Here is a 144,179-nt window from a genome sequence, read left to right as displayed (position 1 = left end):
ACAGACCGATCAGGGTCCTCCTTGACCGATCAGGATGGAGCCTAATCGGTCCAGGTCTAGCCGTTGCGACACAACGGCTAGATTCTGTGTCTTCTTTATCTTCTTCGCAGGTGCAGGATATAAGACCTCTACAGTAGACGAAGTTCTTGTTGTTCCTCTTTCTCACGAGACTGTGATTTGAGCTTTGCTGAGCTCCCTATTCCTGAAGCTTCGTGTGAGCTTCCCTCGACTGGGTGATCAGCTGCTGTTGACATCGTGAAGTTGCTGCTTCATCGAACTCCAGTCGATGAGAAGGCAAGCAAAGTGTTTTTACATTTATCTTGTTCTTGCTTTCTTTCTCTATTGGTTGTACTCTATTCTTGCTGTTGTAAGAGAGATTGTGGAGAGGTTTCTCCACCCAGAAGGAGTTCATATTAGCCGGTTATCCGGGGTTTCATCCACCGACGGATTGATAGGCTTCGTCCACCTTACGGACACGCCGAGGAGTAGGAGTATCATCTCCGAACCTCGTTACATCATCGTGTTTGAGGTTTGATCTTCTCCACTTTCGTTTCTACATTGTATTTTCGCTGCGCTAACCTAAATTGTAGGAAAAAACGAGAATTTGAGTTCGGCTATTCACACCCCCCCTCTCTAGCTGCCATCCGAAGATTCTAACAAGTGGTATCAGAGCGAGGTCGCTCTTCATCGGATTAACACCCGGGGGAGCACGAGCTAGAGAATGGATCAACTTGGAGAAGACATCACGATTCCACCCTTCTATGATCGCGACGACTTCGCGTATTGGAAGGTAAGAATGAAGTATTTTCTTATGACTAACCTAGTGAATTGGAATTGTGTACGAGTAGGTTTTACTCCTCCGGTGGATAAAAAGGGAGAACCTCTCTTGAAGAAGAAGTGGACGAAGGAACAAATCCACCAATCCACAATCAACGACGAGGTAACGAAAATCCTTGAATTTTCATTACCTAATGATATCATGTGTAAGATAGGTGGATACAACGATGCCAAGGAGTTGTGGAACAACTTGGCTAAGTTCCATGAGGAGAGCTCCAATTCAAGTCATGAAGAGGAGTCAAGTGAGCCAAGTAGCTCACATCATGGAGGTATAGAATTAGAAGTTGAGGGCTACTCAACATCTAAGGAAGAAGAGGAGGAGAGTTCTTCATCAAGATTTGTGCAAGAAGAAGCTTCTACCTCCGGAAGGGATGAAGAAGAGAGCTTATGTTCATCCTCAACCCTAGGTAACTCAAGCAACTTAATTTCAAGTAAATTACATATAATGTACTTTGAGTGTAGAGAATATGGGCATTACAAGAGTAAATGTCCAAAGAGGATTAGGAAGATTCCACCGGCACCAAAAGTCAAGGAAGCCGGAGTCCCGATACGCAAGGGCAAGGAGCACGTGGTGTGCTTCGAATGCAAGCAAAGGGGGCATTATAGGAGTCAATGTCCAAGGGGGAGGCAACCTCACAAGGACAAGAGACCAAGCTCATCTATGGGGGGAGCTAAGGCAAACCCTAAGGTATCTTTTAAGGCACATTATTGCAATAATAATAAGAAACATGCTAGTAGCTTTATTGCAATTGCCAATAATGATAAGTATGATAACTATAGAAACCGATACATGTGCTTAGGTGCCAAACATGTTAGTCTAGGTAAGGATGATACTAGAAATGCCAACCCTAGAATTAACTCATCTAAGGTTAAGGAAAACCTAGATAGGAATCCCAAAACAACAAGACATATGCCTAGGAATACCTCAAAGAAAAATGACAAATTAAAACTTGAGGTATTAGAGAAGGAAAATCAAGTCTTGAGGTCAAGACTTGACACCTTAGAAAAGACTCTTAAGAATTTGGAGAAGTCAACTCTAGGGTCTAAGGGTCAAAAATCAAAGCCCAAGGACATGAGAGGTTTGGGTCACAAACCTAAGTCTCAAGTGGTCAAGCCCACCTATCATAATGTTCCATTCAATTATGGAACAAGATCTAGGGCTAGGAAGACCATCACCAAGGTCACAAGGGGAGTCACCCCTAGAGTTGATCTTGATGAGTCCCAAATGACCAAGGCTTTAAAGCCTAGGAGGGTCATTAGGATGGTTGCTAGGGAAGTCATCCCTAGTGAATATTTAGTGAACTCAATGAGCTCAAATAGGTATTGGGTTCCTAGGAGCGTGATTCCTTCACGCTAGATGGTGTAGGGTGTGTCAACCTTAATTGAATAGGTAGTTAACCTACTCATGGCAAAAGGTGGCATTTCAAGAATTTTCAATGTGTAATCAAGCCTTGAAAATGAAATTTAAAATTTTACTCATTCCTAAGGTGATTAGTGTTGGAGCAATCCCAATGGTCCGCGGGACCATGTGTTTTGGTGTTTGGGCAAAGGGTTTAAGTTAAGTTCACCCTTGTATTTGATATGTGTATTTGAGTTGTGCAGGTTTGCAGGATACACATGTGACCCAGGTTGATGGCTTCGGGTCCGGTGAAGGATGGAGCATCCGAGGGACCGTGGACAAGGCAGCGAGGACAAGGGCCGATGAAAGCGACTTCGAGGCATACACGAAGGATGGCATTGGGGACGAGCCGCGGGCTTGAATGCATCCGATGGACGAGAGCCAAAGGAAGTAGGCTTGAAGGCAAGAGGTCAAAGCTGCAAATGAAGCGTCAAATGAGTCATAAGGGTGAGGGTACGAGTGCATGAGAGATTGTACTCGGAGTAAAATCCTAGTTTTAGGGTTTACTGAAGCGCTACTGTAGCAGTACTATAGCACTACTGTAGCAGTACTGTAGCAATCGACTGCATGTTTTAGCAGTCGACTGGTGCAGCCGACTGTGTGGAATCGAGCCGTTGGGATGTAACAGTCGAATTTCCATAGAGGGCAGTCGACTGCATGTTTTAGCAGTCGACTGGTAGGCGGGGTTTTCAACCCGCGGCCTATATAACCAAGGCTTGGAAGCTTGGTTATCCCTGACGAAATTAGACTTGGTTAAGGTCTAATTAGTAGTCTAAAAGTGCTCAAGAGTTTCCCTTGTGTCCAAGAGGTCTTGGTGAGTTTGTGGTGAGGTTTCTCCACCCACAAGGAGGTTTGAGCTAGCCGGAGATCTTCCGGGGAGTAATCCACCGACGGATAGGGATCGTCCACCTTACGGACACGCCGTGTAGTAGGAGCTTTATCTCCGAACCACGTAAATGATCGTGTAGCTTAGTTTGCATTCTTTCCTTTAGTATTTAGCTTTCTACTTGCTTTGTTTGCATTTCCGCTTGCGCACTAACGTTGTAGAAAGAAGCGATTATTTGGGGGCGCCGTCTATCCAACCCCCCTTCAAACCGGCCACCGATCCCCCAACAATTAGGATGTGCCAACCACACTTGAGGAATTCTCTAGGGTCAATCTAATTGGCACATAGTGATCTACAAATCTTTAGTATATGATTTTCGGTCTATTACACTTAGGAATATAGAATTTGTGGCAAAATGATCAAAATTATCAAAAATGGCAACTAAGGCTAGAATTAGGTATTTTCTATACCTTTATATGTTATTTGCCATATATTGTTTGTCATATGCCATGTCATGACATCATATTTATTTTATTATCATTTGAAATGTCATGATAATGCTTAGGTTAGTTATATGTCATGCCTTATTTAAGTTTCATACTTTATGACATGACATCATGACATTGGCACATGTTTTCACTTATGATATTATTTTATGTCATGTCATCATCTCTTTCATTTATGATCAATTAAATTGATTTAAGGATAAAAACCCAATTTGATATGGAAATCAAATTGTCGTCTAGAAAATGCATGAGAACTTATCTTAAGAAGACCTAAACCCATATCTCACATCAAAATTGACTTGGATGTATTTGATACACCTTAGATGTGTGTGAGATATTAGGATTATGAGTTAGGATCAAGGTGCATAGCTCTTGTACCTAGATGAGCCTAATTCTAAATTGAGAATCATAGGGAAAGCTTGTGTACAAGTCATGTACATTTTAGCCCTAAGATTGTGGTCCTAAATTGAATGGTTTAAATTCATTTCAAAATTGATTTGAAAACCCTTGATGAAGCTTTTCTAGTGATAGCGTTCATCATTGAGCAGGTTGATACAAAGATGGATTAAACTTGAGCTATTTCAATGTTTTTCGAACTTTGTATCAAGATTTGAAAATGGAAGTTATTTTCATAGAAAACTATTTTTCCATGATAATATATGTTATGAGGAATGTATCCTCAAAATTTTACAATTTTTGGAATTTTCTGTAATTTTTTTAGGGGTTTCTGAATTTCGGGAAAGGAAAAAATTCAGAACTCTTATCAGAGCTTTGTGGACCGATCAGAAGGGATGCTGATCGGTCAAGGGAGGTCTGGATCGGTCACTGGACCGATCCAGGAAAGTCTTATCGGTCTGGTGACCGATCCAGAGGAGTTCTGAGCGTGCCAAAATGCTGATTTTTGACTGATTGTCTGAAATTTCAGCTGTGGAAGTTGTGTTTTAGATTTCTGAAGGATTGAAACTTTCCAAGACATTGTTGGTGCAATGGTCAAGGGGGAGTTGACCTTTAGGGGGAGTTTTACCTATTGGTCAAGCAGGAGTTGACTTTTAGGGAGAGTTTTTACTCGTCAAGATGAGTGATATGGGATTATCACTAAGTTGATTATTGTCTTTAGTATCAAGGGGGAAATTAAGGGTTTCAATGAAAGGTATGGGACTTTCATTAGGAAGAAACTCTTAACCTTGATTCACTCTTTTTGATGTGTGTCAAAAAGGGGGAGAAATGTCTAGAGAATGTTCAGGGAAGAACATTGGAGTTTGGGGAGAATGTTCAAGGAAGAACATTGATTGGAGAACTATTGAAAATCTAAGTTAGGTTATCGGGTTAACCTAACTTGATTATGGTTTTTGTCAAACATCAAAAAGAGGGAGATTGTTGGTGCAACCTTAGGTCAAAGTTGACCTGGTTGACCCGACTCGAGTTGACCTGACTCAAGTTGTATTTTGATGTTTGACGAGAATAGAAAAGTTGTATCTTGATGTTTGACAAGAATACAAACTTGGGAGATTGTGGGTGCAACCTTCGGTCAAGGTTGACCTGGTTGACCCGACTTGAGTTGATTTGACACGGAAAAGTCCAAGCAGGGAGCTTGGCACAGGAAAAGTCCAAGTATGGAGACTTGGCACGGAAAAGTCCAAGCAGGGAGCTTGGCACGGGAGAAGTCCAAGTATGGAAGCTTGGCATGCGAAGTCGGAGAGGGCTCGGCAGCTCGTTCTCCGGACTAGGTCAGAGAGGGCTCGGGAGCTCGTTCTCTGGACCGGACGTGGAAGTCAGAGAGGGCTCGGTAGCTCGTTCTCTGGACTGGATGAAGTCAGAGAGGGCTCGGTAGCTCGTTCTCTGGACTGGATGGAGTCAGAGAGGGCTCGTGAGCTCGTTCTCTAGACCGGACGAAGTCGGAGAGGGCTCGGTAGCTCGTTCTCCGGACTAGGTCAGAGAGGGCTCGGGAGCTCGTTCTCTGGACCGGACGAAGTCGGAGAGGGCTCGGTAGCTCGTTCTCCGGACTAGGTCAGAGAGGGCTCGGGAGCTCGTTCTCTGGACCGGACGAAGTCGGAGAGGGCTCGGTAGCTCGTTCTCCGGACTAGGTCAGAGAGGGCTTGGGGGCTCGTTCTCTGGACCAGACAGAGTTAGAGAGGGCTCGGTAGCTTGTTCTCCGGACTAGGTCAGAGAGGGCTCGGTAGCTCGTTCTCCAGACTAGGTCAGAGAGGGCTCGGTAGCCCGTTCTCAAGACCAGGAAGGCCTTAGGATTTAGAGATGGGAAGCTCTAAATCCACATGGGCATTGGATCTGTCAGCAGACCGATCCAGTGATACTATGAGTTTTCTGATCGGTCTGGTTGTTAGGACCAAAAGTAGCTAGAGGGGGGGTGAATAGCTCGTCGCGTTCGCTCGGTGGTCGGCGTTGCTTGTTCCTTCAAAGATATGCAGCGGAAATACAAAGAAGCAATCACACAACGCTAACACGGTTGGTTTACTTGGTATCCATCTCACAAGAGGTGACTAATCCAAGGATCCACACCAACACACACACCCTCCACTATGAATAACACTCCTTTATGGTAACTACCAAAGGCGGAGAAGCCCTACAAGACTCAACACAAGAAGAGAGGGAAAGGATACAAGAAATACAAGCTTACAATGAGTACAAACCCTAACCCTAGCTTCTCTTCTTTGCTTTGATCCGCCTCTTGACTTGGAAACCTTCCAAGATCCTTCAAGAACTGGCAATCTGAGCTTTGTGAGTGCTGTGGAGAAGCTGGTGAGAGATCTGGAGTGAATCGGTGAAGTTCTGCCGAAGGAAATGAACGCCTGCGGCTTAAATCGACGCTAACGGTCGAATCCCGATCGATTGAAATGCTCCCAATCGATCGGGGAGGCTTTGGATCGATCCACGGATCGATCCAGAGTGCCTCTGTGCTCTGGAAAAACTTCTGGATCGATCCACGGATCGATCCAGCGCTTATCGCGCGAAGCAGCAGCATCCCAATCGATCCACTGATCGATTGGGACCTCTGGATCGATCCACCGATCGATCCAGAGGGGTTCTGTTCGCGGGGACTCACCGGATAGATCGGTGGATCGATCCAGATCTTCTGGATCGATCCACTGATCGATCCAGATCTGCTGGATCGATGCACGGATCAATCTAAACCTGCTGGTTCAATCCACAGATCAATCCAAACCTGCTGGATCAATCGGCTGATCAATCCAGATCTTGGTTTTTGCCCAAAACCAAGCCCAAAGCCCCCTAAACCAACATCTAGTCAACCATGACTTGTTGGTACATAAGACCTAGCATCCGGTCACCCTTGACCAGATAGAACTCTCTCACCAAGTGTCTGGTCAATCCCTTTGACCCACTTGGACTTTTCTCTTCTTGCCAAGTATCCGGTCACTCCCTAAGACCTACTTGGACTTTTCTTCCTCGTGCCAAGTATCCGGTCAATCCCTTTGACCTACTTGGACTCTCACCAGATGTCTGGTCAACCTTGACCCATCTGAATTTCTCTTGCCTGGCTTCACTCACCAGGACTTTCCCAATTGCCTAGCTTCACTCACTAGGTCTTTCACCTGGCTTCACTCACCAGGATTTTTCTCCTGCCTAGCTTCACTCACTAGGACTTCCCAATTGCCTAGCTTCACTCACTAGGTCTTTCACCTAGCTTCACTCACCAGGATTTTCCTCCTGCCTAACATCCCAGTTACGACTTCCCAGTCAAGTATCCGGTCATCCTTGACCTACTTGACTCTTCTTCAATCAACCTTGCATTGTCAAACATCGAAATCCAAACCAAGACTCAAGCTTGGTCAACCAGGTCAACCTTGACCTGAGGAATGTTACACCAACAATCTCCCCCTTTTTGATGTGTGACAATCCCAACACTATCACTTACAATACCACATGTAGGTTAGGCTAATCCCATAGCCTAAACCTTCTTCATGCCACTAGGTAATGAATGCATAAGTTAAGCCCTTCATTCTCCCCCTAAGAGGGCAAACTCCCTCTAGGTGATAAAAGCCTAACTTACTCCCTTTCATTCTCCCCCTATTGGCACACATCAAACCATGCCCCATTTTTGGGCACACATCAACAGATTCACTTGTTGAAAACTCTCCCCCTGAAGAGTTTCTCATCGTCGTTCACAACTTCACTCGTTGTGATCAGCATGATAATTAAGGTCCCATACCCTTCATTAACCTTAACCCTACATTCTCCCCCAATGTAGGCAAATGCCCATCCTTGAGCATTATCCACTTAAAACCACTTGAACAATGAGGATATCCAATCCCCATTAAAGTTCAAACGCTCAACCTTAAGCATGTTCTTAACGGAAGGTTAACCACCTTCCAAGGTTCATGAAAAATAATTTTTATGTCTTTAAAGAGTCCCTCCCCATAAAGACATGGTGGTAACTTCTGTCATTGCACCAACAATGACTTGGAATCCCCAAAACTTTAGGAAACCCAATTTTAGAAGTTTTGAGGTTCAAATATTCAAAATTTGAAACAAACCTCAACCTAAACTTCAACTTAGCCGTCCTTAACCAATCCATCCTTGTTTTCCACACGAAAACACCCTTTTTATGTATACAAATGTATTTTCAGGGGTTTGGAATAGTTACCTAGACTAAAATAGGTTCAAAATGCTGAAAATAAGCTTTCCCAGCCAAAATCAGCATCTTCAATTGATTGGAGTTGGGTTCCAATCGATTGAACCCTGCTGAATCGATCCACTGATCGATTCAATCTTCTTGGATCGATCGGCTGATTGATCCAGCGAGCTTCTGCTCGCGAGAAATGCCTTCTCAATCGATCGGCTGATCGATCGATCCACCGATCGATTGGAGCCTGATTGCTGAAATTCAATTTCAGCCAATTTCAGAAACCCCTAGAAAATTCTACAAAGTTCCAAAAATCGTAAAAATTTGTGTAGACATTATTTAGTGTATAATTTATCATGGAAAAATAGTTTTCTATGAAAATACATCATATTTTCAAAGATTGACACAAACTTGAGAACTTGCAAAAACTTTAGTGTTTTCTTCAAGTTTGTGTCTAACTATTTAATGGTGATTACTATCAAAAGATAGCCTTCACCAAGGTTTTCCAAAATCATTTTAAAAACATTTTCAAAACCAATATCCCACCATGTTCCTTGGGCTTAATGCACATGACTTGTACATTAGCTTTCCCAATGATGGGAAAACACATAACTATGTGTTTTGATGAACTTAAAACTCAAGGAAATGCACTAACTCAGCATGTTGAGTTTTGTTCGTCTTCCTAACATCTCACTTGTATCTATTGTGCATAAAACACATACAAGTCATCTTATAGGTCTTTGTGAGATGTTAATTTTGGTTTTGCTCTAACCTAGGGTTCATGCATATTTATCTAGGCATCTTGTGGATATTGACCATCCACCTAGGATGTCATTTGGTATGCCACTTGATGATAACTGCCATTTGTCCTTAATTTTAAGGAAATAACATAATGCATGATAATGTTATGGCATACATCAAAAAGAAATAATTTTCAGAAGAAAATTTCCTATAACTACATGATGTATGCATGTCATGACATGGTATTTTTGAGTTTTTCATAATAAGTCATGAATGCACAAATAAAACATGATGTCATGGCATATAATGGGCAACCAAACATGGCAAGATTTTGCATAATTAAAATATACCTAGATTATCTATCTAAGTATCCTTAACCCTTAGCTAATCCTAAAGCATAACCCTAGATTGCCCAATTTCCTTAAGAAAATGCCAAAACCCAACTTGACATTTCTTTAATCTCTTGAATTAATTAAGCCAATTAAAAATTTAAAACATTCCTCAAATATTGGCATATTTCATTTTCCCATAAGAGTAATCACTTTAAATTAAGGCTTAGATTTGCCTTAAATTCCTAAGACAATACCAAAGTTCCAATTTGGTATTTCTTAACACTTGATTTCTTGTGTCATTTAAAGTCATCTCAAATTTCTTCCTTTATAGCACATTTTACTCTTTCCAAGATTAACAATAAATCCATTTCATTTTCAAAGGTTAACAAAAACCTTGAAAATGCTCCTTGAGTGTCAATTTCTTCAAAGTTGGGTTAACTACCCTTCTAATCGGAGTTGACACTCTCTAACCCATTTATGGGGTAGAGAAAATGCTCCTAGGAACCCAACACCTATTGGTGCTCCTTGGATGCTCTAGGTACTCACTAGGGATAACTTCCCTAGATACCTTCCTAGTGACCTTGTTGGGCTTCTTAGAAGCCTTGGTCACATTTTCTAGGTCAACTCTAGGGATCGCCTCCCTTGTGACTTTGTTAGTGACTTTCTTAGATTTCTTAGAAGTCTTAGTCACTTTGGTTGCAAAGATATTTCTAGGGATATCTTCCCTTGTATCTTTGACTTGACCTCTAGACTTAGGGTTTGTTCCATAGCTATATGGAACCCTATGATAACTAGGCACATCCTTTTTTGCTTTGGGTTTGTATCCCAAACCTCTATGGCCATTTGATGGCTTTTGTACCCCTAAACCTAGGTTATGCTCATTTTTCCCTTTTAGGATATTTTCCATCCTTTTTAGGGTCTTTTCCATTTTATCAAGTCTTGATCTCAAGACTTGATTTTCTATCATTAAATCCTTAGATTTTGATTTTTCATTACACCCATGAGCATTTTTGTTTTTGGGCTTGTATCTATTATCCTTAGTGTTCTTTCCCAAGTGTCCATCTACCTTCCTAACCTTAGGTTGGGTAGTTTTGGCATGTAGGGCCACATGCTTTTCCTTAAAGCCCTCATGCTTCCTATTCTTATGGTAAATCACATTAAAATGATAAAAATTAGAACTATCATGCTTTTTACCATAATGTAAAGGATTAGGCTCAATAAATATTACCTTCTTCTTTACCTTGGAGGCTCCCCCTTGACTAATGCCTCCTTGAGCCTTGACCATCTTCTTCCCCTTGAGGCATTGACTTCGATAATGCCCTTTTTGTTGACACAAGAAGCACACAATGTGCTCTTTGCTCTTCTTTATCCCGGGGGTGGTCTCCTTGGGCTTCACCTTGCCCTTTTGTGCCACTTGGCCCTTCTTCTTGGCCAATTTAGGGCACTTGCTCTTGTAGTGCCCATGTTCCCTACACTCAAAGCATATAATATGATTTTTATTAATAATTGAAATATTTATACCTTTGCTTGTAGGGGTGGCATCTTTTCCTTTGGATCCAGAGGTAGAAGCTTCCTCTTGATCAGACCTTGATTCTCCTCCATTTGATTTTTATTGACTTGTGGAGGTAGAATCTTCTTCCTCCTCTTCGTCCCTTGACCCGGATGTAGAAGCTTCTCCTTCTTCTTGATCCGGCGTCACCAAGGATTGATCCCCCTCAATCCTAGAAGTGGAGGCTTCATCATCTTGAATATGAAACAAGGAGTATGCTCTCTCCTTGTTCCCTTCGTTGCATTCCCTTGAGGATGAAGCTTCTTGGATTTCCTCTTCTTCGGAGGTTGAGCATCTCTCAACCTCGGAGTCCTCCTCTTGGTCTTGCTCCAAAGAGTCACCCTCTCTGGATACTTCTTGCTCTTGTACAGTGGAGGGGATCTCTTCATGAAGCTTGGCCAATTTGCTCCATAATTCCTTTGCATCTTCAAATTCTCCAATTTTGCAAAGGATGGTGCTTGGCAATAAATTGACCAAAAGCTTGGTCACTTTGTCATTTGCCTTGCACCTTTGAATTTGCTCTGAGCTCCATTTGCTTTTCTTGAGAAGCTTGCCCTTGGAGTTTGTTGGAGCTTCAAATCCTTCCATTAGAGCAAACCATTGCTATATCTCCATCATAAGAAAATTTTCGATTCTTGATTTCCAAGAATCGAAGTTCGTGGAAGAGTACGGTGGAGCCACCCTTGTGTCAAATCCAAGTCCATCTTGGAATTGCATCTTGAAGTTGAGCTTCTTGAAATCTTTGACTTTTGATGAATTTGCTTCAACTTCTTCACCCTCTAGCTTTTCTTGTTATGCTTGACCCTTCCGGCGATGATTCCGGTGAAGAGCGGCCTCGCTCTGATACCACTTGTTAGGACCAAAAGTAGCTAGAGGGGGGTGAATAGCTCGTCGCGTTCGCTCGGTAGTCGGCGTTGCTTGTTCCTTCAAAGATGTGCAGCGGAAATACAAAGAAGCAATCACACAACGCTAACACGGTTGGTTTACTTGGTATCCACCTCACAAGAGGTGACTAATCCAAGGATCCACACCAACACACACACCCTCCACTATGAATAACACTCCTTTATGGTAACTACCAAAGGCAGAGAAGCCCTACAAGACTCAACACAAGAAGAGAGGGAAAGGATACAAGAAATACAAGCTTACAATGAGTACAAACCCTAACCCTAGCTTCTCTTCTTTGCTTTGATCCGCCTCTTGACTTTGAAACCTTCCAAGATCCTTCAAGAACTGGCGATCTGAACTTTGTGAGTGCTGTGGAGAAGCTGGCGAGAGATCTGGAGTGAATCAGTGAAGTTCTGCCGAAGGAAATGAACGCCTGCGGCTTAAATCGACGCTAACGGTCGAATCCCGATCAATCGAAATGCTCCCAATCGATCGGGGAGGCTTTGGATCGATCCACGGATCGATCCAGAGTGCCTCTGTGCTATGGAAAAACTTCTGGATCGATCCACGGATCGATCCAGCGCTTATCGCGCGAAGCAGCAGCGTCCCAATCGATCCACTGATCGATTGGGACCTCTGGATCGATCCACCAATCGATCCAGAGGGGTTCTGTTCGCGGGGACTCACCGGATCGAACGGTGGATCGATCCAGATCTTCTGGATCGATCCACTGATCGATCCAGATCTGCTGGATCGATCCACGGATCAATCCAAACCTGCTGGATCAATCCACGGATCAATCCAAACCTGCTGGATCAATCGGCTGATCAATCCAGATCTTGGTTTTTGCCCAAAACCAAGCCCAAAGCCCCCTAAACCAACATCTAGTCAACCATGACTTGTTGGTACATAAGACCTAGCATCCGGTCACCCTTGACCAGCTAGGACTCTCTCACCAAGTGTCTGGTCAATCCCTTTGACCCACTTGGACTTTTCTATTCTTGCCAAGTATCCGGTCACTCCCTAAGACCTACTTGGACTTTTCTTCCTCGTGCCAAGTATCCGGTCAATCCCTTTGACCTACTTGGACTCTCACCAGATGTCTGGTCAACCTTGACCCATCTGGATTTCTCTTGCCTGGCTTCACTCACCAGGACTTTCCCAATTGCCTAGCTTCACTCACTAGGTCTTTCACCTGGCTTCACTCACCAGGATTTTTCTCCTGCCTAGCTTCACTCACTAGGACTTCCCAATTGCCTAGCTTCACTCACTAGGCCTTTCACCTATCTTCACTCACCAAGATTTTCCTCCTGCCTAACATCCCAGTTAGGACTTCCCAGTCAAGTATCCGGTCATCCTTGACCTACTTGACTCTTCTTCAATCAACCTTGCATTGTCAAACATTGAAATCCAAACCAAGACTCAAGCTTGGTCAACCAGGTCAACCTTAACCTGAGGAATGTTGCACCAACACTGGTGACCGATCAGTAACCAAACAGTGGCTCACTGTAAGTTATCTTATCGGTCACCAGACCGATCAGGAAAAGATCAGAGGCAGAGAAGGTTGGGGGATCGGTCTGTGGACCGATCCACCTATAGTCTGATCGGTCCACAGACCGATCAGGCTTCGAAGCCAACTCTCACAGAGATTTGGTTGATTGGTCTGGGGACCGATCAGCCTAAGGCCTGATCGGTCCACAGACCGATCAGGGTCCTCCTGGACCTATCAGGATGGAGCCTGATCGATCCAGGCCTAGCCGTTGCGACACAACGGCTAGATTCTGTGTCTTCTTTGTCTTCTTCGCAGGTGCAGGATATAAGACCTCTACAGTAGACGAAGTTATTGCTGCTCCTCTTTCTCACGAGACTGTGATCTGAGCTTTGCTGAGCTCCCTATTCCTGAAGCTTCGTGTGAGCTTCCCTCGACTGGGTGATCAGCTGCTGTTGACATCGTGAAGTTGCTGCTTCATCGAACTCCAGTCGACGAGAAGGCAAGCAAAGTGTTTTTACATTTATCTTGTTCTTGTTTTCTTTCTCTATTGGTTGTACTCTATTCTTACTGTTGCAAGAGAGATTGTGGCGAGGTTTCTCCACCCAGAAGGAGTTCATATTAGCCGGTTATCCGGGGTTTCATCCACCGACGGTTTGATAGGCTTCGTCCACCTTACGGACACGCCGAGGAGTAGGAGTATCATCTCCGAACCTCGTTACATCATCGTGTTTGAGGTTTGATCTTCTCCACTTTCGTTTCTACATTGTATTTCCGCTGCGCTAACCTAAATTGTAGGAAGAAACGAGAATTTGAGTTCGACTATTCACACCCCCCCTCTCTAGCTGCCATCCGAAGATTCTAACAAGTGGTATCAGAGCGAGGTCGCTCTTCGTCGGATTAACACCCGGGGGAGCACGAGCTAGAGAATGGATCAACTTGGAGAAGACATCACGATTCCACCCTTCTACGATCGCGATGACTTCGCGTATTGGAAGGTAAGAATGAAGTGTTTTCTTATGACTAACCTAGTGAATTGGAATTGTGTACGAGTAGGTTTTACTCCTCCGGTGGATAAAAAGGGAGAACCTCTCGAGAAGAAGAAATGGACGAAGGAACAAATCCACCAATCCACAATCAACGACGAGGTAACGAAAATCCTTGAATTTTCATGACCTAATGATATCGTGTGTAAGATAGGTGGATACAACGATGCCAAGGAGTTGTGGAACAACTTGGCTAAGTTCCATGAGGAGAGCTCCAATTCAAGTCATGAAGAGGAGTCAAGTGAGCCAAGTAGCTCACATCATGGAGGTATAGAATTAGAAGTTGAGGGCTACTCAACATCTAAGGAAAAAGAGGAGGAGAGTTCTTCATCAAGATTGGTGCAAGAAGAAGCTTCTACCTCCGGAAGGGATGAAGAAGAGAGCTTATGTTCATCCTCAACCCTAGGTAACTCAAGCAACTTAATTTCAAGTAAATTACATATAATGTACTTTGAGTGTAGAGAATATGGGCATTACAAGAGTAAATGTCCAAAGAGGATTAGGAAGATTCCACCGGCACCAAAAGTCAAGGAAGCCGGAGTCCCGATACGCAAGGGCAAGGAGCACGTAGTGTGCTTCCAATGCAAGCAAAGGGGGCATTATAGGAGTCAATGTCCAAGGGGGAGGCAACCTCACAAGGACAAGAGACCAAGCTCATCTATGGGGGGAGCTAAGGCAAACCCTAAGGTATCTTTTAAGGCACATTATTGCAATTCTAATAAGAAACATACTAGTAGCTTTATTGCAATTGCCAATAATGATAAGCATGATAACTATAGAAACCGATACATGTGCTTAGGTGCCAAACATGTTAGTCTAGGTAAGGATGATACTAGAAATGCCAACCCTAGAATCAACTCATCTAAGGTTAAGGAAAACCTAGATAGGAATCCCAAAACAACAAGACATATGCCTAGGAATACCTCAAAGAAAAATGACAAATTAAAACTTGAGGTATTAGAGAAGGAAAATCAAGTCTTGAGGTCAAGACTTGACACCTTAGAAAAGACTCTTAAGAATTTGGAGAAGTCAACTCTAGGGTCTAAGGGTCAAAAATCAAAGCCCAAGGACATGAGAGGTTTGGGTCACAAACCTAAGTCTCAAGTGGTCAAGCCCACCTATCATAATGTTCCATTCAATTATGGAACAAGATCTAGGGCTAGGAAGACCATCACCAAGGTCACAAGGGGAGTCACCCCTAGAGTTGATCTTGATGAGTCCCAAATGACCAAGGCTTTAAAGCCTAGGAGGGTCATTAAGAGGGTTGCTAGGGAAGTCATCCCTAGTGAATATTTAGTGAACTCAATGAGCTCAAATAGGTATTGGGTTCCTAGGAGCGTGATTCCTTCACGCTATATGGTGTAGGGTGTGCCAACCTTAATTGAATAGGTAGTTAACCTACTCATGGCAAAAGGTGGCATTTTAGGAATTTTCAAGGTGTAATCAAGCCTTGAAAATGAAATTTAAAATTTTACTCATTCCTAAGGTGATTAGTGTTGGAGCAATCCCAATGGTCCGCGGGACCATGTGTTTTGGTGTTTGGGCAAAGGGTTTAAGTTAAGTTCACCCTTGTATTTGATATGTGTATTTGAGTTGTGCAGGTTTGCAGGATACACATGTGACCCAGGTTGATGGCTTCGGGTCCGGTGAAGGATGGAGCATCCAAGGGACCGTGGACAAGGCAGCGAGGACAAGGGCCGATGAAAGCGACTTCGAGGCATACGCGAAGGATGGCATTGGGGACGAGCCGTGGGCTTGAATGCATCCGATGGACGAGAGCCAAAGGAAGTAGGCTTGAAGGCAAGAGGTCAAAGCTGCAAATGAAGCGTCAAATGAGTCATAAGGGTGAGGGTACGAGTGCATGAGAGATTGTACTCGGAGTAAAATCCTAGTTTTAGGGTCTACTGTAGCAGTACTGTAGCGCTACTGTAGAAGTACTATAGCGCTACTGTAGCAGTACTGTAGCAGTCGACTGCATGTTTTAGCAGTCGACTGGTGCAGTCTACTGGTGCAGTCGACTGGCAGCGAACAGAATGTGTGGAATCGAGCCGTTGGGATGTAACAGTTGAATTTCCACAGTGGGCAGTCGACTGCATGTTTTAGCAGTCGACTGGTAGGCGGGGTTTTCAACCCGCGGCCTATATAACCAAGGCTTGGAAGCTTGGTTATCCCTGACGAAATTAGACTTAGTTAAGGTCTAATTAGTAGTCTAAAAGTGCTCAAGAGTTTCCCTTGTGTCCAAGAGGTCTTGGTGAGTTTGTGGTGAGGTTTCTCCACCCACAAGGAGGTTTGAGCTAGCCGGAGATCTTCCGGGGAGTAATCCACCGACGGATAGGGATCTTCACCTTACGGACACGCCGTGGAGTAGGAGCTTTATCTCCGAACCACGTAAATGATCGTGTAGCTTAGTTTGCATTCTTTCCTTTAGTATTTAGCTTTCTACTTGCTTTGTTTGCATTTTCGCTTGCGCACTAACGTTGTAGAAAGAAGCGATTATTTGGGGGCGCCGTCTATCCAACCCCCCTTCAAACCGGCCACCGATCCCCCAACAATTTGGATGTGCCAACCACACTTGAGGAATTCTCTAGGGTAAATCTAATTGGCACATAGTGATCTACAAATCTTTAGTATATGATTTTAGGTCTATTACACTTAGGAATATAGAATTTGTGGCAAAATGATCAAAATTATCAAAAATGGCAACTAAGGCTAGAATTAGGTATTTTCTATACCTTTATATGTTATTTGTCATATATTGTTTGCCATATGCCATGTCATGACATCATATTTATTTTATTATCATTTGAAATGTCATGATAATGCTTAGGTTAGTTATATGTCATGCCTTATTTAAGTTTCATACTTTATGACATGACATCATGACATTGGCACATGTTTTCACTTATGTATTATTTTATGTCATGTCATCATCTCTTGCATTTATGATCAATTAAATTGATTTAAGGATAAAAACCCAATTTGATATGGAAATCAAATTGTTGTCTAGAAAATGCATGAGAACTTATCTTAAGATGACCTAAACCCATATCTCACATCAAAATTGACTTGGATGTATTTGTTACACCTTAGATGTGTGTGAGATATTAGGATTATGAGTTAGGATCAAGGTGCATAGCTCTTGTACCTAGATGAGCCTAATTCTAAATTGAGGATCATAGGGAAAGCTTGTGTACAAGTCATGTACATTTAGCCCTAAGATTGTGGTCCTAAATTGAATGGTTTAAATTCATTTCAAAATTGATTTGAAAACCCTTGATGAAGCTTTTCTAGTGATAGCGTTCATCATTGAGCAAGTTGATACAAAGATAGATTAACCTTGAGCTATTTCAAAGTTTTTCGAACTTTGTATCAAGATTTGAAAATGGAAGTTATTTTCATAGAAAACTATTTTTCCATGATAATATATGTTATGAGGAATGTATCCTCAAAATTTTACAATTTTTGGAATTTTCTGTAATTTTTTTAGGGGTTTCTGAATTTCGGGAAAGGAAAAAATTCAGAACTCTTATCAGAGCTTTGTGGACCGATCAGAAGGGATGCTGATCGGTCAAGGGAGGTCTGGATCGGTCACTGGACTGATCCAGGGAAGTCTGATCGGTCTGGTGACCGATCCAGAGGAGTTCTGAGCGTGCCAAAATGCTGATTTTTGACTGATTGTCTGAAATTTCAGCTGTGGAAGTTATGTTTTAGATTTCTGAAGGATTGAAACTTTCCAAGACATTGTTGGTGCAATGGTCAAGGGGGAGTTGACCTTTAGGGGGAGTTTTACCTATTGGTCAAGCAGGAGTTGACTTTTTGGGAGAGTTTTTACTCGTCAAGATGAGTGATATGGGATTATCACTAAGTTGATTATTGTCTTTAGTATCAAGGGGGAAATTAAGGGTTTCAATGAAAGGTATGGGACTTTCATTAGGAAGAAACTCTTAACCTTGATTCACTCTTTTTGATGTGTGTCAAAAAGGGGGAGAAATGTCTAGAGAATGTTCAGGGAAGAACATTGGAGTTTGGGGAGAATGTTCAAGGAAGAACATTGATTGGAGAACTATTGAAAAACCTAAGTTAGGTTATCGGGTTAACCTAACTTGATTATGGTTTTTGTCAAACATCAAAAAGAGGGAGATTGTTGGTGCAACCTTAGGTCAAGGTTGACCTGGTTGACCCGACTCGAGTTGACCTGACTCAAGTTGTATTTTGATGTTTGACGAGAATAGAAAAGTTGTATCTTGATGTTTGACAAGAATACAAACTTGGGAGATTGTGGGTGCAACCTTCGGTCAAGGTTGACCTGGTTGACCCGACTTGAGTTGATTTGACACGGAAAAGTACAAGCAGGGAGCTTGGCACGGGAAAAGTCCAAGTATGGAGACTTGGCACGGAAAAGTCCAAGCAGGGAGCTTGGCACGGGAGAAGTCCAAGTATGGAAGCTTGGCATGTGAAGTCGGAGAGGGCTCGGCAGCTCGTTCTCCGGACTAGGTCAGAGAGGGCTCGGGAGCTCGTTCTCTGGACCGGACGTGGAAGTCAGAGAGGGCTCGGTAGCTCGTTCTCTGGACTGGATGAAGTCAGAGAGGGCTCGGTAGCTCGTTCTCTGGACTGGATGGAGTCAGAGAGGGCTCGTGAGCTCGTTCTCTAGACCGGACGAAGTCGGAGAGGGCTCGGTAGCTCGTTCTCCGGACTAGGTCAGAGAGGGCTCGGGAGCTCGTTCTCTGGACCGGACGAAGTCGGAGAGGGCTCGGTAGCTCGTTCTCCGGATTAGGTCAGAGAGGGCTCGGGAGCTAATTCTCTGGACCGGACGAAGTCGGAGAGGGCTCGGTAGCTCGTTCTCCGGACTAGATCAGAGAGGGCTTGGGAGCTCGTTCTCTGGACCAGACAGAGTTGGAGAGGGCTCGGTAGCTCGTTCTCCGGACTAGGTCAGAGAGGGCTCGGTAGCTCGTTCTCTGGACTAGATGAGGAAGTCGGAGAGGGCTCGGTAGCTCGTTCTCCAGACTAGGTCAGAGAGGGCTCGGTAGCCCATTCTCAAGACCAGGAAGGCCTTAGGATTTAGGGATGGGAAGCTCTAAATCCACATGGGCATTGGATCGGTCAGCAGATCGATCCAGTGATACTATGGGTTTTCTGATCGGTCTGGTGACCGATCAGTAACCAAACAGTGGCTTACTGTAAGTTATCTTATCGGTCACCAGACCGATCAGGAAACGATCAGAGGCAGAGAAGGTAGGGGGATCGGTCTGTGGACCGATCCACCTATAGTCTGATCGGTCCACAGACCGATCAGGCTTCGAAGCCAACTCTCACAGAGATTTGGTTGATTGGTCTGGGGACCGATCAGCCTAAGGCCTGATCGGTCCACAGACCGATCAGGGTCCTCCTGGACCGATCAGGATGGAGCCTGATCGGTCCAGGCCTAGCCGTTGCGACACAACGGCTAGATTCTGTGTCTTCTTTGTCTTCTTCGCAGGTGCAGGATATAAGACCTCTACAGTAGATGAAGTTCTTGCTGCTCCTCTTTCTCACGAGACTGCGATCTGAGCTTTGCTGAGCTCCCTATTCCTGAAGCTTCGTGTGAGCTTCCCTCGACTGGGTGATCAGCTGCTGTTGACATCGTGAAGTTGCTGCTTCATCGAACTCCAGTCGACGAGAAGGCAAGCAAAGTGTTTTTACATTTATCTTGTTCTTGTTTTCTATTGGTTGTACTCTATTATTGCTATTGCAAGAGATATTGTGGCGAGGTTTCTCCACCCAGAAGGAGTTCATATTTGCCAGTTATCCGGGGTTTCATCCACCGACGGATTGATAGGCTTCGTCCACCTTACGGACACGCCGAGGAGTAGGAGTATCATCTCTGAACCTCGTTACATCATCGTGTTTGAGGTTTGATCTTCTCCATTTTCATTTCTACATTGTATTTCCGCTGCGCTAACCTAAATTGTTGGAAGAAACGAGAATTTGAGGTCGGCTATTCACACCCCCCTCTCTAGCCGCCATCCGAAGATTCTAACAGTTGGTACAGCAAAGAAAGTGATTTGACCTCAAGGGACTGGACCGCAAGCAGGTGTGAAGAAGTTGAAGGGCAAGTGCTTCACATGCAAGCAGTCTGGACATTGGAAGGTGGACTGTCCTCGCAGAAAGGAGAACAATAAAGTATATCTTATTTATTAGTTGTTGAAACATGTTTAGCGATGTTATCTACCGGTACCTGGTGTATAGATATGGAAGCCACTGATCATGTCTACAATTCATTGCAGGGGTTCCAGGAAACTCGACAACTACATGAAGGGGAGATCACCGTCTATATGGGCAATGCTACAAGAGTGTCGGCTATTGCAGTGGGAGATGTTTATTTATCTTTTGATAGGAATAAAACATTGATTTTGAGAAATTATCTTTACGTACCATGTTTTAGAAAGAACTTGATTTCAGTTTCTAAATTATTTGAGGATGAATATTTTGTTTCTTTTGATGATAAAGTAGTTGTCAAGAAAAATAGAGTGGTTATCTGTTCAGGTACATTGGTTGAGAATTTGTACACTCTTAATCCAATAACTCCCACGATGCAACAAATGAAAATTAATAACACATCTTCTAATTCTAATATGAGAAAGCAGCCTTCGAAAATAAACCAAACATATCTTTGGCATCTAAGGCTAGGTGATATTAACTTGAGTAGGATTCAAAGGTTAATAGCCGATGGACCTTTGGGTTTATTGGTGCTAGAAAATTTTTCAACCTACGAATCTTGCTTGGAAGGAAAAATGACCAAAAGACCTTTTAAGGTAGAGGGGTATAGAGCCAAAGAAGTGTTGGAATTGGTTCATTCTTATTTGTGTGGACCTATGACTATCCAGGCAAGAGGTGGTTTCGAATATTTTATCTCTTTTATAGATGACTATTCGAGATATGGGTATATTTACTTGATGTACCGCAAGTCTGAGTGCTTTGATAAGTTCAAAGAGTACAAGGCTAATGTGGAGAAACGTCATGGTAAAAGTATCAAGACACTACGGTCAGATCATGGTGGAAAGTACCTCATAGGAGAGTTTAGGAATTACTTATCAGATGTCGGGATTCAATCCCAATTATCTACACCTGGTACACCCCAACAGAATGGTGTGGCAGAACGAAGGAATATGACACTTATGAAAATGGTTAGATCAATGATGAGTTATTCAGAATTACCAAATTCGTTTTGGGGATATTCTTTGGAAATGGCGACATACATTATGAACTTGATACTTTCTAAGTTAATGCCCTCTACTCCCATAGAATTGTGGAATGAGCGTAAGTCTAGCTTGAAACACATTCAGATTTGGGGTAGTCCAGCACATGTGCTGAAGGGAGATGCTGATAAGTTGGAATCATGTACAGAAGTTCGCCTGTTTGTGGGTTATCCTAAAGGAACGAAAGGTGGTTTATTTTATAGTCCTAAAGATCAGAAAGTCATTGTTAGCACCAATGCCCGATTTTTAGAAGAGGACTATGTGATGAACCACAAGCCCATGAGTAAAATTGTTTTTGAGGAAATAAGAGAGGACACGTCTAATTTAGTACCAACGGTATAAGATGATATACCACAAGAAACTACAACACGTGTCACAAATGATGCACAATTACAGGTAGTGCCTCGTCGTAGTGGGAGGGTTATTAGGCAACCTAATAGATTCATATTTTTGGGAGAGTCTTCAGACTTGATCCCTGGTGAACATGAACCTGATCCTTGGACATATGATGAAGCACTCCAAGATAAAGATGCAACATCTTGGCAAAGTGCAATGAAACTCTGAAATAGAATCTATGTATTCTAATCAAGTCTGAGAGCATGTAGAACCACCAAATGGTGTAAAAGCCACTGGATGTAAATGGGTCTATAAAAGGAAAAGAGGGACAGACGGGAAGGTGGAAACCTTTAAAGCAAGGTTTGTTGCGAAGGGGTATACTCAGAAAGAGGGAATCGATTATGAGGAAACTTTTTCGCCGATAGCATGCTTAAGTCTATCCGAATTCTTTTATCTATTGCTGCTTATATGGATTATGAGGTTTGGCAAATGAATGTCAAGACAGCTTTCCTTAATGGAAGTCTTGAAGAAAACATCTATATGAAACAACTAGAGTGGTTCATTGCAAAGGGCAAAGAGCATCTAGTTTGTAAGCTCAATCGGTCCATTTTTGTACTGAAGCAAGCTTCGAGATCTTGGAACATCTGGTTTGATGAAGTAATCCAGTTTTATGGATTCATTTAGTATCCGAATGAGTCTTGTGTATATAAGAAAAGTGACGAAAATGTGGTGGTATTTCTAGTACTATACGTAGATGACATTTTGCTCATTGATAACAATGTCAAAATGTTGTCAGACATAAGGGTATAGTTGTCCAAGTAGTTTGATATGAAGGACTTGGGAGAATGTGGACATATTCTTGGGTTCAAAGTAATAAGGGATCGCAAGAAAAGGATGTTGTGCTTATCCCAAGCTTCGTACATCGATACTATCCTAGCTCGTTTTAGCATGCAAAACTCCAAGAAAGGTTTTCTACCTTTTCATCATAGAGTACCTTAATCTAAAGAGATGTCTCCTAAGACACCAAAGGAGATACAGGAGATGAAGGCAGTTCCTTATGCTTCGGCTGATATCTATTTTGCCGTGGGCATGGTTAGAAGATATCAAAGTAACACAGGACCGGGACATTAGACTGCCGTAAAGCATATATTAAAGTACCTAAGAAGGACTAGAGATTATATGCTAGTTTACCAAGCAGATGATTTGCTCCCTGTAAGTTACACGGATTCGAACTTCCAATCCGATAGGGACAGTAGTAAGTCAACCTCAGGGTATGTGTTTTCTTTAGGAGGTGGAGCTATAACATGGAGGAGTGTTGAGTAGAAATGCGTTTCAGACTCCACCATGGAAGCTGAGTATGTGGCAGCCTCTGACGCAACCAAAGAAGTTGTATTGCTCAAAAACTTCTTGATGGACTTAGATGTGATTCCTAGTTTGCCCAAAATTATCACTATTTATTGTGATAATAGTGGTGCAGTAGCAAACTCGAAGGAACCATGAGCCCACAAGGCAAGTAAACACATTGAGCGCAAGTACCACCTGATACGAGATATCATAAAGCGAGGAGAAGTTGTTGTCGCCAAGATTACATCAGTAGATAACCTGGCAGATCCTTTCACTAAGGCCCTTCCGGCGAGAACTTTTGATGGGCATGTTGAATGGATGGGAATCAGATGTATGGTAGCATATATGACATCATTGTCTTTTAGTATAAGTGGGAGATTATTGGGATGTATACTATAATCCTAGCTTTTGTATGAACATCTGTTTTTGAGATATTTTGAAATGAGAATCACTTTGGTCAAACGTTTACATTTTATATTTATATATATGTCGATGCAGTTGTCCATTTAATTTATATTGTAGATAACATGGTGTGTGGTGCCACACAGAAGATCATGTTATCGATTGCTTATAAATTATAAATAGTAGCTCACAACCAAGATGAATTGGGACAAACCATTGGAACGGTTGTAGTATAATTTGGTATTAGTTTGTCTTGACTATAAGATTATACTAGTACACTATGGTGTATCGAGCAGGACCATTTGAGGTTGTTCGATTAATACTGACTGCATAAAAGAACAGAACCTCTATTATTATGGATGTGCGTACTCTTAATCCTGATATAATAACAAACACATATACTTAGTATTTATTTCTTTAACTTATCAATGAGTGAGATTTATTCGTTAAATCAATAGGCCCGATAAGTTGGGAGATAGTACCATTTATATGGTGTGTTGTTGATATAAAAATAAATTGTGTCCTATTTATTTAGGTTGATGATGTCCCCTTGAGGAGCTCCTAAGGATTATCATGTAAACCTTGTAGGTAGACTTAGTCCGACATGATAATAAAATTGAGTGGTACTACTCTTGGAGAAAGATGTTAATTAAGTGAGTTGTCAGTAACTCATTTAATTAACAGACATACGATATCTTAAACACAGTGAGATTAATGCACTCATGATAAGTAGGAGCCCATATTGTAATATGGGATTGGTGCAGTAGTTCAATAATGACCCTTAGTGGTATGGGTTATCATTGATGAACTTGAGTTTGGTGTTCGGGTCGAACACAGGAAGCTCAAGTCCATCAGGAGGCCAAAACCAATTCCTCCTCTCGGTCCCTGTTGTAGCCTCTATAAAGCTTTGCATTCATCCGTTTTTGTTTTGCTTCCTATCCAAGAAAGGGGCCGACCACATCCTTGCTTGGTACCCAAGCAAAGGGTCGGCCAAGTCTTGCTTGTTGCCCAAGCATAGGGTCGGCCAAGCCTTGCTTGGTGCCCAAGCAAGGGGTCGACCACAATAAAAGAAAAAAAGGAAAAAAAAAAAAAAAAGGGAGATTTTTTTTCAATAAAATTCTTTAAAAAATCTGTAATTTTTCTCCTTTTTTATCTAGCGCGCAAGGATTATAAAAGGAGAGGAGGTTGTGCCACAAAAATAAGTAATAAATTTTTCTCCACAACCAAAACCCTCTCCTTTTCTTTCCTCTAGGGTCGACGCCAAAACCCCTCCCTTTCTTTCCTCTAGGGTCGGCGCCCCATCCCTTTCTTCCTCCATTTCTTCCCTCTAGGGCCGGTGCCCCATCTCCCCTTGGTGGCCGGGGCTTGGAGGAGAAGAAAAAGAAGAGAAGAAGCACCTAGGTGGCCGGCAGTTTGGAGGAAAAGAAGAAGGAGGCACCCCTTTTGCTTTGCATTCTTTGATGGTAGGCGGCTTGGAAAGGAAGAAGTGGTTCGGGTGTTTTGTCTTGGTAGATCATCGCCCACACGACATTCAAGAAGAGAAGAGGAATACGGCAGAAGATCAAGAGGTCTTTAGCTATAAAGAAAGGTACAAATAGTTCATTAATTCCGTTGCGTAATTGGTTTTGTTTTCTTCGTGTCGATTTTGGATATCGATTTGAATAACAACACAAGAGGCCAACGATCTTGTGCTTCGATCAACGTGCACTTTGATCAATCAAGATCTTGCTTGATTGATCAAACACATGTCTGATCGAACATGTGGGTTGCTAGGAAAGGTTCTGTGCTCGTATAAATTTTTGTATAGGGGATTTACACAGAACGGAATTCCCAGCGCCAATAAGGGGATGGTGGTGAATGAAGCTCTAGGGGTTCCCACTAAGGTGAGAACTCTTTCTGAAGGTGAGGGACGAAGTCCCAAACCCAAAATGTGTCCAAGAATGAGGGTCTTGACCCTTTTATATCTCCTCCAAACTGCCCAGAAAAATCAGGATTACTGGGGTCTTGTAAACCAGATTTTTCAACTATTAAACCCAGTTTTGTCGTGATTCACCCTGAACCAAAGTTATAGATCTTAAAATTATCTACAATCTAGTATTTGGATCGAACCCTACCTCCAACCTAACCGAAAGTTTGGTCTGTAATCTGGGTGGAGGTCCAGATGAACCCGCGGTTGGGAGGCATGGCCGTGCCATTTAGCATGGGTATACAATTCTATCTCTCTGTTCGATCTGAAGTAAAGTTGTAGATCTTGAAGTTAGCTATGTTTCAGTATAACGAATAGCCCAAAACTCTAATCAAACGCAAAGTTATGGCTATTTTATGACCAGTCTGTAATCTGCCCAAAATTCAATACAGCTCTATTTTGGCGTAGCACGGCCTTGTGGCATCCACACGGCCAACTTCTTCTTGGGCTCGGCTCTGGTCACACGACCGTATGGATTCAGACAGCCTTACCTGACTTCCTCTCGGGTTGAGTCACACGGTCGTGTGGCTCACATGGCCATGGCCTTCTTCTCACTGTTGGTCTCACACGGTCGTGTGTGTCACACGGCCGTGGCATTCTTTGCCTATGGAATGTTGCATTGGGAGATTCACACGATCATATGGGTCACACGACCGTGGCTTCATTTGCCTCAGGTGGGGATACGGCTGTGTGGATCACACGGCTAGAGCTTGTTTGCTTCCGGAGTTGTTCCCATGTACGTTTTTTACTCCATTTTCGCTCCAATATGCATCCTGTCAATCAAAATATGCATAAAATAGATCTTTGAACAAAATATAATGGAAGTATGGCATTATAATGAAATAGGGTACAATAAACATAGATTATGCTAATGAAATTCAAGTAGATGTGCATCAAAACATGCATAAAAGTGTATATAATCTACGCACATCATAACCCCAAACTTAAACCTTTACTAGTCCTCAAGCAAAAACTGCATCTAAACTCGTGTAGTTAAATAGTGCATCATAATCTCTATCAAGTCAATCTAATCCTATCAAATGATTTCATTGGTGAGCAAGATATAAAAAGTATTTGAATATGGCCTAAGTAGTAATTCTCCGTGCTCAGTGCAATAGTGGCCTAAATTTGTCAAGGATCAATCCCTAAGCCTAGTCAAGTCGTCATAAAACTGTGTTCCTTATGCTTCTGGCGATAGGCACTTACCTGCCACACGCTTGGTTCATCCTCCACAATCAACCCATGGTCTCAAAGATGTGCTCGATATCAAGATAAACATAGCAGTTATTTCCCCAGTAACCTAATTTGGTCTCAAAAGAGTAACTTGCTAGTTTCAACTCACGACAACTATTTTTTATATCCCTTATTCATTCATTTTTTTCATCGTCATTTTTTTTCTAAGTGATTGTAAGACGCAATACTTGAACACAAATGCAAATAAATACAAATATTGGAAAATTTTGATTTTTCCAAATGAGTTGACATGATTCGAGCCTCATCCAATAACGAAAATACAGTTTGAGAAGTCATCATAGAAGTACTAGTACTAATCAAGTTCTGTGAATCATGATTATTTTCATACTTATCTACCATCAAAACTAGGTAAGATGTAAGAGATCCTAAAACAAGGCCAATACTTAAACTCTTACAGTAAAAATATTGCTCACTTCATGCTATCATAGATAGAAAAAGATAGATTACTAAACATACTAACACCATAAGTGATCCTATTTAAATTCGATGAGATGAAGCGTTGGTGCTCTGGTGGATGAAGATGGCGAAGAAGATGAGTCCCGAGAAGATAAAGAAGCTCTGGTGCAGTGGATCTCTAGCGACACTCCAAGGGGTAACTAGGAAGACTGATGAAGAGGATCCCGATGATGCAGATATGAAGAATGGCACTTCCAATAAAGTAGATTTGAAGAAGATGAATTCTGGCGGAGTATATACGGCGAAGAAGAACCCCGACGAAGCAGATCTGTAAGAGAGAACCTCACCTGCGCACCATGAGATCCGCCGACAAAGCGTTTGATACGAACCCCACCAACAAATGTGATGGAACCCGAAACAAAGGTGGATAGAACCCCAAGAACTAAATGACAAGAGTGTGAGCCTTGACCCGTAACCAAGAATTGGCACGAACCAAGCCTACGAAGGAAAGAAACACCACACCTAGGGGTGATAAGTTTCGATGGGTTGAACGCCACGAGAGTAGACTCAATAAGTTCAGCAAGTTCTTTCAAGAACTAAGAGAGCACACAATCTCACCAAAAACTAAGTTGCTTCATATTAAGATGTCCCTCCCTTATATAATGGGAGTGAACAAGGAAAAATACAAGATAAGTACATGCACAATTACAGTCCCAATGTTGCATGGTTCATGCAAGCTATCTAGAAACCCAAAACAAAATAAATGCATGCACAATTAGAGTCCCAAGTTGCATGCTTCATTAAACAATCTCTTAAGTCTTCATGCATGAACGAATTCCCATGCTTTGCATGCTTATTAGCGTTCTTCCGTTAAGCGCGACCAGTCATGGATGGTTATGCCCGATTATGTGGATTAGGCCACGACTAGCAGTTGAGATTATCTTGGTTTCTACTTTCTCATAGTCCTCCCAATGTTTTTCGATTAGTCCATTTAATGCTTCCTTGAAACGCTTTGCCCGTAGTCTTGTAATTGGGCCTTCCAGAAGTGATAATTGATCTCTCCTATCTTCATCCCTTGGGCATACATCATTCTCCCCTTTTTTGAAAAGGATTTGTGCTCAAATCATCACCTACATCAAACGGGGATAAGTCAGCAACATTAAAAGTAGAATGTACGCCATACTCACCCCGTAGTTCAAGTTTGTAGGCATTATCATTGATGCGCTCTAATACTTGAAATGGATCATCCCCTCGAGATAGAAGTTTAGAACGACGTTCGTCCGAAAATCGCTCCTTTCGGAGGTGCAACCAAACTCATTCTCCTGGTTCAAACACAATTTTCTTGCGCCCCTTGTTAGCTTGTTGCATGTATTGTTACGTTCTTTTCTCAATATTCAGTCGTGCTTGTTCATGAATCTTCTTTACGAATTCGGCCTTCTGCTTACCATCTAAGTTTATATGCTCACTTACAGCTAAAGGAATCAAATCTAATGGTGGCAAGGGATTGAAACCATAAACTGTTAGTTAGAGCCCTAGAGCCAATCATTTGATGATTATTGTATGGACTCATTGTATCATATTCTTATATATATAAAGGTATTTGTTTATGGTTATTATGCTTACTTGTATTGGTGCCAAATAACTAAGTATAATAGCGTCCTTGAGTAGAAGGTTCTTACCTATATCAATCGGTTAGTTGAATCGATAGTGAGATGATATATGGAACACTACTCTTAATCATTCCTAGTCAAGTATTAACATTCAGGGACAATGTTAATGCGACGAGACTAGCATGTAGGTCAACTCGATGACTTGATCTCACAAATCATGGATATGGAGATATCAAGTTGACACATGGGTATGCATTGGAGAATGTATACTGAATGACCCGCCATGAGAAAGTATCATAGATCGTTATATGAGTGTCATATATTTTTTCATGTGGCTATTAGTATGACTATTAGTCCTTAGACCTGAAGTCACCATGATTCCCTACATAAGGAGTTACATACTTTGGCTTCGTCAAACATCACCCGTAACCGGGTGGACTTTAAAGGCGATTACTGGGTATGTAACAAATTATGCGGAGGGATGTGAGTGATGTAGATGGGATCTATCCCTCCTATATGACGGGAGAGACATCGATATTCTTGATAGAGTGAGACCACTAAGTGCATGGCCATGCCCAAATGAGTCAATATAAGATGTTGAGCTCATCACACACAAAGGGTAATTAGATGGAGATTAGGTTCATTTGATGAACCTAAAGGATTAGGTTCATGTGATGAACCAAATTGGATTAAGAGTAATCCAAATTAGGCTAATTGAGTTGGACTCAATTTGGTTCATGTGTTAGATGAGTCTAATTTGGACTTAGACTCATTGAGTCAATTTAATTAAATGAATAGAGATTCATTAAATTAAAATTGGCTTGAACCAATGGTTAGATTAGATCAACCAAGGGAGAGAAGTGGTCAAGTTTGACTTGACTTGAGAGGAAGATGAAGGGTTAAGTTTGACTTGACCATTTGTCACCTCATTGGTGAGTTGGCATTAAGTGGGCCAATGGTGATGCTCCACATCATCATGGTTGCTTAAGTGGGATGCCACCTCATGGGAGTTACCAAGAGTTGTGACTCTTGGTATCCCATGGAGATAAAACTCCCTCTTAATGTGGCCAGCCACACTAATTCATATGGTGAGTTTCATTTGGTTTTGGTAACTCTCATCTTCTTCCTCATTCCTTGCTTCTTCTCTCCCTCTCCTCCTCCTTGGCCGAGACCTTCAAAGGTGTTAGCACACCTTTTGTTTGGTTTCTCCATCTCTTGCTTGTGTGGATACACATAGAGGAGTATCTACTTTGATACTCTCGAGATCCGGCGAACCTTGGACGAGCGGGATTAGCGAACGGCATTGCATCAAGGGCAAAGCTCTTCTCCTTTATAGATCTAGTTTAGATCTAGACTAGAAACTCGTACTCAAAGTTTTACTTAAATTTTATTTCTTCGCACGGATCCGGTGGCAGGGTTTCGGGGTTTCCGCAACGCAAAAAGTGGTTTTTGCGGCCCGAAAAACCCAACAGTGGTATCAGAGCCACGTGCGAAGTGAGTACGAGTTTTAATTTATATTTTTATGAAAATTACAGATCTGTGAATTTCTGTAAGTTTGTGTTTTTATAGATTTTATGGGTATTTTTCTCGTAGAAACGAAGCACAAAAGTCTAGACACTTGTAGGCTTCAACTACCGAGAAAATTTTTCTGAAACGGCAAGGTTTCGCCCCAAATCATTTTGGGACAGCGGGCTAAGGTGCTGTAGGATCGCTTAGGAACACTCGCGATGGTTATATCGCCGGTAGAGATGTTGCTGCTAACCCCGCAAGGGGCTTCGTTCCGCGATTGCGCCCGAAAATCGCTAAACAGGACCGCCGGGAATTTTTACTCATAAAATCATAAAAATATTAGAAAAAATTTACAGAAATTTATAGAAATTACATAATTTAGAATTATGTATCATTTTGTGATGGTCATGGCCTAAAAGACCCCAATTTGATTAGATATTGTGTTGTAATTCATAATACGGCCTACGTGCCATCATGTGATTGTGCATGTTGTTTATTGATACGCGACCTGCGCGTCGTGCCTTTCTATTTATTTATTCCTGTTGTAAATAGTTTAGACTCGAATGTAACTCGAGTTTCACTCTTTGTAATGTACAAAATGAAGCGGTGGAAGGTCCACTCGAGACGGAGTTATGAGGAGGGTGCGAGCAACACAAGGTGGTCACCGGAAGGAGCTTGAGAAGCTGTTGACCTTAGGTTAACCATCCGATCTTCTCATTGGCTTGAGAAGATCGTAGTAGGGCCATGACTAATCACAAAATTAATTAATTGCTTGTGTGTGTATATGTGAAGCATGCTAGATTAGTAATTAATTAGTGCCTTAACGATTAGATTAGATCTAAGTCGCGCACATGATGCACCTCCACGATTAGATTAGATCTAAATCGAGTATATGATACGCATCGTCGACTAGATTAGATCTCAATTGCGTCAACCCAAAAATGCCTACCATGCCGTGATACCTATCACTACCTCGATCACATGTTGTTGTTGAATCTGCCAAAACAGAGCAACACATATTATCTTGGTAGGGTACGGAGGGACAATCTTGGTCCCGCCTATCAACGTATGGGTGAGTAAAAACTCAATTAGATTGAGTACAACTAGTTAAATCAAGTTTAACTGTAGGCATTTATCCAATAGTTGGAAGATGGGACAAAATCACGTTTATATTAACTCTTGGGCGTATTAGCCAAAGCTAACTTGAGTTTTAATATAAATATGGATCTTGATCCTATATACAAGAGTTGCATAGATATGTAATCGGTAATTAGTTACCAACCGATCATACTAAGTCTTGGGCGATTTAGCCAAAGCTAACTCAAGGCATAGTATGATGTGGATCTTGTCCCACATGAATTCTATAATTCAGTGGGAGCATTATTTAATTAAAGGCCTAATTAGATTATTAATAGAATATGATATTTATTTTTCTGTATTTTTCTGTTGTAGATAACCATGACGTCAAATACGAACTCTTTCTCCTTGCGTTCCGTCCTTGAGAAGGACAAGCTCAACGGAGCTAATTTCTTGGACTGGTACAGGAACCTGAGAATTGTTCTCACACAAGAACGTAAACTGTACGTTCTGGAGCAGCCCATTCTGGAGGCACCTCCTGCCACTGCCACGCGAGCTGACCGAGATGCTTACAAGAAGCATCAAGATGACGCATTAGATGTGTCGTGTCTTATGCTCGTAACCATGAACTCTGAGCTTCAGAAGCAACATGAGTCGATGGGTGCTTATGATTTGGTTGAACATCTGCGTCAACTATATCAAGGACAAGCGAGGCACGAGAGATTCGAGATCTCTAAGGCACTGTTTCAGTGCAAGATGCAAGATGGGATTCCCGTAGGCCCATATGTACTCAAGATGATTGGGTACATAGAAAACCTACAAAGGTTGGGATTTCCCCTTGGCCAAGAGCTGGCCACTGACTTGATCTTGCAGTCCTTGTCAGAGAGCTACAATCAGTTTGTAATGAACTACAACATGAACGAAATTGACAAGCCACTGCCCGAGCTGCTTAGCATGTTAAGAACTGCTGAGCTCAACCTTAAGAAGGTTAATCCCAACTCTATTCTGATGGTTAAGAAACATAAGGGCAAGGGCAAGCCCAAAGGTAAAGGAAAGTCCCAAGCCAAAGGCAAAGGCAAGGCACTGAAACCCATAGGAGGGGTTGCCAAGGATGCTACCTGCTTCCACTGCGGTCAGACCGGGCACTGGAAGAGGAACTGCAAAGTGTACTTAGATCTTAAGAAGAAGAGAAGTGAGACTTCCACTTCAGGTATATATGTTATAGAAGTCAATCTATCTATTTCTTCATCATGGGTATTAGATACCGGAAGTGCTTCTCACATTTGTACTAATGTGCAGGCGCTGAGAAATAGCAGGGCATTGACGAAGGGCGAGGTGGACCTACGAGTAGGCAATGGAGCACGGGTTGCTACTGTTGCTGTAGGAACTTATCATCTATCTCTTCCTTCTGGGCTTGTATTAGAATTAGATGAATGTTGTTATGTGTCTGCTTTAACTAAGGACATAATTTCAGTTTCTTCTTTGGACAAGAAAGGTTTTTCATTTATTATAATAAAGAATAAATGTTGTTCAGTTTATTTAAATGATATATTCTATTGTAGTGCACCTCTGATGAACGAACTATGTATTCTAGACCTTGAGAACCCTATCTATAACATAAGTACCAAGAGGTTCAAGTCAAATGACATGAATCAAACCTATCTCTGGCACTGTCGCTTAGGTCATATAAATGACAAACGCTTATCCCAGCTCCATAAAGATGGTTTGCTGGACTCATTTGATTTTGAATCATATGAGACATGCGAGTCATGCCTTCTAGGCAAGATGACCAAGACTCCCTTTAGTGGACACAGTGAGAGAGCGACTGACTTGTTAGGTCTTATACATAGTGATGTATGTGGCCCTTTCAATGTCACTGCTAGAGGTGGTTATAGGTACTTCATTACATTTATTGATGACTTCAGTAGATATGGTTATGTGTATATGATGACACATAAGTCAGAATTCTTTGAAAAGTTCAAAGAATTCAAGAATGAAGTACAAAATCAGCTTGGCAAGAGTATTAAGATACTTCAATCAGATCGAGGTGGTGAATACCTTAGCCATGAGTTTCGTGACTATCTAGCTGAGTGTGGGATTCTATCCCAGCTCACTCCTCCTGGAACACCACAGTGGAATGGTGTATCCGAAAGGAAGAATCGTACCTTATTAGATATGGTACGGTCTATGATGAGTCACACAGATCTTCCTATGTATCTTTGGGGCTATGCTCTAGACACAGCAGCCTTTATTCTCAACGGAGTTCCATCAAAGGTTGTAATAAAGACACCATATAGGATATGAACTGGGAGAGATGCCCAGGTGTCTTTTATGAAAATTTGGGGTTGTGAGGCTTACGTTCGACGTCAAGTCTCGAACAAATTGGGACCCAAATTCGATAAGTGATATTTTATTGGATATCCCATGTAAATGAAGGGATATTACTTCTACATTCTCAGTCAACACAAGGTAGTTGTGACTAAGACTAGGGTATTTCTAGAAAAGGATTTTGTTTCTAGAAAGACTAGTGGGAGTACGTTCGATCTTGAAGAAGTTCAAGATGTGGACCATAGCACTAAAGCCTCGATGGAAGTTGAACTGGAACCATAAAGTGTTGTGGATGATGTTGTTCCACAAGGAGTTGAGGAACCACAACCAGTTCAAGTAGACTAATCTAAATTAGACTCATTGAACACATGAATCAACTTGAGTATAACTCAATTAGCCCAATTAGTATTACTCTTAATCCAATTTGATTCATCACATGAATCTAATCCTCTTGTTTCATCATATGAACCTAATCTCCATCTAATTGTCCTTAGTGTGTGACCTTATAGGTTCTTGTAACGTTGGCAATGCCCCTAAACCCATTTAGGAGCATAAGTAATGAGCGGTATCTAGCAAGACATCATTACTACCCAAGTTACAAGAATGTTGAGATCCAACATCACCTTGTGACTACTAATTGTGACTCCTCACAATATATGACAAGTGTCCATCTATCCTAGACATCTAGATTGAACTCCAAACTAAATCTTGAACTCCAAGTAGACTCACTAAATCAAATGAGCTCAATATCTCATATTGACTCATTTGGGCATGGCCATGCACTTCGTGGTCTCACTCTATCAAGAATATCGATGTCGCTCCCGTCCTATAGGAGGGATAGATCCCATCTACATCACTCACATCCCTCTGCATAATTCATTACATACCCAGTAATCGCCTTTATAGTCCACCCAGTTACGGGTGACGTTTGACGAAACCAAAGTACATAACTCCTTATGTAGGGATCCATGGTGACTTCAGGTCTAAGGACTAGTAGTCATACTAATAGCCACATAAAAAAGTATATGACACTCATATAACGATCCATGATATTTTCTCATGGTGGGTCATTCAGTATACATTCTCCAATGCATACCCATGTGTCAACTTGATATCTCTATATCCATGACTTGTGAGATCAAGTCATCGAGTTGACTTACATGCTAGTCTTATTGCATTAACATTATCCCAGAATGTTAATACTCGACTAGGAATGATTAAGAGTAGATTTCCCTATATCATCTCACTATTGGTTCAACTAACCGATTGATATAGGTGAGAACTGTTGATACAGTCTGACCTGGCTGTTGTTTTGATGTTGACACTGATTTAAGTTTGTATCAGATGTTAATTGAACTCGGATTGATTACTGATCAAGGTTGATCATGTGGAAGGGAAAAGTCCAAGTTGGAAACTTGGCACGCGAAGTCGGAGAGGGCTCGGTAGCTCGTTCTCCGGACTAGGTCAGAGAGGGCTCGGTAGCTCGTTCTCTGGACCAGATGAAGTCGGAGAGGGCTCGGCAGCTCGTTCTCCGGACTAGGTCAGAGAGGGCTCGGCAGCTCGTTCTCTGGACCGGATTAGGTCAGAGAGGGCTCGGTAGCTCGTTCTCCGGACCAGGTCAGAGAGGGCTCGGTAGCTCGTTCTCTGGACCAGACGAAGTCGGAGAGGGCTCGGCAGCTCGTTCTCCGGACTAGGTCAGAGAGGGCTCGGGAGCTCGTTCTCTGGACCGGATTAGGTCAGAGAGGGCTCGGTAGCTCGTTCTCGGACCAATCTAGTATCACATAGGCGTTGGATCGGTCAACAGACCGATCCAGTGATACTTTGGATGACTGATCGGTCCGCAGACCGATCTAGTGAGACTAAATTCACTGATCGGTCTGGTGACCGATCAGGAAGCACTCAGTAGCACACTGAGTGCAACTGATCGGTCTGTAGACCGATCAGGAAGCACTCAGTAGCACACTGAGTGCAATCTGATCGGTCTGTGGACCGATCAGGAAGCACTCAGTAGCACACTGAGTGCAATCTGATCGGTCTGTGGACCGATCAGGTGATAATATCGCGGAAGGGAAAAGGGAGTTGGATCGGTCTATGGACCGATCCACATCAAATCTGATCGGTCGTCACGACCGATCAGACCAGCCCCAGACCGATCAGGTCTGTGATCGGTCTGCTGACCGATCCACAGTTAAGTTCATTGTGCATGCGCTTTCTCTGATGTTTTCTGATTCACACTTATTTTTGCCCATCCGTGTTTAACCTTCTGCTGTGAGTCTTTCGAAGATGCAGGTTGCAGATACCATACCAGTGCTTAGTTTCAAATTAAACCTCATCAAAGGAATGAGACAAAGGATCTTTCCACTGCTTTCTCTGCGTCAAATGCATTTGAAGCAGCAACGGCTACAGGTTGCGATTGGTTGTGTTTCTGGCAGGGATCAGGCGGCGATTGGCTTAACTCCTGGTGATTGGTTCGAGCTCAGAGGCACCAGTGAAGACCGTGGTTCTATTGGTGTGAGCTCAGAGAATCAGAAGAGGAAGAGAAGCGATTGGCGACGCCGTAGCTTGCAGCAGGGATTCGGTGCAGGTTGGCAGCGATCCGGTGCAGGCTGATCGAATGCAGAGACATAAGAAGCAGTGTATGCTGGAAAGAAAAACAAGAAAGCAAGAAAGTGAAAAACGTTCGGTTGATCGTTGTGGTGTTCTTGAGCTCTCGGGTGAAAAACTACGATCTGGGAGTTCTCTGTTTCCACTGATCCTCGCGTGGTTGTAAGCTTTATTTCATTCTTCTTTGCCACCGAGCTCTGTAAGTCTTGTGCTTTAACATATATATTTCTTGAGACTTTGTGGAGAGGTTACTCCACTGAGAAGGAGAGCTTCATTAGCCAGAGTCATCCGGGGTGTGATCTACCGAAGATCAAGGGCTCGTCCACCTTACAGACATGCCGAGGAGTAGGGGCAAGTTATCCCCGAACCTCGTAAATCAGTGTGTTAGTGTGATTGTTTCCTTCTTGTTTTAGTTTTCTAATTCCGCTGTGCTAACAAGTTTTTTGTAGAAAGTTGTGTTTAAGTTTTTAAGAGGCTATTCACCCCCCCCCTCTAGCCATCTAAGATCCCAACAAGTGGTATCAGAGCCTGGTGCTCTTCATCTGGACTAACATTCCAAGGAGCAACAAGATGGCCATGAAGGAAGGATTTAGCACCAACAGACCACCCTTCTTCGATGGAGTAGATTTCCAGTATTGGAAGAGCCGCATGGAGTATTACCTCAAGACTGATATCTCCATGTGGTTCTCGGTCAAGGAAGGATTCACACCACCGAAGGACGAAGAAGGTAAGGAACTCGATTCATCAAGGTGGTCTACTGAACAAACTCGTAAAGGGCAAGCCGATGCCAAGGCGGTAGTCACCTTACAATGTGGGATTGCCAAGGACCAACTCGTCAAGGTAGGTCCATTCTCAAGTGCAAAAGATTTATGGAACAAGCTTATCGAGCTCCAAGAAGGAACTCGAGATTCTCGGATAGCCAAGAGGGACCTATTCTTGAATCAACTCCAAAACCTCACCATGAGGGAAAATGAGACAGTAAGTGAGCTACATGGAAGATTCAAAGAGATCATCAATGGTCTCCATTCCGTGGATGAACGCGTGGAGAATCGCGATCTTGTAAGGTACGCTCTAAAAGCCTTTCCGAGGAGTGCCTTGTGGTCATCTATGGTAGATGCCTACAAGGTCTCTAAGGATCTTTCAATTGTAAAGTTAGATGAATTTTTTTGTGAAATGGAACTTCATGAACTTGCTAACAAAGGTCAAAAGGAGAGAGGTATAGCTTTGGTTGCAGGAGAAAAGAGCAAGGATGGGAGAAGAAAGAAAGAAAAGAAGAAGGAGAAAGAGATTCCTTCATCTTCATCCTCCTCCGAGTCCGATGATGAAGGTGGATCATCATCAAGCGAGATGGCAAATTTTGTGAGGAGGATCATGAGAAGAAGCAGGAGATACAAAGGTAAAACTGTAGATCAAAATATTGATAAGTCTAACATTACTTGATATGAGTGTAGCAAGAAAGGCCACTACCGGAGTGAGTGTCCAAAACTCAAGAAGGAGGAACGGGCCAAAAAGAAGGAGGAAAGAGCTCAGAAGAAGAAAGCACTCAAGGCCACTTGGGATGAATCTTCCTCAAGCTCATCGGAGGAGGAAGAGAAGAAGGAGAAGAGTACTCGGCAATTGGCACTCATGGCAAGGGAGGAGTCCGAGTCCGAGAGTGATGACTCAAGCACTTCAGCCGCGGCTTCATCATCTTCGGATGATGAAGAGGTAACCTCTTCTCACCTAGAAAAATGTTATAAGACTATTACACATTTGTCTATCTTGCTTAAAAAATCAAAAATAGAAAATAAATCATTAAAAGAAGAAGTAGAAAACTTGAGAGCTCTTAGGGAAGATGAGGTTGATGACCTACATCTAGAGCTCCTTGAGGATGAGAACAAGGCCTTGAAGGGTGAGGTTGAGAAACTCAAGAAAATGCTTGAGAAATTCTCAACTAGCTCCAAGACATTAGACATGATTCTAAATGCCCAAAGGGCGGTCTACAACAAGGCTGGATTAGGATACCAACCTAAGGAGTCTAGCTTTATTTCTTTAGTGTCAAGAACCCAATTTCATAGATCGCATGTTTCTAGGGTTCATGAGACTAGGAAGAAGGTAACAAAGGCATGGGTGCCTAAGTCTTTCATTGTAGATGCATTAGGTCCCAAGATTTGGGTACCTAAAACATCTATCTTTCGTGTCTTGTAGACATTGGTAAAGGGGGAGCGTCTATCAACTTGGTTTGTTGATAGTGGATGCTCCAAGCACATGACCGGGGACAAGTCACTATTTTCTACCATTCAAAACAAAAATAGAGGTAATGTGTCATTTGGTAACAATGGTAGTCTTAAGGTTATAGGAGTTGGAGACATTCATATATCCGAATGCCTCCAAATCAAGAATGTCCTTCTAGTCAAGGGGATGACTTTTAATCTCCTAAGTGTCAGTCAATTGTGTGATACGGGTTACACAATTGAGTTTCATTCAAGTCAATGTCTAGTCAAAAACATTGACACATTTGACACGGTACTAGTAGGCACAAGGGTAGATAACATTTATCAAGTTTCTTTTAAAAGTGCTATTAATGCTATTGCTAAGTGTTTCATGTCAAAAGAAGAAGAATCGTGGCTTTGGCATAGGAGGTTGGCTCATGTGAACATGAAGAATATTCGGAAGCTGGCCAACAAAGGATTAGTACGAGGCTTACCAAGCATCAAGTACCAAAAGACCAAATTGTGTGATGCATGTCAGAAGGGTAAGCAAACTAAAGCGCCTCATAAAGGTAAAAGCGCTGTAAGTACAACTACTGCCTTAGACTTATTACATATGGATTTGTTTGATTGCAGTAGTGTTATTTCATTAAATGGAAGTAGATACTGTTTAGTGATTATTGATGACTTTACTAGGTATACATGGACCTTCTTTTTGAAAACTAAGGATCAAACCATAGATATTTTTATTTCCTTTTGTAGAAGAACTGAAAATGAAAAATCAACAACAATTAAAACCATTAGAAGTGATCATGGTGGGGAATTTCAAAATCATAGGTTTTTAGAATTCTGTCAAGAAAAGGGATATAGGCATGAGTTCTCTACTCCAAGGACCCCACAGCAAAATGGGGTTGTGGAGAGAAAGAACCGAGTCTTACAAGAGGCTGCACGAAGCATGCTCAATGAGTACTCACTACCGAGCTACTTGTGGGCTCAAGCTGTGAATACAGCTTGCTATGTGCAAAACAGAATCCTGATACATAGGTTTTTAGGAAAGACTCCCCATGAACTTTGGTTTGGTAGACCCCCTACAATTAAACATCTTAGGGTGTTTGGTTGTAAGGTGTTTATTTTGAACACCAAGGACCATCTTGGAAAATTTTCGGCTAAGGCTGATGAAGGGATACTGGTCGGGTATTCGTTCACCAGCAAAGCCTATCGAGTCTACAACAATAGGACTAAATTGATTGAAGAGTCCTCTGATGTAGCTTTTGAAGAAATCCCTAACTTAAATGATCAATCAAGGGATGTAGGAGAAATTCAACTTGAACTTAGAAATCTAAATTTGAATGATCAAAATGAAGAACGAGTCGAAGTTGACTCTGATGTTGATGAGCAAAGGCAACAAAGTACTCAATCTGATCCTTTGCCTGATATTGAGTCCTTACCTGTGCCTAGTGAGACCATTCATGAGGCACCATCAACACCAAGACAATCTAGGATAGCCACTAGTCATCCCCAAGACCAAATTGTGGGAGACATCCAACAAGCGGTTAGGACTAGGTCATTCTTTAGAAATGAGTCTAATGAAGTCGCATTGATTTCATAAATTGAACCAAAAATAGTTGATGAGGCATTGCACGATCCTGATTGGATCTTAGCTATGCAAGATGAGTTAGGTCAATTTGAAAGGAGCCAAGTGTGGGACTTAGTTCCTAGACCTAAGAAGACCACCATTATTGGAACTAAATGGGTCTTCAAAAATAAGTTAAACCAAAAGGGAGAAGTCGTAAGAAACAAGGCGAGACTTGTAGCCAAGGGCTATAGTCAAGTCGAAGGCCTCGATTATGATGAGACTTATGCTCCCGTGGCACGATTAGAGTCCATTCGTTTGATGCTAGCTTTTGCTGCACATAGAGGTTTCAAGCTCTATCAAATGGATGTTAAATCGGCCTTCTTAAACGGATTCATCAAAGAAGAGGTCTATGTTGAACAACCACCGGGGTTTGTGAATACCGAAGCTCCAAACCACGTGTACAAGCTCAAGAAAGCACTTTATGGGCTTAAACAAGCACCACGAGCTTGGTACGAAAGGTTGTCAACTTACCTACTATAAAAGGGTTTTGTGAGAGGCCAAATAGACCCAACACTATTTCTACGTAGAGATGGTGAAAATATTTTTGTAGCCCAAGTATATGTCGATGACATAATTTGTGGCTCAAACAACAAGGGCTATTTGAATGAATTTATCACTCACATGGAAAGTGAGTTTGAGATGAGTCTAGTAGGAGAATTGACATTCTTCCTTGGACTTAAAATCAAACAAACTCGAGATGGCATTTATGTCCATCAGACGAAATACACTCAAGAGATGCTTAGAAAATTCAATATGAGTGACTCTAAGGAAGTGTCCACTCTAATGGCGAAAAACACTCGCCTTGACAATGATGAGAGTGGGAAACCAATTGATCTAACGCAATATAGAAGCATGATTGGTAGTCTTCTATATCTCACAGCTAGTAGGCCTGACATACTTTTTGCTGTGGGCATGTGCGCTAGATATCAAGTTTGTGCCAAGGAATCTCATTTAATTGCAGTTAAGAGAATTCTGAGATACCTTAAGGGCACAATTAGAGTAGGTCTTTGGTACCCTCGTACTGAGTCTTTTGACTTGATAGGTTATACCGACTCCGATTATGCTGGGTGCAAATTGGATCGGAAAAGCACTAGTGGGGGTTGCTAATTCTTAGGATCATCATTGGTTAGTTGGTCAAGTCGGAAGCAACATTGTGTTGCTCTCTCCACAACCGAGGCTGAATACATTGCCATGGGAGAGAGTGTATCACAATTGTTGTGGATGATTCACACTCTAGAAGATTATGGACTTTCGTATAAGGGAGTGCAAGTGTTGTGTGACAACATTAGCACAATAAACCTAACGAAAAATCCAGTCCATCATTCAAGGACCAAACACATTGAAGTGTGTCATCACTTCATTAGAGATCACGTAGCTAGGGGAGACATTGCACTCACATATGTTGAGTCAAAGTCAAACCTAGCCGATATTTTCGCCAAACCCCTTCCAGAAAATGAATTTAGTCATTTAAGGAGGGAATTGGGAATGTGTTTGTCTCAATAAGTCATTTTGACCACATCATGATCAATAAGGACCATTAAAATGACAAGAGAAATTGGGAAATTAATTTGGGCAACTTGGGAACATCTCACACAAACTATAAGGTTTAACAAAATATTTTTGTTTGCTAGAAATGGGGTGAGATGCTAGGATCAACCAAATTATTCAAAATATATCATGCATCTCTTGAATAATTAGGTTGAAGAGACATAAATTGAGTATGGGGAAGGTCATTACATAATTCATGTGTATTTGGCTCCTAGATCTTACTCATATATTCCAACCAAGGAATCTTGGTTGGACCTGTGTCTAGAAATCATCTAACCTTGTTGATGTGTTGATTGATACCCTTGATTGATACCTTCCTGATTTTGATTGAAAATAGGACAAGTTGGTGAAGAAATTTTGACATATTTTGACAAACTTGTAACTAATCATACCAAGGATATATTTTGAACCGATAGCCTGAGTCAGATTGATTACCTTGGTTCACTATAGATCATAGTTTCAGCAAACAAACAGAACAAACCTCTCTGGTTTTGAAACTTTGAGAATCAACACATTTGTTTTGAAGTGTCTAAAACTTTCGAGCCCTAAATAATTCCAAATCATTAGAGCTCATCATTAGGAAATATTCATTGGTATCACTGAATATAATCTGTGGGCTCTTCAGATCCTAGGTTCTGAACTTGGAAGTTGTTGAAACAAGTTTTAGAGCTTTCGATACGAATTTTAGAGACTGAAATCACTAAATATCAGACACTGATCGGTCCAGGGACCGATCAGGATGATATCTGATCGGTCTCTACGACCGATCAGGAGAGTTCCAACTCTCTGTTCGATATCTGATCGGTCTGCAGACCGATCAGAGGTTCTGGCACGTATCAGTAGTTACTAATCGACCTCTGATCGGTCCGGGGACCGATCAGGAGGTTCCCTGATCGGTCTCCACGACCGATCAGGGGCTCTGGCCTCTGATCCACCACTGATCGGTCCGGGGACCGATCAGGAGGATCCCTGATCGGTCTCCACGACCGATCAGGACACTCCCTGACCGATCAAGACGTTCCCTGATCGGTCAGGATTTCTCCTGTTCGGACAGCCGTCCGATCATTTCATCAACTGTATACCCATCAGACCATTAAAACTTCTCGATCTCTTCTTTTCCTCTTTCACGCGGAACCCTAGCCGATTCCTTCCCTCACCTCACTCCTTCTCTTCTCGTTGCACGCGGACCACTAGCCGAACCCTAGCCGAAGCTCTAGCCCTCGGAAGCCCTAGCCTAAAGTTCAATGGCACCAAGGTAACTTCTAACTTCTCTAGAACTTGGCATTTTATTTTCATTTCTCACTGAATCTTCTGTTGTCACGGTTCTTAATTGTTGGTGGCTCCGGTGCTCACTCATTGCCCCATTTTACCACATTGCTAACCCTTAGAAAGAAAGTAGTGGGTGAAGGGACCTCTAAATCTAAGTCACCTGAGAAATCGAAGCCTAGGGCTACTTCCCGACCTCAACCATCTGTCTCGGCTAGATTTCCAAACCAACATTATGAGGATGCCTTCAACCAAAGAACATTCAAATTACTCCCTTGTAGGTCCGTGGATCGAAAATTCATGGATGAATTTTGCCCACAAGTGTCAGAAGTCATAGCCTACTACAAACTCGATTCACTAGTCTACTTGGAACGGGATATCAACTATGACTTGGTCTCTGAGTTCTATAATAACCTTCATCAGACTAATGATCTAGGTTATAAAACAAGAGTTGCTAAGCGGACTCTTGATTTCAGTGTCTCATCCTTCTTTGAGTATCTCGATTGTCGGAGGTGTACCGGTAATGTCTTTTCGATATTTCCTGACTTACCAGATCCTTTACTTTCACCTTTTGATATCTCACCTGACGATATTTATGAGTACTTCTTCAGACAGCCTAGACAAGGGCTAGATGAGCTAGATGTTGACTTCCCTACTTTTGCAGCCTTGAGATTATCTCCTCAAGACTACATTCTTTTTAAGATTGTCACGAACTGCCTTCTACCTATCACATCTAAACCATTATCTGAGATCCGATCATATCATTGTCTTATGCTCTATGGTTTGCGTCGGCGTCTCGATTTTGATATCATGTCGAGCATCTACTCCTCGATCATATCATATTCTCAGCCTAGCAGCTCCACTATTTATATGCCTTATGGGCATATAATTACTGATTGGCTCGAGACCCTTCAGGTTGATGTCTCTAAGGGTAGAGTAATCAAAATGGTCAGGCAGGATTGCCGACTTGGGAAACGGGCATTTTCCAAGTCTGGCATCATAGGACAAAATGGGGATGTTCAGTGGAAGGATGGGAGAGCTTTAGGTGAGTTACCACAGGGACCTCCACGATAGGTCGCAGCTACTCCTGTTGCTGCTCCTCCTGCTGCTGACGATGGAGAGGCCGATCCTGATTTGCGCTGGCAGATCGCCGAGCTGGAGAGTCGCTTTGATCGACACGATGAGCTGCTGTCTGCTGAGCTTCATGGACTGCGTGTTCGGATCGACCAACGCTACGATGACTTACGTAGTCAGCAGTTGGTGATGCAGCAGCTGCTTCTGGGTTGGATGGCCAACTACCCACCTCCGCAGCGTTTCTCGGGCCATCCACCTTCGAGCTCCAGCATGCCGCCGCAGGATTACGTGCCTCCCACAGATGATGATGATGTTCCTCATGTTGAGGACATTGATTGATACATTCTGTTTGACTGGCTGTGTTTTCGATGCGATTCTGTTGGATATTTTTGTATGACATGGATATTTGCTTATTTCATCTATTTATGCTGCTCATTTTCCTGTTTTTCTTTATGTGTCATTTCCTATTGACTATTGATATGCTGTTCATATGCTTTGTCTTGACTGCCTCTTATTTCTTTATTACTGTCTCATAATACACTTAGAGGGAATTCTAGGTGCATTAAGAAAATGACAGTATGGGTTAAGGGGGGTCTTTTGAGTTTTGTCACCTCATTTGCACCTTTTCGGTGTTTGACAAAGGGGGAGAGGATATCTAAGTTTAGAGATGTATGAAGATTTGATTTTAGGGGAGAAGATAACGGGGAGGATCTTGATTCCTGTTATTGACTTCCTTACATCGTGGTGTATTCATCTTAGGGGGAGGATCTTGATTCTCCTAAAATTATGAAAATAAGAACATTTCTGATCTAAACTTAAATCGTGTTGTCAAACAACAAAAAGGAGGAGATTGTTGATACGGTCTGACCTGGCTGTTGTTTTGATGTTGACACTGATTTAAGTTTGTATCAGATGTTAATTGAACTCGGATTGATTACTGATCAAGGTTGATCATGTGGAAGGGAAAAGTCCAAGTTGGAAACTTGGCACGCGAAGTCGGAGAGGGCTTGGTAGCTCGTTCTCCGGACTAGGTCGGAGAGGGCTCGGTAGCTCGTTCTCTGGACCAGATGAAGTCGGAGAGGGCTCGGCAGCTCGTTCTCCGGACTAGGTCAGAGAGGGCTCGGGAGCTCGTTCTCTGGACCGGATTAGGTCAGAGAGGGCTCGGTAGCTCGTTCTCCGGACCAGGTCCGAGAGGGCTCGGTAGCTCGTTCTCTGGACCAGACGAAGTCGGAGAGGGCTCGGCAGCTCGTTCTCTGGACTAGGTCAGAGAGGGCTCGGGAGCTCGTTCTCTGGACCGGATTAGGTCAGAGAGGGCTCGGTAGCTCGTTCTCGGACCAATCTAGTATCACATAGGCGTTGGATCGGTCAACAGACCGATCCAGTGATACTTTGGATGACTGATCGGTCTGCAGACCGATCTAGTGAGACTAAATTCACTGATCGGTCTGGTGACCGATCAGGAAGCACTCAGTAGCACACTGAGTGCAATTGATCGGTCTATAGACCGATCAGGAAGCACTCAGTAGCACACTGAGTGTAATTGATCGGTCTATAGACCGATCAGGAAGCACCGCAGCACATCGAGGTAACGATCGGCCTCGGACCGATCAGGAAGCACTCAGTAGCACACTGAGTGCAATCTGATCGGTCTGTGGACCGATCAGGTGATAATATCGCGAAAGGTAAAAGGGAGTTGGATCGGTCTATAGACCGATCCACATCAAATTTGATCGGTCGTCACGACCGATCAGACCAACCCCAGACCGATCAGGCTGTTGTCTGATCGGTCCAGGGGTCTGTGATCGGTCTGCTGACCGATCCACAGTTAAGTTCATTGTGCATGCGCTTTCTCTGATGTTTTCTGATTCGCACTTATTTTTGCCCATCCATGTTTAACCTTCTGCTGTGAGTCTTTCGAAGATGCAGGTTGCAGATACCATACCAGTGCTTAGTTTCAAATTAAACCTCATCAAAGGAATGAGACAAAGGATCTTTCCACTGAAGCAGCAACGGCTACAGGTTGCGATTGGCTGTGTTTCTGGCAGGGATCATGCGGCGATTGGCTTAACTCCTGGTGATTGGTTCGAGCTCAGAGGCACCAGTGAAGACCGTGGTTCTATTGGTGTGAGCTCAGAGAATCAGAAGAGGAAGAGAAGCAATTGGCGACGCCGTAGCTTGCAGCAGGGATTCGGTGCAGGTTGGCAGCGATCCGGTGCAGGCTGATCGAATGCAGAGACATAAGAAGCAGTGTATACTGGAAAGAAAAACAAGAAAGCAAGAAAGTGAAAAACGTTCGGTTGATCGTTGTGGTGTTCTTGAGCTCTCAGGTGAAAAACTGTGATCTGGGAGTTCTCTGTTTCCACTGATCCTCGCGTGGTTGTAAGTTTTATTTCATTCTTCTTTGCCACCGAACTCTGTAAGTCTTGTGCTTTAACATATATATTTCTTGAGACTTTGTGGAGAGGTTACTCCACCGAGAAGGAGAGCTTCATTAGCCGGCGTCATCCGGGGTGTGATCTACCGAAGATCAAGGGCTCGTCCACCTTACGGACACGCCGAGGAGTAGGGGCAAGTTATCCCCGAACCTCGAAAATCAGTGTTTTAGTGTGATTGTTTCCTTCTTGTTTTAGTTTTCTAATTCCGCTGTGCTAACAAGTTTTTTGTAGAAAGTTGTGTTTAAGTTTTTAAGAGGCTATTCACCCCCCCCTCTAGCCATCTAAGATCCCAACAAGAACCTTCTACTCAAGAACGCTATTATACTTAGTTTTTTGGCACCAATACAAGTAAGTATAATAACTAAAAATAAATGCCTTTATTTATATAAGAATATGATACAACAAATCCATAATACAATCATCAAATGATTGGCTCTAGGGCTCTAACTAACACTGGGCGCACATGTGCGTGCTAATATTTTACCTATTTTGGTTCGTCTGGTACTTCATGCTCGGCCGAGATTTTCCTATCGAGCATATCTACATGAGTCGTACCCTTAATCGGTTTTAGCCCGGCCGATTCTACATTCTCAACCGAGATTTTCTTACCAAGCGTATCTATCTCACCCAAGCTTCCCTACTTCTTCTTTCTTCTCCTTATGTCTCTTTTCACCTTATTGTACGAGATCCACTCCTTATAACTCGTATCACTAGACTCCCCCCTCCTTCAAATCTAGTTGAAGGAGGTGTATCCGACTGACTAGACCTAAGTCTAATTTTGTCTTTTTGCTGAATATTAATTTTTCCTGAACCTTTCATATCTATGACAGTGATCTTGTGACCTCTACTACAATGATCCCATGACACTCGCTACAATGATCCCGTGACCTCTGCTACAATGACCCCGTGATACCTCTGGCAAGTTAAATAAATGTGTGATCCTATCTTCTACAACATCAAGCTTTGCTCCTTCTTGTTCTATTTCCTCTCTATAGATTTTATTGGAAGTTATAACTTCAAATCTTCCCCCCGGGATCAACTGTTATATAAGAAGGAGAAGTTCTTGGCTGAGGCCACTCAAGCTCTAGATTTGCATCAATCACACCAAAGAGAGCTAGAGGTACGTTTATTAGCAGCTCAATCTCAAGTGCAGTCAGAAAGGACTCTGCGGGACAAAGCTTATCGAGATTTGAAGCGAAAGACTAAGGAGTTAGATGATCTAAAAGCCCAGCACACTTCAGAGATAACTATTTTAACCAGAAGACTTCATGTAGATGGTTTATTAATATCTCAACAACAATAAGTCTTTGACCAGCAGAAGGCTAAGGTGGATCTTCTACAAGCTGAGTTGGCTCATATCAAGCTAGAGAAGACCTCTCAGTCACATGTTTAAGAGGGTAACCATTACAAGCGCCAGTGGATAAGATGAGCCTCCCCCTCTTGTTCGGGCTATCACTCTATTACCTTCCCACACTTAAGATGGGAAGAGCAATCGGGTGTCTCCAAATAAAAATTCAGTTCCGTTGGATGAGAGATTTTCCTATCGATAATAATACCGAGTAAAATTTGTTTTCATCCCACAGAACGTGATAATGAGTCGGCTTGCTCATCCTCTTTGTTTCAAAATTTGTTTAGATTGTTATTCTTCTACCATATGCCCCTACTAGGAGTGGGTAAAATGTTTCACTAACTCCGGGCAACGAAATTGATAGGGGTTTACTGTATTTATTAATGAAGTTTAAGAGTTATGATTGTGCCACTACTAATGTTAATGTAAAGTGTCGTGTATTGTTTATGAGAATTCAAAAGTTATGCTTGTGAAATGAACGGTGACATTTTGGCTCTTAATCAATATGAGCTCGGTCTACCTTACAATCTCGATCGATCTTATACTAAAAGACTCAATGCTTTTTCGCCCAGCCTGGTTTTGCCTGTCAAACGTATTTTTGTCCCTTAAATCTAATCAAAGGAGGCATGACTGACCAAGCCATAGTTTTGATTACTTTATACCATTTCCCTATTCTTTTCTTTACTACACCTAGGAAATCGAACATCTTTTTTCCCCATTCCTTCGTTGGTAATTTTGTTCTTCAACGGGAAGAGGATGTTGAAGTTGTACGATTGATGTTGTGCCATCTTAGGCATGATTTGATTTGTCTTATCTATCATAAATGCCTATTTATGGGCAATAAACATGTGTCCTTCCCTTTTACTTAGTGTCGTAATGACCTACACGCTTTGTAAATGATGTTTTCTTATATGTTATACCCTAATAGATCAACGGTTATCCTGATAAGCTCTGTTTTCATCTAACGGTGATTGTTATTAGTCTCCTTTTAGAGGAAAAAAACCCTACACCCCTTCATATCCTCGCCCCCTTCATCTTCTTCCTCACGTTGTCTAGCAATTCTTTAGTGTTTTGTGCTCCTTTCTACTTCTTGATCCTCCTTTGTGATCTTCTTTTTTCTAGATCCTCAGTAAGTAGTTTTTCCTTTGTTTTTGCGTTTCAGTAATGGCGGATGAATATGTTGCCCCTTGGTTGATACGAACCCCACCAACAAATGTGATGGAACCCGAGACAAAGGTAGATAGAACCCCAAGAACTAAATGGCAAGAGTGTGAGTCTTGACCCGTAACCTAGAACTGGCACGAACCAAGACTGCGAAGGAAAGAAACGCCACACCCGGGGTGATAAGTTTCGATGGGTTGAACGCTAATCGATAAGTTCAGAAAGTCCTTTCAAAAACTAAGAGAGCACACAATCTCACCAAAAACTAAGTTGTTTTATACTAAGATGTCTCTCCCTTATATAATGGGAGTGAACAAGGAAAAGTACAAGATAAGTACATTCACAATTAGAGTCCCAATGTTTCATGTCTCATGCAAGCAATCTAGGAACCCAAAACAAAATAAATGCATTCACAATTAGAGTCTCAAGTCGCATGCTTCATTAAACAATCAAAAATACTTAAGTTTTCATGCATGAATGAGTTCCCATGCTTATTAGCGTTCTTCCGTTAAGCATAGCCAGTCATGGATGGTTATGCCCGATTATGTGGATTAGGTCACGACTAGCAGTTGGGATTATCTTGGTCTCTCCTTGCTCATAGTCATCCCAATATTTTTTGATTAGCCCATTTAGTGCTTCCTTGAAACGCTTTGCCCGCAGTCTTGTAATTGGGCCTTCCGAAAGTGATAACTGATCTCTCCTATCTTCAGCCCTTGGGCATACATCATTCTCCCTTTCTTAAAAAGGATTTGTCCTCAAATCATCACCTACATCAAACAGGGATAAGTAAGCAACATTAAAAGTAGAATGTACGCCATACTCACCTGGCAGTTCAAGTTTATAGGCATTATCATTAATCCACTCTAATACTTGAAATGGGTCATCCCCTTGAGGTAGAAGTTTAGAACGACGTTTATTTGGAAATCGCTCCTTTCGGAGGTGCAACCAAACCCGTTCTCCTGGTTCAAACACATTCTTCTTGCGCCCCTTGTTAGCTTGTTGTATGTATTGCTGAGTTCTTTTCTCAATATTCAGTCGTGCTTATTCATGAATCTTCATTATGAATTCGGCCTTCTGCTTACCATCTAAGTTTATGTGCTCACTTACAGCTAAAGGAATAAAATCTAATGGTGGTAGGGGATTGAAACCATAAACAATTTCAAATGGAGAAAATTTAGTCGAAGAATGTATGCTCCTATTGTAAGCAAATTCAACATGATGTAGACAATCTTCCCATATTCTCAAATTCTTGTTAATGACCGCACGAAGTAAAAAGGATAAGGTTCGATTGACCACTTCAGTTTGTCCATCAGTTTGAGGGTGACAAGTAGTAGAGAACAACAATTTAGTTCATAATTTCCCCCACAAAGTCTTCCAAAAATAACTCAAAAAGTTTGCATCCCTATCAAAGACAATGGTCCTAGGCATGCCATGCAACCTAATAACCTCTTTAAAGAACAATTCAGTTATATGTGATGCATCATCGATTTTATGACATGGAATGAAATGCGCCATTTTGGAGAATCTATCTACCACAAAAAAAATTGAATCTCTCCCCCTCTTGGTCCGAGATAATCCCAAAACAAAGTTCTTTGAAATATCAGACCAAGGTTCACTAGGTATAGGCAAACGGGTATACAAGCTATGGGGTTTCAATTTAGATTTATCTTGTTTGCAAGTGATGCACATCTCACAGATTCTTTCCACGTCACGTATCATATGAGGCCAAAAGAAATGATCCTGTAAAACCCCTAAAGTCTTAGTAACGCCAAAATGAGCCATCAAACCACCACCATGGGCTTCCCTAGTGAATAATTCATGTAACGAACACATAGGCACACACAATCTATTTTTATGAAATAAAAACCCATCATGCCTATAGAACTTACCAAATGCAACCTTATCACATGCTCTGAACACATCAAAAAAATCAGTATCGTTAGTATATAAATCCTTGATATATTCAAATCCAAGTAACTTCGTATCTAAAGTGGACAGTAAAGCATACCTTCGAGATAGTGCATCAGCAACTACGTTCTCCTTTCCTTGCTTGTATTTGATCACATAAGGAAATGCCTCAATAAATTCTACCCATTTAGCATGGTGCCGGTTCAACTTATGTTGGCTCTTTAAATTCTTTAGAGATTGATGATCTGTGTGAATCATGAATTCTTTTGGCCAAGGTAATGTTGTCATGTCTCCAATGCTCTCACCAATGCATACATCTCCTTGTCATATGTGGGATAGTTGAGAGTGGCTCCACTCAACTTCTCACTGAAGTAAGCAATGGGTTTCATCTCCTGCATAAGCACAACACCTATACCAACACCAGAAGCATCACATTCGATTTCAAAGGTTTTAGAAAAATCTGGTAGGATTAGTAAAGGAGCAGAACTTAGCTTTTCTTTCAAAGTGTTGAAGGCCCTCTCTTGCTCCTCTCCCCACTTGAATGACTCATTTTTCTTGATGACTTTACTAAGAGGAGTTGCAATATTGCTAAAATTACAAACAAACCGTCGATAGAAGCTGGCCAAACCATGGAAACTCCTCACTTGGCTAATTGTTGTCGGTGTTGGCCACTCTTGGATTACTTTCACCTTTTCCAAATCCATCTCAACGCCTTTAGTACTAACAACAAAACCAAGAAACACGACTTTCTCCATACAAAAGGAGCATTAACGAGGTTAGCAAAAAGCTTTTCTTCTTTTAGCACACTCAAAACTGACCTTAAATATGTAACATGCTCTTCTAAGCTTTTGCTATAAATCAAAATATCATCAAAATACACAACTACAAATTTTCCTAAGAAAGCACGCAAAACATGGCTCATCAAACGCATAAAAGTGCTAGGAGCATTAGTTAAGCCAAAAGGCATTACTAACCATTCATATAAGTTATGCTTAGTTTTAAAACCAGTTTTCCATTCATCACCTTCCTTCATCCTAATCTGATGATATCCACTTCTAAGATCAATTTTTGTGAACACACAATAACCATGCAATTCATCAAGTATATCATCAATCCTAGGAATTGGATGGTGATACTTTACCGTGATGTTGTTGATGGCTCGACAATCCACACACATCCTCCTTGTTCCATCCTTCTTGGGAATGAGTAACATAGGCACGGCACAAGGGCTAATGCTTTCTCGAACATACCCCTTTTCTAATAATTCATTAACTTGCCTCTGAAGTTCCTTTGCTTCCTCTGGATTGCTTCTATAGGCAGGTCGATTTGGAATGGATGCACCGGTTATGAAGTCAATTTGGTGCTCAATTCCTCTATTTAGAGGTAAACCATGCGGAACCTCTTCAGGAAAGACCACCTCGAATTCCTGTAAGAAAGAAACAATAACACTAGGCAAAGAACTGTTAAGGTCGTTAGTGCTCAAGAGTGCCTCCTTATACAAAAGGATAAGGGGCAGCTGATTTGAAAACAAAACTCCTTTGATCTCACTTTTTTTTGCATAAAAGCTATTTTTCTTTCTCTCTCCTTTTTTTTCCTTGCCCACTTCTTTTGTCTCTTTCCTCTCATTTTCTTTCCTCTCATTTTTCTTTTCGTCGACTTCTTTTTTCTCAATTTTTTTTTGTCAATTTCTTTTTCTTTCTTCTTTTCATTTACTTTTTGTAGTCTCAACTGGTCCTCCATAACTTGTCTTGGAGTCAACGGTACAAGAATAATAGGTTGTCCTTTCAGAGGAAAACTATACCTATTTGTGAGGCCATCATGTGTTCCCTTCGATCGAATTGCCAAGGTCTCCCCAACAATAGATGGCATGCATGCATGGGAACCACGTCACACAATAGTTCATCTTCATATTTGCTGATGGAGATTGCTACCAGGACTTGTTTTGTTACCTTGATTTCTCCGTAATCGTTTAGCCATCGGAGTCGATAAGGTCGCGAATGTTTCCAAGTTGGTAGTGATAATTTCTCCACCAAATCAGTACTTGCCACATTGGTGCAACTCCCCCCATCAATAATAACACTGCAAACCTTGTTATTAACAAAGCAATGGGTATGAAACAAATTCTCCCTTTGATTACCTTCTTCCTCCTTAGCTTGTAGATTGAGAACTCGTCGGGCCACAAATAAGTCTCCAATAACAACATGTTGTTCATCATCACTACCCTCTTTTTGTGGCACTTCTTCAACTATTATATCCTCATCTTCCGACTCAAGTTCACCTTGGGCGTTTATTACCATCACCCTTTTGTTCACACATTGACTAGCTATATGACCATGCCCTTGACATTTAAAACACTTGATTTCATGAGTTTGTGAGGCAATGGGCTCGCGGTTACCTTGATTAGTAGATGGTGTGGATTTGGGCTTCTTGAGGGATTCAAACTTTGGCTTATTTTGAGGTTGTTCCTCCTTTCTTGGAGACGTCCGTCATGTGCCGTGAGTAGTCATTGGTTGTCCCTTCCTAGCCAATCCTCTCCTCTTGAGTTGTTCTTCCACTTTTAGTGCTTGGTGGACCATATCTGACAGCTCAACATAATGTTGCAATTCATCAATATCAGCAATTTCTAAATTTAAACCATGTAAAAACCAAGCCATGGTGGCTTCTCGATCTTCATCGACATTAGCTCGAATCATGGACAACTCCATATCCTTGAAATATTCATCCACACTTTTGGAGCCTTGAGATAACCTTTGAAGCCGCTAATATAAGCTTCTATAATAATGGCTGGGTACAAACCTCCTTCTTATGAGCACTTTCATCTCCTCCCAAGTGGACACAGGTTGCTCTCTATTCCTTCTCCGAGTCATCACCACTTGATCCCACCAAACAATAGCATAATCAGTGAATTCAATGGCAGCTAACTTCACCTTTTTAAACTCTGAGAATTCATGATAGTCAAACATCATTTCCATCTTAGTTTCCCATTCCTAGTAAGCTTCTGGGTCATTTCTTCCTTGGAAGGTTGGAATTTTCATCTTAATCCCTCCTAAATCATTATTTCTTCTAGTTCCGTTTCTATCTCCTCGATGTCCAATCCTGCCCCGATTGTAGTTTTGCTCATCAAAGTCTTCCACAATAACCTCTTCATCTTCTTTGACATCAATCCCTTGGGCATGTCTTCGTTGTGATCTAGTAATACGGTCTTGTTGATGTCTTCTTGGTGTCCCATCCTCCACCCGATCCAACCTCTCATGGATAGATTCTAATTTTGCCCTCATCATCCGCTGCATCTCCCCCATCAATGCTTGTAATTGCAGGTTCGGAAGTGGCCTAGCCCCCTCATTTGCTCCATCCTCCTGGTTGTTGGACATGGCTGCAAAATCAAAGAAAACCTCACAAGCACTCAACTCACGTTTGGGTGGTAGCTCTCAATTGATGATATCTCTCAGTTCTTGATCAAACTCTATAACAAATCATAATATCACGTAGCAATTCAAAAGATACCATTGAAACTTATGATAGCAGAATTTTAAGAGAAAATGAAAAAGTAGAAGTTTGAGAATAAGGAAAACAAGAAAAGAATTGTTGAAGACAATTTACTTCGATTCACACAAGCAGTTTTTTTTTTTCTGCGCTTTCTTCTTCTTCTTTGCATTTTCGTTGCACTCTTTTTTTTCTTTATTTCCCATGATTTTTTTTTTTTTGCTTTTGGCTGAACAACAAGTAAAGATAGATTTGCACTTTCCTTTGAACCGAAGCTCTGATACCAGATGATATGAACCCCACCAACAAATGTGATGGAACCCGAGACAAAAGTGGATAGAACCCCAAGAACTAAATGACAAGAGTGTGAGTCTTGACCCGTAACCTAGAACTGGCACGAACCAAGCCTGCGAAGGAATGAAATGCCACACCCGGGGTGATAAGTTTCAATGGGTTGAACGCCACGAGAGTAAACTCGATAAGTTCAGAAAGTCCTTTCAAGAACTAAGAGAGCACACAATCTCACCAAAAACTAAGTTGCTTTATACTAAGATGTCCCTCCCTTATATAATGGGAGTGAACAAGGAAAAGTATAAGATAAGTGCATTCACAATTAGAGTCCCAATGTTGCATGTCTCATGCAAGTAATCTAGGAACCCAAAACAAAATAAATGCATGCACAATTAGAATCCCATGTCGCATGATTCATTAAACAATCTAAAATACTTAAGTCTTCATGCATGAACAAGTTCGCATGCTTATTTACATTCTTCCGTTAAGCACGGTCAGTCATGGATGGTTATGCCCGATTATGTGGATTAGGCCACGACTAGCAGTTGGGATTATCTTAGTCTCTCCTTGCTCATAGTCGTCCCAATATTTTTTTGATTAGCCCATTTAGTGCTTCCTTGAAACGCTTTGCCCGCAGTCTTGTAATTGAGCCTTCCGGAAGTGATAACTGATCTCTCCTATCTTCAGCCCTTGGGCATACATCATTGGTATGTTCAAATTTCTTCTACCTTCTGCAAGGGTGACCGAACTGCTATTCGTTCATAATATGAAATTCCTAAGGAATATCGTATTATAATTCGTTCTTCAGATTCTCATCCTCACCTTCCCCCCCCCCCCCCCGAGAACTGTGATGCCTTCTTTAAAGATCAACTGATAGCCGGTCTGTGTTTCCCCATTCCCCCTTTCTTGGTTGAAATTGTTAATACAGTCTGACCTGACGGTTGTTTTGATGATTGACACTGATTTAAGTTTGTATCAGATATTAATTAAACTAAGGGGGTGTTTGGTTAAATGATGGAAATGACTATGAGTATGGGTTTTATAGTAGGGTGGAATGGGAATAGGAATGGAAATGAAATCCATCAAGTTATATGTGTTTGGTTGATTCCCATAAATCTGGTAATCATTCCCAAAATGTGATTCCCAAACCCACAATCCAAACATTATTTTTTACTATCATTCCATTCCCTCATTCCTAAACCCATCAACCAAACACCCCCTAAGACTGATTAATGATCAAGGTTGATCATGTGGAGAGGAAAGTCCAAGTACGGATACTTGGCACGCGAAGTCGGAGAGGGCTCGGTAGCTCGTTCTCCAGACTAGGTTAGAGAGGGCTCGGTAGCTTGTTCTCTGGACCGGACGAAGTCGGAGAGGGCTCGGTAGCTCGTTCTCTGGACCGGACGAAGTCGGAGAGGGCTCGGCAGCTCGTTCTCTGGACTAGGTCAGAGAGGGCTCGGTAGCTCGTTCTCTGGACCGGACGAAGTCGAAGAGGGCTCGGCAGCTCGTTCTCCGGACTAGGTCAGAGAGGGCTCGGTAACTCGGTCTCTGGACCGGACGTGGAAGTCGGAAAGGGCTCGGTAGCTTGTTCTCCAGACTAAGTCAGAGAGGGCTTGGTAGCTCGTTCTCTGGACCAGGAAGACGTTAGGGTTTAGGGCTGGGAAGCTCTAAAACTAACACAGAGACATTAGATCGGTCTGTTGACCGATCCAGTGATACTTTGGTTGACTGGATCGGTCGATAGACCGATCCAGTGATACCTTAAGTGAACTGATCGGTCTCGTGACCGATCAGTAACCACACAGAAGTAATCTGTGGATTATCTGATCGGTCTCGTGACCAATCAGTAACCACACAGAAGCATTCTGTGGGTTATCTGATCGGTCTACAAACCGATCAGAAGGAAGCGATGGATTCTGGAAAACTATAGGGGATCGGTCTGTGGACCGATCCACCTATAGGCTGATCGGTCCACAGACCGATCAGAATCATCCCAGACCGATCAGGATATGTCCTGATCGGTCCGGAAGGCTATGGATCGGTCTGATGACCGATCCACAACGATGTCGTTTGTCTTCTGCTGTTTCTCTGTGATTTCTGATTCACTGATCAAATCATCTGCTGTGAGATTTTTAAGTTACAGGTTGCATGTGTCGTGCCAATGCTTGATTTCAAATTAAGCTACATCAGAAGAATAAGACCAAGTGCTCTTTCTGCTGTGTTTCGCTGCAAATGGTGCAAATGGAGCGTCAACGTTCACTGGCTGCGATAAGTTGGCAACAGCTTGACTCTTGCTTAGTGGTTCGAGCTCAGAAATACCAGTGAAGACCATGGATGGTATTGGTGTGAGTTCAGAGAACCAGATGAGGAGGTAGAGTGATTGGTGACACCTGAGTTGGTCGCAGTGATTCGATACAGGTGACAGTGATTCGGCTCTGGCTGAAGACAGTGAGAAAGCAGAATAAGAAAAAGGAAGAAGAGAGGCTTGCTAAGGTTTTTGAAAAACTCTCTGTCGATCAAGCAAGAGGCTGTGTGTTGTTGAGCTCTTGGCTGAGGAATTCCTTCTGTCTTTGCATTGTGCTTCGTGGCTATAAAATTTATTGTTCATTCCTTTTGGCCACATAACTCTGTAAGTCTTGTGCTTCATTTCTAAATCTTGTCTGTGACTTTGTGGAGAGGTTACTCCACCGAGAAGGATAAAAACTTAGCCGGAAAGATTCTGGGGTGTGATCTACAGAAAGATCAAGGGATCGTCCACCTTACGGACACGCCGAGGAGTAGGGGCAAGTTATCCCCGAACCTCGTACATACTTGTGTAAGCTGTGGGTTGTTTTCTTTCCTTGCATCAGTTTTCTTTTTGTTTATTTCCGCTGTGCTAACAAACTTTTGTGAGGAGATTGATTGGATTTTTAGTGGAGGCTATTCACACCCCCCCCCCTCTCTAGCCATCCGAAGGTCCTAACAAGTTGTATCAGAGCTAGGCGCTCTTCATCCGGATTAACACCCTAAAGAGCAAGAAGATGGCTATGAAGGAAGGTTTTAGCACCAATCGTCCACCCTACTTCGACGGAGCGGACTTCCAATATTGGAAGAGCCGTATGGAGTATTATCTCAAGACCGACATCTCCATGTGGTTCTCGGTCAATGAAGGATTCACACCTCCGAAGGACGAAGAAGGTAAGGAACTAGAATCGTCGAGGTGGTCCGCCGAGCAAACTCGCAAAGGACAAGCCGATGCCAAGGCGGTGGTCACTCTACAATGTGGGATAGCCAAAGATCAACTTGTCAAGGTAGGTCCATTTGTGAGCACAAAAGATTTGTGGAACAAGCTCATCAAGCTCCAAGAAGGAACCCGAGACTCTCGGATCGCCAAGAGAGACTTGTTCCTAAATCAACTACAAAATCTCACCATGAAGGAGAACGAAACGGTAAGTGAACTACACAGAAGGTTCAAAGAGATCATCAATGGTCTTCATTCCGTAGATGAACGCGTAGAGAATCACGATCTTGTAAGGTACGCTCTCAAAGCCTTTCCGAGGAATGCCTTGTGGTCATCTATGGTAGATGCCTACAAGGTCTCCAAGGACCTTTCAATTGTTAAGTTAGATGAATTCTTTTGTGAAATGGAACTTCATGAACTTGCTAACAAGGGTCAAAAAGAGAAAGGTATTGCCTTAGTTGCAGGAGAAAAGAGCAAGGATGGAAGAAGGAAGAAAGAAAAGAAGAAGGAGAAAGAGATTCCTACATCCTCATCCTCTTCCGAGTCCGATGATGAAGGTGGATCATCATCAAGCGAGATGGTCAACTTCGTAAGGAGAATCATGAGAAGGAGCCAGAGATACAAAGGGAAAGGTAAATCTATTGATCAAAATATTGATAAGACTAATGTTACGTGTTATGAGTGTAGCAAGAAAGGACACTATCGGAGCGAGTGTCCAAAACTCAAGAAGAAGAAGGAAAGGGCTAAGAAGAAGAAAGCTCTCAAAGCTACTTGGGATGAATCCTCCTCAAGTTCATCGGAGGAAGAGAAGGAGAAAAGCACTCGTCAATTAGCGCTCATGGCAAGAGAGGAATCGGACTCCGGAAGTGATACATCAACCACGGCTTCATCATCTTCGGATGATGAAGAGGTAACTTCTCCTCACTTAGAAAAATGCTATAAAACTATTGCACATTTATCTACTTTGCTTAAGAAGTCAAAAACTGAAATCAAATTATTAAAAGATGAAGTAGAACACTTGAAGACTCTTAGGGAAGATGAGATTGATGACCTACATCAAGAGCTTCTTGAGGATGAAAACAAGGCCTTAAAGAGTGAAGTTGAGAAACTCAAGAAAATGCTTGAGAAATTCTCAACTAGCTCTAAGACCTTAGATATGATTCTAAATGCCCAAAGGGCGGTCTACAATAAGGCTGGGTTAGGATATCAACCTAAGGAGTCTAGTTTTATTTCCTTAGTGTCTAGAACCCAATTTCATAGATCACATGTTTCTAGGGTTCATGAGACTAGGAAGGGTGTGACCAAGGCATGGGTTCCTAGGTCTTTCATTGTAGATGCATTAGGTCCCAAGATTTGGGTACCTAAAACATCGATCTTTCGTGTCTTGTAGGCATTTGTCAAGGGGGAGCATCTATCAACTTGGTTTGTTGATAGTGGATGCTCCAAGCACATGACCGGGGACAAGTCACTCTTTACTACCCTTCAAAACAAAAATAGAGGTAATGTGTCCTTTGGTAATAATGGTAGCCTTAAGGTTATAGGAGTTGGAGATATTCATATATCCGAATGTCTCCAAATCAGAAATGTTCTTCTAGTCAAGGGGATGACCTTTAATCTCCTAAGTGTCAGCCAATTGTGTGATACGGGTTACACAATTGAGTTTCATTCAAGTCAATGTCTGGTCAAACACATTGACACACTTGACACGGTACTAGTAGGCACAAGGGTAGATAACATTTATCAAGTATCTTTTAAAAGTGCTACTAATGCCTCTGCTAAGTGTTTCATGTCAAAAGAAGAAGAATCATGGTTGTGGCATAGGAGGTTGGCTCACGTAAACATGAAGAATATTCGAAAGTTGGCCAACAAAGGATTAGTACGAGACTTACCAAGCATCAAGTATCAAAAGACAAAATTATGTGATGCATGTCAAAAGGGTAAGCAAACAAAAGCGGCTCATAAAGGTAAAAGCGTTGTAAGTACATCTACTGCTTTAGATTTATTGCATATGGATTTGTTTAATTGCAGTAATGTTATTTCATTGAATGGGAGTAGATATTGTTTAGTGATCATTGATGATTTTACTAGATATACATGGACTTTCTTTTTGAAAAATAAGGATCAAACCATAGATGTTTTTGTTTCTTTTTGTAGAAGAACTGAAAATGAAAAATCAACAACAATTAAAACAATTAGAAGTGATCATGGTGGAGAATTTCAAAATCATAGATTTTTAATATTTTGTCAAGAAAAAGGATATAGGCATGAGTTCTCTACTCCAAGGACCCCACAACAAAATGGGGTTGTGGAGAGAAAGAACCGAGTTTTGCAAGAGGCTGCACGAAGCATGCTCAATGAGTACTCACTACTGAGCTACTTATGGGCTGAAGCGGTAAATACCGCTTGCTTTGTGCAAAACCGAGTCTTGATACATAGGTTTTTAGGAAAGACTCCCCATGAACTCTGGTTTGGGAAACCCCCTACAATTAAACATCTTAGGGTGTTTGGTTGTAAGGTGTTTATCTTGAACACCAAGGATCATCTTGGAAAGTTCACGGCTAAGGCTGACGAAGGGATACTAGTCGGGTACTCTCTCATCAGCAAAGCCTATCGAATCTACAACAATAGGACTAAATTGATTGAAGAGTCTTCGGATGTAGCATTTGAAGAAATTCCTAAATCAAATGATCAATCAAGGGATGTAGGAGAAATTCAATTTGAACTTAGAAATCTAAGTTTAAGTGATCAAAACATAGAAAGAGTCGAAATTGACTCCGATGACGATGAGCAAAGGCAAGAGAGGGCTCAGTCGGATCCTTTACCTGATACTGAGCCCCTGCCTGTGTCTAGTGAGATCACTCATGAGGCACCGCCAACACCAAGGAAATCTAGGATAGCCTCTAGTCATCCCCAAGACCAGATTGTGGGAGACATTCAACAAGGGGTTAGGACTAGGTCATTCTTTAGAAATGAGTCTAATGAGGTCGCCTTGATCTCAGAAATCGAACCAAAATTAGTTGATGAGGCATTGCACGATCCTGATTGGATCATAGCTATGCAAGATGAGTTATGTCAATTTGAAAGGAGCCAAGTGTGGGACTTAGTTCCTAGACCTAAGAAGACCACCATTATTGGAACCAAATGGGTCTTCAAAAATAAGCTAAACCAAAAGGGAGAAGTCATAAGAAACAAGCCAAGACTTGTAGCCAAGGGCTATAGTCAAGTCGAAGGCCTCGATTATGATGAGACTTATGCTCCCGTGGCTCGATTAGAGTCCATTCGTTTAATGCTAGCTTTTGCTGCACATAGAGGCTTCAAGCTCTATCAAATGGGCGTTAAATCGGTCTTCTTAAATGGTTTAATTAAAGAAGAGGTCTATGTTGAACAACCACCGGGGTTTGTGAATACCGAGGCTCCAAACCACGTATACAAGCTCAAGAAAGCTCTTTATGGGCTTAAACAAGCACCTCGAGCATGGTACAAAAGGTTGTCAACTTACTTACTAGAAAAGGATTTTGTAAGAGGTCAAATAGACCCAACACTATTTCTGCGTAGAGATGGTGAAAACATATTTGTAGCCCAGGTATATGTCGATGACATAATTTGTGGCTCAAATAACAAGGGTTATTTGAATGAATTTATCACTCACATGGAAAGTGAGTTTGAGATGAGTCTGGTGGGAGAATTGACATTCTTCCTTGGACTTGAAATCAAACAAACTCGAGATGGCATTTATGTCCATCAAACAAAATACACTCGAGAGATGCTCAAGAAATTCAAAATGAGTGACTCTAAGGAAGTATCCACTCCAATGGCGATAAACACTCACCTTGACAATGATGAGAATGGAAAACCAGTTGATCTGACGCAATATAGAAGCATGATTGGTAGTCTTCTATATCTCACAGCTAGTCGACCTGACATACTTTTTGCTGTGGGCATGTGCGCTAGATATCAAGTCTGTGCCAAGGAATCTCATTTAATTGCAGTTAAGAGAATTCTGAGATACCTTAATGGCACAATTCGAGTAGGTCTATGGTACCCTCGTACGGAGTCTTTTGACTTGATAGGTTATACCGACTCCGATTATGCTGGGTGCAAATTGGATCGGAAAAGCACTAGTGGGGGTTGCTGATATAAGGCGAATCTGTCACATCCGCTTATCAAATTAGTAAATGTATTTTTCCACTGAACCCCTTAATTAAACAATAATGTTGTAGTAACGAGCCCAGGATCGATCCGAGGAACCAACGGTAGAATGTAATTTAGGATTGTCTTTTTATTCCTATTTTTGGGGTTTTCGATATAAAATTGGAGTTGGGGGTTTTAAAGCTTTGAATATAAATCTACAAAGGAAAACACAGCAAATAAAGAGATTAACCAAAAGCAAGAATGAAATCTAACAATGTGCCAATGTTCCAACCATAATGCATTGTCACCCTACATTATAATTAAATCATCAACACATTTAAACTAAATATGAAATAACGAGATAGGAATAAAATCTGATCTAAAACAAGATGTAAACCCTAACTTAGAACTTAAACTCTAAACAATTAATCAAGCACAACTTAAACTCAAATTAAACTACAACAAGGTAAAGAAATACTAAATTACTTGCATAAAAACATAACAACCATTAAAAGAAACAAGTTCTAAGCTGTTGAACAGTAAGAAAAAGAACTAGAAAGAAATAAAAACCAATCCTCTCACAATCAACCCACAAACTTCATACTCTTGCCGTCATACAAGAGTACCAAAAATCGAAACCACCCAATTTCGGACCTCAGTGGAGATTCTAAGCTACAAATCAATCCGAGGAATGCTCACAAGTGCCGACGGACCACCCCCGACAAGCTAAGAACATCCCGGAACCCACTCAAGTGCCAAAAATACTGGAAATCTGCTACCGGAGCTCTCTGGATCTGGATGGCAGTCATGGATTGCAGATGGGCATCGGATGAAGCTCAATAACGCCGGCGGACCACCTCCAAGCGTCACTGATGGGAATCGGAGCGCAGATTTGGAAGACCACCTCCAAATCTGGCGGAAACAGAGAAGTCACCGTGAGCAGATTTTCCGCCGGAGAGAACACTTGCCGGTGCTCCAGATGATCGGGATGAGCTGCAAAGAAGTCTTCCACCAAGGTAGAAGCTCGGGAGGATGATCGGAGAAGGAATGGTGGTCGGAATCTAGAAAAATCACCGCGCGACGAAGCTGCTGTGCTCTGTGGAGTCGACGAAGAAGCTGGCACACTGTAGCTTCTCATTTAAACAGATCTAGATCTGATCGGACGGCTGAGATCATTCCGAGCTAAATCAACGGTGAAAAGTCATCCAAAATCCGATCCGAAGGTACTGATGTTGATCTAGGGTCTGGATCTACCCTCCCATAGGTCGGATCGATCAGATCATCACTGGATGGCCCAGATCGGCCCAGTCTTCATTGAACGGTTCAGATTAAGTCGGGCTGGATCAATAGCTAGATGAACTCAGATCTGCTTCAAAACTTCTGGATCTTCATCAATGGCTCAGATCTGCTCCCCATTAAGTTGGATCGGCCAGATCTTCAACGGATGGTCCAGATCTGTCCTATTCTTGTTGAAGGGTCCATAATGCTTCAAAGCTTGATCTTCTCGTTTGAACTCCGATTCGAGCCCAATTTCGGTCCAAATCCAAGATCCTTTGATGTCTACAAAATAGGAATCAAATATTACCATCAAATAACACCAAAATAAGAAAATTTACAATTAAATCCAAAAATACACATAATGCATGAAATGTGATGTAACCATGATTTTATCTATGAACATAACATCAAAACCATGCATAAATGAATCAAAATAATGCAGTAAAATCATGCTTATCAAATCCCCCACACTTAGTCTTGAACGTCCCGTGCAAGTAAAGAAAACTAAAAATCATCTCCACAAAAATTCCCTAGCAATACCTAGAAGATAATAAAAAGAATTTAACTAAGATCATCTTAAGATCACAAACAATCATGAATACAATCCAAACAATAATCAGTAGGTATGGTAGTTTCAATCCAATCGAAAAATTAAGCAAGTTGCATCTCACAAGGAATTTACCTAATCTATCTCTCACACTCAACCATGTGTATAAGTGGAGCTCACTCAATGCAACTCACAACATTTCACTACCATAAGCTTGCTTATTTTCTACTTCTCCACCACCATAAAACATAGCATACATGAATCAAAAGGAATTTTATCATGAAGAAGTGAAATGGAATCAAAAAGAACAATGAAAGTGAATAAAATGACAAAAGAAAAAAATTCAATGAAGAATTGAGGAGATGAGAGTTTTGGATGAATGTACTTGATGAGTTGACCATTTTGATGTGAAAAGAGATGAATACCATTTGTTTTTAACAATTCAAAAGTCCAAGCTAAACTCCCCTTCAATTTGATGGCAAACAAAGAATCTTGATACTCTTTTGATACACTCTTGTGATGTGCCATTTTTCTCTTCTCTTCTTCACTGTTTTTTTTTTATCACTGTTCTTCCACTTCAATTCTAGCATTTTGAAACAAAAATAAACTCACATTAGCTAATGGAAAATAGCTCCCTCCCCCACACTTAAAATATTGTCCGTCTCGGACAATTTAAGCATATCATGTATCCAACATCCTTGATGCATCTCTACCCACTGTATCCTCCTTTCTTTCAGTCCTTGCTCAAGATTTTCAACTAATATTCAGAAATAAAATTCCAGGTCTTCAAGTTTCTGGATTTGATTTCAATTCTGCATATTCTGTAATTTAAGGAATTCCCTTGAAAACAACACTCACTTCATTCTCCAGGCTTGCTTCATTTCTGAAAATTCTGAACTACTGATTTTACCATTCCTATAGATTCCTTGAAACTTATTGATTTCTCTAAAACGTATACAGAAACAAGATCATGCCACATTCCATCTGCGTTTACAGAATTTCCAGCTCTCCTCACAAACAAATCTGCACTTCTGCACTTCCAAATCAGAAAGTATCAAAATTACCACTCCTTCTTTGATCACAGATTTCAGCAACATATTCTGATTGCATCAGCTTTCCTTTGAGCCTTAGGGAAGGTAGAATACCATTTGTTTCAGCACAATAGAAACACTAACTTGAGTTTCTCATTGGTTTTAAGGTTGTTCCTTAATTATGATACATCATTTGATACAAAACAGTTCCAACTTCCTTGTTTCTGCATTTCTGTGTTATGCAGATTCTTTTCTACTTCTGTTTCTGTGGTGTATTGCAGGTACAATGCAGCAGAAAACTCTCCATAACTGAACATTTTAGCTCCTATCAGATCTCCAATAATAATGATAAGATTTCAGAAGTTTGAACAAAGAAATCAGCTTCACAAAATTCTGCCGTGCCATTTCTGAATCAAAACTGAAGTGCAGCTGAAAATTCCAGATTTTGCATATTTGCATTCTGATATTTGGACTTAAGCTTCAGGATTCCAGAATTGAATCAATTTCAGCATGAAGTAAGAAAATTCCAGCCACTTGCATATCCAGATTAAACCTTGCCGAATCAGAATTTGCAGAAACATTTAGTTTGGATTCTGAATTCTGGAAATCAGCAAAATTTGATTAAGCTGCAGTGTGCAGATTTCAGAATTTACTCAAGTTGAAATTGATTCCTAATCCTTGTTACTACAATTTCAGTTCCAAAACTGGAATGCAAATGTTGTACTGCCTACATCCTGATCTCTTCAAATTCTGTAACTTCGGAATCTCTGAATTTCAATTTTCTGAACACTTCCTAGGCTTGATGTCACAGCAGCAGCAGCAATTTTCAGAAATCAAATCTATCTATGGTTGTTGTTACTGCCCTTTCTTCTTATGAACGACCTCAAGCTTTAAAAAACAATAGAAATAATGCAAAAGTCAAAGGTAAAGTAATAGCAACAAGCCTGGAGACAAAAGAACCAACAGTGTGAGCTCGATACTAAATTGGCACACCACTTCAGAATGCTACAGAGAACTTGTACTTAGGCTTAAGACAATTGTTACTGCTGCAACCTAGCTTCAGAAATTTGAATCTAAGAGAATCCTTTCTTACACTATAAAGAGCTAAACTTGGAAAAGGATTAATGTAGCCTGGAATAGAATTTTTTTTCTCAATTCTGCATCTAACTTGCTAAGTAAAGCTGCCTCTGGAATCAAAAATTTCATCCATTGAAATTGCATGCTTAAATTACAAAGAATGTACTCTAAATCTTCAGTTCACTTTTCAATCTACACAATTTTTTTTTTCTGTTTCTGTTTTGAATCTCCAGTTGCTGACATTATCTTCATTTCTTACAATATAATGTTTCAAATTGAAGTATTCCATCAATTGAAGGATGCTTACTACTTGAATTTTGAATGTTGATCCATAACAATCAGTTTCCAATGACTGCACATGCTCACTGTCACCAGCAGTTTGCACAAAACAGGACTCCACGTGAGTTTCTCACTGATTACACTAGTAACTGAATTTTGGTACACCATTTGATACACAATAGCCACCAGCTTCTATAATGCAATTAAGACCATCAACAGCAGATTTTTATTTGCTTACAGATTTCTGTCACATCTGAATAACTGTAACTTCAGAACTCTGATTTCCATGCACTGCAATTGAGCTGGAAAGCTTCATAAATCCAATTAATAATTCAGCGTCTCAGAAAAACCAAAGGTCATTTTATTCCTGTTTTGAAAGATAGTATCAGCTTGTAACCAGATTGTATCAGTTCAGCTTTTTAAGACAAACATTGCCACAAAATGTTGTCTTGGTTACTCCTTTCTGAATACTGAACAACAATCTAATTCTAATCAGCTTCAACTTCCTCTTACTGAACTCTTCAATAGCTATAATTTCTGTATCAAAATTGCTGCTGGATTCTGGAATTCAGTTAATTTCAGCAATTGACACAAAATAGTTCTGAATTCATTAGCTGTATATGCATCTCTATTGCCTTGGTGGAAAACGAAATCAAGCTTCATTTAATACCCAACATTTATGCTACTGAACTTAACTCCACAGACAAATTCAACTTGCTAGATTAAGTTTCAACTCAAATCATCAAGAATTCAGCTCATCAAAATGATAATATTTGATACTAGTCTAATAGGAGTAGAACTTAATCCATAGTTATCTCTGATGAGATATTTCAACAAGAATTTGCACATGGATTAACAATCAGAAATTCAAGTTTTCAGCTATCTAGCACTCAAGTACAATTCGAACTAAACCTGCAAACTGTGTCTGGTCTGAAATCAGATTACCTCTCTTTTACAGCAGCTTCCAATTCTTATTTCTCAGCCTTATGTGTTTACTGATTCTGTACTACAGAGTTGAGACATCAAGAAAACTTGGCACAGAACTAAACATTCTTGAAAATCAGAATTCAGAGCTTGTATTTTGCAGGCTTCCCCTTCAGCAGATCCATTCTGTTTCTCAGTATCAGTAGAGTTAACATCAGCAGACCTCAACACATATAGCTTAAATTAGTTTCTGAATTCATTGACAGCCTCAAAAACCTTGCTGCAATTACTGATTTTAGACTCAATGAATCGCCAAGGCTTCAGAAATTTCAGAACTTGCAAAATACATAGATAATCATGCAGCAACAGATTTCTTAAATTTCTGCATTACAGGATTTAAATTCAACTTTGTTTAACTTCCTTCTTCAAAACTTGAGAAATTCTGATTTCAAATCTGATTACAGTACATCTCCTGTCTAATTCCTTACTGCTGAAACATATAGCATTCTTCATTTCAAATTTCATTCCTTCAACACTCCTCACATCTTTAATCATCTACTTGTCTCCTGCAGCAACTTATCACTTCCAGCAACTTGATTTAGTTCCAATTCAAATTCTGCTCTTTTCCTCATTTTGTTTTTGGTCTTCTTCAGTTTCAGAATTTTCACAATTGTAAATTAGTTTCTGCAAAATCTCATTCTATTCAATTGCAAAACTCTTACACAATGTAGCATAGCTAAATGCACAGCAACTCTCTGCAAATAGATTCTGTTTACATATATCAGATTGCTGCTGATCAGAATCAGCACAAAGAATTGGCACCAAAATTCACAACCAAGTTTGGCACACCATTGATACATTAAATTCTAAATGTAAGAACACCAAGTATCAATGAAAAGTCTATGTTCTTTCGTGGACGTCACTGATCAGAAACTTGGAACATAAATATGGCACTGCTGCGAGCAATTCATACAATCCCTTAACTTCTGCACTTTTGTCTCCGATTCTGGATCCATTGGACTAATCTACACTTGTACTAATTTCCGCAAATAATATCACTCGAGTACATAGAGGTTTCAAAATTTTAGTAGCATAACATGATTCAATTTTGAATTCTGTTGCAACCTCTGCTGTCCACTTCCTATCATCCTCTCACTTCAAATTCATCAGCTCAACTACACTCAATTCCACTCTGCCATAGATGTGCAATTCTATTGAATTGGTACAACACTCTTGCATTTCCATTCTTCCTCATATCCAGATTCTTCACACAAATTTCACAGTAGAGCTTTAAGGTTCATAACTAAGCAAAATGTAGCATGCAAATTTTTCCACTTCCATATCAAGCTACACAAATTCTGCACTCCCTGCTCAAGTTTGTTTCAGCAATCCTGTACAATAACTCAACTTCTTGAATTCGGCTATACATTTCAGTAAACAGAATCAAGTATTTGGATTCCGGAATTCAGCTATAACCAGAAAATTTACTGCATTAGTGTCTTATGTTTAGCCTACTAGGGAGTCTTTGAGGTATCAAGTTCCTACTGTTAGACTTGACACAGCAATTTTGTTTCCTTCAACATTCTGTTTCAGCAATTTTCAGAAAATCATACAAATGAAGAACTCGTGTCACTTCCATTTCATGCTTGAAAACAAAAAAGCAACCCTCATGAATCCATTAAAAATCTTCAAGACTTCTGACTTTATCCAAATCCTTCCCCCACACTTTAAATTTATCCATCTCAAACAATCCACTCATCAAGATAATCAACCAAAACTCTTAATGAAATAAGAACGACAAAGCAAGGTGATCAAGAATTAGAAGGCTTGATGAGAATGTTTCAAGAAAATTGTGAGGGAAGAAATTAGAATTTATGATGAAACAAGAATGACAAACATCCTTCCTTTTTATGCATACATATGCTATTGTGACTTTGAAAAGAAGCAAAACAAGTTCTAGAGTTTAATTTGCTATGAGCGCATGCCACACAAGAGAAAATAATAGTGTTTAGGCTTAAGGTGGTCCTCTCTAGGTATTTTCATGCAATCAAGCTTGATTAATCAAAGTGGAATCCACTACCATTTTAACCAATATCATGTAAGAAAAGTATCCAATCATGTCAAATGACCTAAAATTGATGATCAAATTTAAGAAGCTTTTACCATCTTAACAATATTACTAGAAAATTCCCATGGTGATTTTTATTCAAATGAAATGCTATATACTAACAAAATGCAAAGTATGAAAGTAAAATGTAAAATAAAATGCAAAGTGTAAAAACAAAGTGCAAATGCAAAGTATGAAACCAAAGAAACGTAAACGAATTTATTAGAGAAAAAACTAAACACAAAGCATGAATCAAAATGCAAAAGCAAGCAAAATTGGAACTAACTCCCCTTTAATTCCCGGTGGTTGAAGAAGGTCTAAAAGAAGAAGCCACCCCGGAAGTAGAGTAATCGTGGTTCCACTCAAATTCTTATTATTAATCCTTTTTCCCTTCAAAATTCTCTCCGGAGGTCTTAATCGGTTCAGTTTTAGCACCCACTCCGGGAGCTTGTGTTCTCCTACAACATCAATAAAAGAAAATACCTCCCACACGCATGTGGGGTAAAAAGAAAATAGGAGAATATTAGTGTGGGCAAAAGATATTTCAAGAAATGATTCACATCTAATAAAATCAATAAATGGTACCTCTATGAAATTTTCTGAAAAATCACACAAAATACTCACCTTGTTATCTTGAGAGGTACCTGGAGTGATGTTTGTTACCTCTTTCTCCTCAAATAAATGCTCAGACTCTAATTCTGGTGAATGTACAACTTCATGTAGTGATTCTTGGGTGATTGGCTCCATAGCACAAGTCCCTACACTTACATCCTCCATTCTTGGTGATTCTTGAGGTAATGCTTCCAGTAAGTATTCCCCTACACTTAAATCATCTTCTGCAACAATTCCTGCATCATTCACAACATCTAGATCAACATCATTAGTAGAATCAGAAATTTGAACAACTACATCATCCTCACAAATAAAACTAGAAAATTGTTGTGAAGAAATAGAAGTAGTGTCAGGCCTGACAAGATCTCCACAATCCACCTCTTCACTGGCTCTTTGTGCTTGTAACTGATGAATAGATGATGCTATCTGATCTAACTGACTCTGTATATTCTGTATCCTTGCAAATTGTTGCTCTTGATGCTCTAACATTTGTTGCATAACTTCATTACATTTCCACATTGATTCTTCAATTTGTTCTTGTGCATCCTCATACCTATTCCGTTGCTCCATAGGTAGGTAGGACTGATAGGACTGAGTCTGAGGCTGATAAAAATAATTCTCCATCCCATCTCCAAAATACTGATGATATGGATCCATGGTCAAATAAATCTCCTGTTCTTACACTGAAACACTAGTAAATAAAATCAGAAGACTCAGGAACAAATAAAATCAAACACATGGATATATAAACATGAAAACAATCAAAACAATCCTAAAATTACTAAACATTGCATTTTTTTTAATTCCCCGGCAACGGCGCCAAAATTTGATAAGCTGAATCTGTCACAACCGCTAATCAAATTGTACAAATGTATTTTCCACTGAACCCCTTAATTAAACAATAATGTCATAGTAACGAGCCCAGGATCGATCCGAGGAATCAACAGTATGATGTAATTTAGGATTGTCTTTTTATTCCTATTTTTGGGGTTTTCGATATAAAATTGGAGTTGGGGGTTTTAAAGCTTTGAATATAAATCTACAAAGGAAAACACAGCAAATAAAGAGATTAACCTAAAGCAAAAATGAAATCTAACAATGTGCCAATGTTCCAACCATAATGCATTGTCACCCTACATTATAATTAAACCATCAACACATTTAAACTAAATATGAAATAACGAGACAGGAATAAAATCTGATCTAAAACAAGATGTAAACCCTAACTTAGAACTTAAACTCTAAACAATTAATCAAGCACAACTTAAACTCAAATTAAACTACAACAAGGTAAAGAAATACTAAATTACTTGCATAAAAACATAACAACCATTAAAAAAAACAAGTTCTAAGTTGTTGAACAGTAAGAAAAAGAACTAGAAAGAAATAAAAACCAATCCTCTCACAATCAACCCACAAACTTCATACTCTTGCCGTCACACAAGAGTACCAAAATCGAAACCACCCAATTTCGGACCTCAGTGGAGATTCTAAGCTGCAAATCAATTCGAGGAATGCTCACAAGTGCCGACGGACCACCCCCGACAAGCTAAGAACATCCCGGAACCCACTCAAGTGCCGAAAATACTGGAAATCTGCTATCGGAGCTCTCTGGATCTGGATGGCAGTCGTGGATTGCAGATGGGCATCGGATGAAGCTCAATAACGCCGGCGGACCACCTCCAAGTGTCACTGATGGGAATCGGAGCGCAAATTTGGAAGACCACCTCCAAATCTGGCGGAAACAGAGAAGTCTCTGAAATTTTATTCAGTTGGTATCAATTTTGATGTCTAAAAAAGAAATGCAGTAGTTTTCAAAACAGTGGCACAAAGATAGTGTATTAAGTGGAGTTTAAGCATGCCAAGTTTTTTGTTAGTTATCTGATTGGAATCTGAAGCCAAGACTTTGCTGCTGGGATGTTGCCAATAATTTCAGAGAATTGCTGATAATAAGAAGTAAGGTCTACTGTTAGTATCTTTGAACTTGACTTCTGGAATTGTTTAATGGAGCATGAAGCTCAGTTAATTGTGAATTGTTGTTTATATTCAGAACACAAATTGAATTCCTTCCTTGTCAATTCGATGCTTAATGGGATCTCATTCCAAGCTAAACACTTCATGGCTCAGCTTTGAATTATCTGAGTGTTTCCGAATCTGATTTCTATGTTCAGATTTTTGAAAATCTGAAACCTGCTGAACTGTGCTAGTTTTAAATGCTGAAATACAGGAAAATTCTGATATCAAGAATTTAATTTGAGTGTTGAAATTTCATTGTATCTAAACTCATTGGATGATGAATTTGCTAAGGTTGGAATGAGCTATATTCCTTTGTTGACTGGAATTAATCTGATTTTGTATCTGTGTTTGCATTGCTGATGGTATCTGAGTTTGGTGTCAAAATCTGATGAAGCTTATTTGATTAACATTGTTTTGAATTGAAGCTCCAATCATTATAGTGCTAAATGAAACCCTTTACCAAGCTTAATTCTTCAAGGTTTAAGGCAAGATCTTTTGGGTTTACAAATTCTGAAGCTGAAGCTCTGAATTTGAGAGTTTTCATTGGATTACAGACTCCAGAAATGCAGTGTTTTAAGTGATTCTTAATCTGTTACTACTCAGATTTTATGGCTGAAAGAAACTAGAAGCATCAAGTATGAAGATCAGTAATCAAATGCAGTTCTATAATGCATTTCTGCAACTTATAGATCAAATCCAGAAATCAGAAACAAAATTGCATTATGAAACTCTTTGTGAATTTGATGTTTATACATTACAAATGGACATTACTTTAATTTGAAGATTCTGAAACTTAGTCCAGAAAGTTGCTGAGTTAGATTGCTAAATTGATACTAATTTGCAGTTATTAAGTTATAAAAACAGAACAAATGAAGGAGGAGGAGAAGTGGCTGAATTGAACTTGTTTTGAGTTCAAGAATAGCAGAACCGAGATCATGGATGCAGAAATAGTGAACTTTTGTAGCCTATTGAAAGATGATCATAAGAGATTGTAATTTGGAATTCAGTTGGTGTATGTTATTCCACTGATAACGCACTTCAAGAAGGGGAGAAAAAGGATAGAATCTGCAGATTTAAGAATGGAAACAGTGGCTTTTAAGGTGTGTTAAGAATTGGAAATCATGATGTCTTTCATTGCCCGAGACGGCCAAAATTTTAAGTGTGGGGATTTGATAAGCATGATTTTACTGCATTATTTTGATTCATTTATGCATGGTTTTGATGTTATGTTTATAGATAAAATCATGGTTACATCACATTTCATGCATTATGTGTATTTTTGGATTTAATTATAAATTATCTTATTTTGGTGTTATTTGATGCTAATATTTGATTCTTATTTTGTAGGCATCAAAGGATCTTGGATTTGGACCGAAATTGGACTCGAATCGGAGTTCAAACGAGAAGATCAAGCTTTGAAGCATTATGGGCCATTCATCAAGAATAGGACAGATCTGGACCATCCGTTGAAGATCTGGCCGATCCAACTTAATGGGGAGCAGATCTGAGCCATTGATGAAGATCCAGAAGTTTTGATGCAGATCTGAGTTCATCTAGCTATTGATCCAGCCCGACTTAATCTGGACCGTTCAATGAAGACTGGGCCGATCTGGGCCATCCAGTGATGATCTGATCGATCCGACCTACGGGAGGGTAGATCCAGACCCTAGATCAACATCAGTACCTTCGGATCGGATTTTGGATGACTTTTCATCGTTGATTTAGCCCGGAATGATCTCAGCCGTCCGATCAGATCCAGATCTGTTTAAATGAGAAGCTACAGTGTGCCAGCTTCTTCGTCAAATTCTCCACGCACAGTAGCTTCGTCCCCGGCAACGGCGCCAAAATTTGATATAAGGCGAATCTGTCACATCCGCTTATCAAATTAGTAAATGTATTTTTCCACTGAACCCCTTAATTAAACAATAATGTTGTAGTAACGAGCCCAGGATCGATCCGACGAACCAACGGTAGAATGGAATTTAGGATTGTCTTTTTATTCATATTTTTGGGGTTTTCAATATAAAATTGGAGTTGGGGGTTTTAAAGCTTTGAATATAAATCTACAAAGGAAAACACAGCAAATAAAGAGATTAACCTAAAGCAAGAATGAAATCTAACAATGTGCCAATGTTCCAACCATAATGCATTGTCACCCTACATTATAATTAAATCATCAACACATTTAAACTAAATATGAAATAACGAGACAGGAATAAAATCTGATCTAAAACAAGATGTAAACCCTAACTTAGAACTTAAACTCTAAACAATTAATCAAGCACAACTTAAACTCAAATTAAACTACAACAAGGTAAAGAAATACTAAATTACTTGCATAAAAACATAACAACCATTAAAAGAAACAAGTTCTAAGATGTTGAACAGTAAGAAAAAGAACTAGAAAGAAATAAAAACCAATCCTCTCACAATCAACCCACAAACTTCATACTCTTGCCGTCACACAAGAGTACCAAAATCGAAACCACCCAATTTCAGACCTCAGTGGAGATTCTAAGCTGCAAATCAATTCGAGGAATGCTCACAAGTGCCGACGGACCACCCTCGACAAGCTAAGAACATCCCGGAACCCACTCAAGTGCCGAAAATACTGGAAATCTGCTACCGGAGCTCTCTGGATCTGGATGGCAGTCGTGGATTACAGATGGGCATCGGATGAAGCTCAATAACGCCGGCGGACCACCTCCAAGCGTCACTGATGGGAATTGGAGCGCAGATTTGGAAGACCACCTCCAAATCTGGCGGAAACAGAGAAGTCGCCGTGAGCAGATTTTCCGCCGGAGAGAACACTCGTCGGTGCTCCAGATGATCGGGATGAGCTGCTAAGAAGTCTTCCACCAAGGTAGAAGCTCGGGAGGATGATCGGAAAAGGAATGGTGGTCGGAATCCAGAAAAATCGCCGCGGGACGAAGCTGTTGTGCTCTGTGGAGTCGACGAAGAAGCTGGCACACTGTAGCTTCTCATTTAAACAGATCTAGATCTGATCGGACGGCTGAGATCATTCCGGGCTAAATCAACGGTGAAAAGTCATCCAAAATCTGATCCGAAGGTACTGATGTTGATCTAGGGTCTGGATCTACCCTCCCATAGGTCGTATCGATCAGATCATCACTGGATGGCCCAGATCGGCCCAGTCTTCATTGAACGGTCCAGATTAAGTCGGGCTGGATCAATAGCTAGATGAACTCAGATCTGCATCAAAACTTCTGGATCTTCATCAATGGCTCAGATCTGCTCCCCATTAAGTTGGATCGGCCAGATCTTCAACGGATGGTCCAGATCTGTCCTATTCTTGATGAACGGCCCATAATACTTCAAAGCTTGATCTTCTCGTTTGAACTCCGATTCGAGCCCAATTTCGGTCCAAATCCAAGATCCTTTGATGCCTACAAAATAAGAATCAAATATTAGCATCAAATAACACCAAAATAAGAAAATTTACAATTAAATCCAAAAATACACATAATGCATGAAATGTGATGTAACCATGATTTTATCTATGAACATAACATCAAAACCATGCATAAATGAATCAAAATAATGCAGTAAAATCATGCTTATCAGTTGCCAATTTTTAGGTTCATCATTGGTTAGTTGGTCAAGTCAGAAGCAACATTACGTTGCTCTCTTCACAACCGAGGCTGAATACATTGCCATGGGAGAGAGTGTATCACAATTGTTGTGGATGATCCACACCCTAGAAGATTATGGGCTTTCATATAAGGGAATGCAAGTATTGTGTGATAACATTAGCACAATAAACCTAACAAAAAATTCAGTCCATCATTCAAGGACCAAATATATTGAAGTGCGTCATCACTTCATTAGAGATCACGTAGCTAGGGGAGACATTGCACTCACATATGTTGAGTCAAACTCAAACCTAGCCGATATTTTCACCAAACCTCTTCCGAAAAATGAATTTAGCCATTTGAGGAGAGAATTGGGAATGTGTTTGGCTCAATAGGTCATTAGGACCACGACATGATCAATAAGGACAATTAAAACAACAAGAGAAAAAGGGAAATTAATTTGGGCAACTTGGGAACATCTCACACAAACTATAAGGTTTAACAAATTATTTTTGTTTGCTAGAAATGGGGTGAGATGCTAGGATCAGCCGAATTATTCAAAATGTATCATGCATCCTTTAAATAATTAGGTTGAAGAGACATAAATTGAGTATGGGGAAGACCATTACATAATTCATGTGTATTTGGTTCCTAGACCTTACTCATATATTCCAACCAAGGAAACTTGGTTGGACCTTTACCTAGAAATTATGTAACTTTGGTTGATGGACTGTTTGATACCTTTGAACGATACTTTTCATGATTTTGACTGAAACTAGGACAAGTCCTTGAAATAATGTTAGTAATTTGGTTATATTTTGACAAACTTGAAACTGAACATAACAAGGTCGAAAATTTCCATTTTCAAGCCTTGAGTTGTCTGTTTTTCTAAATGTCAGAAACTTTCGGGCTATGAACAATTTCAGACCATAATCTTTAGGAAATAGTTATGCTTGTAGATTCGTCAGGCTCTAGGTACTGAATTTGGAAGTTTTACTGGAGAAACTTCTACGAATTATCGAACATCTCCACGAATTTCAGTACTGAAATTATTGGAGAAACTTCAGTATCAGACACTGATCAGTCTACAGACCGATCAGGAGGTTTCTGGATCGGTCCAGGGACCGATCAGGTTCATTTTGTACGCCAGGAAGCCTACTGATCGTCTTCTGATCGGTCTACAGACCGATCAGGAGTTCCCTGATCGGGCTGGGGACCGATCAAGTCGGTCTGGTATGCAGAGGGCTATTGGTTCCCTGATCTGTCCAGGGACCGATCTGCAGTCTACTGATCATCTTCTGATCGGTCTACAGACCGATCAGGAGGTTCCTGGATCGGTCCAGGGATCGATCAGGAGGTTCCTGATATCTCCTGATCGGACAGCCGTCCGATTATTTCAACACCTAACACTAACACCCATCTCCCTTAAATCTTCCCGATCCTTTCTTTTCTCTTTTCACGCGGAAGCCCTAGCCGACTCCTTACTACACCTCCACTCTTCTCTTCTCTTTGCCCGCCGAAGCCCTAGCCAAAAGACACTTCAATGGCACCAAGGTAACTCCATACTTCCCTAGAACTACTCACCTTGGCATTTCTGTTTCATTTCTCACCGTATCTGTGCTTTTTGTTTCGGGTGTTGGTGACTCCGGTGCTCACTTACTTGCCCCATTGTATCACATTATTAATCCTTAGGAAGAAACTAGTGGGTGAAGGAACCTCTAAGTCTAAGTCACCTGAGAAGTCGAAGTCTAAGGCTCCCTCCCAACCTCAACCATCTGTCTCCGGGAGATTTCCAAACCACCATTTTGAGGAAGCCTTTAAACAAAGAACCTTTAAATTACTCCCTTGTAGGTCTGTGGATCGTAAATTCATGAACGAATTTTGTCCAACTGTGTCAGAAATCATTGCCTACTACAAACTTGATTCACTTGTTTATTTAGAACGAGATATCAACTATGACTTAGTATCTGAGTTTTATAACAATCTTCATCAAACTAATGATGTAAGTTATAAAACAAAAGTTGCTAAGCAGACTCTTGATTTCAGTTTCTCAGCTCTCTTTGACTATCTAGGTTGCCGGAGGTGTTCCGGAAATGTCTTTTCGATATATCCTGACTTACCAGACCCCTTACCCTCACCTTTTGATGTCACACCTGACTCTATTTATGAGTATTTCTTCAGACATCCGAGACCGGGTGGGCTAGATGAATTAGATGTTGATTTTCCTACTTTTGCAGCCTTGAGATTATCTGCCCAAGATTACATCCTCTTTAAGATTGTCACAAACTGCCTTCTGCCAATCACATCTAAATCTTTGTCTGAAATCCGACCATATCATTGCCTGATGTTTTATGGATTGCATCGGCGTCTCGACTTTGACATCATGTCCAGCATCTACTCTTCGATCATCTCCTATAGTGAGCCAAACAGCATCACTGTTTATATGCCTTATGGGCATATCATTACAGATTGGCTCGAGACCCTTCAGATTGATGTCTCCAAGGGTAGAATAGTCAAGATGGCAGGCAGGACTGCAAACTTGGGAAACGGGCATTTTCCAAGTCTGGCATCATAGGTCAAAATGGGGATGTTCGATGGAAGGATGGGAGAGCTCTAGGTGAGTTACCACGGGGTCCACGACAGGTTGCGGCTGCTCCTGTTGCTGCTCCTCCTGCTGCTGCTGCTGCTGACGATGGTGAGGCAGATCCTGATCTGCGCTGGCAGATCGCCGAGCTGGCGCGTTCGGATTGACCAGCGCTACAATGATCTACGCAGTCAGCAGTTGGCGACACATCAGGCGATTATGGGATGGATGGCCAGATACCCACCTCCGCAGGATTTCCCGGGCTATCCATCCTCGAGCAGCGGCATGCCACCTCAGGGACTCACTCCTCCTGTTGATGATGCCGATGCTCCTCATGATGAGGAGGCTGATTGATACACATTGTTCTGTGTTGTCATTCTGATTATCTATATTTTGGATGTTGTTTGTTGGATATTTATGTCTGACCTGGATACTTGCTGCTTTCATCTATTTATGTTGTTCATTTTCTTGTCTTTCTTTATGTTTCACTTCTTATTGGCTTTTAATATGTTGTTCATATATCATGTCTTGTATGTCTCTTATTTCTTTATCACTGTCTTATAATACACTTAGAGAGTATTCTAGGTGAATTAAGAAAAAGACAGTATGGGTTAAGGGGGAGTCCTTTAACGTTTTCTTACCTAATTCACGTCTTTTCGATGTTTGACAAAGGGGGAGAAGGTAACTAAGTTTAGAGATAAATGAAAGTTTGTCTTAGGGGGAGGATCTTGATTCCCCTATCCATACATGGTGTTGTATCGGTCTTAGGGGAGGATCTTGATTCCCCTATCCTTACATGGTGTTGTATCGGTCTTAGGGGGAGGATCTTGATTCCCCTATCCTTACATTGTGTTGTATCTGTCTTAGGAGGAGGATCTTGATTCCCCTAAAATTAGGGAAATATGAACATTTCTGATTTAAACTTAAATCGTGTTGTCAAACAACAAAAAGAGGGAGATTGTTAATACAGTCTGACCTGGCGGTTGTTTTGATGATTGACACTGATTTAAGTTTGTATCAGATATTAATTAAACTAAGACTGATTAATGATCAAGGTTGATAATGTGGAGAGGAAAGTCCAAGTACGGATACTTGGCACGCGAAGTCGGAGAGGGCTCGGTAGCTCGTTCTCCGGACTAGGTCATAGAGGGCTCGTTAGCTCGTTCTCTGGACCGGACGAAGTCGGAGAGGGCTCTGTAGCTCGTTCTCTGGACTGGACAAAGTCGGAGAGGGCTCGGTAGCTCGTTCTCCGGACTAGGTCAGAGAGGGCTCGGTAGCTCGTTCTCTGGACCGGACGAAGTCGGAGAGGGCTCGACAGCTCGTTCTCCTGACTAGGTCAGAGAGGGCTCGGTAGCTCGGTCTCTGGACCGGACGTGGTAGTCAGAGAGGGCTCGGTAGCTTGTTCTCCAGACTAAGTCAAAGAGGGCTTGGTAGCTCGTTCTCTGGACCAGGAAGACGTTAGGGTTTAGGGCTGGGAAGCTCTAAAACTAACACAGAGACATTGGATCGGTCTGTTGACCGATCCAGTGATACTTTGGTTGACTGGATCGGTCGACAGACCGATCCAGTGATACTCGAGTGTTCTGATCGGTCTCGTGACCGATCAGTAACCACACAAAAGCAATCTGTGGATTATCCGATCGGTCTACAGACCGATCACATTCTGTGGGTTATCTGATCGTTCTACAGACCGATCAGAAGGAAGCGATGGATTCTGGAAAACTATAGGGGATCGGTCTGTGGACCGATCCACCTATAGGCTGATCGGTCCACAGACCGATCAGAATCATCCCAGACCGATCAGGATATGTCCTGATCGGTCCGGAAGGCTATGGATCGGTCTGATGACCGATCCACAACGATGTCGTTTGTCTTCTGCTGTTTTTCTGCGATTTCTGATTCACTGATCAAATCATCTGCTGTGAGATTTTTAAGTTACAGGTTGCAGGTGTCGTGCCAATGCTTGATTTCAAATTAAGCTACATCAGAAGAATAAGACCAAGTGCTCTTTCTGCTGTGTTTCGCTGCAAATGGTGCAAATGGAGCGTCAACGTTCATTGGCTGCGATAAGTTGGTAACAGCTTGACTCTTGCTTAGTGGTTCGAGCTGAGAACACCAGTGAAGACCATGGATGGTATTGGTGTGAGTTCAGAGAACAAGATGAGGAGATAGAGTGATTGGCGACGCCTGAGTTGGTCGCAGTGATTCGATACAGGTGACAGTGATTCGGCTCTGGCTGAAGACAGTGAGAAAGCAGAATAAGAAGAAGGAAGAAGAGAGGCTTGCTAAGGTTTTTGAAAAACTCTCTGTCGATTAAGCAAGAGGCTGTGTGTTGTTGAGCTCTTGGCTGAGGAATTCCTTCTGTCTTTGCGTTGTGCTTCGTGGCTGTAAAATTTATTGTTCATTCCTTTTTGCCACATAACTCTGTAAGTCTTGTGCTTCATTTCTAAATCTTGTCTGTGACTTTGTGGAGAGGTTACTCCACCGAGAAGGAGAAAAACTTAGCCGGAAAGATTCCGGGGTGTGATATACCGAAAGATCAAGGGATCGTCCACCTTACGGACACGCCGAGGAGTAGGGGCAAGTTATCCCCGAACCGCGTACATACTTGTGTAAGCTGTGGGTTGTTTTCTTTCCTTGCATCAGTTTTCTTTTTGTTTATTTCCGCTGTGCTAACAAACTTTTGTGAGGAGATTGATTGGATTTTTAGTGGAGGTTATTAACACCCCCCCTCGCTAGCCATCCGAAGGTCCTAATAGAAATAAGCATATATTTTGATATTCCTTTGCAACAATTCGCTCCTAACGCTTTTCGTTACTTTTGTGGATTATTCCGCCTTTTGGACATTCCTCCTACGCCTCAAAATTTCTTCATATTTTCTTACCCCAAAAAATCAGAGCCTGGCATCTTTCTCTTTCAATCTCATCCTAAGATGGTTCTTTTTGAAGAGATGCCTTCCTCACTTAAGGGATGGAAATCTCGTTATTTCTTCATAAAATTTTTCGGGCCCATCCCTTGGTATTCTGCATGGCAATCCTCCCTTCCTTCTCTCCCTGATATTAAAGAACTACAACTACACCCTTCTTTCCCCATTTATTTGAAGAAATTGTTGGGTCACCGCTTTTTTATCTATAAATGGATACATGGTGATCTTTTGTATCTTTTTGGTTTGAGCCTCGTTAAGCTTGAGTTGCGCGGCTCCTTGAGTATGCCCTATTCATTTTTTGTTACTTCTTTACTAACTAAAATGTTCTTCTTTTTTGTGCAGTGGATGCCATTTTTGATGCTTTAGTCGACGAGCGACTAGGTATGGAAGAGGAACAGATCCATGCTAAGGAGTAGGAATTTCTCCCTGAGTTGAGTTAACCCTCTTCGAAAGAGGCCCCTGTTCCACCAATTGTGGCCTCTAGTTCCCAAACAGCTCTTGAAATAACCTCTCCTGTTCCTTCTACAATCATAGAGCTTACTTTCCCTGTAAACTCAGAGAAGTCTCCCGTGGCCGCCCCTACCCTTCCTCCTACCAAAAAATGTTCGGGATGCAAACTGACCTTGGCTCCTCCTAAAAGAAGAGTCACTTCTCCCTCTGATGACCTTGTGAATATTCCTCCTTCCTCTTCCGAGCCTACATTATCTACTCTCTACCCTACCCTAACTTTTTCTCCAACTTTACTTCCTCCGGACCAATCTACTCAGGGGACACCTCTACTTCTACTTTTGTTGTGTCATTCCCTGCACAATTTTCTCTGCCCTCCCAAGAAACACCTTATTTGATTTCCGCTCCTCCTTTTATTCAAACTTCCTTATCCTCCACTTCTTCTTCTTCTTCAAGGACCAAACATATTGAAGTGCGTCATCACTTCATTAGAGATCACGTAGCTAGGGGAGACATTGCACTCACATATGTTGAGTCAAAGTCAAACCTAGCCGATATTTTCACCAAACCTCTTCCGGAAAATGAATTTAGCCATTTGAGGAGAGAATTGGGAATGTGTTTGGCTCAATAGGTCATTAGGACCACGACATGATCAATAAGGACAATTAAAACAACAAGAGAAAAAGGGAAATTAATTTGGGTAACTTGGGAACATCTCACACAAACTATAAGGTTTAACAAATTATTTTTGTTTGCTAGAAATGGGGTGAGATGCTAGGATCAGCCGAATTATTCAAAATGTATCATGCATCCTTTAAATAATTAGGTTGAAGAGACATAAATTGAGTATGGGGAAGACCATTACATAATTCATGTGTATTTGGTTCCTAGACCTTACTCATATATTCCAACCAAGGAAACTTGGTTGGACCTTTACCTAGAAATTATGTAACTTTGGTTGATGGACTGTTTGATACCTTTGAACGATACTTTTCATGATTTTGACTGAAACTAGGACAAGTCCTTGAAATAATGTTAGTAATTTGGTTATATTTTGACAAACTTGAAACTGAACATAACAAGGTCGAAAATTTCCGTTTTCAAGCCTTGAGTTGTCTGTTTTTCTAAATGTCTGAAACTTTCGGGCTATGAACAATTTCAGACCATAATCTTTAGGAAATAGTTATGCTTGTAGATTCGTCAGGCTCTAGGTACTGAATTTGGAAGTTTTACTGGAGAAACTTCTACGAATTATCGAACATCTCCACGAATTTCAGTTACTGAAATTATTGGAGAAACTTCAGTATCAGACACTGATCAGTCTACAGACCGATCAGGAGGTTTCTGGATCGGTCCAGGGACCGATCAGGTTCATTTTGTACGCCAGGAAGCCTACTGATCGTCTTCTGATCGGTCTACAGACCGATCAGGAGTTCCCTGATCGGGCCGGGGACCGATCAAGTCGGTCTGGTACGCAGAGGGCTATTGATCGCCTTCTGATCGGTCTACAGACCGATCAGAAGGTTCCCTGATCGGTCCAGGGACCGATCTACAGTCTACTGATCGTCTTCTGATCGGTCTACAGACCGATCAGGAGGTTCCTGGATCGGTCCAAGGACCGATCAGGAGGTTCCTGATATCTACTGATCGGACAGCCGTCCGATCATTTCAACACCTAACACTAACAACCATCTCCCTTAAATCTTCCCGATCCTTTCTTTTCTCTTTTCACGCGGAAGCCCTAGCCGACTCCTTACTACACCTCCACTCTTCTCTTCTCTTTGCCCGCCGAAGCCCTAGCCAAAAGACACTTCAATGGCACCAAGGTAACTCCATACTTCCCTAAAACTACTCACCTTGGCATTTCTGTTTCATTTCTCACCGTATCTGTGCTTTTTGTTTCGGGTGTTGGTGACTCCGGTGCTCACTTACTTGCCCCATTGTATCACATTATTAATCCTTAGGAAGAAACTAGTGGGTGAAGGAACCTCTAAGTCTAAGTCACCTGAGAAGTCGAAGTCTAAGGCTCCCTCCCGACCTCAACCATCTGTCTCTGGGAGATTTCCAAACCACCATTTTGAGGAAGCCTTTAAACAAAGAACCTTTAAATTACTCCCTTGTAGGTCTGTGGATCGTAAATTCATGAACGAATTTTGTCCAACTGTGTCAGAAATCATTGCCTACTACAAACTTGATTCACTTGTTTATTTAGAACGAGATATCAACTATGACTTAGTATCTGAGTTTTATAACAATCTTCATCAAACTAATGATGTAAGTTATAAAACAAAAGTTGCTAAGCAGACTCTTGATTTCAGTTTCTCAGCTCTCTTTGACTATCTAGGTTGCCGGAGGTGTTCCAGAAATGTCTTTTCGATATATCCTGACTTACCAGACCCCTTACCCTCACCTTTTGATGTCACACCTGACTCTATTTATGAGTATTTCTTCAGACATCCGAGACCGGGTGGGCTAGATGAATTAGATGTTGATTTTCCTACTTTTGCAGCCATGAGATTATCTGCCCAAGATTACATCCTCTTTAAGATTGTCACAAACTACCTTCTGCCAATCACATCTAAACCTTTGTCTGAAATCCGACCATATCATTGCCTGATGCTTTATGGATTGCGTCGGCGTCTCGACTTTGACATCATGTCCAGCATCTACTCTTCGATCATCTCCTATAGTGAGCCAAACAGCATCACTGTTTATATGCCTTATGGGCATATCATTACAGATTGGCTCGAGACCCTTCAGATTGATGTCTCCAAGGGTAGAATAGTCAAGATGGCAGGCAGGACTGCAGACTCGGGAAACGGGCATTTTCCAAGTCTGGCATCATAGGTCAAAATGGGGATGTTCGGTGGAAGGATGGGAGAGCTCTAGGTGAGTTACCATGGGGTTCACGACAGGTTGCGGCTGCTCCTGTTGCTGCTCCTCCTGCTGCTGCTGCTGACGATGGTGAGGCAGATCCTGATCTGCGCTGGCAGATCGCCGAGCTGGAGAGTCGCATTGATCGGCACGATGAGCTGCTGGTTGCTGAGCTCCACGGGCTGCGCGTCCAGATTGACCAGCGCTACGATGATTTACGCAGTCAGCAGTTGGCGACACATCAGGCGATTATGGGATGGATGGCCAGATACCCACCTCCGCAGGATTTCCCGGGCTATCCATCCTCGAGCAGCGGCATGCCACCTCAGGGACTCACTCCTCCTGTTGATGATGCTGATGCTCCTCATGATGAGGAGGCTGATTGATACACATTGTTCTATGCTGTCATTCTGATTATCTATGTTTTAGATGTTGTTTGTTGGATATTTATGTCTGACCTGGATACTTGCTGCTTTCATCTATTTATGTTGTTCATTTTCTTGTCTTTCTTTATGTTTCACTTCTTATTGGCTTTTAATATGTTGTTCATATATCATGTCTTGTATGTCTCTTATTTCTTTATCACTGTCTTATAATACACTTAGAGAGTATTCTAGGTGAATTAAGAAAAAGACAGTATAGGTTATGGGGGAGTCCTTTAACGTTTTCTTACCTAATTCACGCCTTTTCGATGTTTGACAAAGGGGAGAAGGTAACTAAGTTTAGAGATAAATGAAAGTTTGTCTTAGGGGGAGGATCTTGATTCCCCTATCCATACATGGTGTTGTATCGGTCTTAGGGGGAGGATCTTGATTCCCCTATCCTTACATGGTGTTGTATCGGTCTTAGGGGGAGGATCTTGATTCCCCTATCCTTACATTGTGTTGTATCTGTCTTAGGGGGAGGATCTTGATTCCCCTAAAATTAGGGAAATATAAACATTTCTGATTTAAACTTAAATCGTGTTGTCAAACAACAAAAAGAGGGAGATTTTTAATACAGTCTGACCTGGCGGTTGTTTTGATGATTGACACTGATTTAAGTTTGTATCAGATATTAATTAAACTAAGACTGATTAATGATCAAGGTTGATAATGTGGAGAGGAAAGTCCAAGTACGGATACTTGGCACGCGAAGTCGGAGAGGGCTCGGTAGCTAGTTCTCCGGACTAGGTCAGAGAGGGCTCGTTAGCTCGTTCTCTGGACCGGACGAAGTCGGAGAGGGCTCTGTAGCTCGTTCTCTGGACTGGACGAAGTCGGAGAGGGCTCGGCAGCTTGTTCTCCGGACTAGGTCAGAGAGGGCTCGGTAGCTCGTTCTCTGGACCGGACGAAGTCGGAGAGGGCTCGACAGCTCGTTCTCCTGACTAGGTCAGAGAGGGCTCGGTAGCTCGGTCTCTGGACCGGACGTGGAAGTCGGAGAGGGCTCGGTAGCTTGTTCTCCAGACTAAGTCAAAGAGGGCTTGGTAGCTCATTCTCTGGACCAGGAAGACGTTAGGGTTTAGGGCTGGGAAGCTCTAAAACTAACACAGAGACATTGGATCGGTCTGTTGACCGATCCAGTGATACTTTGGTTGACTGGATCGGTCGACAGACCGATCCAGTGATACCTTAAGTGAACTGATCGGTCTCATGACCGATCAGTAACCACACAAAAGCAATCTGTGGATTATCTGATCGGTCTCGTGACCGATCAGTAACCACACAGAAGCATTCTGTGGGTTATCTGATCGTTCTACAGACCGATCAGAAGGAAGCGATGGATTCTGGAAAACTATAGGGGATCGGTCTGTGGACCGATCCACCTATAGGCTGATCGGTCCACAGACCGATCAGAATCATCCCAGACCGATCAGGATATGTCCTGATCGGTCCGGAAGGCTATGGATCGGTCTGATGACCGATCCACAACGATGTCGTTTGTCTTCTGCTGTTTCTCTGCGATTTCTGATTCACTGATCAAATCATCTGCTGTGAGATTTTTAAGTTACAGGTTGCAGGTGTCGTGCCAATGCTTGATTTCAAATTAACCTACATCAGAAGAATAAGACCAAGTGCTCTTTCTGCTGTGTTTCACTGCAAATGGTGCAAATGGAGCGTCAACGTTCACTGGCTGCGATAAGTTGGTAACATCTTGACTCTTGCTTAGTGGTTCGAGCTGAGAACACCAGTGAAGACCATGGATGGTATTGGTGTGAGTTCAGAGAACCAGATGAGGAGGTAGAGTGATTGGCGACGCCTGAGTTGGTCGCGGTGATTCGATACAGGTGACAGTGATTCGGCTCTGGCTGAAGACAGTGAGAAAGCAGAATAAGAAGAAGGAAGAAGAGAGGCTTTCTAAGGTTTTTGAAAAACTCTCTGTCGATCAAGCAAGAGGCTGTGTGTTGTTGAGCTCTTGACTGAGGAATTCCTTCTGTCTTTGCGTTGTGCTTCGTGGCTGTAAAATTTATTGTTCATTCCATTTTGCCACATAACTCTGTAAGTCTTGTGCTTCATTTCTAAATCTTGTCTGTGACTTTGTGGAGAGGTTACTCCACCGAGAAGGAGAAAAACATAGCCGGAAAGATTCCGGGGTGTGATATACCGAAAGATCAAGGGATCGTCCACCTTACGGACACGCCGAGGAGTAGGGGCAAGTTATCCCCGAACCGCGTACATACTTGTGTAAGCTGTGGGTTGTTTTCTTTCCTTGCATCAGTTTTCTTTTTGTTTATTTCCGCTGTGCTAACAAACTTTTGTGAGGAGATTGATTGGATTTTTAGTGGAGGTTATTCACACCCCCCCCCTCTCTAGCCATCCGAAGGTCCTAATAGAAATAAGCATATATTTTGATATTCCTTTGCAACAATTCGCTCCTAACGCTTTTCGTTACTTGTGTGGATTATTCCGCCTTTTGGACATTCCTCCTACGCCTCAAAATTTCTTCATATTTTCTTACCCCAAAAAATCAGAGTCTGGCATCTTTCTCTTTCAATCTCATCCTAAGATGGTTCTTTTTGAAGAGATGCCTTCCTCACTTAAGGGATGGAAATCTCGTTATTTCTTCATAAAATTTTTCGGGCCCATCCCTTGGTCTTCTGCATGGCAATCCTCCCTTCCTTCTCTCCCTGATATTAAAGAACTACACCTACACCCTTCTTTCCCCATTTATTTGAAGAAATTGTTGGGTCACCGCTTTTTTATCTATAAATGGATACATGGTGATCTTTTGTATCTTTTTGGTTTGAGCCTCGTTAAGCTTGAGTTGCGCGGCTCCTTGGGTATGCCCTATTCATTTTTTGTTACTTCTTTACTAACTAAAATGTTCTTCTGTTTTGTGCAGTGGATACCATTTTTGAAGCTTTAGTCGACGAGCGACTAGGTATGGAAGAGGAACAGATCCATGCTAAGGAGTAGGAATTTCTCCCTGAGTTGAGTTAACCCTCTTCGAAAGAGGCCCCTGTTCCACCAATTGTGGCCTCTAGTTCCCAAACAGCTCTTGAAATAACCTCTCCTGTTCCTTCTACAATCATAGAGCTTACTTTCCCTGTAAACTCAGAGAAGTCTCCCGTGGCCGCCCCTACCCTTCCTCCTACCAAAAAATGTTCGGGATGCAAACTGACCTTGGCTCCTCCTAAAAGAAGAGTCACTTCTCCCTCTGATGACCTTGTGAATATTCCTCCTTCCTCTTCCGAGCCTACATTATCTACTCTCTACCCTACCCTAACTTTTTCTCCAACTTTACTTCCTCCGGACCAATCTACTCAGGGGACACCTCTACTTCTACTTTTGTTGTGTCATTCCCTGCACAATTTTCTCTGCCCTCCCAAGAAACACCTTATTTGATTTCCGCTCCTCCTTTTATTCAAACTTCCTTGTCCTCCACTTCTTCTTCTTCTTCTATCCTCCCTATAGTATGTAAGGGGAGGGGGAGGGGATCTTTTACTAATGCTTAGGAGGAAACTTGTCCTCTAATTGAAGGACTTACTCCCTCTGACTTAGCTGATAGATTTTATGCCGATGAGACTAAGGTATAATTATTTTTTGCTTGTTATAATTTCCTTTTTTAATATTTCTATAATTGTCATCATTTTTGCAGTGTTGGATTGCCAACATGAGTATTGCTCGATTGATATATAATCTAAGCTTGGAGAATGAGATGCTGAATAAACAAGTCTCTGAGACATCTGTTGCCCGGGTCACTGAGAGGATAAGTAGTCTCTCCACCCAGTTACAAGAGGCGACAGAGAAATTAAGCCAATGTGAGGTCAAAATAGAGATCCTTCAATCTCAAGTTCAATCAGCTACTGGCCTTAGTGCTGAATTATCCTCTAAGCTGGAAAAGCAGATTGTGGAAACTAACCAGCTATCCTCCCAGTTAGCCTCACTGAAAGTTAGCCATGAGACTGAATTGAACCTCAAAGATAAAGAAATAGCTTCTTTGAATATATCCTCGACTACATCCCAGACATATGCTTCTACTAAAGAGGCTGAGCTAAAGGCCTCTCAAGAGGAATTAGTTATTTATCAGGCTAGCAAGGGTGATCGTTTCAAAGAGAAAACTAAGGCCCTCATCGAATCTCTTGACTTCAACAAGTCCATTGGAGACTTCATCCTCAGGGCTTTCTATTATGGGGATGATGGGGCTATAGAACAACTCAAGGAAAAGGGCTTTCTCTCTGCTGATCCTCCTCCCCATTTCCCAGATAAGATGAGGTTAATGAAGAATCGACCTGCTAACTTGTTTCCTAAACTATAAACGAATCGGTGACTTATTTTTGATGCATTAATCATTGTAATCTAACTTTATTTTAATGACTGATCATAATTATTTGAGTTTATTATGTACTTAAGTGTCTATTATACTTATAATGATTGATTGATTTTGTTTGTACCTATATTCTTACTTGTATGTTCGCCCGGTGTCAAAGGACCTAGTGAACTCCTTATAGGTATTTGTACAGTTTAGGCACTCACTCAATCCATACGGGCCGACCAAATTTATATCTGTATATATTTTATTTTTAGGAGTTTATCCGGCATGTATAGACTGAGTGACTTCCTTATATCCCTTATTATAGTGTCGGCATTCGCTCAGACTGCAAGGGCTGATCGAGTTTACCTGTACTCATGTTGTTTTATTTTTAGGCACCCACACGATTCATAGGAACCAAGTAACCTAATTATACCTCTTGGTGTAATTTAAGATGCTCGCTCGATTTATGTTGGCCGAACGAGTTAACTTATGTTCTTACCTGACCTAGATATTCGTTCGACCTATATTGACCGACCGAGTGTCTTGACCTTGTCCTTTTTTTGCCTTGTTGTACATGCCCGATCGGTATATAAGGGCCGAGTGAATTGTTTAAAGAAAGAAGTACGTGGCGCTTTAAGAGAATGACCGCCAAACTTAGCTACCTTTCCTCAGGATCCTGATATTTTTTGAATTTGGTCTCATTCCTCGGGTACATCACCTTTTACTCTGATTGGCGGTGTCAGTTATGGTTACGTGTGTACTTTCTTGCTGTTAAAATACTTATTTAAGCCAACTCAAATTTCTACCCTCACATCCAACAGCCTATTATTAATCCCACTTTTCTTTTATCCCTATGATCTTGTATTTTCCTCCCTTACGTTATTTTTTCAGTATTTGCTTAAGGGTTTTTCTTAAAAGGGGAAGAAGAAGAAGAGGGTTTAACCCATCGTCTTCCATTTCTAAGTTTTTCCTTTTGCTTCTTGTTCCATTAGCGACTATTCCTCTCCATGCAACTCTCTCTTAGCCATGACGACCTCCTCCAGTGAGTGGTTTACTCGTTGCATTTCCAACTTTGGCGACGCAGAGGTTTACGAACTTCAAGTGAACTACGGCTTTCCTCCCTATTTAGCTCGTCCTTCTCCTACTGATGGTCCTCTCCTTCCTCCCCTTGGGAGTGTAGCCATCTTTTGGGACCAAGCTTTGCTAGGTTTCTGGTTCCCTATACATCCCTTCTTTGTTGATGTCAGTATCTATTTCAATATACCTCTCAATCAACTTATCCCCCAATCCTTCTCCATCCTCGTTGGTTTTGTTGTTGTATCCCTCCTACTCGATTTTCCCTTATCTCCTCGCCTATTCCATCATTTTTTTGTTCCTCGCCAGGTAGAAGATAGTCTTTTCAAGTTCTAGTTTCGCCCTAAAGACATTTTATTTAATAGAATTCCCACACAAGAAGAATGGCGATACAACTTTTTCTATCTACGGCTTCCTTCTCCTCCTCCATACCCCATAACTTGGATATGCAATCTTCCTCCTCCGCCCAATCCAAAAGATATTCTTGTAGACCCTACTATTTACTCTTCCTTATCAAAACTAAAGGGTGCTAAATTCTACCTACCGATGTTAATTACAGAGGGTCTCTTCTTTCCCTTTGGACTAAGTCCAGTTGACACTGAACTAGAGGTTTCATTTGGTAAGTTGGATACCTTTTAAGTGTGCTTATTTGTTATTTTCTAATCATTTTCTTTACTGATATATGGTTTTCATTTTTCTCAGCCGATGCCCTTCTCCCAGCTCTTATGTATAAAAACGCAGCACTAAGCAAATTATCATTGAATAAGTTAGGGGAGGAATTATTACAAGCTCGTCGCTCCAATCATACTCTTTTGACTCTTGCCCTGCTTCCTCCAGATGAACCAATTGAAGGGCTTTTTGCTTCTTCAGAGGAAGAAGGCTCATTTGTCATCAAGAGTAAGAGATCGAAGATCACTAGGGACACTCCCCTTCGGGATACTTTTGCTACTTTTGAGCAGGTCCCCATTGTTCCTTGCGAGATTTCTCATGAGAAATGTAAGGAACCAATGCCTTATATGCATATCCGTTCTACTTTAGCTCTTAACATGATGAGTCCGGGTCTACTCATTCCTATGTCTCATGCATTCTTCCGGTTACCTCTGCTCCTGAAATAGTTCCTGATGTGCCTACGTCTCTTCCGCTTCTTCCTCCGATTTTTGCTTCTTCTTCATCTATAACAAGAGCCAAGAGGACACCCTACAAGAGATCCTCTGTCTCTTCTCCTTTAAGTGCTCTCACTGGATCAAATCCGAACCCCACGACTTTTGTCCTATCTACTTCAACTCTCTCTCCTTCAATAGCTATTTTACCTAGTTCCACTCCTCTACCTTCCTCCTCTATAGGGCCTTCAACGTCTACTCTCCCTTCCTCTCTATTTAAGTAAGCTTAAGGATTGCCCTCCCAATTGGGACAGGCCTCTGTCTCTGCTACTTATGGCCTCCTTCAATTACAAGGTCTCCTAGCTGATTCCTAGCTACAAAGACAAGAATCCATAAAGGGGACAAGTATTTTTTATCGCATTGACCATCACAATTGTCATTCTACTGCTGTAAGTATTTTATTCATATTTTATTAATTTGTGATCATCCCCTATGATTGAATTATTAGTTTGTTCAGTTTTTTGCTTCGAGTCTACATATGGGTCAGCTAGCTATGGCTTTAGAAAGAGAGAATAATACTTTGAAGAACCAAATAAGAGAGTTGAGAACCGCTCCTCCTCCTCCTAGCAATGAGCTCACTAAGTTGCAGGAGAGTATACATTCCCAAGCTCAACAGGTGTCTATTCTAGAAAAATATTTGCAACATCACTGTCAATTATTGAAGACCACAGAAGATGAGAAAAAGACCTTGGAGATACAAATGAATGGATTAAATTCTCGACTTCAGATGGAAACTGCTTTAAAAGAAAAAGCACTCTCGGATGTTTCCCATAAAGCTACTATCCTAGAAAAGGTGGAAAAACTTCACAATGTCTTTTCTTCTAAACATGCACAAGACTCTGCCTCAAAGGACTTTGCATTGTTACAAGGACAGGAACAAATGAGGGCCCAAGATGCTGAGATAGCTTCTCTTTCAAAGGATCTAGAACAGGTTAAGAAAGAAAGGAACTCTTTCAAAGACAAGGTGTCTAGTCTATAGGTTGAGCTACAAAGTTATAAGGAAGGTGAAAAAGAGCATTGGGAGAATAAGCACTTATCTTACTTAGATTCTTCAGGGTTTAAGGATAAATATGTCCGATGCATTATAGGGACACTAAACCATTCTACAGACGGTGTTATTCAGCAGCTAAGGGAGGGAGGTTATTTATCTTAGGAGCCTCCTCCCCATTTTATAAACCGTCGTAAACTTAATAAGGAGCTACCTAAGGACCTTGTTAGTAGCTTCAAATGAGGATGTAATAAAGAGCATGTAATGAACTAGTAATTGAGTATTTGTATTTTGCATTATTTTGAATTGAAAAGGTACTTATGAAACTTGGTACTTACTTGCTTCTTACTTCTGTTGTTAATTATGAAACCTCAAGATTCTTCCTTGCTTGCTTGCTTCTTGAAAAAATAAAAGGATAAGATATAGATGCTTCCATATTCCTGAATCTCCAGCTCTCTTCATGTACTAGTTGAGCTTTATATCCTAAGTTGGGATGAATAACCATAGATACATTCCAGGTTACTAAGGTATCAGGCCATTGTAATCCCGACTGAGTTGATATATTGAAGTCCATTGTGCCATAATATTTCGAATGAGCATGTAATTCCGAGCAAGTTAATATGTTGAATTCTTGCGCGCCATGATATTTCAGTCGAGCTATAATCCCAAGGGAGCTGATATGATGTATTCCTGCATAGCATGATATTTCGGTCAGGCGTGTGATCCCGAGTGAACTGAATTCCTGAGCGCCATGATATTTCGATCGAGCATGTAATCCCGAGAGAACTGATAGGATGAATTCTTGTTCAAAGTTTAAAGTCCCCGGTTCCTCCTAAAGAAACCTGAGTGGGTTACTCCTTAAGATCCCCGATCGACTATGTATGATGGTTTAAAGTTAGTGGTTCCTCCTACGAAAGCCCGACCGGATTACTCCATAAGATCCCCGATCAACTGTGGAGGTTTAAAGTCTCTGATTCCTCCTAAGAAAGCCTGAGCGGGTCACTCCCTAAGATCCCCGATCGACTGTGGAGGTTTAAAGTCTCTGGTTCCTCCTAAGGAAGCCCGAGCGGGTCACTCATTAAGATCCCTGATCGACTGTGTATGATGGTTTAAAGTCTCTGGTTCCTCCTAAGGAAGCTCAAGCGGGTCACTCCTTAAGATCCCCGATCGACTGTGTATGATAGTTTAAAGTCTCCGGTTCCTCCTAAGGAAACTCAAGCAGGTCACTCCTTAAGATCCTTGATCGACTGTAGAGGTTTAAAGTCTCCGGTTCCTCCTAAGGAAGCACGAGCGGGTCACTCCTTAAGATCCCCGATCGACTGTGTATGATGATTTAAAGTTTCCGATTACTCCTAAGGAAGCCCGAGTGGGTCACTCCTTAAGATCCTTGATCGACTGTAGAGGTTAAAGTCTTCGGTTCCTCCTAAGGAAGTCTAACCGGGTCACTTCCTAAGATCTCCGATCGACTGTGGAGGTTTAAAGTCTCCGGTACCTCCTAAGGAAGCCCGAGCGGGTCACTCCTTAAGATTCCCGATCGACTGTGTATGATGGTTTAAAGTCTTTGGTTCCTCCTAAGGAAGCCCGAGCGGGTCACTCTCTAAGATCCCCGATTGACTGTGGAGGTTTAAAGTCTCCCGTTCCTCCTAAGGAAGCCCAAGCGAGTCACTCCTTAAGATCCCCGATCGACTATGTATGATGGTTTAAAGTCTCCAATTCCTCCTAAGGACGCCCGAGCGGGTCACTCCTTAATATCCCCGATCGATTGTGTATGATGGTTTAAAGTCTCCGGTTCCTCCTAAGGAAGCCCGACCGGGTCATTCCTTAAGATCCTCGATCGACTATTAAAGGGGGGTCGATATGCTTGCTCGAGGAGAATTTATGTGTTTATCAAGGGATATTCACCTGAACTCTTTCAGTATATTCAAAAATTAAATGAAATAAATGAATGAGTTATAGGCATACTTGTTTAAGTTCTATAAGGTTGCAAGTGGTTCGCGCTCCAAGGTCATTCGAAATTCCTCCCATCCACGTCCTGGAGATAGTAGGAACTCGAAGCAAGCTTCTATGTTACCTTATATGGTCCTCCCCATTGTTGTGCCAGCTTACTAATATCTCCAACAGGTTTGATGTGCTTCCATACTGATCACCGACTTAGAAGAACCTTGGGATTACACTCCTATTGGTGCAGCGTGGCCTCGTTATCGAACCGATCCAGATGATCATCTGGGTCGATCGACTCGTTGTACGTCTCAATCGCCAACAGGGTATAGTGTCAGGGCAGAGGATCTTATAAGATCTCCTCTGAGAACTATTGGTTGATCCGTTCGGGGGACGTGTTGCCTCAGGGCAGAGGATCTCCAACTCCTCCTGAGTGAGCGTCACGGTGGTTAGTCGTCCAGCGTCTTCCATCCTCTCAGCTCGGATGCAGGTGACATTCCCACAGATTGTGTCAAATATGATCCTATCCGAAAGTCAATGAGATGGATCCTGGGGATGTGGCGCTCCTGCTGACCTCTTGTGGACTTCGCTCCTGCCTGTAACATAAGCAGCATCAGTGTCGAGCCAGGGAAGGGGTCCCCGACGATGACCCTCCGACACTCAAGTCAGTCTTTGGTGAAGCAAAGAGTGGAGCAATAAGAAAACTGTAGCGCAGCAGTAGAAATCGCATGCAACGCGTACCTCCGCCGATGCTTGGACCCCCCCTTTATATAGAGTTCAGGAAGAGCACGTGCATGCTTCCTAAGGTGAGTATGCATCTCAAAACTTTCCCTAAAAAGATGTGTCAATAAAGTGTCCCTAACACAATATCTTAACGGGCTGAGCATATCTCTGAAGTGATAGTGGAAGCTTTCGTCATACGATCCTCTGCCTGACCATGCCGTCTGTCAGCGACACAAGCTCCCAAAAGGATGTCAAAAGATATCCTATTGTGTCTGTTGTTTAGCTGAGCGGGATAGCCGCTCGGTAGGAACTCCACTGTCTACATGCTATCAGCTGTCTTGCCGAGCGGGATAGCTGCTCGGCCGGAAGTCCACTGCACATGTACTGTCTACTGTCGGGCCGAGCGGGATAGCCACTCGGCCGGAAATCCTCTATCATGACCTGTCGTAGGCCAAGCGGGAAGGCCACTTGGCTGGAAGCTTGATGTCTGCGTGCTCGACTGATGTTGAGTCTGTTGCTCGGCCGAGCGAGGTAGCCGCTCGGCTCGGCTTCTGCACGTCGTTCTCCCTTAAGTGTCGGATGTTTGACTGCTCCCCGTGTCGAGGGCGACGGTGGATCGGATCCTTTCTCCCAATCGGGGAATGATTTGCTCGACCGGTCGATGCCCTATACACGTTGACCACCTTGACTTTGACCTCCATCGTGGCAGCAGGGTGGGGCCCCTCCTCACCACCGCATCAGCTACTAATAAGAAAATTCCAACAATATTGTACGAAGACAAGGTAGTATGTATAATTCAATTAAAGGAAGGGTACATTAAAAGGGATATAATTAACATATTTCGCCAAAATTCTTCTTTACTCATGATCTACAAAAGAATGACAATATTAAAGTTCAACAAATTTGTTCTAGTGATAACTTGGAAGGTTTATTCACTAAAGATTACCTACAACAATATTTGAGAAATTAGTACATTGTATTAGAATGTGATAGTTCAGATATCTCAAATGATAATTTAAACAAGGGGCAAATTTTCATTAGACAATATTATGTTATTTGGTAAACTTATAGTGATACAGTTATGGAATGACATACTCATTTTTCCTCACTAGATTTTTGTCCCTTCATGTTTTTCCTAGTAAGGTTTTAATGAGGTGGATTCCTTAATTATGGACATTAAGGGGGAGTGTTGTAAAATAATATGTGCATGGTGCGTGGATATCCATAATATCCAATACTCCTTAAACTCCCCTTTTACTGTATAATTCTTCATCTCTTATAACCTCCCAATTTATTTATGATCCTGTCCGAGAATCGAGATGATGGAAGCTAGGGATGTGGCGCTCCTGTTGACCGTGCATGGACCTCCGACGAGACCAGCCTGCAAGCACAAAAGCGTCAGTGCCGGGCCAGGGAGTGGTTCCCTGGCAATGACCCTCCGATGTTTAAGTTAGATCTCCGGCGAAAGCAACAAGCAAGCAAAGAAGCGAAAGCGGCAACGTAACTATAGCTATAGTAGAATGAGCATATCTCCGTCGAAACTTGGGGTCCTATATATAAGTCTAGCAGGGGTGCGTGTGCACACTCCCCGATGTATGCATGCATCTCCAAACTTTCCCTGATAAGACGTGTCAGAAAAGTATACTTGACATCATACATCAACAGCTCGAGCATATCCCAACAAGATAGTGGAAGCTTCCGTCGTACTATTCTCTATCTGATCATGCCGCCGACCATGCTGTCTATCTATGACACGAGTCTCGAGGAGGATACCAGTTGATCCTGCCTCTATCTGCTAGTGGGCCTAGCGGGTGGGCCTTTCGGCCAGATTTTGTATGCTAGCGAGCTGAGCGAGGAGGTCACTTAGCTAATTCTATTGTCTGGGTCGAGCGGGACGACCGTTCGGTTACTTCCATTGTCCAGGTCTATTGGGTCGGGTTTGCGCTTTGTTGGCTGTGATTTGATCTATGGCTGATCCGGATGTCCGCCCGGCACATGCCCAGCTGCTCGGCAAATGACTTGCCAATCGGCTCCTGTTTGGTGATAGTTTTGAGCATCGGAAGCTCGATGCAAGATCGAGCTGTAATAACGTCGGACGTGCCATTTCTTAGTCCGACCGGCTGATGGGGTCGCCCAGTCGGACGCTAACCTGGGGCGTTGACCGCCTTGACTCTGACCTTCCACGTGGCGCTGACCTCCTGCGGAGCGGGGCCCTACCTTATCACCGGATCACTTGCCTCTCCCTCAAGTATAGTCGAAGGAGGCTGCAAGTCCGACTGACTTGGCAAATAATCTAGAGATCGGTTGGCCAATCGACTATGAGGCTAGTTGGACCCCAAGCGATTTGTGCAGGACTAATCTTCTGGGCCGGTCGGCGTTCTGAGGGTTTGCACTTGCAAGATTCTTCCTTTGATGTCTTTGGATGAGTGTGAACCGCTTGGTCAATGCTGACATAATCCGAATCTCTTCAGAATTCATGCAAATCACCCCCATTAAGGCTGAGCGCGTGCCCACGTCTGATGATAGCGCCCGGTTAGCCCTGTGAGAGCATGCCACGTGTCGCCCCCGCAGTCGCCGCACGTCCGAGGCGACAACTGCCCTGTGGGAGCCTGCCACATGTTACCGCCGCACGTCTGAGGTGACAGCTGCTGATGTGACACCTAGCGGTTTGAATTCAACAGTTGGATTTGCGCTTCGATGTTTGCATCCTAGATCAGACGGCTTCGGTCGGCCGAGTTCAACCTATAAAAAATCGCAGCACCGCCTTCGTCCCCACTCTGCGTCTCCTTTTCCTGCGGTTGTCGGCGACCTTGAGCGACCAATGCTCCGGCAACCTTGTGCTTCTCGGTGGCGATCCACTACTCTCTGTGGTCGTCTTACTCTTAACTAGAAGCCTCCCCAAAACCTCTCTCGTTGATCTTCCACTGTTCTTTCTCCACCATGCCACTGTTCCGGTGATTGTGTTGCGTTTTTCCTTCATTTCGTCCGTCGAGCTTTCTGTTTTCTGGCTTTCCGGCGATGGCGGGCTCCTCTTAGCTGTCCGACCCCACTCCCGATCTCTGGTTCAACACCATGGAGACTCGGTTCGACGCGGACGACGCTACGAGCCTTATAAACGCCTTTGACCTTCCCTCTAACCATGAGATAATCCTGGCTTCCCCGTCCAATCGACCCAATGACCCGCCAACCGGCACGGTATGTTTCTTCCGAGACCAATTCATGGTCGGTCTTCAACTCCCTCTTCATCCCTTTATAATCAAAGTCTGCAATTACTTCCGTGTCCCTCTTGCCCAAGTCATCCCCAAGTCATTTCGCCTGTTGTGCGACGCGGTCGTGTTATTCCAAGTGGACAGAATTCCCTTAACCCCTCGAGTATTTCACTACTTCTATTATCCCAAGCAATTCGAGCTGGGCACCTACCTCTTCTAGTCCTATGTCGATCTGGTCTTTTTCGATAAAATGTTGACTTCCAATAAACATTGGAAGGATTATTTTTTCTATATGTGACTCCCCGAGCGATCGAGTTTTCATACCAAGTGGCAGGTCGGACTGCCACCCCCACCAGATCTAAAGAAATATAAGAGCCAGTCAGACTACCTCCAATCGGCTAATATGCTGGCTGGCCTGAAATTTGACATCCACAAGTTATTGTCAGAGGGGGTGATGTATATGTTCGGGTTGAGCCCCATCCAAACGAAGCTCCCGAGCGGCCTAGGTACGCAATTTCTCGACCTTCTTCTCTTGAGTCTAACTGATTCTTTCTTTCTTTTGCAGCTGACATAATGATGCACGCTAGGGCAACCAGTCTGATGAAGATGAAGAACGTCGAGATAGAGGCGGCAGCGGTGAAAGAAATGCCAAGCCTCGGCCTGACTCCGGTCGGTTCGCACGAGGGTACACCTGAGGGCGAGGGTGGACCGTCTGTGGACGCAGGCGCTGCTGATCAGACAACCGCCTACAAGGGATGAGTGACCTACCTCCTGGTGTGCCGCCAGCCGCTTGGACCGAAGACTCGGATTCTGGGGGTGATAGCCTTGTGCTCGATACACGCAAGCGATGCCGAACAACCACACCATCTCGTTCTGCCACTTCGGCGGTGCGAGTCCCAGAGAAGGGGGGCACCCTATCTTCCGCACACGCCCATGAAGCAATAGAAGCGATTTCCTCCGACTGGACTCCGTCGCTTTCCAATCTGCCATCGGACCCGATTACTACCGAGCTGATCACGTCTCTCCCTCCAGCTCGATGGAGGATTCTGCAATCTAGTATTCTCTCGGCTTTAGCCGGTCAATCCTCTGGTCCCGCGGCGTCGGCTCAATCGGCCCCAAGCGGTCACTGCTCCGTGGGCCATTCTCCACCTCCCAACGGAGGAGTTCCCGGCGGCCGGCGATCAACAACAAACTCCGGAACATCAAATATTCATCCTCGGGTCGCTCGCCAAGGTTTGGGAGGAGGCCAGAGCACGCACTGCAACAATGCAGCCCAGGCTGCTCGTCGACAGCCACCTGCATATGTCCACCGAGGTTTGTATGCAATGATCAATTCGTGGTTTTACCTCTGTTCAGTATTAACATTTTTTAGTTCGGCGACAGTACTGGGTGGAGAGCGTGGCGATGTATCGACGCCTGACACTTGTGGAGGATGAGCTCAAGAAGCTCAAGATTTCCGATGGAGCATCCTCATCCTTGGGGCCCTCGATTGCCGAACTGCAGGCTGACCTGGCCGAAACCGGTAAACTTCTGGAGGCCGAGCGAAAGAATTCTACCGATTAGGCCATTATGTTGGGCCAGCTCAAGTCCCAAGTAAAAAGTTATGACCACAAGATCGAGCTGGCCACCACTAGAAAGAACCGAGCCATAGCTGACCTTGAGCTGAAAAACCATGATGCTCATAATCTGGTTCAGAAGCTCAAGGGGCTTGAAGACAATCTAGCCACTGAACTAGACGGTCAATCGGTCAAAGTGGATTCTCTCTGAGGTCAACTGAAGACCCTCGAAGAAGCTTTGGAGGTCGTCAGCTCTTCTCTGGTAACTTACCAAGCGGACGAGCCGAGCCTCTTCGAGACCATGAAGTAGGCATACATCCGCTTGGACCAGTTCCTTGATAAGGCAGTCAAGCGGATCATCTGATCATTTGAGTTGTCCATCGATGTGACGCTTATCTAGCTGAAGACAAACGACACCTCCCTGAAGCCCTGTCCTATAGTGTCGTTAACCGCATCCAGCTTCTCGACTCCATTCCTGACAAAGCTTTTGACTACATTGAGTGAGCGAGGAGTTTGTAGAGAGAAAATTTTTGCAAGTCTTGAATGTATCCCCGCCGCTCGGCGGTGCCCTTTTTGTTAATGCAATGCATGTTTGCTTATTGTAGCGCTGCTTTCCTTTTCCATGTTTGCGCACAGTCTTCCTGACCGGGGGTAGTCATTAGTTATATAATCTCGAACAGACGATCCCTCCGTGGGTTTGAGCCGTCATTCGACCTCGAGAATTTATCACGTTTTTACCTTTGGGGTTTAAGGTCATCGCTCGACCGTCAATGGAGACCTGAGTTTCACATCACCGCTCAACAATTTGAGAAAGATTCGGGTTTAAGGTCATCGCTCGACCGTCGGTGGAGACCTGGGTTTAACGTCGTTGCTCAATGGTTTGAGGAAGGCCGAAGTTTAATGTCACCGTTTGACCGTCGATGGAGACCTGGGTTTAACGTCACCGCTCGACAGTTTGAGGAAGTCTCGAGTTTAAGGTCGCATCTCGACCATAGGTGGAGACCTAGGTTTAACGTCGTCGCTCGATGATTTGATAAGTCAGACGTTTGGTGAAAGCCGGAGTTAAAGGTCGTCGCTCGATCATCGATGGAGACCTAGGTTTAACGTCGCCGCTCGACGATTTGATGGAGTCTCAGGTTTAAGGTCGTCGCTCGACCGTCGATGAAGACCTAGGTTTAACGTCGCCGCTCGACGATTTGATGGAGTCTCGGGTTTAAGGTCACCGCTCGACTGTCGATCGAGACCTGGGTTTAACGTCGCTGCTCGACGATTTGTGTTTCCATTCGACAAAGACTTTGGCAGACATTTGCTTTTGATTTCGTTCCTGCACTTCAAAGGGCGCAGGGATATAGAAAATACATTAATTACATCAGCCTCTCATCCGGTGGAATGGTGGAGATGGTTCGCGCTCCTTGGACGTTCGAGTCGCCTCCCGTCTCATCCTCCAAGTTTAGCCTTCGAAATGGTCGAGCAGAGCCCGTAGAATTCGCAGGATCTCCCGATTGGCAACCTCGGCCTGTCCATTGCTCTGAGGGTATGCTACTGAGATGAAGGCTTGCTGGATGTCGTACTCGTCACACCACTCCTTGAGCTTCCGACCGATGAACTGCCTCCCATTATCCGAGACGAGTCGGCGAGGGATGCCGAACCGGCAAATGATGTGCTGCCAAATAAATTTCTGAACCATCTGCTCAGTTATTCTTGCCAGCGGCTCAACTTTAACCCACTTGGAGAAGTAGTCCACTACAACAAGCAGGAACTTCCGCTGACCGATTGCCATAGGGAAGGGCCCCACGAAGTCCATGCCCCATTGGTCGAACTGGCACGATACCGTGGAAGCCTTCATTTCTTCGGTCGGCCGATGAGAGAGGTTGTGGTACTTCTGGCAAGACGGGCAGGTGACCACTGTCCGAGCGGCGTCTTCCTGTAAGGTCGGCCAAAATTATCCGGCCAACAGAATCTTCCTTGCCAATGATCGGCCGTTCGGATATCCTCCACATGAGCCTTGATGTATTTCTTGCAGTATGTAGTCGGCGCCCTCTGACCCGACGCACTTGAGCAAAGGTCGGGAGAAAGCCTTCTTGTAGAGCTGATCTCTGATCAAGGTGAATCGACCAGCCCTTTTCCTTAGCAGTCGGGCTTCCTCCCGATCGGATGGTGTAGCTCCCGATCGCAAAAATTCTATCAGTGCAGTCCTCCAATCGCTTGGGAAGGTGAGTCCCTCCATCCGATCGATGTGCGCCACCAAAGATACCTGCTCGGTCGGCTGTGCTATAATGATCGGCGAGAGTGACCTCGCTAATTTGCCCAATTCGTCCGCCGCTTGATTCTCCACTCGGAGGATCTTCTGTATGATTACCTCCTGAAAGTTGGCCTTCAACTTTTCGAAGGCTTCTGCGTAGAGCCTGAGACGTATGTTGCTTATCTCGAACGTCACGGTCAGCTGTTGTGCGGCTAACTATGAATCTGAGTGTATGAGGACTCGGATAGCTCCGACATGCCGAGCGGCCTGTAGGCCAACTATGAGCGCCTCGTACTCGGCTTCATTATTGGTCACCCGGTAGTCTAACTGAACGGACAGCTGCATCCGCTCTTCTTGTGGGGAGATTAGCAGTATTCCAATCCCACTCCCCTGCCGAGTGGCCGACCCATCTACATATATCTTCCAGACAGCCTATGGTTCAGGATTCTGCACCTCTGTGATGAAATCCGTCAAGGACTGTACTTTAATGGTCATTCGGGGATGATACAAGATGTCGAACTCGCTGAACTTCATTGTCCATTTGATCAACTGGTCGGACGCCTCTGGGTTAAGGACTCTTCCCAAAGGGCTATTGGTCATCACAATGATTGTGTGTACGAGGAAGTATGAACGGAGCCTCCGAGCGGCGAGCACCAGCGCATAGGACAATTTCTCAAGACTGATGTAGCGAGACTCAGCATCCTTTAATATATGGCTTAGAAAGTACACAGGGTGCTCATCACCATTCTGCCTAACTAATGTCGAACCAACCGCATGCTCGGTTGAGGACAAATAGATACAAAGTGGCTCGCCAGCAATAGGCTTAGCGAGTACGAGCAACGAGTTGAGATACTCTTTAAGATCTTTGAATGCCCGGTCGCACGCCTCGTCCCATTGAAACTTGGTGGCTCAGCACAGTATCTTAAAAAATGGCAAACTCCATTCGGACGACTTGGAGATGAACCGCGATAAGGCAGTCATCCGCCAGGTGAGACGCTGGGCTTCCTTCAGATTTCTGGGTGGCGGCATATCTTGTAGTGCCTTCACTTGTTCGGATTTAACTTGATCTCATATGTCCTCAGCGGCTGTCACGTCTCCTTGATATCGGCGCAGAGATCAGCAGCTCGGAGGGATTTGATCAGAATGTTGTCGACGTATACCTCCATGTTGTGGTCAATCTGCCGCCGGAAGACTTTGTTCATCAATCTCCGATAGTGGCGTCGGCGTTCTTCAGTCCGAATGACATGACGTTGTAGCAGTAAGTTCCATCAATCGTGATGAAGCTGGCATTCTCCTGGTCTTCCCGGGCGAGCGGTACTTGATGATACCCTTGGTAAGCATCTAGTATGCATATCAACTCGCACCCGACAGTTGAATCTACCATTTGATTGATCCGGGACAGAGGATAAAAGTTTTTCGGGCACACCTTATTGAGGTCCCTCAAGTCGATGCAAACTCTCCACTTATTCCCGGGCTTGGAGACCAGCACCACATTTGCAAGCCAACTCGGGAATTGAACCTCCCGGATGTTGCCAACCTCCAAGAGCTTTTTTATTTCTGCTCGGATGATTAAATTATGTTCAGCACTGAAGTCCCTCTTCTTTTGCTTCACCGACTGAGCATCCGGTCGGACATGGAGTTCATGTTGCACAACTTTAGGAGAGATCCCAGGGAGCTCGTGTGTTGATCACGCAAAGACATCATGGTTCCGCCAGAGACATTCGATCAGCTCAGCTTTTTGCTCGGCCTCCAAATCGGCAACTATGAAGGTAGTAGCTTCCACTCGGCTTTGGTGGACCTGTACCTCTTCCTTCTCTTCGTAAATCAAAGTAGGAGGTTTTTCAGTTATAGTGCTAACCTCTAGCCGAGGAGTCTTCCGGGCGGACTTGGCCTCAGTCTTGATCATCTCAACGTAGCATTGTCGAGCGGTCAGCTGATCACCCTTGACTTCTCCCGCCTGATCTTCCACCGGGAATTTGATTTTCTAGCAGTATGTGGAGACTACCGTTCGGAACTCATTGAGGGTCGGTCGGCCCAGGATGACATTATATACCGAGGGAGCATCCACCACAATGAAATTTGTCGTTCGCGTCCTTCTGAGTAACTCCTCCCCAAGTGATATGGCTAGCTTGATTTGGTCGATCGGCAGGACCTCATTGCCAATGAACTCGTACAGCGGGGTTGTCATTGGCAGCAGCTCGCCCCGATCAATTTGGACTTGATCAAACGCCTTCTTGAAGTTGATATTGATTGAGCTGCCTGTGTCAACGAATACACGGTGAATACTATAGTTTACAATTACCGCTCGGATAATGAGGGCATCGTCGTGCGACACTTTGACTCCTTCAAGATCTCTGGGGTCGAGGCTGATCTCGGGCCCGCTCGCATTCTCTCTGCTGCAGCCAACGGCGTGGATCTCCAACCGCTGAGCATATGACTTTCGGGCTTGGTTGGAGTCTCCGCTAGTCGGTCCTCCAGTTATAATGTTGATCTCGCCTCGCACCATGTTGCTCCTGTTCTCCTCCTCCCGAGCAGACGGTCTGCTTCGCTCACATGCGGCTTGGTCGGGCTCGGTGCTTCTTCGATGGGGCTACTGCACTGATCTCCTTACTTCCTCTCGTCGTTCGGCACCGTGGTGACCATGTCGCTGGTCAGGAGAGGGAGAACGACGACGATAACTTTTGGGCACTGATTGGGCGACTGAATTGAATTTGCGACAGTAGCGGGTGTTGTGAGTTGCTGACTGGTGGAAGGAACAGAACATAGGGGTCCATACCTTCCTTTCGGTTTTGGATGTTCGAAGGCCACATGTTGAACTGCATGAGGCCTTGGTTCCTGGTGTAGTCGCGCCCCTTCGGCTCGAGGTCCTCGTGGTGGCTGATGGATGATTGGTAGCCTCCATTCGGTCGGCACCGACGGTTCGAACGACATTTCCTTCCTCCTCGCCGCTTGGGCCTCTTCCACGTTTATGTATTCGTTGACCTTCTTTAGCATGTGGTCATAGTCCCGAGGTGGCTTTCGGATGAAAGACCGGAAGAAATCTCTGTCCACGAGCCCTTGGGTGAAGGCATTCATCATGGTCTTGGACGAGACTGATGGGATGTCCATGGTCACCTGATTGAAGCGTTGGATGTACACTCGAAGGGACTCTCTGGGGCCTTGCTTCATGGAGAACAAGCTGACGCTCGTCTTCTGGTATCGTCTACTGCTTGCTAAGTGGTGCAAGAAGGTCGTTCGGAAGTCTTTGAAGCTTTGGATGGACCCATCTGGCAGCCTTCTGAACCACCGTTGTACCGAGCTATAGAGCATGGTGAGGAAGACTCGGCACTTGACTCCCTCTATGTATTGATGGAGAGTAGCAGCATTATCGAACTTACCGAGATGGTCGTCCGGGTCGGTCGACCCGTTATATTCTCCAATCGTCAAAGGAGCGTAGTGCCTTGGCAGTGGATCTTGTAGGATTGCCTCGGAGAATTGGCAGTTGATCCGCTCGGGTGACAAATCAACTCAGGGCACCTTGCCCTTCCTTGTGTCCCGCACGGGTACTTCATCTAAAGAAGAGTCCCTTCCTTGATGAGTTTGAGCAATCTCAGAGGGCGTTTAAAACAAAGCCCGATGGAATGGAATCGGCGCGGGTGGAGCTTCTCTGTGAGTGTCAGTCGGCATTTTATTCTGCCCCCAGATGGAGAGCTGCTCAGGTCGGTATTCATGTGCTACTCGGACCCCTGAAGCCGATGTCGCTTGCTGGGCAAGCCGATCGGCTACCGCTCTTTGCTGCTGTTGCTCGACTATTTTTGCCGCTCGTGCCTGGATGAGTGCGTCGAGCTCCTCTTGAGTGAGCGTCACCATGTGCAGTCGTCCAACTTCTTCCATCCTCTCAGTTCGAATGCAGGTACGTTCCCACAGACAGCGCCAAATTTGATCATGTCCGAGAATCGAGGTGATGGATGTTGGGGATGTGGCACTCTAGTTGACCGTGCGTGGACCTTCGGTGAGACCAGCCTACAAGCACAAAAGCATCAGTGTCGGGCTAGGGAGTGGTTCCTCGGCGATAACCCTCCGACGCTCAAGTCAAATCTCCGGTGAAAGCAACAAGCAAGCAAAGAAATGAAAGCGGCAGCGTAACTATAGCTACAGTAGAATGAGCATACCTCCGTCGAAGCTTGGGGTCCTATATATAAGGCTCTCAGGGTGCGCGTGCACGCTTCCCGAGCCATGCACGCATCTCCAAGCTTTCCCTGATAGGATGTGTCAGAAAAGTGTACCTGACATCATACCTCAACAGCTCAAGCATATCCCGACAAGACAGTGGAAGCTTGCGTCGTACAATTATCTATCTGATCATGCCGCCGACCATACTATCTGTCTGTGACACGGGTCTCGAGGAGGATACCAGTTGATCCTGCCTCTGTCTGCTAGTGGGTCGAGCGGGTGGGCCGCTCGGCCAAATTTTGTATGCTAGCAGGCCGAGCGGGGAGGCCACTCGACTAATTCTGTTGTCTGGGCCGAGCGGGACGACCGCTCGGCTACTTCCATTGTCCAGGTTTGCTGGGTCGGGTTTGCGCTTTGATGGCTGTGATATGATCTGTGGCCGATTCGGATGTCCACCCAGCACATGCCCAGCTACTCGGCAAATGACTTGCCAGTCGGCTCCTGCTTTGGTGATAGTTTTGAACGTCGGAAGCTCGATGCAAGACCGATCTGTAATAACGTCGGACCGGCCATTCCTTAGTCCGACCGACTGATGGGGTCGCCCCGGTCAGACACTAGCCTGAGGCATTAACCGCCTTGACTCTGACCTTCCATGTGGCGCTGATCTCCTGTGGAGCGGGGCTCTACTTTACCACCAGATTAATTTATATGTATGAGAAATTAAGACACTTGAACTGGCCTTAAAGAGCAAGAGAGTTTTAAGATAGTTATGTACCTATAAATATCCATGTATGAATTTTTTTTACTTAGATGTGTGGAAAAGAAGGGTCAATAGAATTTTCTTTTCATTCATGTAATTGTTTATTTTTCAACAAGAAGAAGAAATGAAAGATTTTAATGTATTAAAACCAACCAACTACCTGACTTTAATTCCCTACCCTAACGGTATAGGTAAGCAGCTTAAATAAGTTCAGACTTTCTAATTTTTTATAATTATAAAATTTCATTAAAAATAAAAATAAAAATAGCATTCCCAAATCATTATAAATCTAATGGAAAGTTCTAATAATTTTTTAAGATTAAAACTAAAGATAAATATTTTTTAAACCTTCAAATCGACAGTTTCATACTGTTAAATCCTCTATTCTAATTCGTGATCAGATCTGGCTATGAGCATTAAAAACAAAACAAAACAAAACAAAACAAAATCAGAGAACAATGGACCCGGTTTTTTCTATTGTACTAACCCCTTCTAGAAATCTTCCCGCTGCAAAAGTCTGAGACATCGAAAGCTATAACATTTTATCTTCATCTTTTTCAGTATTTTAATCCAATAAATAAAATTTTAAAATATTAAAATCATATATCATAGTTTTAAAATTATCAAATCATATATTCACTTCTCATTTTACCCTCGTCCTCAAATTAATTTGACTAAAAAAATAAATCAGTCGACTGATTTTTTTCCAATCAAATTGATTTCATTTTGTTTGAAAAATATCAGTTAATTTCAACCAAAATTGACTGTTGGACGTAGAAACCTCAAAATGATACAAAATCAGTTTTTATATATTCATCTACTTCTCCTGATTGTAAAAGTACTATCAAACATCAATTTAACCTAATATATTTAGAGTAATGATTTTTTGAATATGAATTAATTTTTTAGACACATTCGTGTTAAAAAAATCACTGCTCTTAATATATTTGATCAAATTGATGTTTGATAATATTTTAATAATCAGGATAACTAGATGAACACATAAGAATTGATTTCATATCATTATGAGATCTCTATGTCTATCAGCTAATTTTGCCCTAACCGACTAATAGACCTAGAGATCTTGAAATGACATGAAATCAGTTTCTATGTGTTCTAGTTCTACTATTTATAAAAATACTATCAAATATCAATTTGATGTAATATGTTAAGAGCAGTGATTTTTTTTTAAACTATGGCCGGATGAATCTAAATAAAATCAATGTAGGTTCATTCGACCAAAATCGATTGATAGACGTAGAGAGCTAAAAATGAATACTATGAGTTCTTCTAGTTCTTATGATTATATACATGTCTTTAAACATCAATTTGACTCAATATATTGAGTGAATTGATTTTTTGAACACGAATTAATTTTTCGAATATATTCATATTTAAAAAATCACTGCTCTCAATATATTTGATCAAATTGATATTTGATAGTATTTTTATAATCAAAAGAACTAAACGAACACATAGGAATTAGTTTCATATCATTTCGAAGTTTTCTAGGTTTATTAGTTAGTTTTGGCCGAAATCGGCTGATGGACATAGACATCTCAAAATGATATGAAATTGATTCCTATGTGTTCCTCTAATTTTCCTAATTGTAAAAATGATATCAAACATCATTTGACTGAATATATTGAAAGCAGTGGTTTTTTAAATACAAATTAGTTTTTCGAATACATTCGTATTTTAAAAGAAATCACTGCTCTCAATATATTGAGTCAAATTGATATTTGATAATATTTTTCAATCAAGAAAACTAAACAAATACATAGAAACTAGTTTCATGTCATTTCGATATTTCTATGTTCATCAACCGAATTTGACCGAAATCAATGGATGAATTTTTTTAAATACACATAAAGAAATCAATTCGACTCTAAAAAAATAAGTTTACTAATTTTTTCCGGTCAAATTAATTTGAAGACGAGAGTAAAATAAAAAATAAATACTTATTTAATAATTTTAAAATTATAATACATAATTTATGTATTTTAAAAACTTATCTACTGATTTGAGAAAATTATTTTGTCTTTTAAGTCAATCAACAAAGTCACAATCATAGCAATTCCCTGGAAACGTACTGCGGCATGCAGATCCTTCAAGACTTCCTTTTCTTTATCTTCCGTCGTCGATTATATTCCAAGAAACAAAGTCCATACAAGAGAGACACAGAAATCAAACTTGTGGTAAATGCAATTCCAAACAAATTAAGCAACTAGTCAATAAATTAATATTTTCATCAACTTGCTCATTTCCTTGTTTATATCTCCATCGTCTTAGTTTGACTACTTATATTCTCTAAGACGAACTGAAGCAGTACCAATGAAAGTTATTATTTTGCATCTTTGAAAAAAATATCCTTATAAATTATCTCCATTCATATAACAAAATGAATTATAAAAAACATCTAAAATGAAATTAATCATCTTTTTTTTCCTACATGAAAGCTCTTATTAAAATAAATTGATTTAGATATTGATAGGGAATGCGCTTTAAAAAAAATTTCATTGTGTTGACTAATATAGTTTTTTTTTAAAAAAAAAAGATAAACAGATTGATCAGTTATACGGAATGCGCTTAAAAATAAAATTCAATGGGTTTAGTTCACAGCTACCATAATCTTTTAATGGGACGCTGAAACCGATATTTTTCCAAAGCGGGCATCTGGATTTCAAAATTACTCAAAATGCGTATCTAGGGGTGTAATTGAGCCAAGTCGTTCGTGAGCTATTTGAAGCTCGATTCGATAAAATCTCATTTGAGATCGTTTAATGAGGCTCGTTAAGATAAACAAACCAAGCTCAAGCTTCACAATATTCGGCTCGTTAGTTCGTGAACATGTTCGTTAAGCTCATAAATCAACTTTTAAATAAAAAAAATAATAGTTTTGATATTGAATTTATAGAATTTACACTCTACTTATGAAAAATATAGACAAATATATTAAATTTATTTACTAGAATAAAATTATAAATTTTAACAAGAATATTATAATTTTTTTAAAATATATAATTTAGTTTTTAATGAATATTTAAATTTATAATTTATATTTATTAAGCTCGTTTAGGCTCGATAAAAGTTCGAATAAGCTCGTGAGCCATGAATATATTCGTTAAATAAAGCTCGAGATCGGCTCGATTATAAACGAGTCAAACTCAAATATCCAAGAGTTCGGCTCGGCTCGGCTCGATTACACCCCTATGCGTATCGCGTATTATACTTTTATATTTTTCACATAGAATAGGTCTTTTTCAAATTACTCTTTTCCCTTAAAACAAATTAAAATATAAACAAATTCACCGCTCTGCCACCTTTGCCACTATGTTCCTCATTCTTGGTCGTGCGGCCATGGTCGCTTTGTCTGACCGTGTGACAGTCTTGGTTGTTCGGCTTAGCCATGCCTAGCCTCGCGATGAGGCCTTGCCTTGTGGTTGTGGGATGTTTTGATCATGGCAGTCCTTGTGGCCTCACATCCTCCCGATGGCTCTGGCTGAGTCATTAGGACTTATAGGCATCCTGGCTGAGCAACCAAGGTCGTCGTGCGACCAGGTTGAGTGGTCAAATGATCGGTTTGATCCATAAAAATATTTTATCCATCATTTGGATAAATTGATCAGAAGTGCAAAGAGCTCATCGCTTCATAGTTAACATTTTTTCGACTAGAGAAAATTAATCTATAGTACTATGCGTGTCATAATTAGGAATGGACCCATGAATATTTAATTAATTATAAAAATATTTTATAATTTTTTTTAGTTAGAACTAGATTTCTGATTTATATTAATTAATCCTGATAATGACTGATTTGATAATCGATAATCAAATATAGAGATTTCTCATTTATATTAATTAATTCTGATAATGATCTATTTGATAATCAATAATCAAATATAAAAAAAATTACTGACCATTAAAATAAAGATAAATTAAAAATACTCATAATAAACGTCTATAAATTTAGTATACTAATTAAGGTCACTTATCTATTGATTCATCGAGTGTAAAATTCAGTCTCCAAAAAATTGAATGTTTTTGTATGATGGCACCTTTACTGGGGCTGTGTTAAAAAACAATTTTCGAAGGCACCTTTTTTTCCTGTGTCCTCTTAACTTTTTAAAACCCAAACTTTGGCTTTTCCGACGATGACCAGAACGTTCAAAGTCTCAAACAATTTCAGCTGATGTGCGTTTAGCACCTAACAATATAAAAAGAGGGACGTGACAAGTTTGTCAACTCGAGCAACAATTATTCAAATTGGAATAGGAGTGTCCCGCTGCCATACGTTACTGACCAAAGGTTTTGACTTTGACTAAAATGAAAAGTTGAGTGGAACTAAAGCACGCCAGCTGTCTAGTAGGGCCACCGAGGAAGAAGAATTTGCAAAACGATTTTATATATAAAGTCTGGCGAATATAATGTTTACGCGTCAACTCTAACGTCTTTGGCCAAATTCTTAAATCATGTTTAACTTTTATTTTTATTATTATTATTATTATTATTATTATTATTATTATTGATACGAATTATAAAAAATGAATCTATTTTTTAATAAAAGAGAAGGAAGATTAGACGAGTAGTGATGCTCGTATAGGCACGATGGGTAGAGATCGATCGAGCGAAAGAGATCGACCGAATATCTAAGTTCCGCAGGTCAAGACAGGCCGAGCAAGAATAGCCGGTCGAACAGAAGAAGTATTTAGCCCTATAGCAGACAAGGCACAGTATGTTCGGCAGGTGAAGACTGACCGAGTATCTAAGTTCGGCAGGCCGAGACAGGCCGAGCAAGAACAGTCGGTCGAGCAGAAGAAACATTTAGCCCCATAATAGACAAGGCACAGTATGCTCGGCAGGTGAAGACTGACCGAGCGAAAGAGGTCGATCGAGTATCTAAGTTCGACAGGCCGAGACAGGCCGAGCAAGAACAACCGGTCGAGCAGAAGAAGTATTTAGCCTCATAACAGACAAGACACAGTATGCTCGACAGGTGAAGACCGACCGAGCGAAAGAGGTCGACCGAGTATCTAAGTTCGGCAGGCCGAACAAGAACAGCCGGTCGAGCAGAAGAAGTATTTAGTCCCATAACAGACAAGGCACAGTATGCTCGACAGGTGAAGACCGACCGAGAGAAAGAGGCCGACGGAGTATCTAAGTTCGGCAGGCCGAGACGGGCTGAGCAGGAATAGCCGGTCGAGCAGAAGAAGCATTTATCCCCATAACAGACAAGGCACAGTATGCTCGGCAGGTGAAGACCGACCGAGCGAAAGAGGTCGATCGAGTATCTAAGTTCGACAGGTCGAGACAGGCCGAGCAAGAACAGCCGGTCGAGCAGAAGAAGTATTTAGCCTCATAACAGACAAGGCACAGTATGCTCGGCAGGTGAAGACCGACCGAGCGAAAGAGGTCGACCGAGTCCTACACCGTTTGACTTCTCATAAACTCTAGCATATAAATCATATGTAAATATTTTGTGATTATACGAGGGCTTAACTGATTTGGCGGGAAATGTCTTCTAGAAGCTTGTACAGGTTTGCTAAACGATAAAGAAGGTACATCTGGGGTACGATAAAGATTCCTTAAACTATTTTCACAAGTGGTGTTTACGTCATCTCATAACCAACTTCAACAAACCGGGGTCTACCTCATGACTGTGGAGGTCAAGTGAGGTGGTATAAAAAGGGGAATCCTCTCTACTAGCCAAGTAAGTAATCATTCTTACACAACTCAAACTCTAATTTTCATCTTCTTCCACATTACTTCCTCTCGCTGGAAACTAACTTGAGCGTCGAAGGGCCTAGCCAGGGATTCCCACCCCGGTCTTAGGTCACTAACGCTTTGTCGGTTAGTCTCATTGTGTGCAGGATCACGGGATCATTTCATCCATCGAACTGTCGAGTTTCTACTGATCCTTGGAGCCATCTCACCGGCGTTCCCTTTTGTGAGATACCATTCATAAGATCCGCTTTGGTTTTCTCGGATTGGGTATATCGTCTTCAAGCGTGAGTGAGGTTTGCTGTGGTTTTCTCGGATCCTCTCTTGTTCACCGGTATCAGAATCCGCCATCACCCATCGCCGCCCAGTGCTTCATCTCGCAAGCTCTCAGATAGGATCAAATTTGGCGTCGTCTGTGGGAACTTTCACTTGAATCTGAGACTTCGTGATGGAGGATGTTGGAAAATCCAATACCATCACCATGACTCGGGAAGATCTGGAGTTGCTCATCAACTCCAGCGTCCAAAAAGCATTGCAACAACAACAGCAACAAGTGAATGTTGGAGGTACATTGCCAGAAACGATGAATCCAGCAATTTCTACCACAGATCGACGGAGAAACAAAGGCATGGAGGAAGAAGAAATTGCTTATATAACCCCAGCTCCCGTTTCACCCACTCGTCATCTCCAAACATTCTTCCGCGCTCCAATGGATTAAGGAGGACGGAAACCTGTGCTTTAGGAATCTTCAGATGAAGCACCCATGAAGGAAAAGCGCAAAGGAAAAGCGGTAACCAGCGACAGTTCTCCGGAAAGGATTGTTACCTCATTTTCTCGGAGAGTCCTTGATGATCCCCTACCCAAACGCTATCAGACTTTAAACATTGGGGAATATTCTGGGACCACTGATCCGGAAGATCACCTTTCCAAGTTTGAAAGTGCAGCCTTGTTGCAGCAATTCACAGATGGGATTAAATGTCGTATGTTTCTTACTACTTTAGGAGGAGCAGCCCAGAGGTGGTTTAAAAGACTACCCAAAAATTCTATCAGACATTTTAAGGATTTCCGAAAAGCTTTTCTACATCATTTTTCTAGTAATCGGAGATATCACAAGACCCCTTGGAGTCTGTTTTCCATCAAACAGGGCCTAAGGAAAGCATCAGGGCCTATATCAAAAGGTTTAATTAGGTAGCGGTTGATGTTCCTAATGCTACCATGAAAATCCTGGTAAGTGTCTTTTCTTAGGGGCTTAATAATTGTAACGACCACCCTTCTTACTACTACTACTACTCTCTAAGAATGACCGTTACTTAACTACTAACTCTACTTAACCGGTATAATTAAAAATCACATGGAAACCCTACCAAAAATTTTGGCAGAGTCTCCCTTGTACCGGTGACCATATTCAACAATACATGCAATATATACTCAGCCACAAGCGGCTGGAACACATATCAATCAACCACGTAGTATAATAAATCCAAAATAAAGAAAACAACACCAGAAATCATCACACAAGATTACAATTCTTCTACTATATCCTAATCATATCAAAATAACAAATACTATCTCAAATACTCCTAACATAGCGAAAGACAATGTAAACTAAAATAAAACTTCTTTCCTAGTCCCAAGGCTTCCATAGTCCTGGCATCACACATCCTTCGAACACCTCCTTGTCGTCTTCCTTTCTATATCTTTTCCTTTCCTGTATCCGCAGTAAGAGGAAGTGCAATCTATAAGCAAAATTTGCTTAGTAAGCGCTATCTAACTCACAAAATCACGAATGTGCATGTATACGAAAAGAACTAGAAACTATATGCTCTAAAAAGAAATAAAGCATAAACATAACTGCTCATGTCAAACTAATAGCAAAGAAAAGCTAAGGAATCTACTCATGTAATTCTAATAGCTAATCATGCTACTCATCTAATAGGTAAACATGAAAACTACTCATCCACTAGATAAACATGGTAGAGTAAAGAACTAAACTTACTGATTTTTAGAACTATATGAAACTTTATTTCATTTGTTCTAACTTAATCTTTAATACTTTATGTTTATGTAAAACTCGTTTTAATTGTTCAAAAACTTATACTTATAATACTTCAAAATAATAATCAACTTCTTCTTGGGCCCAGGCGTAGTACCATCTTATGCGCGTTCCCTAATAGGTTGGGGTAGCGAGCCACCAATCCTAAAAGAGCAGACCTCGGTCTACCAGGGCCAAGACCTCAGAATTGAACACCTGGATTTGTTTAACGACAACCTCGGAAGTCGGGTACTAGCCTCTTCTTAAAAGTAAAATACTTATAATCTTAATTACTTCTTCTTTAAATGCCTTGGCATTTTAATAGGCACCTTGTGTGCCAAAAATCCCTAAAGTCTTGACTTTGGGATCTACTTAAGGCCTTGGCCTTTTTTTTCTTTTCTTTATCTTTCTTATACTTTTCTTTATCTTTCTTATACATCTATGAATGAAACTAACTATGTAACACAAAATCATGCATAGAATACAAAAGAAATCTACACATACAATACTTATAAAAAATCTGCACTAATGCTTAATAGAAATCTGCATACTAGTTTAATAAAAATCTGCATAATAGCTTAATAGAAATCTGCATACTAAGCTTATCAAAAATCTGCATCTTAATACTTTATAAAATCTACATTGATCAACATGTAAATCTCTTTTCTCATCTTCTAAACTAAACTTCTATTCTGAACTTATTACTTGCATAACTAAATCACCCACATACTTCTCACCTTTAGACTAAACTAACCTCAATAATCAGTACAGGAATTATCTTCCTAAATATAGAACCCAAACTTACATCAAACCAATTTCATCCAAACCTTTCTAAAATCCCGGAATTATAACTATTCTTGCCCATCTAAACAATTCTTTACAGCAGCCAAAGCATGAGGAAAAACACACAAGGATAACTCATTTAGAACACTACAATTCTGTCCAGAAATAGCACAGTCGACACCAAAAATGAAACACAACGGAAAACATCTTAAACCACTTCAATCCTGTCTAAAAACCCAACATTAAAATCCACTATCATTTCTGCACCCAAAATCCCAAACGTCACATAGAACAAGGATTCCATGCAAACCGTAACACATCCACCATTTCTGTCCAAAGTGCTAACCCCTCAAAGCATGAACCCAAATCAGAGAGGAAAAAGGAACTAAATCGTTACTACCTAACTTCAAACAGTGCATAGACAACTTAAGCATCTTGAGGTCGTAATGAAAGGTCAACTATTTTGAAAGTGTCGAAACAGAATATCATCTAATTAAACCCACACGCTTAACCTATACCATTTATTCCCTTTCTTTGAAGTTCACGGCAGCAACTTAAGGAAGCAAACCTCCTTAATAACATGCTGCAAAATCAAAAAGAAGAAGCTAACGGGAAAATCCGAAACTACTCTTCTGCAGGTGAGTAAGCAACTTACCTCGTGTTCTTGAACTCACAGCCGAAGAAGGAAGATTTCTAGGGTTCGGGTCTCTTGAAATCGTGGCCTCTCTTCGTGTTCACGGGTCCTTCTTGACGAGAGGAGCTCGAATCCGAGAAGAGCTCACAGAAATCCCCTTCGTCCGGCCGCCGGAGACGAAGCTAGGGCTTCGTTTTCCTTCGCTCGACAGAATCGGTGCCGACGCCGTTCGTGAGGGAGAGGAGAGAAAATTAGGTCACGGGGAAATAATCAAGCCCTAAGTTCTCCTCTTATAACCTTAATATTCTGTTAACTATCTTAAATAAATTCGCTACCTTTTCTAAATAGAAAAATCTGTTTGCACACCTGGTATGTCGGGTTTTGACCGAGTCAAAGGTCGTCGGTTCAATTCTCGGCTTGGACATTTTTTTTGTCGAAACTTCATTCGTTTAGTAAAAATACCAAACAACCACAAAAAATTACATAAAAATACTCTAAAAATTTCTTAAAATCCCTAGAATATTTCTATTACATTTTTAAATATTTTTAAATTACTTTTAGGACTCTAATTGAGGAAATTTGGGGCGTTACAATGATAATGACTTTTTCAAGGACCTAGTACATAATCCACCTATAAAATTTAATTTATTAATTGATCGAGCCACGGAATTCATCAATGTGGAAGAGGCACAAGCAGCTCATAAAAAAGAAACTATTGCCCCTGCTCCACTGACGATTAATGATAGAACTCCTGTTCCTATACACCCCCCAAGAGGACCACGTGCAGTTCCCCCACCACATCGACAGCCTGAGCAAAGACCTCATGCAGTGTAGCATGTGCAGATACCACAAGAAATCCCCAGAAGATGGTGTACATATCACATGTCAGGTACCCACTCCACTGAGAATTGTTTTGCCTTGAAGAATCAGCGAACGAATGAGGGCAGATACCGCCGACGATCTCCTAATCGACCTACCTACCAGGGACGGAATAGCCCGCCCGGGATGGAGTATCGGGCGGTCAAGCCCCAGCAAGGCACAGTGCAAACACTGGGCAGCCCTTCTTGGACGCCCAAACCAAGGCAGCCCGAAATGATCATCGTCCGCCAGGAAGAAAATTAGAGCAACGCCCCACGAGACAATATAAATATGATCACCGGTGGTCCTACTGACGGTGATTCAAACCGGGCAAGGAAGTCACATGCTCAACGGTTGCAAATACATGCTGTAGGGTGTGGTGCTGAGAAGGCGCCCGGACCAGAAATTAGTTTCGGTCCTAAAGACCTAGAGGGAGTGGAAGTACCTCATGATGGCGCACTAATAATCAAAGCTGTTATAGCCAATTATAATATTTCTTGCACCTTTATTGATATAGGCAGTTCTGTTAATATTATATTCAAGTCAGCCTTCAATCAACTGCAAATAGACCCTAGTGAGCTTCAACCCATAATGACTCCTCTCTACGGATTTACCGGCAATGAAGTGCAACCGCTCGGTCAGATAAAGCTTGCCATCTCTTTAGGAGAGGAGCCTTTAATGAGAACCAGAAGATCTTATTTCATGATAGTAGATGCACCTTCTGCGTACAATGTCATCTTGGGTCGACCTGCCTTAAATGAGTTTAGGGCGGTTGTTTCTACGTTTTGTCAGAAGGTGAAGTTCCCTGTTAATGACCAGGTGGGAGAAGTTCGCGGAGATCAGTTGTTAGCACGTAAATGCTATGTAGAGATTATCTGGACGAAAGCTAATACAGTCCATAAAATGTAAAGAATGGAAGTTAACGTTGTTGAAGAAAGATCACCCGGTCTGGTGTACGATGAAAAAGAAGAAATACATATACAAGCTGGGCGACCAGAAGCCATAACCTACATAGCTGCCGATCTGGATCTTCTCCTCAAAACTGAGTTAGTACAATGTCTCATTCGAAATAGCGATATATTTGCCTGGATGCCCAAAGAAGTCATAGGCATATCTCCCTTGGTAATGGAACATTCATTGCATGTCTACCCTGATGTTAGGCCCGTGAAACAGAAGAAAAGATATTTCGGAGCTGATCAAAATTAGATTATTAAAGAGGAAATAGATAAACTGATGGAGGCGGGTTACATCAGGGAGGTGCAGTTCCCTAGTTGGCCGGCTAATGTGGTCCTGGTTTCTAAACCCGAGAACAAGTGGCGGGTATGCATTGATTTCCGAGACCTTAACAAAGCTTGTCCAAAAGATTATTATCCCCTTCCTCGCATAGATCAAGTGGTGGACTCTACCACAGGGTGTGAGTATATTTGTATGTCGGACGCCTATTAAGGTTATCATCAAGTCCCCCTCGCTAAAGAGGATCAGGAAAATGTTAGTTTCATAACCTCTGAAGGTACCTATTGCTATAATGTTATGCCTTTCGGACTAAAAAATGCAGGGGAAACATATCAAAGGCTCATGAAAAAGGTCTTCAGAAAGCAGATTGGAAGAAATATAGAGGTTTATGTGGATGACATATTGATTAAATCTCTTCAGGCTAATGATTTATACAGGGATATAGAAGAAACTTGCAGAACACTGAGACAATATGGGCTCAAGAGAAAATAATAAAGGACATGTCTAATCTAGTACAAACTGTACAAGATGAAATATCACATGAAACTGCAACACGTATCACAATTGATACACAACAACAGACAATGCCTCGTCGTAGTGGGAGGGTTGTGAGGCAACCTGAGAGATTCATGTTTTTGGGAGAGTCTTCGGACTTGATCCTGAGTAAACATGAACCTGATCCCCAGACATATGACGAAGCACTCCAAGATAAAGATGCAGCATCTTTGCAAAATGCAATGAATACAGAATTAGAATATATGTATTCTAATAAAGTCTGGGAGCTTGTAGAATCACCAAATGGTGTAAAAGCCATTAAGTAAAAATAGGTCTACAATAGGAAAAGAGGATAGACGGGAAGGTGGAAACTTTCAAAGCAAGGCTTGTTGAAAAAGGAAACTTTTCACCGGTAGCCATGCTTAAGTCTATTCGGATTCTTTTATCTATTATGAGATTTGGCAAGTGGATGACAAGACAACTTTCCTTAATGGAAATCTTGAAGAAAGCATCCATATAAAGCAACCAGTAGGGGTTTATTGCAAAGGGCAAAGAGCATCTTATGGACTGAAGCAAAGCTTCAAGGTCTTGGACATCTGGTCTAATGAAGTAATCCAGACCTATGGAATTATTTAGTGACTGGATAAGTCTTGTGTATACAAGAAGTGTGATGGAAATGTGGTGGTATTTCTTGTACTATACGTAGATGACATTTTTGGTAGTTGGAAACAATATCAAAGTGTTGTCAGAAGTAAGGGTACGGTTGTCCAAGTAATTTGATATGAAGGACTTGGGAGAATGCGCACATATTCTCGCAATCAAGGATCGCAAGAAAAGGATATTATGTTTATCCCAAGCTTCATATATCGAAACAATCCTTGCTCGTTTTAAGCATGCAAAACTCCGAGAAAGGTTTCTTACCTTTGTAGCATGGAGTAACTTTATCTAAAGAGATGTCTCTGTAGACATCAAAGGATATAGAGGAAATGAATGCAGTTCCTTATGCTTCGGCTATCGGAAGCCTAATGAATGCTATGCACGAGATCAAAAATCTATTTTGCCAAGGGCATAGTCAGCAGATATCAAAGTAACCCTGGAGAAGGGCATTGGACTGCAGTAAAGCATATATTGAAGTACCTTAGAGGCACTAGAGATTATATGCTAGCTTACAAGGCGGATAATTTAGTCCCTGTGGGTTGCACGGATTTTGATTTCCAATCGGATAGGGATAATAGTAAGTCGACCTCGGAGTTTTGTATTTACTTTAGGAGGTAAAGTCATAACTATGGAAGAGTGATAAGCATAGGTGCTTTTTCAGACTCCACCATAGAAGCTGAGTATATGGCAGCCTCTGAGGTAGCCATATAAGCTATATGACTCAGATACTTCAAGATAGACTTAGATATGATTTCTGGTTTGCCCTAAATAATTTGGTGCAGTAGCAAACTCGAAGAAACCATAAACCCATAAGGCAAGTAAACACAATAGAGTGCAAGTACAACCCAATACGAGAAATCGTATAACGAGGAGAAGTTGTTGCCGCTTAGATTGCATCAAGTGATAACCTGGAAGATCCTTTCACTAAGGCCCTTAAGGCAAGAGCTTTTGATGGGCATGTTGAAGGGTTGGGAATCAGATGTATGGCAACAAATATGGCAGCTTAGTCTTTTAGTATAAGTGGGAGATTGTTAGAGTGTATACTAAAAGTCTAGCTTTTGTATAAATATTTATTTAGAAATAAAAGAATCACATTAGTCAAATGTCTACATTTATGATAAATGTAGTTTTTCAATTAATTTATATTGTAGATAACATGGTGTGTGGTGTCCCACACCGAAGATCATGTTATCAGTTCTTTATAAATTATAAATAGTTGCTCACGACTAAAATGGAAAGGAACAAACCATTGGAATAGTCGTAGTGTAATTAGGTAAGTTTATCTTGACTAATAAATTACACTAGTACACTCTAAGTGTATTGAGTAGGACCATTTTAGATAAATTCTTTTTATACTAACTTTATAAAAGAACTAGACCTTAGTTATTATGGAAGTGTGTGCTCTTAATCCTAATATAATAACAAACACATATATTTAGTATTTATTTCTTTGACTTATCAATGGGTGAGATTTAGCTCGATAAATCAATAAGCCCGATAAGTTGAGAAATGATATTACTTATAGTGTGTGTTGTTGATTATAGAAGAAAACTATGTCCTAGTAATCTAGGTTGAGAATGACCCCAAGAGGAGCTCATAAGGATTGTTATGTTAAACCCTGCAGGTGGACTTAGTCCGACATGACGATGAGGTTGAGTGGTACTACTCTTGGACTAAGATATTAATTAAGTGAGTTGTCAGTAACTTACTTAATTAGTGGACATTCGTTATCTTAAACACAGGGAGACTAACACACTCATAATAAGAAGGAGTCCAAAATGTAATTTGGGATTGGTGCGGTAGTTCAATAATAGTTCTTTAGTGGAATGAATTATTATTGATGAAATTAAGTTATGTGTTCGGGGCGAACACGGGATGCTTAATTTCATCGGGAGACCAAAACCAATTCCTCCTCTCAGTCCCTATCGTAGCCTCTTAATTATAGAGTACTATACCCACCTTCTTACCCATCCTATAGGGGTCGGCCAAGCTAGCTTGGAGTCCAAGCTAGGGCCGGCCAAAGGCATGGTTCATGGGTTCATGAGGTGGCCGGCCCTAGCTTGAACCCAAGCTTAGGTGGCCGGCCCTATTAAAATTAAAAGGAATTTTATTTTTTAAAATTTTCTTATGTGGATTCCATGGTTTTAAAAGAGAGTTTAAAATTTAAATCTTTCCTTTTATAAGCTTTCTACAAAAGATTAAGAAAAGATTTGAAATCTTTCCTTATTTGTAAATTGAAAGGTAGATTTTAATTTTGAGAAAACTTTCCCTTTTAACCATGTTCATGATTTAAAAGATAGTTTAAAAATTAAATATTATCTTTTATTAGTTTCTACAAAAGATTAAGAAAAGATTTGATATATTTCCTTATTTATAGATTGAAAGGAGATTTTAATTTTTAGAGATAACTTTCCTTTTTGGAAAACATCCATATGTTTAAAAGAAAGATTTTAATTTATAAAATTTCCTTTTTTTAAACCACCATGAAGGGAAAATTATTGGAGAAATTTTTTATAAATTTCCGGAGACAAATTAGGAAGTTTTAATTAATTAAAACTCTCCTTGTTTATAGCTTTAAAGTGGTCGGCCATGATGTTTAAGAAAAGAAAATTATTTTTTAATTAATTAAATTTTCTTAATTGTGGCAAAAGAATTAAGGAAGTTTTTATTTAAATTTCCTTATTTGCCAAGACCAAGGACTATAAAAGAGGGGGTAAAGGTGCCTTCATGGCTAACGACTCTATTCTTTTCTTCCTCTCTTTTCTTCCTCTCTTTTCTTCCTTGGTGTGGCCGGCCCTAGAAGTTTTCTCTTCTTCCTTTTCTTTCTTCTTCATTGGACGAACCTCATCATCTCATGGAGCTTGAAGGTGGCCGGTTTCTAGCTTGGAGAAGAAGGAGAGAAAGGAAGCATCCCTTGGAGCTTGGTGGTGGCTGATATAGCGAATCTGTCACATCCGCTAATCAAATTATACAAATGTATTTTTCCACTGAACCCCTTAATTAAACAATAATGTCGTAATAACGAGCCCAGGATCGATCCGAGGAACTAACGGTAGAATGTAATTTAGGATTGTCTTTTATTCCTATTTTTTTGAGGTTTTCGATATGAAAATGGAGTTGGGGGTTTAAAAGCTTTAAATCTAAATCTACAAAATTAAAGAACAGAAAATAAGAACTAATCTAATGCATAAAGTAAACCTAACTAGGTGTCACCGATTAGTCCAATACGCATTGTCACACTACGTAATGAATTTCATCAACAACAAACTAAAACTAAGGTATGAAATAGCTGGACAATAATGAAACCTAATCTTAAGCAACAATTAAAATCTTAACTACAGAAACTAAACCATTCAACAGTGCTACAATTAAGCTAAAGCGTAATTAAGAACAATTTCAAACTCTATTGAAACCAAATTACCCAATGCACTTGAATTAAAACAATTAATCTAAAGAACTATGATTACTAAATTAAAACATAATAAACTGAAATGGAAATCTATCAATAGTAAAAAGAATGCAAAAGTTAAACCCTAAACCATCTCTACACCAAATCACTTCTCACAGCAACTTCTCCTTGCCGTCACACAAGGAACAGCAGAGAACACTCTAACTGTAATCGGGGAAGACAACCTCAGCAACTGAACTCAGCTCAGCATTCACCAGCACTATCGGAGACCACTCCAAACGGAACTAATGAAGATCGAAGCTGCCAACTCCAGAAATCTGCAAATCTGCGAACTCCGTTCTGATGTAGAGTCGATGATGGATGAAATGTTATCGGAATGGTTGAGTAGCAGTGGAGGAACACCGCCAAAGCTCTCGGATGGAAAACGGAACCACCAATCGGAGGAACACCTCCAAATGGCCAGCAGTAGAAGCAGAGTTCGCGGATACAATTCTCGCCGCAGGACCACCTTTGAGCGAGGTCAGATCGCCGGAAGCTAGTCGCAAGCATTTGAGGACATCGTCGTCGATGAAATTGGCCGGAAAACTGATCTAGAAGTAGAGATGGGGTCAGAATCTCGGAGAACGCCGCGGGACGCGAAGAACGGCGCTGTGGAGAATCGACGAAGGCACTGTAGCTACTGTAGCTTCTATTTAAATCAGATCTGGATCTGATCGGACGGCTGAGATGATTCCGGGCTAAATCAACGGTGAAAAGTCATCCAAATTCCGATCTGAAGGTACTGATGTTGATCTAGGGTCTGGATCTACCCTCCCCTAGGTCGGATCGATCAGATCATCACTGGATGGCCCGGATCTGCACAGTCTTCAATGAACGGCCCAGATTAATTCGGCTTGATCAATGGCTAGATGAACTCAGATCTGGATCAAAACTTCTGTTCATCAATGGCTTAGATCTACTCCTCATTAAGTTGGATCGGCCAGATCTTCAACAGATGGTCCAGATCTGTCCTATTCTTGATAAACGGCCCATAATGCTCCAAACCTTGATCTTCTCGTTTAAACTCCGATTCGAGCCCAATTTCGGTCCAAAGAGATCCAAATCCAAGATCCTTTGATGCCTATAAAATAAGAATCAAATATTAGCATCAAATAACGCCAAAAATAATATAATTTACAATTAAGTCCAAAAATACACACTATGCACAAAATGTGATGTAACCATGATTTTAACCTATGAAATCAACATCAAACCATGCATATATGAATCAAAATAATGCAGTAAAATCATGGTTATCAAATCCCCCACACTTAGTCTTGAACGTCCCGTGAAAGTAAAGAAAATTCAAAATCATCTCCATAGAAAATTACCTAGCGATATCTAAAAGATAGTAAAAAGAATTTAACTAAGGTCATCTAAAGATCACAAACAATCATGAATACAATCCAAACAATAATTAGTAGGTATGGTAGTTTCAATCCAATTGAAAAATTAAGCAAGTTGCAATCTCACAAGGGATTTACCTAATCTATCTCTCACACTCAAGCATGTGTATAAGTGGAGAACACTCAATGCAACTCACAACATTTCACTACCATAAGCTTGCTTATTTTCTACTTCTCCACCACTATAAACATAGCATACATGAATCAAAAGGATTTTATCATCAAAAATTTAAATGGAAGCAAAAAAGAACAAGTGAAATGCATGAAATAGGCAAAAGAAAAGGTATTAATGAAAATTGAGAAGATAAGAGTATTGGATGAGTATACTTGATGAGTTGACCATTTTGATGCGAAAAGAGATGAATACCATTTGTCGTTACCATTTCAAAGTATCAAGCTAACCTCTCCTTCAATTTGATGGCTAACAAAAAATCTTGATACTCTATCTTCCACTTGATACTTTTTTTTTCACTGTTTTTCCACTTGTTTCCATCACTTGAAACTAAAACAATCTCACATCAATTAATGAAGAACTTCCTCCCCCACACTTAAAACATTGGCCGTCTCGGACAATAAAGAACAACACATCCCATACACTTACTTGAAACTCTTCTAGCCACTGTACTCCTTTCATTCTTCAGGTTTTCCTCACTTCTCTTCCTCTGTTTCTATTATTTTCCTGTGGATTTTCTTCAGTAACAGATTTCTTACAATTTCAGCAGAAAGAGATGAACTATTTTGATTCCTATGTGTCTAATAAGGCTGCACTAACAAGGTAAGCATAATTCAACGAAACTGAATTCTGAAATCTGGAATTCAGCTAAATTCAACAAGCAAGTTCTCATTCAAATTCTTAATGATCAATAACTTGTAACAAGCAAAATGCACACAACAATAAGGGAGCTAATCCGCAATTCAGCTCCTCAATTAATTCCAAAATCAGTATCAATCTCTGTGCTCTTTCAAAACTATCCAAATTTTATATCAGGTCTGGTTTTCAGTACACACAATACTGTCCAGAACAAAAATCTAATTCTGATAAACTTTTCTTTTTGAATTCTAAATTCTGAACCTTAGTTCCAGAACCTTGTTCTGATCTTTAGTTTCAGAATGGCTTCAGGCTTGGCACACACAAATCAGCAAGTTGCAGGAAACCCATATCTGCAGATTTCACAAAATTGTAGCCATTTCAGCAATTTACAGCTTATTGCAAAAACAGAATCAGTTCAAAACCCAAACTGCAGAATTGGTTTCCGGTTTCAGTTCCCAGCTAATTCCTTCAACTGGACATCTCTCAGCTTTTACAAATCTGCACAGTTTCTGCATTTCCTCTGATAAACCTGCACATTTCAGCCAAAACTTTCTAGCTAGTAAGCCTTAAAAGATAGCTCATTTGACACTGCATCAAAATGGCTTAACTTACATTCATACTTAACCTCTTATCTTTCAATAACACACAATTTCAGCTCGAATTTAAATTTTCACCTACTGAAATAGCAACCCAAAATCCAAGCTGCAAAACTGTTTCAGGTTCTAGATTCCAGCTCTATGTATTTGTTTCCATCCAGTTTTCAGTCTTAGAATTAAAGCAATAACTCAAAATTTCAACTCAAAATTTGACTTTCTTCTGCTGCAATAACATTTCCAAAACCCAAGCTACAGATTCTTCAATTTCAGTTTTCAGCTTGTTTCATTGATTAGATTTCCAGATTTTTTTTTTTAACTCAGTGAAAGCTTGGAAGGAATGACACACCATTTGCCATTGAGCATACAATACATTTGCTTGAATTTCTCAATGATTTGAGAGTTTAAAGAGAAAGTTGGCACAAAAGTGGCACAAACCAGTGTACACAATTTCCAGCTTCAAATTTCCCACAATTTGATTTCAGCAGGACATTTCCCAAGTCAAGGAATTTATAGAGTTGTAACAATAATTTCAGAACTGATCTTTATCGCAATTGAATTATAATTTTCAGAAACCAGGAATCAATTACAGTTCTGATTTGCTATCATAATGCCTTCTTTTTGCTCAGATACAGGAGAGGACTGGAAAGGAATCAAGATGAATTTGGTGTGTTATTGAATTCTGGATGAATATGAATCTATAGTGTGCTACAGCAGGTGTCCATCCATCAAGCAATTCAATTCTGATTCAGAAATTCTAATACAGTTCTGGTACCAATTCTATTCCATATTCAGAACATCATATATTGAGAATCTAGCTTTGAATCTGTAGTTTAAATTGCAAGAATCAGAATTTAGGATACAAAATTAATAAGGTTCGAATACTTGATGGCAGAACCAACAATCCAACAGGCCATTTAACTTAGTTACAGTTTCCAGATTTCAGATTTTGAGTTGATTCAAATTTCAATCTGTAGAAAACTTGGTCAAATAGAAAACACCATTTGATAAGGAGTAAGCATGAGTGTTGCTTAGTCTTTACATTGATAGCAAAATTGTATAAGGATCTTGGCACGCAATTGGTACTTTAAGCAGGAATTCTAACTTGCTGAATTCAGCTCTGATTTTGCAATTCTGTTTAGTGGAAGCTCTCACTGCTGCAACTCACTGCAATTCCTACTTGATAATAATGGTTCCATTTCAGCTTTTCTGCATTTCTGCACAATACAATGTCTAGAATTCAGCCAATAACATCACTTAGAAAGCTATTACAATTTCAGAATTCTGCACTTTTGATACCATTCGAATTATATCCAGCAGGTTTGAAAAGAATAGAAAGAAGATAAACAACAAATGCTGCTGATCATTCAAGAGGTTCAATTTATTCTCCAAAGGTTCCAAGGGCTGATAATGAAGAGTTGCACACATCTGTTTTCATTTGTTTCTGAATTCTGTTTCTACATTTTTACTTCACTGTTAAATGTACCAATTGTTGCCCTTTTCTTCAACTTTTCCAAGTAAATGATACTCCATTTGAATGCTTCGTTGATGAAATGATAATCACCCATTGAATTCCGAATTTTGATCCATTTAAATCACACTCCAGTGGCTATACAACTCACTGTTCTTGCATTGTTTTGTGTCCAGATAAATCCCTGAATTCATCTTTTCTCATCTTGCAAATGCCATACAAGGTAAGCATACCATTTGTTTTCAACAACTCTTAAATTCAACTAAGCTTCCACTCGTTTGGATATTGCATTCTAATTTTTGATACAAAACTGATACAAAACACACCTCCATATTCCAGCTCTGCACTACACTGTTTCTGTAGAATTCCTGCAATATTCAATTTCTGCAGAATGCAGCACAACACAGCACAGCAACTCCAACAGAAAGTTAAGATTTCAGCATTTCCAAAACCTTCTTACCACATATGTCTCTTACAATTTTGAATGCATCAACATAGTATCAAGTCTTACACTTCAAACAATTGGAGCTTGCTCTTGACATGATAATACTCAAGAAATGGATACATTTAGCATACAATCTTAAGAGCACTTCATTCATAACAACATATTTCAGCATTTACTTTTCTAGAACAGTAGCACCACAACCATAAAACCTTTAAGCATTTAACTCCATTACATCTTCCCAAAACTTCATCTTTAGCTTGAATTTGAATCCCATCCATTAACAAATGAATCCAAGCATTCAAAAGCTTTATACATCTCCCCCACACTTAATTCTTTTGTCATCTTGCAAAATCTAACTTATCAAGAATTCAACCAATACTCTCAATGAAATAATGACAAGCAAAGATAATAAAGAATTCGAATTCTAGATGAAAATGCTTCAAGAAAATTATGGAGAAAGAAATTAGAATTTATGATGGAATAAAAATGACAATATCCTTTCTTTTCATGGATACATATGCTATTGTGACTTTGAAAAGAAACTAAGCAAGTTCTAGAGTTTCAATTGTTGTAAGTGCATACCACACAAAAGAATATAATCGTGTATAGTCTTAAAATGGTGCTCACTAGGTAATATTATGCAATCAAGCTCAATTAATCAAATTGATATCCGCTACCATTTTAACCAAAATCATGTAAGTAGAGTATTCAATCATGTCAAATGACCTAAAATTGATGATCAAATTTAAGAGACTTTTACCATCTTATAAATATTACTTAGAAAATTCCCATGGAGACTTTTATTCAAATGACATGCTATGTATACCAAACTAAATGCAAAGTATGAAAGTAAAATGCAAAGTGCAAAGTATAAAACTAAAGACACTTATAAATAATTTATTAAAGAAAAACTAAACACAAAGCATGAATTTAAATGCAAGAGTAAGTAAAATTAGAACCAACTCCCCTTTCATTTCCCGGTGGTTGAAGAAGGTTTAGAAGTAGAATCCACCCCGGAAGTGGAGTAATCATAGTTCCACACAAATTCGTCTTATTACTCATTTTTCCTTTCAAAATTCTTTCTGGAGGTCTTAATCGGTTCAGTTTTAGCACCCACTCCGGGAGCTTGTGTTCTCCTACAACATCAATAAAAGAAAATACCTCCCACACGCATGTGGAGTAAAAAGAAAATAGGAGAATATTAGTGTGAGTAGAATATATATCAAGAATTGCATCACAACTAATAAAATCAACAATTGGTACCTCAATAAAATTTTCTAAAAAATTACACAAAATACTCACCTTGTCATCTTGAGAGGTACCTGGAGTGGTGTTTGTTACCTCTTTCTCCTCAAATAATTGCTCAAACTCCAGTTCTGGTGAATGTACAACTTCATGTAGTGATTCTTGGGTGCTTGGCTCCATAGCACAAGTCCCTACACTTACATCCTCCATTCTTGGTGATTCTTGAGGTAATGCTTCCAGTAAGCATTCCCCTACACTTATATCATCTTCTGCAACAATACCTGCATCTTCAACAACATCTAAAGCAACACTATCAGTAGAATCAGAAATCTGAACAACTACATCATCATCACAAATAAAATTAGATAAATCTTGTGAATAAATGGGAATAGGGTCAGGCCTGACAAAATCACTACTCTCCATCTCTCCACTGGAGTTCTGTGCTTGTAACTGATTAATGGATGATGCAATCTGATCTAATTGACTCTGAATATTCTGTATCCTTGCAAATTGTTGCTCTTGATGCTCTCTCATTTGTTGCATAACTTCATTGAATTTCCAAACTGACTCTGCAAATTTTTCTTGTACATCCTCGTACCTATTCCGTTGCTCCATAGGTAGGTAGAACTGATAGGACTGAGTCTGAGGCTGATAAAAATAATTCTCCATCCCATCTCCAAAATACTGATGATATGGATCCATGGTCACATGAATTTCCTGTTCTTACACTGAAACACTAGCAAATAAAATCAGAAGACTCAGGAATAAATAAAATCAGAAGACTCAGGAATAAATAATCATGAAAGCAATTAAACAACAAATTTTTTAAAGTTTTCCAAAATAAAAACAATCCTAAAATTACCAAACATTGCATATTTTCCCCGACAACGGCGCCAAAATTTGATATAGCGAATCTGTCACATCCGCTAATCAAATTATATAAATGTATTTTTCCACTGAACCCCTTAATTAAACAATAATGTCGTAGTAATGAGCCCAGGATCGATCCGAGGAACTAACGGTATAATGTAATTTAGGATTGTCTTTTATTCCTATTTTTTTGGGGTTTTCGACATGAAAATGGAGTTGGGGGTTTAAAAACTTTAAATCTAAATCTACAAAATTAAAGAACAGAAAATAAGAACTAATCTAATGCATAAAGTAAACCTAACTAGGTGTCACCGATTAGTCCAATACGCATTGTCACACTACGTAATGAATTTCATCAACAACACACTAAAACTAAGGTATGAAATAGCTGGACAATAATGAAACTTAATCTTAAGCAACAATTAAAATCTTAACTACAGAAACTAAACCATTCAACAGTGCTACAATTAAGCTAAAGCGGAATTAAGAACAATTTCAAACTCTATTGAAACTAAATTACCCAATGCACTTGAATTAAAACAATTAATCTATAGAACTATGATTACTAAATTAAAACATAATAAACTGAAATGGAAATCTATCAATAGTAATAAGAATGCAAAAGTTAAACCCTAAACCATCTCTACACCAAATCACTTCTCACGGCAACTTCTCCTTGCCGTCACACAAGGAAACAGCAAAGAACACTCCAACTGTAATCGGGGAAGACAACCTCAGCAACTGAACTCAGCTCAGCATTCACCAGCACCATCGGAGACCACTCCAAACAGAACTAATGAAGATCGAAGCTGCCAACTCCAGAAATCTGCAAATCTACGAACTCCGTTCTGATGTAGAGTCGATGATGGATGAAATGTTGTCGGAATGGTTGAGTAGCAGTGGAGGAACACCGCCAAAGCTCTCGGATGGAAAACGGAACCACCAATCGGAGGAACACCTCCAAATGGCCAGCAGTAGAAGCAGAGTTCACGGATACAATTCTCGCCTCAGGACCACCTTTGAGCGAGGTCAGATCGCCGGAAGCTGGTCGCAAGCATTTGAGGACATCGTCGCCGATGAAATTGGCCGGAAAACTGATCTAGAAGTGGAGATGGGGTCGGAATCTCGGAGAACACCGCGGGACGCGAAGAACGACGCTATGGACAATCGACGAAGGCACTGTAGCTACTGTAGCTTCTATTTAAATCAGATCTGGATCTGATCGGACGGCTGAGATGATTCCGGGCTAAATCAACGGTGAAAAGTCATCCAAATTCCGATCTGAAGGTACTGATGTTGATCTAGGGTCTGGATCTACCCTCCCGTAGGTTGGATCGATCAGATCATCACTGGATGGCCCGGATCTGCACAGTCTTCAATGAACGGCCCAGATTAATTCGGCTTGATCAATGGCTAGATGAACTCAGATCTGGATCAAAACTTCTGGATCTTCATCAATGGCTTAGATATACTCCTCATTAAGTTGGATCGGCCAGATCTTCAACAGATGGTCCAGATCTGTCCTATTCTTGATAAACGGCCCATAATACTCCAAAGCTTGATCTTCTCGTTTAAACTCCGATTCGAGCCCAATTTCGGTCCAAATAGATCCAAATCCAAGATCCTTTGATGCCTATAAAATAAGAATCAAATATTAGCATCAAATAACGCCAAAAATAATATAATTTACAATTAAATCCAAAAATACACACTATGCACAAAATGTGATGTAACCATGATTTTAACCTATGAAATCAACATCAAACCATGCATATATGAATCAAAATAATGCAGTAAAATCATGGTTATCAGTGGCCGAACCTCATCCTTTCATGGTGTTATTGTGGTGGCCGAATCTTACTTGGAGAAGAAGGTGGCTTGGATGGTTCTCATCTCGGAAGATCGTTGCCCACACAACGTTCGAGATTAGAAGAGGAATATGGTAGAAGATCAAGAGGTTATTTGCTTACAAAGAAAGGTATAACAAGTAATTATTTTCCGCATCATACTAATTTTCTTTGTATAGTTATTTTTGGAAATACCAAACACAAGAGGCATATGATTCTTTTATTTTTTGAATTTGTGATTCGATTGTTCTTTTTGGTTAAACCTAGAGTTATTTAAGGAAATTAAATATTAGCTTTCCTTAAAAGGCTTTATCTAGGTGGTGGTGGTTGCTCCCATATCCAAGAAGGTCATGTGTCTCGCCATGCAGTCCTGGAAGCTAATTTTAGAAATTAATATTTAATGAAATTAATAACATAGGTGGATTTGGATCAATAGTGTTAAGTTCCGCTTGCGATCCAAATCTAAACCATTAAGAACAGATAAGTTAAATTTAGAATCAATGATGTTAAGTTCCGTCTGCGATTCCTAATTTAACTTTTAAAGAACACAATAGGTTATTTAAGGAAATGTTCGACACTTGTACAAAATTTTTGTACAGTGGAACCGGTATGATTTTCCTAGGACTAACCAGCACTATCTATCTAGACACCTAGTCCATATAGGCATATAGGTAGTGGTGGCAAACCCAATCCTAAGTTCCTCAGTAGGAAACCTAGGATCAATACTAGTAGTAGAGGACCCAACACTAAGTTTAGAACATTTCCTAATTTATCAGAGAAAACTAAACTAAGCATAAAATACAAAAATAAAATAATTTAAAAAATTTAGGAAAGGAAAGAAAATTTACCGACACATCATTAAAAATACTGGAATTGATTATCTCGGTTGTTCCGCAACGGCGAAGTAACCAGAGAAAGAGAAAAAAATTTAAAATTTTATTCCTTTTGCGTTAAAGCCCGGTGAAGGCCTTTGCAAAAGAGAAAGCTAGAGGTGCAAGGCTTTGGGGGTGCCCCTGCCGCCCCTTTTATAGGGCGGTCTGGGCGCCCGGACATGGTTTGGGTGCCTGGAGCGGGGTGCTCGGAGCATGTTTTGGGTGCCCAGAGTCGAATACTAGGGGTGCCCGCCCCTGGTTTCTGACCTTTTAATTTAAGTTTAAACTAAATTTTAAATTAATTTAAATTTTAAATTAATTTGATTTGAATGTTTAAGTTAATTTAATTTAAGTTAATTTAATTTAAGTTAATTTAAGTCAATTTAAGCTAATTTAGGTTTGATTTAATTTGAATTTTAAGGTAATTTAATTAAGTTAGTTTTTAATTTTAATTTAAGTTTTGAATTAAGTTAAGCTATAGTTAAGTTAATTTTTAATTTAAATCAAGTTAAGTTTTAGTTAAGTTAATTTTAAGTTTATAAGTAAATTTAATTTAATTTTAAGTTTAAGTCAAATTTAATTTTTAAATTTAACTTAATTTAATTTTTATGTTTAATTTAATTTAATTTAAAAATTAAAGTTAAGTTTTATTTAATTTTTAAGTTTAAGTTAAATTTAATTTATTTTTTAAGTTTAAGTTAAATTTAATTTAATTTTAACTTTAAGTTTAATTTAATTTAATTTTTAGGCTTAAGTTAAATTTAATTTAATTTTAAGCCTAAGTTAAATTTAATTTAATTTTAAGTTTAAGTTAAATTTAATTTAAGTTTAAGTTAAATTTAATTTAAGTTTAATTTAAATTTAAGTAAATTTAATTTATTTTTAAGTTAAAGTTAAATTTAATTTTTAAATTTAACTTAATTTAATTTTTATATTTAATTTAATTTTTAAATTTAAGTTAAGTTTAATTTAATTTTTAAGTTTAAGTTAAATTTAATTTATTTTTTAAATTTAAGTTAAATTTAATTTAATTTTAACTTTAAGTTTAATTTAATTTAATTTTTAGGCTTAAGTTAAATTTAATTTAATTTTAAGGCTAAAGTTCAATTTAATTTAATTTTAATTTTAAGTTAAATTTAATTTAATTTTAATTTTAATTTTAATTTTAATTTAATTTAATTTTAATTTTAAGTTAAATTTAATTTGGTTTTTAAGTTTAAGTTAAATTTAATTTAAATTTGAAATTTAAGTTTAATTCAATTTAATTTTAAGTTTAAGTTAAAATTAATTTAAGTTTAAGTTAAATTTAGTTTAATTTGAAGTTCAAGTTAAATTTAATTTAATTTTTAAGTTCAAGTTAAATTTAATTTAATTTAATTTTAAGTTTAAGTTAAATTTAATTTAATTTTAAACTTTAATTTAATTTAATTTAATTTAATTTAATTTTAAGTTGAAGTTAATTTTAAGGTAAAGTTAAATTTAATTTAATTTTAAGTTTATGTTAAATTTAACTTTTCAGTTTTAGTTAAATTTAATTTAATTTTTCAGTTTAAGTTAAATTTAATTTAATTTTAAGTTTAAGTGAAATTTAATTTAATTTATAAGTTTAATTTAATTTTAAATATTTTGCCGTAGTTATCTCACCCGATCTATATTTTCAATAAGGGAATCCTATGATTTTGTGAGATGAATTAAGTTCAATTTCTGGGTTGAGTTTAACTTTATGTTAGATTCAAGTTTAGCTTTGGGCTCAATAGATAGACATTCTTTGGATAAAATTCTAGGCTATGGTGAGTCACCTAGACATCATTAGAATAATCATGTCTTCGAGGGTTTCCAAATAGTCCTATCCTCTGGGTTTGGTACAAAATCTTGGTCTAACTAGTTAGGATCCGTAAGAGATACCTTTAGTTAGTTCCACTAAGTCAAATGCACCAGGTCGAAGTCATATCTTCTTAGACATGCATAGATAGAGCTTTCCTAACTTACTATCATCCAAAACTTCACCTGTATCATAGGTCAAGTTAAACTTTTTGTCCCTTTTTACTTGATCCTGTCTGAGAAGCTGACCGTGAAGGAGATCCGGGAGAAGGAGACCCACTGAGTCACCGCAGGAAATATGATAAGTAGGAAGAAATCCCCGTCCAAATAGGAGAAAACCGAACCTTCAAGCTCCCGAGGCTCCCTGCGCACAAGAGACCAATCAACACTATTGTCAGTGACCTAAGACCGGGGTGGGAATCCCTGGCTAGGCCCTCAGATGCTCAAGTTAGGGATCTCTCTTGACGCCGAGGAAAGAAGAAGCAGAAAGAAGATGAACGATAGCCCCAGAATTAGAGATGTGAACTTACCTAGCCAACGGAGAGGATTCCCCCTTTTATACCACTTCATATAACCTCCGTAGTCATGAAGTGGACCCCGGTTTGTTAGAGTTCGTTATGACATCAGCTGCGTACTTGAGGAAGATGATTTTTAAGGAATCTTTTTTGTACCCCAGATGTACCTTCTTTGTCGTTTAGCGCCTGCAAGACAATCTGAAAACATATTTCCCGCCAAAAAATATATACTCTCCATCATAAATTATTCTATTCGATATATTCATGTATGATTCTTCTCCATGTGACTTCTATTTGTAATAATATTTTATTCAACATGTTTCTAAGGCATTCGTTAATCCTTTTGGCCGATATTAGTCTACTTTTGCTCTGGAGTATGTATCAGTCGTTATTAACTTACCCTGATACAGCAAGCATGTATTGACCGATATGGGCCCTCCTTCGTTCGGCAGACATGTATTGACCGATATTGGCCTACCTTCGTTCGACAAGCATGTAGCGACCGATATTGGCCTACCTTCGTTCGATAGGCATGTATCGACCGATATTGGCCTACCTTCGTTCGACAGGCGTGTATCGACCGATATTGACCTACCTTCATTCGGCAGGCATGTATTGACCGATATTGACCTACCTTCATTCGGCAGGCATGTAGCGACCGATATTGGCCTACCTTCGTTCGATAGGCATGTATCGACCGATATTGGTCTACCTTCGTTCGATAGGCATGTATCGACCGATGTTGGCCTACCTTCGTTCGACAGGCGTGTATCGACCAATATTGACCTACCTTCATTCGGCAGGCATGTATTGGCCGATATTAGGTTATCTCTGCTCTGGAGTGTGCATCGGTCGTTATTGGCTTTCTTCCTTTGACTCTTTTTTCCTTTTCTTTCCTTATCTGAAGACCCACAAAACCTAACCCATATCATTACTCTAATCCAAATTACCCTGCCGGGTAGGTTATTTTTGGAGGTGCCAACTAGTTTGGAGCCTCCCTTGAATTATTGATCTAGATTTCTTAAGTTTTAGTTTTGGATTTATGTCGGTTACTTTTGTAATTATAATAGACTTGATGATAGTTTGAGTTTGAATTGGTTCTGTAGTTCTTTCTATAATTTGTCTTTGGTTTAGTTGATTTAGTTTTATGTTTTGGACTTTAATTTGAGTTATTTAATTTTACATAATATATTTTGTCTTTGGGTATATAGTATTGGTTAATTCCTACTTGCGTGGTCAGACACGCTTTTGGAACCCAAGCTTTATTTTGTGTTTTGAGTTACGAGTGATATAAATGATTTATTTGTTGAACTGGACTTGTATCCAAGCTTAGATTTGTTGTATACAGCTTTTTGATTTTTAAGGATTAGATCCAAGTTTTTAGATCTAGTTGTAAAATTTTCTAATAGTCTTTTAAGTTCGTTAATTTCAATTTTTAATGTTGATTTTTCCTTCTCAAGTTTTACAACTTGATTTGTATTAGAATTTTCAATCTGTTCCTTGAGGTGTTGATTTTCCTCAAGGAGCATTTTATTTTAATTTTCATTTTTCGTTAATTTTTTATTTAAGCATGCAATGATTTTGAAATTTTTTTTGCTTAAATTATACCTTATCAGAACTTTCGGAAATGAGTATGGACTCGTGGCTCGATTCGAGTTCGGACCCGTCTTCCGATTCACCTTTAGATTCTAATTCGCAGGCCATCAGCATGAGGTAACTTCAGTGCTTCTATTCTTCGGCGTTCGGTTCATCCGAAGATGATTCATCCCATGTTGCCTTGAGCGCTTTCTGTTGGGGTTGCAAAGTTGCAAACATAGTCCCATATTGAAAACACATGGGAAAGATCATGAGTTTATAAAAAAAAGATATCTCCATTGGCATGAGGCCTTTTGGGTAGAGCCCAAAAGCAAAACCATGAGGGCTTAGACCCAAAGTGGATAATATCATACCATTGTGGAGATATCTAAATTCTTTTTAATCCTACAATTGGTATCAGAGTGAGGTCGCTCTTCACCGGACTAACCGCCGGAAGAAGCACAAGCTAGAGCCATGATCTAAGATCGAACCATGTGGGTGAAAACCTTGAACAAAGTAGGGGGGCCCTTAGCTGGTCAAGAGTGGCCCAATACTTGAGGGGAACCCTGTGGTCCTTTATTTGAAAGGGGGGATTGTTGGGGTTGGAAGGTTGCAAACATAGTTCCACATTGAAAACACATGGGAAAGATCATGGGTTTATAAGGAAAAGATATATCCATTGGCATGAGGCCTTTTGGGTAGAGCCCAAGAGCAAACAATATCATACCATTGTGGAGATATCTAAATTATTTTTGATCCTACACTTTCTTCTTGGTTTTGTCGTTCTTCATCTTTGGGCACTCGTTCTTGTAGTGCCCCTTCTTGTTGCCTCCGAAGCAGGTCACATTTTTGTTATTAGGATCGATGGTGGAGTTGATCTTCTACAGGTTATTTCTGCTAAAGTTCTTCTTTCTCCTAGTAAATATTTTTCTTACCAAGTTCACCAGGTATTCTTCATCTTTTGGGTCTTGGTCAGACTCAACTTCAGGTTTAGGTTTGGTTCTTGACTTGTCTTTAGAGGAACCTATAAAAAGGACAATTCCTTTCTTGACCTGTTTTGAGTTAGTCTGTTCATGGAGTTCGAGTTCACAAAATAGTTCATCTAGCTTTAATTTGGAAAGATTCTTCAAAATCTTGTAAGCATCCATGATGGATTCCTACAGTGTATTTCGAGAAAATGCATTAAGAGCATACCTTATCAGGTCGCGGTTCTCTACCTGGTGATCGATGTTGTGAAGTCTGTTGAGGATGTCCTTTATCCTCGCGTGGAGTTGACTCGCAATTTCTCCTTTCTGCATTTTTATATTGAATAGTTTATTCAAATAGAGGTCTCTTTTGGTTACCTTCATGTCGTTGATTCCCTCATGCAATTCAATGAGCTTGTCACACAGTTCCTTCGCATTTTTGTGTGGGTTGACGCAGTTCAATTCTTCTTTCCTTAGCCTGCACTAGAGGGTATTGAGAGCCTGAAATCTATTTGGCCTTTCTTCTTCATCTCCGGATTCCACTATTCTGGGTTCATCAGAATTCCGGCATTATCGACCAGAGCCTTGTAGCCTCTGGTGATGCTAAACCACTGGTCGCAGTCGGTCTTCAGATAGACCTCCATTCACTTCTTCCAGTATGGGAAGTCATCGTTGTTGAAGAGGGGAGGACGAACAATACTATATCCCTCATTTTGGGCAATTACTCTTGAACACAATAAAGAAAAACAGAGATGGTCCCAAGACTTTTGGTCTTGGATTAGTAGTGTGAGATAAAAATAAAAATATTAAGACTGAATTGGTGTTGCACCAATTCAGATTGGTTTGCTATGAGAAAATGTTTCTAAAGAGGTAATTGTACCAATTCGGATTGTGTTGAAAAAAATTAAAATCGAAAATAAAAAAAAAATTTTCCAACCTCTTTGCCTAATTGGTGGTTGCACCAAATCAGAGCGGTAGTGGCTCCGATACCACTTGTTGGATCGAAAAAAATGCTAGGGGGGTGAATAGCGATCGTTGAACAATCGTTATTGAGTCAAAGGACGCAGCGGAAAATGAAAACAATGCTAACACATCAAGTTTTACTTGGTTCGGAGTCTTCGTCAACTCCTACTCCAAGGCCCACACGTGAGAGTGTTTTCGTTGGATAATCCACTAATAGTTCGCAAAAGAGTTGTATAATAAGTACAAGAATTATAAAATAAAGTTACCAACAATAAGAAAAAAAACTGAGTCGTAGGTTGTCGGAGAAGCTTCACAGCGTCGCAGGAACGTCTTTGGAGCAGTACGTAAGAAAGCAGTTGCAGAGAGAAGTTGTGTCTTGTGCTCCTGGTGGAAGGTTGCTTATATAGGCAGTTTCAGACACCTAGATCCCTTCCGGGTGCCTGGGCCATAATGTCAGCCATCCAATCAACGTGCTCCAAGCTCGCGACAAGATAGATTTTGGGCATCTCGGGCGCCTAGACCACTTCCGGGCACCCGGACCACTCTAAGTGCCCGAATCCCTTCCAGGCGCTCAGACCAACTTTTCTAATAGCCTTTATTTCCTACAAAATGAAGTTAGTCTAAGACAATAAAACTTATATTACCATGTAAAATAAGTGTTAGAACAATTATAGTCAAGAGTATAATTAGATTCTATCTCCTTGAGACTAGAATCTAGTCAAGATCTCAATTAGATTTTTCAAATAGATTTAAGTTGGATCAACACCTACTGTTCCCTCAAACAGGAAACGCGTCCTCACCAAGTCACTCTCCTCCAGTGACTTACCTTAACTTACCATTTTGCCTGACATCCGGTCAGCCCGTTAACCTGTCTGGACTTCATGCCAGATATCTGGTCAGCCCGTCGACCTAGCTGGACTTCGTACCAACTATCCAGTTAGTCTATTGACCTAGCTGGATTTCTTGCCAGATATTTGGTCAGCCTGTCGACCTATCTGTGTCAGCCCTAAGAGCCAATTATGAGATGATTAGACTTTTTGGATTACTCATTGAGTTAGACTCAAATGAACCCACTCATTGGATTGAGTTCAATCCGAATTAGACACATTGGATTAATGGGTTAGACTTATTGGGTTATTGGATTAATGGTTAATCCAATATAATAATCCAACCCATTAAGAGGAATATAAAGAGACAAAAGACCTTTGGTATTCATGGGATGAATATAAATAGGTTTTTTGGAATGAATTTTTGATAAGATGAGAATAAGATGAGAAAGAGATGAAAAGTGTGACTCTTAATCTTCCCTCTTCTTCCTCCTTCCTCCTAGGGCGATTTTTTCTCTTGGCCAAACCTCCATGAGTGGCTAGCACCATGAAGGTGGTTCTTCTCCAAAGGCTTCATTCATGTGATGAATGAAGGATGTGTTTGTGTGGATACCGTAGAGGCGCAAACACTTGATTGCACTGAGATATGCATCCAAAGAAAAAGTTGCTGCCAGGATTGCGAAGGGCACGTAACAAAGGTATACCTCTCATGTAAAACTTAGTATATGATTGTTTTCTCATTCACATGGATCTTTTGGAGAGGATCTAGTTAATTTTCCGCTGCGCTTTCGCGTGTTTAGTACGCTAGATCCCTACAGTGATACCATTTGTTGTACCCAAAGGATATCCACATATCTCCATAATGGCATGATATTTTCCACTTTGGGCATAGGCCCTCGTGGCTTTGCTCTTAGGCTCTACCCAAAAGACCTCATACCAATGGAGATATCATGCATCCTTTTAACCCCATGATCTTTACCAAATCTTTCCAATGTGGGACTTTGATTGAACCCCAATAATCTGGACTTCTCCTGCACATCTTAAATCATTAGATCACATGAAACCTAACTTAACTTACTTTATCATTCATCAAAACTGGAGTTAGACCGTTAGTGCAATCTGCACCAACACAAGGTACGTCATTCACCATTAATGATTAGTGTAACCAGTATGTCTTCTGACCATAATGATGATTACGACCTTCCATCTCAAATAAATGTGGGTCGTACTTTTCTATCACATGGAGTATGCCTACGAAAAGAATATCAGAAATGATAGGCTATTGTGGAGATTTGATGTGACCTTTGATGATTCAAATTCAATGGTTATGATCTTCTCCTCTCACCTTCTCTCAGGATCGAACAGTTCTAGCATATCCTCCTTAGGGTTTTTTAAGGTTTCGAACATTCTTTTCAATTTGCACTCGCTTTTCATTCTCCTTTGTGATTTCTTCTTCTTCATCGACCCTTCTTGCAGTGATTTATTCTTCTTCATCGAAGAGAAAGGGAACTAGGGTTTCCTCTTTCTCTTCGTTGTAAGTCTCTTTTTCCCACCTCCTCTACTCCCTTTTCATTCGCAATGACTGCCAATTCCTCTACCCCCATTCTCAGCCTCTGGTAGACTTACACCACCTTGGAGTTCAATGGAGGAGAGGTGGATTAGATTCACCTCACCTATGAGCTTCCCGCCGACCACCACATAGTCATAGCTTCTGGCCACGTCCGCCCTAACCTTCCCCTTGCTGGGTATATCACTCTTTTTAATGACCAACTCCTGGACAATCTTTGTTTTCCCTTACACCCCCACCCCTTCTTCTTTGTCATCTGTAGTTACTTTCATATTCTCCTTCAATAATTAACTCTGAACTCCATAAGTCTATTATGCGGGATCGTTATTCTCTTTCAATTATATTATATCGATCTGATCCCCTATGTCTTCTATTATTTTTACTATCCTAAAAAGTCTGACCCATGCGTCTTCCTTTCCCTAGCCTGAGTGGGCTTTGTCTTTTTTTGACAAAATATCTACATCCAACAAAGGCGGGAAGTGCCATTATTTTTACATCTGACCGGTTCCTCCCATATTATTCCTATCCAGCTGGCAAATAGAGTTACCTCTTGCGACAGAGCTATTTGAGTATCACAGCATTCCTAAATACACCTTTGCCTTGGGGACTCTATCTGGCTTAAAATTCAACATACAAAATTTACTCCACGAGGGCAGGGCGTCTTGTACATCTTTGGGCTTAGTCTCGTCTGAGACAAACTATCCTACAACAACTTCAGTAAGAAATTTAGCCCTCCTTTAATGTTATATCTAACTGATTTCCTTTTATTATTTTGTAGCTAAAACCATGTGGAAGACGTGCTTGTCCAAATCCACAAGACTGGACTATGTGGAAATGAATGAGCAGGCGGAAGCTGAGCTAGCTTACTATGATGCTTTGCCAATTGAGTCTAGAGAGGGTCCAACCAACGAGGAGGGTGCCAGCAGAGTCACGAGCAGTGATGTGGCGACCAATACAGAATAGATTCCACCCCTCGGCCTTCTCTAGTTCTTGAGTCGATCCCTTTTGAGTTTGACACATCTGACGTGCCTCTGTGTGTTCATCGCAAGAGACGTCAACTAGATGCGCCCACACCTCCGACTTCAACCTCCATGACATCTCCTCATCCCCAATCCGAGTGAGGGGAGAGTTCAATACCAACTTCTCCTATGCATGAGACTGATCCTTCTAATCTTGCTCCTTTCTCTTAGACACCAGTAAATTTTTCCACACCAACTATCCCTAATGTGGCACCACCGATTTCTTCCCAACCTCCTTGCAAGGAGGTTCTTGCATACAAAATTACCTCCATGCCCCGAATGAAGTCCACGCACGAGCCCAGGTCCTGTAATGTTAGCACTGCACTTAGGCTACCCTTTCATAAATGGCTCAGCACCAACCCTTGTGAACCTCTCTCCCCTTAGCACCTAATAAAGATGAAAGGCCCCTAGGTACAGACTTGGGCTGATGATGTGACACAAGCGGCCAAGCTAACTCTCGAAGAGCCGGTTGATCATTTTTCCCATGATATCATTGGGGTATGCTTTTTCTATTAGTAAATTTTCTCTTTCACTTTTTAAGTTTGCTTAAACTTCCCTTTCCTTTAGCTTTGGGTTCATGATTTAGCCTTATGCAAAAAGATGGCAAAGTTGAGCTACGCCTACTGGACTCTCAAAAACTCTGTCGGGGAAGCAGGAACTTCCCGAGCCCCCTCCAAGCAACATCAAGAAGAAGTGGTTCTTCTAAAGAAGGAGCTAGAAGACTAACACCACTTGCTGCTACGAGTCATGCGAGTCCTTTAATATATAAAGAAATAGGACTCGCCAGGCGGCTTCCATGGATAAACTTTAAAAACAACTCCAGATCACCGAGTCCTGCCTAAAATCCAAGAATACCCACAAAGTAAGGTCCATAGAGGTCCTAGATAGGAAGAATATTGAGACCAGAGCCCTTTTTTGTAGTTAAAAAAAGAAGAAACTACTTATGCCCTAGAGTTGACCAGCAAAGCGATCGAATTGACTACCAAGGATGCACATCTTGAGGAAAAGCAACAAACTATAGATAACAAAGACACTGAGTTAGAGGCAGTGAAAATTGGGTTGTAGGCATCGAAAGCCGAGCTAGCTAACTACAAGACAGGAGAAACCGAGTGTCTTAAATCCCATAGAGTAGTTTATCAGCGCTCTCAGGAATTTAATATGTTGCTCAACCAACGAACTTCACAAATGTTCGGTTATGGGGAGAAGGGGGCTATAAAGCAACTCAGAGAAGTTGGACATTTGACCATGAACTGTTGGTGCAGGAAGCATCCGACGATCGAACCTAAGTTTTGATAATGGCAAAGGGATTCAAAGTTAAGATTCTCTGTTATCTAACATGTTGAATGAGTGTTTCAGGAAAGTCCTAACTGCGGTTAGGCAGGTGAAAATCCTAGGGGGTGGTAACCCTAGGTCCTAGGGGGTGGTAACCCTAGGTGGAGGAAAGTCCTAACTGCGGTTAGGTAAGGGAAAATCCTAAGGGGGGGTAACCTTAGGTCCTAGGGGGTGGTAACCCTAGGTGAAGGAAAATCCTAAGGGGGGGTAACCTTAGGTCCTAGGGGGCGGTAACCCTAGGTGGAGGAAAACCCTAAGGGGCGGCAACCTTAGGTCCTAGGGGGCGGTAACCCTAGGTGGAGGAAAACCCTAAGGGGCGGCAACCTTAGGTCCTAGGGGGTGGTAACCCTAGGTGGAGAAAAACCCTAGGGGGCGGTAACCCTAGGTCCTAGGGGGTGGTAACCCTAGGCGGAAAGTCCAGTCGATCTGGAGGATCGTACTGGCAACAGGTAAATCTCCTGAGTGGAGTAGGTGAGGACGCATTCCCCGTAGAGGGAACAGTAGGCGTCGGGTCGACCTAGGGTTTCCGGTTGGAAACCTGAAGTCAGACTCGGACAGTCCGGAGACTGTTAATACTTCATTTATAATATCTATTGTATTATGTGCTAACTTTGTGTTGCAGGATAGTGTTTGGGACTAACGTATCTTGCAGGTGCAAAGGAGCAACTTAAAGCCTCGGATGAACAGTGTCCGAGGCGCCTCCATGGAGCTTGGAGGCGCCTCGGGTACAAAGGAAGAGCTGGCTGCGAAACAGTGTTCAAGGCGCCTTGAGTGGTGATGGAGGCGCCTTGGACCTGTTGAAGGCGCCTTGAGTGGTGATGGAGGCGCCTTCAACTGTGATAAGCGCAGAATGGTCAGCGCTTATCTGCACGATGGAATCGGAGCGGTGGAGGCGCCTTGGATGGCTTTCAAGGCGCCTTGGATGCCCTTTATAAGGGGACTTCGAGCAGCTTCTTAAATCAACAACTTACAAGCGATCTTTCTGCTACAAGCTGCTCACGAGACGATTCCGAAGTGCTGCTACGAGACACCGACGACCCGGAGCTCCGAATTTTCAGATTACGATATTGTCGTCGGTATAATTAATTGTTGTCATTTATTGTACTTCAAATTGTAATCATTATCGAGCTTATAGTTGTTGCCCACCGGAAGCGATCAAGGATCGCGGGCCTTCGAGTAGGAGTCGATCAAGGCTCCGAACGAAGTAAAATCGACCTGTCTCTGTGTGACTATTTCTTTTATTCCGCTGCATATTTAACTCCGATAGTTTTCCGATACGAACGATTTAGCCACGAGCGCTATTCACCCCCCCCTTTAGCGCGTCTCGATCCAACATGAACCTCCCCCAAAATTTCATCAGCTGTTAGAAGATTCTAGAATAT

This window comes from Zingiber officinale, chromosome 4B (genome assembly GCF_018446385.1).
Source record: "Zingiber officinale cultivar Zhangliang chromosome 4B, Zo_v1.1, whole genome shotgun sequence".
Taxonomy (NCBI): domain Eukaryota; kingdom Viridiplantae; phylum Streptophyta; class Magnoliopsida; order Zingiberales; family Zingiberaceae; genus Zingiber; species Zingiber officinale.
The sequence above is the reverse complement of the archived record's forward strand: the minus strand, read 5'-3'. Positions refer to the sequence as shown.